At 41.3% G+C, this 144179-nt stretch overlaps 1 protein-coding gene across 1 annotated transcript; it reads left to right on the plus strand.

Moving 5' to 3' along the window:
* Positions 1 to 32065: 32065 nt before the first annotated feature.
* Positions 32066 to 102962, plus strand: LOC126337058 (protein takeout). Its single transcript, XM_050001386.1, has 6 exons — positions 32066 to 32274; positions 41618 to 41710; positions 45373 to 45520; positions 77773 to 77906; positions 95079 to 95228; positions 102165 to 102962. Exons 1-6 carry the CDS (start codon positions 32166 to 32168, stop codon positions 102314 to 102316), a joined length of 786 nt encoding a protein of 261 aa, XP_049857343.1. The 5' UTR covers positions 32066 to 32165; the 3' UTR covers positions 102317 to 102962.
* The last annotated feature ends 41217 nt before the right edge of the window (positions 102963 to 144179 follow it).

Here is a 144179-nt window from a genome sequence, read left to right on the forward strand (position 1 = left end):
GATCTCTGAGCAATGGATTACTGGCTAGGCAGCCATTGCTGAGCTAGGTAGCGCCTGTGGAGAGAGCTGTGGTTCAGATTGGGTGGCATAGTGCCAGATGAACCACACATGCAGCAGATGAAGATATCTCCCATTGGTGGTCATATGTTCCCAGCTGTCTCTATGAAAGGACAGTCCTCTTTTAATGCAGAGAGGTATGACCCAAAATCCCTTCCCTTGCTATGCTGTGGGAGGAATTTAGAGCTAAGAGGCCGGCAGAAAAATACTCCCCACTATACTTAGTTCGCACAGGAATAGACAGGGTTTCCTTCTTGGTCACAAGGCCCTCATTCTTTATAGATAACACAGAAGATAAGTTTGCAGAAGTTTCAACCATCCACAAAATGAAGATTGCCTCCATTTTTATCGAAACAGCATCTCCTGCGAATTCAAAGCCACTGCTCACTTATAATATACTGGTCATTGTGCCCCCCCCCCCCCCCCATAACAGCCTTAATATGGGTTAGGGCATAATTATCCACAGAGACCAGCCCTTACAATCTGATGATTGCTCAAACTTGTAGCGATGGAGTGTATACTTTGTTCGTCATGTACTTGGGGCCAAGGGACATTAGTGTTGTTACTGGTCTTTGAGGGAGGTTTTATGTCTGAAAAGACCAGGTGATGTGATGTGAAACCGTATGTTCCCTCACCCCATTTTTCAGTGCTTTAAGTGACTGAAATTTGGGCACATGTCTTTATATTTCCATACTACCCCATATGTAGAGATTGTGAATGAGCGCTCCATGCAGATCCTTCTTGTGTCCTTCCCCCATCTGTGTCACCTGTGGAAAACACCATTCTGCATACTGACGAAATTTCACTATTTTCCATAAGGAGAAGAAGATACAAGAATATAAGACTCTGGACAAATTTACTTACCAAGAGGCCTAATGATGGACAAGCGGTTGCACCCAGCATGTACAACAATGTCATATGATATGTCTACAACAATGTCGCTTCCTTTTGCGATGGTAATCCCGACAGTTGCACCTTCTAAGTGGACCCTACATGTTGCTCAACCTTGCCTGCCCCCTTGATCGTTGGGAGCTTCTCTCTTACTGCTTACAACACACCTACTTAGATCAATGGCTTCTCACCCACTAAGGATACTGGTCTCCACATCCCACCTGGAGACAAATGACCATCCTCTGGTTTCTCTTGCCTGGAAGGGATCTCTCAGAACACTTCATTCCAAGGTTTCCACTAGTCTAAATCTGGATACTAGCCAATGGCTCCTGAAGGAGCCACAGACTGCTGGTTGCATGGCTTCACTGTCATCATATTTAGCTGAAACTGCCTCATAGAAGCTCTTGCAGTCATCAAATTCCTCTAAGGAAAAACAAAGACAAGAAAAAGTCCTCCAAGAAGAAGAACCTTCTAGTGGCCCCAAAGCCACTGGATCCCACTTGGTGTATACTGTCTGGGATCAGCTGTCGAGCCATTCCCTCCAGTCACGTGATAGCCCACACAGACATTTCCAGTGTAATTATTTTAACTTTTCGGTGTTTGTATATTGCTGTGAATAAATGTGTTGTGCGTAACCACGTGTATTTAATTGGCGTCACATGTGCATACAGCTTGGACTTAGTGATGGGCGTGGTAGAACGCTGGCCCACAATACGACAGGTTTGAAAGCAGCAAAGATCCATTCGTTGTTTGCTTCACTCTACAAAGTGAACTTGTGCCCCTTAATACGACTTTGAAGGCTGTGGCTGTTTCGGTAACGGCATTTCAGGATATTACAAACTGAAATATTTTCCTTCCTCCCGATAAGGGTGAAGTGTCTCAGGATATATTGTTTGCATTGGTTTCTCAGCCCCCCCCCCCCAAACTTCCCTAATCGTGAGTTATTTCAAAGCCTATAAGCCTTTGTGAGATGAAACCACAATAGCTGGTCATACCTAATGAGAACTTAAAAAACTTACTGGCACAACTTGACCTTTGCCTCCTGAGTACTGGTAATCCCACACATTTTAGTATTGCACATGGCGTATCGGCCACTGGCATTTCCATTCGCAGCCCTTTTCTTCTCTCATCCACTGGAGAGTCCACGATCACCTGTGTGGCAATGACGACTTCCAAATCGTCCTGTCCCTCTCTCAGCGTCACGCCGCCCCCTCCCCCCCACCTCCACCTCTCCCCCTGTAAGATGCTTGCTAAGGTGAACTCTTCAACAGTTCTAACTGGAGTGCTTTTGAATCTGCTGTAGACATTGCCGCCCCCCTCCCACTATCTACACACAGAGATATCGAGGAGGCAGTCTACAATACAACAGCAGCTTTCTTTCAGCAGCTGATTCAGCAAGAAATCACAGAGCCCATCAGAGATCGTAGGATGACTCTCCAGCGCTAAAAGTAGTATGTGTCGATGGAGCATGTGATTGCCCTTAATTGGTTCCATATCTAGGTTCACCTAATAACATGATGGAAACAAGAATTCTGGGAACAGTACATTCCAGCCATCAGACAGCTTACCTCTCCTTCGCAGGTTTGGGCTAGGACAGACAACTCTATGGATACCAGGCCCCTGTAGGTGTACCTGGTATTTTCTTTAATGGCACTGTCTACACTCACCTATACGTCATTCCCAAACATTTTGCCCTGAACTATGTGCAATAGTCAGTTTCTGAGATTTATCAGCCTGCCTTTTCTGTTTTAAAACGGTAGATGGAGCGAAAGCAATTATCTTCCATTACACGCCACCTGGAGCCATATAATGCTCCATTCAGCGAGTGTGAATTCATTAGTGTTCTAACTCACTGCCCTGATACAGCAACAGGGCCGGACCACATCGACAACAAAATGATCAAGCACGTACTGATGGATTGTCAGCATCACATACATGCCAATTTTAAGCGCTTCTGGAGCGAGGGCAAGTCTCCATCGCAATGGTGAGAAAGCATCATTGTCCCAGTGCTGAAACCAGGTAAGCACTGAGATGGACTGTTATTACTCAATAAATCTCAACAACGTTTTTTGTAAGTTGCTTGAACGCATGGTGAACTAGTGGCTGTTTTGGCTCTGTGAGTCTTCTGGCTCCATCCCAGGGTGGTTTTCGCCAAGGCTGTTCCACTACCGATAATATGGTTTACCTGGAGTCTGTCATCTGGCAAGCTTTAGCTTAGTGTCAACACCTTATAGCCGTCTTCGTATACCCGCAAAAGGCTTATGACACCACATGGTGACACGACATCCTCACTACGTTATACAAGTGGGGTCTCTTGGATCCATTACCTATTTTTAACCAGAACTTCCTGTCCCACAGTACATTCTGTGTTCGATTTGGTGCTTCCGACAGAACCCCCCCCCCCCCCCCGCACACCCCATATCCAAGAGAATGTGTTCCTTCAGGGCTCTATACTGAGTGTCCCTCTCGATCTAGCAGCCATCAATAATCTAGTAGCAGCTGTAGGGTCGTCAGTATCACCCTCCTTGTGTGCCGATGAGTTCTGCCTCTGCTGCTAGTCCTCTAGTGTGGGTGTATTGAGCGTTGACTGCAAGGTTTTAGGAATCTATAATAAAGAATGGATGACTCTGACTTCACCAAACAGATTATGGGTGATAAAGGAGACTACGAATCTGTGGAGGTCCTCCATGCAGGCCTCATGCAGGGTTTCTCCCATCCTCTGCCGGCTGTGCAATGGCTGATGCATGGTCATCTCCTCCATCGCGAGGACCCCCCTCCCTTCGCAGGAATCCACATTGTGCTGCACTATTCCAAACTAGCCGCACTGTGGCAGACTCTTAATGACACAGATTCGCTACCCATGGTGTTAGAAAACGATGCCACAATGGCTAAGTTTTAATTTTATTCATGAAGGGGGCTTTTACTATTCTCTTTAAGGGAGGACCACTTTGTCTTACCGGCGCACTGAGGGGTTGGCAGAACACTCTGTTCCCTCCTCTGCCTAGACGGGGCTTCAGCTGTCTAGGGTTGGTGGTCCAACCCAATCCTCACCTTATATGCTCACGCTCTTTTATTCCTCTTCCTCCCTCTCACGTGGTCTGTTGTTTATCTTTTGTCTTTCCGTGCTTCTCTTGCCCTGCCCGTGCTGCTAGTTTTTCCTAGGCAGTTCCTTAGTGGAGTATCTCTCGTAAGCGGTGGGGGCTGGGGTGTGTATGGCCGTTAATTGCACTCTGCTTTTTGGGGATTCCGGCAGTTCCCTAGATGGGGCACCTTGTCTGCGTTCCTTCCTCTGTCTCCCTTTTTCCTTTTTGTCTTTTATCTCTTCTCCGTTGAGAATGGAGTTTTCTTCCTCTAGATTTTGTGTGTTAGGCGCTCTCTGATCTAAAGTCATGTAGACCTGCCTGTTCGAGGAAAAAGGGACTAATGACCTAGTAGTTTGGTCCCTTTAATCATCCAACCAAGCAATCTTCTATCAGAAGTTTGAACAACGAGGGCTGGAACTTAAATAGTGGCAACTATTTATTCACAATCGATTCAAAAGAGTTACATGTTTGCATCTGTTACTGTCCTTCAAAGTAGTCACCAGCATTGTGTAGAACTCGTTGCCAGCGATGTGAAGGGCGTAGTATACCGTTAGCAGAGCCTGTTCTGTTGACGGTGCGAATGGAGCGGTCTACAGTTATGGTGATTCTCGTATACGACTGTGATGGTGTTATCCTAACGCATTACTTTCCTCTACTTCATACCGTCAATGCACGGTATTACTGTTCCTTTTTGGAGTATCACCTGCGACCAGTTTTGCGAAAGAAGTGGTGACACTTTCTGCATAACCAACCAATCATTTTGCACGACAATTGCGCGGACGCATACAGTGCAAGCTGTGGTTGCTCTGTTCGGTCGATGGAAGTACTGTACCATCCACCATACTCCTAGGACTTAAGTCCTTGTGACTTTGATTTGATTACGAAGATGGAGGAAACACTTCGTGGCATTTGCTTCAGAACTGTTCCAGGGATTCGACAGGCAGTAGATCACTACATTCGCACCATAAACAGAACAGGCTCTGCTAACGGTATACTACGCCTTCCACATCGTCGGTAACGGGTTCTACACAACGCTGGTGACTACTTTGAAGGACAGTAACAGGTGCAAAGATCTAATTCTTTTGTATAGGTTGTGAATAAGTAGTAGCCACTATTTAAGGTCCAACCAATATAATTCCAAACAAACATTAGGATACTCTCCTCTAGGGGACTGAGTGTTCTGTTGTCCTTACGTTCGTATTGTCTTAATAAAGAAGACAACCGTCCTTTCGTCTTTCCATGACTGAGATGGCTAAATGGACACAAACAGAAAACAAATAAACTGAAGAAAAAAATAGCTTAGGATAGAAAGACATAAGGAGAATTATAGCAGAGATCAAATGCACTAGTGATGTAGCAAAACTTCCCAATCTTCAGCTGAAGGATCTAGCTGTCAGAGTCATCATCGGGATAAAATCACAGATTCAGTCAAAAGGTAGCCATAATAATTCAAGTAAGATCATAAATAATTTAAAGAAGCACTTAAAGAGACATAAATGGTTAATCACAAGGGCGTATAAAGGCAGCACTGCGGCCCTTACGGGGTCAGGGATTTTCTCTGCCTCGTGATGACTGGGTGTTGTGTGATGTCCTTAGGTTATTGATGTTTCAGTAGTTCTAATTTCTAGGGGACTGATGACCACAGATGTTAAGTCCCATAGTGCTCAGAGCCACGTGAACCATTAAAACCGACAAATTTTGCTCTGTAAATGGGATTAATGAAATGACTGGAGATCCTACGGGAAAGTTCCATCCACAACTACAAATAAAAATTCAAAACTCCGATTTTCTATATTCTGACAGGGAAAAAAGGCGATTTAAAGTAAAGAAACAGTAAACGCCAGGTTTGCACACTCAGGTAAAGCTTCATAAAAAGGATAAATCCATGAGGGTTATATCCAAGATAAACGCAACGCTCGCAACAAGACTGTGAACGCTACACATAGTTTACGAGCGATATAGTCTCAAAAATACGAATGATTTTGCGGGCAAAGTTAAAGATACAGTTAGTTATGCCAGATAATTCAATTTTTGCATCCCTAAATGTGTTGGATATGTATACTAACGTACCTGTACGCGAGACATCGGAGATATTAAGGAAAACTTTATAATACAATAAAATCGCCACAGGAAAAATGGTTGAATTAATGGAGCTTCTGTTACTTATGTTATCCTGTAATTATTATAAGTATTCCACGTTCAGTTGTAAGATATAGACTAAGGTGAAGGGCTAGACATGTAAAATTCCCTTGCCAGAATTGTGGCTGAGATTTTCCTTAATTATTTCGAAAACCAATTTTTCACTAACGAGCCTTCAGTAGTCAGCGAAGTTCTTTACTATTATCGCTATGTGCATGATGCTCTTTTGTTAGATTAATGACATAGCGGAAAGAATGAGAGCTATTCACCGAGGAACCATCAACTATCTCGGCATTACGATTACAAAACGGGCGGGAAACACTGTTTTAGCGTGTATGAAACACTAACTCGAGTAGACGTTATTGACCCTGGAAAAAAAAGATAGCATATTTTCGATCCATGATTAACGGGTTATTAAAACTGTCATTAAGGGAGCATGAGAGGAATAAAGAAGCCACTATTATAAAGCAAGTGGTTGTTAGCAACTGTTATCCAGTCCCAACAGTAACTAAATTACTACAGACAGCTATAAGACAACAACGACATAAAGTCAATGGCAGCAAGCCAACAGGTGGACAGGAAGACAAAAAAATCTTGTACATGCCCATAGTTATAAAGGACGGATTTCAGAAATTGTTACTAGACAATTTCGCAATACCAATTGGCGTATAGGGTGTAAGACTGACAATTTTCGCTTCAGACTGAGGCATAGAGTGAATAGAAAAGCGTCCAAAGTCACAGCAGAAATGTCTATAAACTAGAGTAGAAACTGTCCAAAAAATTGCGTAAGTAAAACAGGCAGGGAGTTTAAAATACATTTCAGAGAACACGCTTCAGTTCACTCTATAAAAACAGCGTCTGGTGAGCATCTTCTAATATCTAAGCATACTGTTGGAACTATGTATATGCATTTTAAAGTGCTGAAGAATACATCTAAAGGATACCTCCTGACAATGTTAGAAGAAATTTAAATTTTTACACACTGTCTGCGAGAACCTGGCAACACATTAAACCAGCAGAATGACTTTATGAACAATGCATTTCTAAGAAACTTTGAAAGTTTCTTCTCGTCTAAAATGCCGAACAAAAACATCTTCAGCCGTCTAAATTTCCAGCCGTCTACCTCACTGCAACGCCCACACACCGTCCTAACAGCAGGCCGGCTTGCATACTGTCTCCCGCACATAGGATACTGCAAAGCTGCGCGCCATATATCACCAAGCGATATAAAATGCAGTTAACCGTAACTATCACACTCTGTTCTCTGTACCTTTAGTTGCTGTCCACAGTGCCTCATTTATAATATATTGTTTTATACTTTTTACGTTTTTATCCTTTCAATATTTTTAAAATTTCGTAATATTTACTGACACTTCATGCAGTTCCAGGTCGCAAATATAACCCCACTTCTGTAATTTTACGATCTTCGTGTTTTTCCTATTTGTACATGTATTGTTCTAGGCCCAAACTTCAAATATTTTAAAGAATTTTTATACATTCTTTATTTTTATATTTTTAGATTAAAATCGTAGGGTTTTATACTTACAAAGAGTCGCACTTTGAATATCTTAAGATAGTAATTCAGTGTTCAGTATTTTATTTCCACTTTTATAGTCTACTAATTTTTTCTCCTTTTAAAATTTTTCGCATCCATTCCGATATATTAACAGGTTGCCTTCTTTTCCCGCTCTAATCCCCATCTCTCCATTCTTTTTCTTTTTGCAACATAATATTTTTCTGCACTATTACTTTTTAACGAGAATTTTTACATAATTTTGCGTTCTATAATTTCAGTACGGCCCCTCCTGTTAAACTCACTACCTCCTCCCATCTTCCTTTCCCTTTCCGCACTCTATTTTCCCTCCCCCTCCACCTCCACAATCTCCAAATCACACCTATTTAAAACATGGCCCGCATCTGCAAAACATAATACTCTGCTGTATGGTTACTAGCAGCTTTTCTACTTATTGTAAGTTATTACTATAGATCTGAAGATCATCATCAGTGATCGAAATACATAATCAACTTACAAATGTGCAACTCAGTGGAAACAATAAACAATGATTATCTAAAAGTTGGAGTAACTTTACACTTTTAGGCCACAGGTAGCTCATTAGAGTAAGTCAATATCGACAAGCATTTTTTAAATGTCCAAAAATACTTTCAATGATTGATTGTATAGCCATCGGTTCTTACTGTAAATTTAACTAATTCATGCCAGCATTTCTTTGTTCACTTTAAAAAGCTTTAATGTATAAATCACTTGAAGTTAGCATATGTCTACCAATTGGGAACAGCGCGAACAACAGAATGGCGAACTTTCAAACCGGTAACACGCTCCCTCACTAACTCAATATGTATTGTTAATACTGAGAACAATTTATTCTGCCTCAGTACTGATCAGCATTTCTAATACTGACAATACGGCAGCACACAGCCGCAGACGGTCATCGCATTGAAGTACTGGCAATAAAACTGAACGAGTGAAGGGCCGTCAACTCGCTATTTCTCTCTCCCACGAATTTCTTTCGTGGGCCGGCTTGAAACCAATCGCGGACCGAATCCTGCGAGCGGGCTGCCGGTTGCCCAATCTGGAAGATAGCAATTTTAAAACTACGCAGTTGGTAACACTTCAGTCATGAGGCCCGAAAGTAATGCCTCTGAAAGAGTTTGAAGTTTTTGCGTTTTTATTCTTTATTTGGCTTGCTGTGTGTACAACGTACAATTATTTGTGACACTTCATTTTTTCAATTGAGAAAGTAATGAAAATTAAATTGAAATATAAACAATGCACTTAAGTTTGCAGATGACGTGACGTAGAGAACAGATGTAGCAGTTATGTATAGCAAAACCATGACGCAGATATCAAAACGAATTATTAGTGTTATACAGCAGCGATTTCATTTACGCAGATCTTCCACTCTTATCCAATCTTTCGTAGCTGAAAACACTCAGTCAGTTACAAAACTAACTGCAATAATGTTCGAATTTAATTTCGAATTATGTGAGAATTTAAAGTGGAGTATTTTCTTAATCATTTCACTGAACGGGCTTTAGTCGAACAAGATAGCCTAAATTAATATTTTTACCAGTTGCAAATCATTTATAGACACTTACGTGACTTTTGAGCAAATCATGTCTTCCGAAAACGATTTAATTGTTTCATCGCTTTCTGGAAGCTCACTTTAGCATCAGAAGTTAATTTTCTGAGTAGGATGCTAAAAATAAGTCACTACACACTTGACTTGGTGCTTCCTTTCTGCAATGTTTTTCTAACACATTTTACTAAGGACAGTCTGCAGCATAATCGAGAGAGAGAGAGAGAGAGTGCGGAGACTCATAACGTCTTCGCTTTTTTACTTTCACAAGCAATAGTCTTAGTGCCGGATACCGGTACACAGTGGCGTCATGAGTGTCCTAGTATGGAGAAATTGGTTCAAATTACGATGGTGTACCATCACAATAATATTGCATCAAGGTGAGGTTAAGCGACAATGAATAGTGTCACTTCATCTATCCTTGCACCAATGTGACAAATTGAAATATAATCTTCCTTAGTCTTTTGCAAGACGATTGGTCCGTCGTACAAGAACACTATGCCAGCGTAAGATGCATACGATGTCATACAAGGTCCCACCCGCTTCATTTATCTCTGTTACAGATAATGAGATAAACAATGCACAAAACAGGAAATGAACTCGCTAAAATCATTCATTCGGTACACTAATAATGTAAACATGTTACCAGCTTTACCACATTATAAATAATGCCAAATGTTCGTGACTGAGGAAAACCTTCAGACTGATCGAATTTACAACTTTCTATAACTGTTTGTCGTCAAGCATTAGTTTTATTTTTAAGCAAATCATAAAAAACAAAGAAGCTCTTAACATATTACTAGAGACGTGCAGTTACTCTGCCGGCATGTATATGTACGTCTCGTATACGGAAGAAGTATGCAGATGCATTGTCTTCTTCCATAGCTTAACTGCGGCTTCGCATTCACAATGAGTCCGCACTAATCGCTTCCGCTACCATACACGCTGACGTAGCATGGCACCACAGCCGAAAACGTGGTGTGAGGGTCACAGCTCAGTAAGAGAGGGTGGTTCTCGTATTCTGACCTTGGAAACTGATTGCCAGCGTCATCAGCAGAGCTCATGAGGTCGAGACAACACGATCAGCACCTAAATCCTTCCATTTCAAGGGCGTCAACGAATAAGGAGTGTGCCGGATGTACTTCGTTCTTACTTTCCTAATCTTAGTGTTCCCTCTTGGTTCTTGTACATATTGCGTATCACTCGTCTTTCGCTATAGATTACTCCTGTTTTTCTCAGAATTCCGACAATCTTGCTCAATTTTGCATCTTTACAGGTCGAAATATCCTTCACTGTTGCTTCCACTATCAAGTGCAACGTCAGAACTGTATCTCTGGTGCTTTTACCTTTCCTAAGGCAAAACTTAACGTCATATAACATCTACTCAGTTTTCTTTTACATTCTCCTGTGTATCACTCTTGTCTGCAGCTTGGATGCATGAGCTGTTAAGCTGATATTGCGACAGTTCTCGCACTAATCTGCCCTTGCTACCTTCGAAATTGTGTGGACAATATTTTCCGAAAGTCTGGCGGTACATCACCAGTCTCATTGATCGTACACCTGAATAGAGATTTGGTTTCCACTTGCCCCAATGATCTTAGAAATCCGATTGAATGTTATCTATCTCTCCTGCCTTATTTGAATCTTCCAAAGCACTTTTAAATTCTAATAATGGATTTCGTATCTCTTCCATATTGACTCAAATTTCTTCATCTATCACGTTATCAGACAATTCCTGAACCTAATAGTTCTCTTTCCGCCTATCCGCTATCTCTAACAGTGGGTTTGCCATTGTAATCTTAACATTGCCGTCCTTGCCTCTAACCTGACCGAAGTTAGATTTCGTCTTTCTATATACTGAATCAGTCCTTCTATCATTTCTTTATAGATTTATTCACATTCTTCCTGGTGCCGTTTCGCCTTGGATTTACTGAACTTCCTATTTATTTCATTCCAGAATGATTTATACTGCTTTATTCCAGTTTTTTTCTGAACATTTTTGTAAAATGTTCAAATACGTGTGAATTCCTAAGGGACCAAACTGCAGATATCATCGGTACCTAGATTTTTTTTTTTTTTTTTTTTTTTTTTCATCAGTCTACTGACCGGTTTGATGCGGCTCACCACGAATTCCTTTCCTGTGCTAACCTCTTCATCTCAGAGTAGCACTTGCAACCTACGTCCTCAATTATTTGCTTGACGTATTGCTATCTCTGTCTTCCTCTACAGTTTTTGCCCTCTACAGCTCCCTCTAGTACCATGGAAGTCATTCCCTCATTTCTTAGCAGATGTCCTATCATCCTGTCCCTTCTCCTTATCAGTGTTTTCCGCATATTCCTTTCTTCTCCGATTCTGCGTAGAATCTCCTCATTCCTTATCTTATCAGTCCACCTAATTTTCAACATTCGTCTATAGCACCACATCTCAAATGCTTCGATTCTCTTCTGTTCCGGTTTTCCCACAGTCCATGTTGCACTACCATACAATGCTGTACTCCAGACGTACATCCTCAGAAATTTCTTCCTCAAATTAAGGCCGGTATTTGATATTAGTAGACTTCTCTTGGCCAGAAATACCTTTTTTGCCATAGCGAGTCTGCTTTTGATGTCCTCCTTGCTCCGTCCATCATTGATTATTTTACTGCCTAGGTAGCAGAATTCCTTAACTTCATTGACTTCGTGACCATCAATCCTGATGTTAAGTTTCTCACTGTTCTCATTTCTATTACTTCTCATTACCTTCGTCTTTCTGCGATATGCTCTCAAACCATACTGTGTACTCATTAGACTGTTCATTCCGTTCAGCAGATCATTTAATTCTTCTTCACTTTCACTCAGGATAGCAATGTCATCAGCGAATCGTATCATTGATATCATTTTACCTTGTATTTTAATTCCACTCCTGAACCTTTCTTTTATTTCCATCATTGCTTCCTCGATGTACAGATTGAAGAGTAGGGGCGAAAGGCTACAGTCTTGTCTTACACCCTTCTTAATACGAGCACTTCGTTCTTGATCGTCCACTCTTATTATTCCCTCTTGGTTGTTGTACATGTTGTATATGACCCGTCTCTCCCTATAGCTTACCCCTACTTTTTTCAGAATCTCGAACAGCTTGCACCATTTTATATTGTCGAACGCTTTTTCAAGGTCAACAAATTCTATGAACGTGTCTTGATTTTTGTTTAGCCTTGCTTCTATTATTAGCCGTAACGTCAGACTTGCCTCTCTCGTGCCTTTACTTTTCCTAAAGCCAAACTGATCGTCACCTAGCGCAATCTCAATTTTCTTTTCCATTCTTCTGTATATTATTCTTGTAAGCAGCTTCGATGTATGAGCTGTTAAGCTGATTGTGCGATAATTCTCGTACTTGTCAGCTCTTGCCGTCTTCAGAATTGTGTGGATGATGCTTTTCCGAAAGTCAGATGGTATGTCGCCAGACTCATATATTCTACACACCAACGTGAATAGTCGTTTTGTTGCCTCTTCCCCTAATGATTTTCCAAATTCTGATGGAATTTTATCTATCCCTTCGGCCTTATTTAACCGTAAGTCCTCCAAAGCTCTTTTAAATTCCGATTCTAACACTGGATCCCCCATCTCTTCTAAATCGACTCCTGTTTCTTCTTCTATCACATCAGACAAATCTTCACCCTCATAGAGGCTTTCAATGTATTCTTTCCACCTATCTGCTCTCTCCTCTGCATTTAACAGTGGAATTCCCGTTGCACTCTTAATGTTACCACTGTTGCTTTTAATGTCTCCAAAGGTTGTTTTGACTTTCCTGTACACTGAGTCTGTCCTTCCGACAACCATATCTTTTTCGATGTCTTCACATTTTTCCTACAGCCATTTCGTCTTAGCTTCCCTGCACTTCCTATTTATTTCATTCCTCACCGACTTGTATTTCTGTATTCCTGATTTTCCCGAAACATGTTTGTACTTCCTCCTTTCATCAATCAACTGAAGTATTTCTTCTGTTACCCATGATTTCTTCGCAGCTACCTTCTTTGTACCTATGTTTTCCTTCCCAACTTCTGTGATGGCCCTTTTTAGAGATGTCCATTCCTCTTCAACTGTGCTGCCTACTGCGCTTTTCCTTATTGCTGTATCTATAGCGTTAGAGAACTTCAAACGTATCTCGTCACTCCTTAAAATTTCCATATCCCACTTCTTAGCTTATTGATTCTTCCTGACTAATGTCTTGAACTTCAGCCTACTCTTCATCACTACTATATTGTGATCTGAGTCTATATCTGCTCCTGGGTACGCCTTACAATCCAGTATCTGATTTCGGAATCTCTGTGTGACCATGATGTAATCTAATTGAAATCTTCCCGTATCTCCCGGCCTTTTCCAAGTATACCTCCTCCTCTTGTGATTCTTGAATAGGGTATTGGCTATTACTAGCTGAAACTTGTTACAGAACTCAATTAGTCTTTCTCCTCTTTCATTCCTTGTCCCAAGCTCATATTCTCCTGTAACCTTTTCTTCTACTCCTTCCCTTACAACTGCATTCCAGTCGCCCATGACTATTAGATTTTCGTCCCCCTTTACATACTGCATTACCCTTTCAATATCCTCATACACTTTCTCTGTTCATCTTCAGCTTGCGACGTCGGCATGTATACCTGAACTATCGTTGTCGGTGTTGGTCTGCTGTCGATTCTGATTAGAATAACCCGGTCACTGAACTGTTCACAGTAACACACCCTCTGCCCTACCTTCCTATTCATAACGAATCCTACATCTGTAATACCATTTTCTGCTGCTGTTGATATTACCCGATACTCCTCTGACCAGAAATCCTTGTCTTCCTTCGACTTCACTTCACTGACCCCTACTATATCTACATTGAGCCTTTGCATTTCCCGCCGGCCGCGGTGGTCTCGCGGTTCTAGGCGCGCAGTCCGGAACCGTGCGACTGCTACGGTCGCAGGTTCGAATCCTGCCTCGGGCATGGATGTGTGTGATGTCCTTAGGTTAGTTAGGTTTAAGTAGTTCTAAGTTCTAGGGGACTAATGACCACAGCAGTTGAGTCCCATAGTGCTCAGAGCCATTTTTTTTTTTTGCATTTCCCTTTTCATATTTTCTAGTTTCCGTACCACGTTCAAGCTTCTGACATTCCACGCCCCGACTAGTAGAACATTATCCTTTCGTTGAGTATTCAATCTTTTTCTCATGGTAACCTCCCCCTTGGCAGTCCCATCCCAGAGATCCGAATGGGGGGCTATTCCGGAATCTTTTGCCAATGGAGAAATCATCATGACACTTCTTCAACTACAGGCCACATGTCCTGTGGATACACGTTACGTGCCTTTAATGCAGTGGTTTCCATTGCCTTCTGCATCCTCATGTCGTTGAACATTGCTGATTCTTCCGCCTTTAGGGGCAATTTCTCACCCCTAGGACAAGAGAGTGCCGGAACCTCTATCCGCTCCTCCGCCCTCTTTGACAAGGCCGTTGGCAGAATGAAGCTGACTTCTTATGCCGGAAGTCTTCGGCCGCCAATGCTGATTATTTATCAAAATTTAGGCAGTGGTGGGGATCAAACCCGGGACCGAAGACGTTTTGATTATGAATCAAAGACGCTAACCCTGGACCACGGCTCCTAACCCCTAGACTTACACACTACTTAAACTAAAGTAAGCTAACTTATGCTAAGAACAACACACACACACACACCCATGCCCGAGGGAGGACTCGAACCTCAGGCTAGAGAGGCCGCGCAATCCGTGACGTGACGCCTCAAAACGCACGGCCACTCCGCGCGGCCATTTTTGTACATCCTGCTTTCGCCAATCAGTTCAGGTATTACAATTACTTTGGTAGTGGTAACCTACCTGAGCAAGTAGCCCGCGTGCGCTTCTAGGCTCACCCCATTTTATGTTGGGAAGGTCTTCACCTTACTCTCGGAAACCCTAAAACAGTCACGAAGACACACATCAGGATGCGTATCGCTGTCCCAGCTTCTAATGAACACAATCCTAGTTCCCTGGTTTTAACCAAGGTCGTTGGGGACTAAAAGCCTGCCAAACAGATAGATTTTGGAACCTCACATTACCCCACGTCATCGAAATTCGATTGAGAAAAAGCGATAACACTAGGCAGTGTACTCAGCTGAACAAGGTTTTAAAAAAGACGCTTGATACTTTAGCAGTCCACTCTTCACTTACTCTCTGAAACTATTTTTTTAACTGTATCACACATTTCACAGTAAATATATTTATTTTTCTTAAAAGTAAATGCACTCATCATTTTGCGACACTGTATGAGGGAGAATAAAATGCATGCTGTAGGGGCGAATCGAGGAACTCGCTTCTTGGAAGACATTGTACGGGATGCACGTTTCGCTCGACAACTTCCCAGCTGTTAAGAGTACGTGGCGATGTTTATTAAGTAGGCTTCGAGATATACATTCCCCCTTCTTTCCAGGATCAAGTCTCTTTATTCATGAGAGTCATTTTCACATTGATGTGAATATGATAGCTATAGAGACGCAAATGGCATGCTTAGAATTTGTTTCATTTCAAGATTGAGTGCGTTCAGTCTTGTGTAATTATAAGAAACGTGAATATCGAACTGATAAAAACATATTGCAAATGTTTGTCGTTGCACACGCCGGGAATCACACTTGCAAACAGCTTAACAGCACCGAAATCACCGTGTAGCGATTTTACGACGAGCATAGAACTGGAATTGAGGAAAAAATAAAGCTATGATGTATGGACAACACATTGCGAAGACACAATTTTTAAGCACACAGGAATGAGTCTCGCTGGTGGTGGCGTTGCCTGTAACACTGCACTGTCAACCACACTGTACTGTCACGTGGCACGTAAGCCAACGGGTTAGGCAGTCTTTTAAAAGAGCACAGCACACTTGTTACATTAGGGTTCTGTGGGATGGTGTAGAGCACCAGGAGAAACAGATGTCGACAGGGGATCCAGTACTAGAATCAGAATTCAAAAGTACTTTGGACGACGTAAGGTCAAATAAGGTAGTAGGGATAAATAACAGCCGGCCGCGGTGGACGAGCGTTCCTAGGTGTTTCAGTTCGGAACCGCGCTACTGCTACGGTTGCAGGTTCAAATCCTGCCTCGAGCATGGATGTGTGTGATTTACTTAGGTTAGTTAGGTTTACGTAGTTCGAAGTTCTAGGGGACTGATGAGCACAGCTGTTAAGTCCCATAGCGCTCACAGCGCTTTGAACCATTTGATAAATAACACTAAACCGAAATTTCTAAAATTATTGCGCAAAGTAGCTACAAAACGACTATTCATATGTGTGTCGAATCAATGAGACTGGCGACGCACCATTAGACTTTCGGAACAACGTCATCCGCATAATTCCGAAGATTGCAAGACGCAACAAGTGAAGCAACTGTCGCACCATCAGCTTAAGAGCTCAAGCATACATGTTGCTGACTAGAACAATATACAGAATAATGCAAAAGAAAACTGAACATCCGTCAGATGACGATCAGGCTTTAGAAAAGGTAAAGGCACGAGAGAGACAGTACTGATGCTGCGTTGATAATGGAACCAAGACTGAAGAAGAATCATAGGATTTGTTGACCTGGAAGAAGCGTTCTACAATGTAGTCGTGCGGGCCGCCATTTTGCCCATTTAAAAAAAAGCAGAAAAAAAGCACTTCATCGAATGTACTTCATTGTGTGGAGGATGTAGTTTACTCTAGAGGTGATATGTTATGTTTTACGAGTGGTTTTTATACCATGACTTGGGCACACTTACTCAATTTGCATTATACACTTGTCAAAATGTTTATTATAAGATTCTCGGTAATACACACATTTTCATGATATGCTTTCTATGTAGGCTCATCTTCCATGACAACAATTATGTTGACAGGGGTGAACACATAAGTTCCTGGATTGATAAAGCGTCAAGTCAGTATTGCACGAGAAACCTGTGGATAAGAATCGGTACCTGAAATCATCATCCACCGAGACAACAGAACATCGTATTCGTAGGATACAAGGCCTTTCTGCATAGCAGCTATCCCCATCTTCTCCACTGGCGATCGTGGGAATCAATCGCGATCACAGAGTGACAAATAACATTGCACCCGCCTTCATTCACAAATTGTGAATTTCCATATCTATACATTTCGAGCGCAGAGCATTCATGTGCAGTTGCTTGATCAGTCGATACCGTTTTTCTAATTTAGGTTACCATTGGCCTTCTTAAAGGTACATTGGTATATTACAAGGTATCACGTTGTGACTATAATTTTTTTACAAATCTGAACCTAACCGAGAAATTACTTAGTATTTCCAGTATTGGTTACATAATTTTAAACACGGTATAAGTAAACAGGTATCAGATATGATCTTATTGAATTGTTGAAATTATTAAATATTTGATTCTTCATTAATTGCTTATAAGGCTGTGCCTTTTAAACTTTGTTCATTTAACATATTTTCAAAAAAATTTTCTCTGTTTAACACCATTTCTGTGCAGTGTTTTACAGTGAGTGTTCCGTGTTGTGTTTTTTGGGAAGTGTTGCGAACGGCCATCATACTGTCGCTGGGTGTGCTTTTTATCTCTTGCGAACAGAAATCAACTGTCGCCATGTTTTTTAATTGTGTGTGTACTATGTTACTTGTCTGATTCCTGTATCTTTTATTAACATTGCCAACCCCTTTTGCTTTCTGTTGTAACTTTCCGCATTTTTCCGCCATTTTCCACTTTCAGTCACCGTTTTATCGCCTGTTCTTTTTTCTTTTCTTCTTCCGTTTTTTTTTTTTTTTATATAACTGTAGCCTGTAGAGCAGCGTACTAAGCTACTGTCAGCCCGCCCCCTTCGGGGGGGGATTGAAAATCAATAAAGAGAAAAAAAGAGTTGGGGTTGCTTCAGTTTGTTCATTGAGTTCCAAGTGTTCAGTAAAGGCCTCCTCTCCGTGATGCTTTAGCCTGCAGCGGTCCTTTCTCGAATTAACCAACGTTCCGATATTTTGTATTTTCCTTGGTGTGTTTTTTTTTTTTTTTTTTTTTTTTTTTTTTTTTTTTTTTTTTTTTTTTTTTGTGGCTCGAGCCACGTGGCTCTGTTGTATTCAGTGTTAGATTCATCTTTGTCCCTGTAAGTAAGGGTATCTTTATTGTCGACACAACACCAATTGACTCTTAAAATCGTGAAGTTCTGTGAAGTTTAGTTTACTGTCATTAATCTGTATTTTTAAAAATGTTCTACTGAGCGTGGTGTTTATACAGTTGTTAATGTCGTTAAAATCTTAGGAGAGGAACTTACTTTTCTTGTGAACTTTCTTTTTACAGTTGTTCATCCCGTTAATCTTGTCTCTGTTTATTTGAGCTCATCTGAAAGGTGTTTTTTACGATGTTCTATCGAGCGATCTGAAGTGATCTGTTACGTATTTTTTTCTAAATTATGATTTAAGAGACGTTCAGAATTTGTTACTGGTAATTCAACTCACTCAACCGACCCTATCGTTTCATCCTACTGCCTAGTACCAGTTTCCGTGAGTTCCCTAAATCGCTCCAGGCAAATGCCGTGATGGTTTCCCCATCCTTCCCTAATCCGATGGGACCGATAACCACGCTGTTTGATTCCCTCTTAAAATCAATCAACCAGCCTTGTACCACCATAGCCTTGCCATCACTACACTGTAGCGTAGTGGCAGTAAGCTTGCAAACTGAAGCTACTGACGACGAGAATGCCGGTGCCGACAGTACGATTTAAGTGATTTAGGGAAGAAAAAAATGGTTCAAATGGTTCTGAGCACTATTGGACGTAACATCTGAGGTCATCAGTCCCTTGAACTCAGAACGGATTAAACCTAACTAACCTAAGGACATCACACACATCCATGCCCGAGGCAGGATTCGAACCTGCGACCGTAGTGGTCGCGCGGTTCCTGACTGCAGCGCCTAGAACCGCTCGGCCACAGCGACCGGCCTTTAGGGAAGAAACAGAAGTCCGTAATATAGATTGTCGGACAGGATTCGAATCTCTAACTCTCTGGAATAAAAGTTCACTGGCTTAAGCACTCCGCCAGCTCACTCGACCCAGCCGTCGAGCTTTTGAGGTGCCTTCCGCTGTTATCAACAGCATTGGAGCATTAATATAGCACCATCATCGAAAATTATTTTAAACATCGGATTTTTCCTAAGCTACAGTTATTTGGGAGTCGTTGCAAATGTCAACAGTAGAAATCACCACGAGTTTTTCATTTCAGTATTACATGATCAAAGCTTCGTGCCGATTTCTGCAACGCCTTACAAATCCCAGGGTGCTCAATGTGACGGACATAGTTTCTTCGCCCTCGGCTTTATTAGGTCATTTGTAGGCAGCATCTTTTCTGGGATTTACTAATATCTTACATAATTTTATACCTCACTTAGAACAAAAATACCGTGTTTATACGCACACGAGTAGCTTAAACATGCTATATAAACCTTCACACCATTTCCTTACTTACTGAAATCAAAAGATGCCTTTTCTCTGTTCTTAGGAAAAGAAATAGTGTTCTCTCTTCGAAACAATACACAAAAAGTAAATTAAAATTGAAAATGCTTTTTCAAGTCGAAATGATGTAAATGATATTTCAAAATAAGGTTTAAAGCTCAAATTATAGATTAGGATCGTCACTAAACATCGTGTCGTAATACCACCTGCAGTTTACGGATGGAGGGTCTCTGGTGACTTCTTAAGGGAAAAAAAGCTAATGTTTCATGGTATGAATCAACTGTATCAAGGAAAACACTAATCCGCCGAGTCGCTACCGGTTCGAATCTTGCTGAAAATTAATAATTTCTAATACTCAATAAGCGCAGCACGTTCATTAGATCAAGTTTCCTGTAGGAACGACAAGATCATACAGAACATTCGAAACGCCGAAGACGCCTTGAAACGTAAGTTTTCGTGACCAAATAGTAACCGGCATAGCTGAAAACTAGCGTCCGATATAAATGACTGCAGTAATCAAGGTTAAGAATTACGTATTTGAATGCTGCTTTCCTGAATTTCCGCGATTTTATGAGGAAAGCGACAACAGACATTTCAAGACCTTAATGTCACTAATAGCGTAGTCGATTAAACGGTTCGTTTTCTTTTTTGAAAACGCTAGTCTTTCTCGTCAAATGAAAGAAAAAGATACGAAACACCAGTTGCAGATACGGTGAAACAAGAGTAAACTCCCTATTCTGGAGGTTTATGTAATCCATAGCCTCCATTCACTACCCATTCCTTGTCAAGCTGAGTTAGCGTTCCATGTCTTACAATGCCTCTTACTGATTTAGTAAGGCATACAATACAAACTGCGGATCCGCTGCGCCGCCGCCTCGGCGCCTGCGACCTACTGCGCGAGTTACGCAGCAGCTGACAGCTGCCGCCGCTGGCCCTGTAACCCAGTTCTGCGAACCTCCGCACCAGCTTTCCCACTTGCCATTGTTGAAGCGTTTGAAACTACGTCGTCAGTTCTAGCAGAGCGTCGCACCCCGCCAAGGAAAGTGATACAAGCCGAAAAATACAGGTGAGGTGCCCCAACGTGCACCAAAAATGTAATGGAAAGTTACTTATTTATTTAACCTGCTGTGATTAGGGCCACCAGCACTCTTTTACGACTGATCATGGTTTCACACATACTCGTACAGTACCTTCTTTACAAGACAGATACCTAAGAAATAACAATTTTGATGTGACATATAGTATCAAAAGAGTGTCTACAATGACAATGTGAGTAAATAACACTGACGGTGAACTGATAGTTAATACTGGCAGTACTTCTGTTACTGCTGCTGCTGCTGCTGCTGCCACTAATGAAGATAATAACAAGGGTGATAGTAATGATAATAATAATGATAATGATAACAATAAATAATAATAATAGTGGCAGATATATAAAGAATTTATAGCTTAGGGGAGATAAACCGCTTATTATGGTTTCTCCGTCTTAACGCAATTAATGAAAGAGAATGTTACACCAGACGTACTTCACTTCGATTTACAAAGCATTTTCGTCATTCTGCAAGTATGGATACATAAAACTTCCTTGCAGATTAAAACTGTGTGCCCGACCGAGACTCGAACTCGGGACCTTTGCCTTTCTTTACAGTTCTGCAAGGTTCGCAGAAGAGCTTCTGTAAAGTTTGGAAGGTAGGAGACGGATACTGGCAGAAGGAAAGCTGTGAGTACCGGACGTGAGTCGTGCTTCGGTAGCTCAGTTGGTAGAGCACTTACCCGCGAAAGGCAGAGGTCCCGAGTTCAAGTCTCGGTCGGGCACACAGTTTTAATCTGCCAGGAAATTTCATATCAGCGCACACTCCGCTGCAGAGTGAAAATCTCATTATGGGTACATATGTTCGTATATTTTTGGTTGTTTGAGATTAAAAACAGTATTTTGTTTATAATGTTGATGCTCAGTTTACTTACTGTGTTTCTGCCTGTTGTTCACATATTCCATAAACCACTGATTCTTCCATCTTTGTTAGAGGAGGTGGACGTCGAAAGAAACGTCGTTACACGCATACGCTTGGCAGTTTTTGTCTATTTTCACCCTCTTTTAAGCTGCATTGGTGTTATTTACTATTCAAGTCACTTTTGGAATAGCACTGAAAGTTACAAGTTCTCAGTCAGCACAGTACTACAGTGTTGATCTTTGATCATTGTTTTGCGCCTCTCTCCCCACCTGCATCCTCATCCCCACCAACATACACAGGATGTTACAAAAAGCTACGGCCAACCTTTCAGGAAACATTTCTCACACAGAAAGAAAGAAAATATGTTATGTGGACATGTGTCCGGAAACGCTTACTTTCCATGTTAGAGCTCATTTTATTACTTCTCTTCAAATCACATTAATCATGGAACGGAAACACGCAGCAACAGAACGTACCAGCGTGACTTCAAACACTTTGTTACAGGAAATGTTCAAAATGTCCTCCGTTAGCGAAGATACATGCATCCACCCTCCGTCGCATGGAATCCCTGAAGCGCTGATGCAGCCCTGGAGAATGGCGTATTGTATCACAGCCGTCCACAATACGAGCACGAAGAGTCTCTACATTTGGTACCGGGGTAGCGAAGACAAGAGCTTTCATATGCCTCCATAAATGAAAGTCAAGAGGGTTGAGGTCAAGAGAGCATGGAGGCCATGGAATTGGTCCTCCTCTACCAATCCATCGGTCACCGAATCTGCTGTTGAGAAGCGTACGAACACTTCAACTGAAATGTGCAGGAGCTCCATCGTGCCTGAACCACATGTTGTGTCGTACTTGTAAAGGTACATGTTCTAGCAGCACAGGTAGAGTATCCCGTAAGAAATCATGATAACGTGCTCCATCGAGCGTAGGTGGAAGAACATGGAGCCCAATCAAGACATCACCAACAATGCCTGCCCAACGTTCACAGAAAATCTGTGTTGATGACGTGATTGCACAATTGCGTGCGGATTTTCGTCGGCCCACACATGTTGATTGTGAAAATTTACAATTTGATCACGTTGGAATGAAGCCTCATCCGTAAAGAGAACATTTGCACTGACATGAGGATTGACACATTGTTGGATGAACCATTCGCAGTAGTGTACCAGTGGAGGCCAATCAGCAGCTGATAGTGCCTGCACACGCTGTATATGGTACGGAAACAACTGGTTCGCCCGTAGCACTCTCCATACAGTCACGTGGTCAACGTTACCTTGTACAGCAGCAACTTCTCTGACGCTGACATTAGGGTTATCGTCAACTACACGAAGAATTGTCTCGTCCATTGCAGGTGTCCTGATCGTTCTAGGTCTTCCCCAGTCGCCAGTCATAGGCTGGAATATTCCGTGCTCCCTAAGACGCCGATCAATTGCTTCGAACGTCTTCCTGTCGGGACGCCTTCGTTCTGGAAATCTGTCTCGATACAAACGTACCGCGCCACGGCTATTGCCCCGTGCTAATCCATACGTCAAATCGGCATCTGCCAACTTCGCATTTGTAAATATTGCACTGGCTGCAAAACCACGTTCGTGATGAACACTAACCTGTTGATGCTACATACTGATGTGCTTGATGCTAGTACTGTAGAGCAATGAGTCGCATGTCAACACAAACACCGAAGCTAACATAACCTTCCTTCAATTGGGCCAACTGACGGTGAATCGAGAAAGTACAATACATACTGACGAAACTAAAATAAGCTCTAACATGGAAATTAAGCGTTTCCGGACACATGACCATATAATATCTTTTCTTTATTTGTGTGTGAGGAATGTTTCCTGAAAGTTTGGCCGTACCTTTTTGTAACACCCTGTATACACACACACACACACACACACACACACACACACAGTTTAAAACAACCAAAAATGTACATCCACATGTATCCAAACCTGAAGAATGCCCACAGAAACAGAGCGAAATGCGTGTGGTGTAAAATTCTCTTTAACTTGTTGCAGTTACATTAAACCGAGGAACCATAATAATTGATTTTAACACCTGCTGTGGAAGATGGTCATGAAAACAAAAACAATAATACAAAATAGGAGTTTTCAGATACAGTGAGTGCTGGGAAAGGACATTAAAAGAGACTGCGTCAGCAAAGAACAGTAATAATGAGGAAGATCTGGTTGCACCGAATGATGTACACGGGTAACGAGAGTGGGCACGGACAATGGTAATCATTATTTTTGCCTTTGTAGAGGTTAACTGTCCTCTGAAGCTGGATATGTTTTTCAGTTCTCTAATATAGTGCGGGTTCCTGCTACTGAGAAGGACTCGTAGAAAATGGCTGAACTATGGAGTTGGACAGATGCTCAGTGAAGAACATTAAGATGGAGGATAGACATGGGGGCCGGTGTACGTTGATAAGACAGTAGAGAAGACAAAGGATATGGAAATCTGTGTTGTTGTCTGCACACAGCCAGGGTAGCTGTGCATCTGATGTTCAGATATGATCTACGAATCGAACCCAGAGACAACGAAAAAGCGTTCATAACCAGTTCCAGGAGTCGTGACCTTTCCTGCGACAAACCTTGCAGGATAACGCCATTGTAGTTAATAATTGGAAGTATAAGTGTTTGTACAAGTCTGTACTGTCATCACAGGGTTGACGATAGACAAAGTACCATTTCTATCTGCTCCTACCTCTCTCTCTCTCTCTCTCTCTCTCTCTCTCTCTCTCTCTCTCTCTCTCTCTCTCTCTCTAATCGCTACTTTGTTTTTTAGGAAAATACTCTCGTATTTGCCGAGTTCGTTGGACGATAATCTGCAATAATTTTTGAGTGAAGTAGTGACTAGTGACAAACTGATTGATCGACATGCGACAGAAAACCGTCCTTGAGTACGAGCTTTCCTCATGGTATGTTCAGTAAGTAATACAACATATTTTTTTCTGATATCAGTTTGGTTTTATTCACTACCACTCTACTGATCGACGCTATAGCCAACGTCGTGCTGCATCCATAACCTCCCCATAATCCACGTACTGCTTCCATTGTACTAAAGAGATGGAAGTGGTAAAGTATGAGACCCGCGCTGTAGGGTGTATGAGAAAGAACAGTACATTGAAATTTACTGAGCTCTTCTCGTGTGTGAGGATTTGAGTTGATACGGAGAAGACGATTGTTGGCATTTTTGTGGCGACGAGTACGCTAAAGTCGTTTCTTCAATTTCCTTCAGTGACCCAGAACACCTTTGCCATGATTTTGCTAGCTGAGCGTGCGGCTTTGAACTTATTCTGCTGAGGACAGGTGGATTGTTGCTTTACTTCCGTTTCTGAGTGATGGACTCACGTTTCATCGCCTGTGACGATGTTCGACAACAAATTGTCACGATCAGTCTCGTATCGTGGAACAAATTTCTCTCAGAGGGTCCTTCGTTGCTCTCTATGCTAGTCTGTTCTGCGTCGAGGAATCCAGTGGGTACAAAATTTTGCGTGCCCCTGCTGGGGGGCGACTTTGTCAGCACTACCAACAGAGGCGCCCAGTTGAGTAGTGACGTGTTTAATTGTAATCCGTCAATCACCTCGAATGAGAGTGTCCACACCGGCCGGTGTGGCCAAGTAGTTCTAGGATCTTCAGTCCAGAACAGAACTGCTGTTACTGTCGCAGGTTCGAATCGTGCCTCGGGCATGGATGTGTGTGATATCCTTAGGTTAGTTAGGTTTAAGTAGTTCTACGTTCTAGGGGGCTGATGATCTCAGATGTTAAGTCCCATAGTGCTCCGAGCCGTTTGAACCCTTTGAGAGTGTCCGCACGTTCCAACATTACAGGAATCTCAACTGTGTGCGGCAGGCCGGCTCACGGAAGAGCGGACAGGTTTGGCCTGACCTTGTTGCGATGATGACAGAAGCCTCGCCCAACAACTCACCGTGCTTTTCTTCACTGCCAGGTCTTCGTAGGGGTTCCGCTCCGATTCCCCGCCGAAAGAAACTCAATGACAGCTGTCTGCTTGGAACAAATCTCCGCTACAGACGCCATTTTGAAGAGTGCGTACAGCGCCATCACGTATGGGAACTTCATGAAACAACAGGGGCTGAAGCGGGAATATTCCACGATTTCCTTTAACAAGTTCCACATTTTTCAACCGGAACTGACACAGAAAATATTTTATGTTGCATTACTGATTACATCTGATTCTGATCACGTCCTGAGTAAATCAAAAAAAGTCTAAGTGCGTTAATATAATGACACAACTGTCAAGCTGGTACGTTAAACTCTGTGGCTCCTATGGCGTTATTTGAGAGGAGTCAGGTATAAGCTGACATTGATTTTAAACTCCCTTCAGTTCATTGCTACTATCATCCGTAACACCACGTAACAAAGTGCAATCACCCAGTTACTGAACCCTCACAATATCTATAGATCGGAGGAAGACAGTAGAAAAAAACTTCCACTTACTACAATGTAATTCTTTTTATACTGCACCGTCACCAACCTAAGTACGGAGTACAAGGATATAGCCATTACAGTCTCTAAAGAAGACATTATCATCAACAGTACATTTCCGTCACCATGACACAAAATGATCAAATTAATTTATATTGACCCATGGTCTTATGACGCCAAAAAAAAAAGGGGATTAATAGTAACCTAACACCTGACTCGTAACTACTGTAATAATAAAGATGCCAAAAAATATCAACCTCATCAGCCATTCAATATCTATCGCTCGATACATGTCTCCTCTAAACTTTTCCACATATCATTAGTTACACATAATCATCTGGCTCCCATATGTTTTCAAATGTCATCCAACCAGCTTAGATGAGGTCGACGTCACACTTTTCTCTTACATCCTGATATTCAGCAAAGAGATTCTTTGGGCAATTTCTCGTTCATTTGCCAAGTTACATACCCCCTTCACCTGCACTTCATTTTCATTATGGTCACAATTACAACTTCCATCCCAGTCGCTCCCTCATTTATTTCTTTTCTTCCAAATCTCACCTAATAATTCCTAACTTACAACCTTCCTTTCTTTGCTAAGCAATTCTATTCTTTTTCTTACTTCCCATATTAAAAGTCTATGCCTCAATGTACAAGTCAAAACTAGTAGCACACTCTGATTTCCATATTACTTTTCAAAATCATAGGAAGCTTTTTCCTGAAAACGCAGTTTCTTCATCAATACCACTTCAAACCATTCTCTTTATCTCTTTCTCACATTCAGCTCCCTTGATACAAAAAACACATAAATTAGCTAGAAAACTGCATCCTTAATTAGTTCTATTTTTTTCAATTTGCTGCTAGTATTTTATTTTAGTTTGTAATGCTTGTTCTTCCCTATTTACTTTCAAATGTACTAGAAAAAAACTAGAGGAATTAAGTATAATTTTTTAGCGATATGCATGAGAATCACGTATATTACATTAACACGCATTTTAAGATGTGTATCATCTCCCAGTTCCTGAATTTCAAAGTTCGTACATCAAGCCCTTTTCAAATTTATTTCCCATCGAAGTTTACAATTGTTTTGCATCTCCTTCAGCATACCCATGAAGGGCATAATATTTCAGTTCCTCGTAGGGCAAACTAATTCGATTTTGAATGCTACTGCAGTACTTCTATTAAAATTTTTTCGTTAACAACATAATTTTTATCATATAATTATGATTCATGAAAGACAAGAATTCTTGTGGCTCCATGGACGAGCAACACGGCGAATTGGTACTCAGGGAAAACCTGTGTTGTGGCATACTTTCTTCTGGACATTAATTCTTGCAATTTTCATCTCTTAGAAATCGTGAAAGTGGAGGGTCATGCTACGAGAGGTCCTGTTGAACAGTTTTTTCACCGACGAATTGGCCAGAAAAATCTCTCACCTATACTGTAGGCCCTGGTAGGGTACTGAGAAAGTAACAGTACTTCCAACAAGTGTACAGTGCATCCTTTTAGCCTCGTTACGTTAGGCTGCATAGACTTTCACAAAGCTGTCTGCCAATCTTAGACCCTTTTTAATACGAGCACTTCGTTCTTCGTTTCCGCTCTTAATGTTCCCTCTTTGCTCTTGAACATATTGTGTATTACCCGTCTCTCCCTACAGCTTACTCTATTTTGCTCAGAATTTCGAGTATCTTGCACCATTTAATATTGTCAAACTCTTCTTCCATGTCAACAAATCCTACGAATATTATCAACCGTAATGCCAGAATTGCCTCGCCGATGCCTTTAGCTTTCCTAAAGCCAAGCTGATCGGCATCTGACACATCCTCAAATACCTTTTCCATTTTCTGTATGTTGTTCTTGCCAGCAACTTGGGTGTATGAGCCGTTAAGCTGATTGTACAATAATTCTCGCAATTGTCGGCTCTTACAATCTTCGGAATTATGAGGATGACGTTTTTCCGAAAGTCAGATGGTACATCGCCAGACTCATACATTCTAGACGCCAACGCGAATAGTCGTTTTGTTCCCACTTTCGCCAATGATTTTAGAAATTGTGGGGAAGCGTTTTCTATCCCATCTGCCTTATTTGACTTTAAGTCTTAGAGAGCTCTTTTAAATTCTGATTCCAACACTCCCGTTTCTTCTTCTGTCACTTCATCATGTATGTCCTCCCAATAAGGGTGTTTCTCCTTTTACTCTTTCCACCTATCCGCTCTCTGCATTTAACAGTGGAATTCCTATTGCACTTTCAATGATACCATCCCTGTTTCTAGTTTCAGCGAAGGTTGTTTTCACTTTCGTACATGCTGAGTCAGTCATTTCGACAATCATTTCGTTTCCCCTTTCTTCACATTTGTCATGGAGCCATTTCGCCTAAGCTTCCCTTCACTTTCTATTTAATTCATTCCTAGGTGACTTGTATTTCCGTATTCCTGAATTGCCTTGAACATTTTTGAACTTCCTTCCTTCATCGATCAACTGAAGTATTTCTTCTGTTACGCATGGTTTCTTCGCTACAACCTTTTTTGTATCGCTGGTTTTATTTCGAGCTTCTGTGACTGCCCCTTTTAGAGATGCCCATTGCTCTTCAACTGAACTACATACAGAGCCTCAGAGATCTGCAAGCGACCTCGTCATTCCTTATTACTTCCGTATCCCATCTTTTGGCATTGAGTCTTCTTTCGTGTCTCTTAAATTTCAGCCTGTTCTTCATCAATACTAAATAGTTATCTGCGTGTATATCCCGTATCTGATTTCGGAATCTCTGTTTGACCGTTATATAATCTAACTGAAATCTTCCCGAATCTACCGACCTTTTCCAGATAAACCTCCTCCTCTTGCGATTCTTGAACAGAGTATTCGCTGTTAATGGCTGAAATTTATTTCAGAATTCCATTAGTTTTTTCCTCTCTCATCCCTAGTACCAAACCAATATTCTCCGGTAAACGCTTCTTCTACTCCTTCCTGTACAACCACGTTCCAATCCCCCATGACTATTAGAGTTTCATCCCATTTACGTATTGAATTGCCCTTTCTGTATCCTCATATACTTTCTTTATCTCTTCATCTTCTGCTTACCACGTCGGCATGTATACCTGAAATATCATTATGACCGTTGATTTGCTGTTGGTTCTGATGAGAATAATCTTATCACTGAACTGCTCACAGTAACACACTCTCTGCCCTAGCTTCCTATTTATAACGAATTCTACTCCCATTACACCATTTTCTGCCGCTGTTGATATTATCCTGTACTCATCTGTCATCTTGTCGTCTTTCCATTTCTGACTCCCACAATATCTACATTGAGCCTTAGCATTTCCCGTCTCAGAATTTTTAGCTTCCTTACTCCGTTCAAATTTCCGATATCCCACACCCCAACTTGTAGAACGTTATCATTTCGTTGGTTATTCAATATCTCTCCCACGGTCACCTCCCTCTTGGAAGCCCCGTCCTGTAGACCCGGATGGGGGAGTTGTACGGAATCTTCTGCCAATGGAGACATCATCACGACACTTCTCAGTTACGGGCCCTATGTCCTGTGTAAACACATTGCGTGCCTTTAATGCAGCTGTTTCCACTGGCTTGAACATCGAAGATTATTGCTGATTCTTCTACGTTGGGAGCAGTTTCCCATCCCAACGGCAAGAGAGTACCCTGAAATTCCGTCCACTCCTCCGCCTCTTTGACAAGGCCATTGGCTGAATGAGGGGTGACCTCTTGTGCCAGAAGTCTTCGGCTACCACTGCTGCTGATTTTTATTCAAAATTTAAGCACTGGCGGGGTCAGAACAGGAGACCGAGGGCGTTTTGACTACTAATCAAAGACAGTGTCCTCCTTTTTTTATCTAATTTTGTTCGCTATTATTGTTAGTTGCATTTGTTCCGGGTGGACGACCCATGACACTCGTTGAAGTTTAGTGTTTATCCATTCACTCTTTTTTTTTTTTTTTTTTTTTTTTTTTTTCCTAACGGAGGGCAGCTAACCCTTTGACCGAACACTCTGAGCTACCGTGCCGGAATCCTCTAGACCACCGCTGTACCATCCTTGGTTCACGGTTTGTATAATACAGAGCCAACTGGTTGCAAGAACAATCAGATTGACCTGATTTCGACACCGACTACTGGTGCTTTATCAGAAATAACCGAAAACAAATACATGTTTTGACAATTGAAAACAGGTTTACTTGCAAAATGATCTCATTATGTAAGATAAACTAAAAAACTGAACTCCTCCCGAACATGCCATGAAGGCCCAACGGTACCGACGGGCCGCCGCGTCATCCTCAGCACACAGGCGTCACTGGATGCGGATGTGGAGGGACATGTGGCCAGCAAAAACATGGTTCCAATGACTCTGAGCACTGTGGGACTTAACATCTGTGGTCATCAGTCCCCTAGAACTTAGAACCACATAAACCTAACCTAACCTAAGGACATCACACACATCCATGCCCGAGGCAGGATTCGAACCTGCGACTGTAGCAGTCGCGCGGTTCCGGACTGAACGCCTGAACCGCTAGACCACCGCAGCCGGCTGTGGTCAGCACACCGCTCTGCCGCCCGTATGTCAGTTTCCGTAACCGCAGCCGCTACTTCTCAATCAAGTAGCTCCTCAGTTTGCCTTACAAGGCTGAGTGCACCCCGCTTAGCAACAGCGCTCGGCAGACGGGCTGGTCACCCATCCAAGTGCTAGCCCAACCCGACAGCGCTTAACTTCGGTGATCTGACGGGAACCGGTGTCACCACTTCAGCAAGGCCGTTGGCCATTATATAACTTCTCATAATCATATTAAAATCATATTTAAAACGATATAAAAACTACAGGTATCGGAACTGACGTAAGAACGATACCTATCAGTAAAAATTGTAGCAACTTGAAATAGCACACTGTATCCCGCTAAGGGCTGTACGAGGAAACAGGCAGCGGCGTACTGTATGCTACGTTTTTATTGACAAGTACCATTGTTACGTCAGCTCCAGTATCTATAATTTTATATGATTTCAAATATGATTTTATAAAGTTATTTTATATATCGAGAGCATTTTTCTCGTAAATCTGTTTTCATCTGTCACTGCACGTAATTGTTTTTGGTTTTTTTCTATGAAGACACCCGTAGTCGATGTCGAAACTACGCCAAGTTTAATCTCGTAGCAAGCTGTTGGCTGTATTATACAAATCATACTTTTGTACGGTTGCGGGCTCACAGTTACGTTTAAAATTGTGATATCCTCAGTTTTCTTTTTCGTCCTACGGGAATATTAAAGACTTAACATGTTTGCACAGGAAGAAGTGCAGGGTGCTTAAGATATCCCTTACAGCTTACTCAGGCCAAGCTCCGGCCAAATTTCAAAACAATACTGGTACTTTTTTAATTAGCCAAATGGCTTTCAGTTGTTGGCCACATGGCTACTGGAAGGGTCCCCGATACTTCGACAAAATATATGGCGTCGGATAAGAAATTAGCCACAATACACACTGTGATAGTCTGTATTAAATCCAGCGTATACCACAGACTTAATCGCATTGTCGCATTATGTAACACGGTCGCTACCGGCGTACAAACGTTACACGCCCTGGACGTCTTATGCTAAACAGAAGATCGCCCTGCCTGCGTGCAAAGAGAGTCACAGCCTGGACACGTGTTGTCTAGCTGTACTGCCAGCCAATGAAGCCATTCGCGGCCCAGAGCACATAGCGAGCATCCTGTAATGGTCCAGTGCGCGAGCACGTGGTCGCCGTGACAAAAATGCGTAACCGGCCTCCTCCGGACCAACCCTACGCCGCCGCCGCAGCGATGGGGGTAGCGCAGTGGCACCCTGCCCTTCCACAGAGGACCTGGGCCAATCAGCGGGCCGAGCGCTCCGGCTCATCCAATGGGAAGCGGCCCAGGGCGAGGTGCGTTAGTGTGGACGCGGCGGCGCCCCCGTTCGCCTTTTTAAGGCTGCGGCAGGAAGAGCGGTGACCGGTTCCGTGGCCGTGGCCGTCAGAGAGGCCAGCAGTCCGTCGCTGGAGGCAGAAGCAGAAGCAGGTCACTACGGAAACCGACATGGACGCCGCCAGCAACAGCCGCCGACAGCCGCGGGCCGCCGCCTTCCTGCTGCTCACCGCCTGCTTCTTCAGCTCCTCTTGGGCGGCGCAGCGACAATACAGAATTCGTGAGTACCGGCCAGGGCCTCGCCTAACAATCTACACTCTGGGACTTAGTACCTGTTCAGAAGAACCGTTCCTAACCTTGTACCCAAGTGTGTAACTCTTGTCTATACTGTTCCATATAAGCTAGCCCTGTGGTGAGCTGTAGAAGTTGATTGAACTGTTCTCGTGTTGACAAATCGAGCGATTTGTTTTACTCGGCATAAATATTTCTTCATTTATAACATCCGGTTTCGGGAGACTTTACTGTCATCTTCAGGTCTAAAATTTTGATTATAAAATGTGTTCATTTTGAGTTGGAACCTCACGCCACTAAAACGACAATTTGGCTTGAGTCGAACTCAAATCGAACACATTTTATAAGAAAAATTTTTGAAGACCTGAAGAGTACAGTAAATTCGTTCGAAACCGCTTGTAAATAAAGAAATATTTATTCGAGCCTTGTTGTGTCAAGCTTTTACCTGTAGGAGTTGGCTTATTACTGCCATTCTTTTAATGCTGTCTGCCGGAGGACATTAGTAAAATTATTACAAGAGTCGACCCTTCAATTGGCATGAAAACTGAGTAATCTACCATCACTCCCGTTTTTCTCCTTCACGTTGTTATCACGATGTGGTATGTAATAAGATACCTGGTGACGAATCATGTAGGAAGGGAAGGAATGTGTCGCTTACGGGACGTTGCTATCGTGTCGCGAGAGTAGTGTTGTTCAGCAAGCATGAAACGGAATCGACCTTCGTCTTCCGTTGAAGAAAGTGTCCGAGCTTTTGCCAAAAGTAGTAATGTGTGAAAATTAAGAAAATTAAATCAGTCTTCTAGATCGTGTGTTTGGGCGTTTCTATCTCTTATGTGCGTACAGCGTCTTCCCGAGTAAGACATGTGATCTTATATCTCATTAAACGTCGTCCTGTTCCAGGTAATGTCCAAAATTACTTGATGTGGGATAACAGGTAAACAGCCTTGCTGTTTAGCTCTCATTTCCTTTTACGTGTACTGGTGATCAGAAAGACATAGTATGTATTGTCTATTGAAGTAGAGCCCGATATTTAGTTGTAAATAGACGTATTGTGCGGAAGTGCTAGAAACTTTTAGGTACTTTCTTCATTTGGAACACAAGAAAGCGTTTGACTGAATGTATACAGTAGATGAGTTATTGGTGGATCTTTTCGGAAATCTTGTTCCTTGCTTTATATTCAGTCTGTTGTGATATCTGCAGTAAAGGCTAGTACATCATAACAGTTAATTTGGACTGCGCTTTTATCTCAGATTCATCTTCATTTCCTTCTCATGGGTAAAAGTTTATGGTATTTTAAAGACAATCACTATTGTAAGAAGTACAACAAATGTGTCAATGAAATAAAAATATCTGCTGTCCTTCTCCTCTCTCATCTGTTCTATTTCTGACACTAACGGTAAGAAAGTGTGGATAAATATTTGTTTGCATGAAGGTAAGACTATCATTGAAGGACTCACCATAACTAGTGGAGCAAAAAGTCACATCTTTGTAACATAACATAGGTAAAATTGCGAATACTTCGTTGTTGATGATGCTGAATGAACATCACGTGCCGTAAACTGAAAATGTGGTAAGTCTTTGCTGTGTTTGTTATGTGACACATCATATGTACAGACGGATAGAACAGCAATAAAAGCTGGAGAGTAATAGTCGCAACGTCTGTTTTTTCATCACAGTTTAAATATTATTATATATGGTTTCTGTGACATTTTCAGATTTTCTCTGGAGCAACTTACTGCGGTATCTCACAATACATACGATCGAGTCAACGTATTCTCCCCAGAATGAGACAGTGATCAATCGTCAACAAGTCTGTAAGGATCCGCTGACAGGTCTGGGATGTGCACCTGACGTGGGGTCACAGTTTCGCTTGCTACTCTCTAGTGTGCTTAGAAGGGTCAGAATTGGCTAACACGTCGTCGAAGAGTTAAAGCTTCAGCCGAGGAGTGTCCTTAAGAGCTGAGATTGCGGTGGCCTTTTGATGTTATGTCACTAGAGTGCAGTTTGGAGATTAGTGACGCTGAGCAACCTACTCCACTCTGTAGTTCTATACGATGGAGTAACGGTGCAGGCGGGGGCCACGGATGCACTGGCGTGCACCGGCCGTAGCGGACACGTCACCGTGAGCGTGCAAGAATCTGTCTGCCGGCCTTTTCTTGTGAGCTGAAGCAGTGTTTCTTCCTACTGTGTACTGCTTCAGTACGGTTATTCCGAAAATAGCACGAAAAAATACTACAAACAAATCGTATTCAGCATCTCATGAAGATTCAACTGATGAGGGCGTTAGCGGAGACCTAATAAACAAAACTGTTCCCTTTACCCCGAGGTCTAAGATGGAATTCTCGTCTCCAAGGAGTAAAACAGGTTGGAGGCCTTTTATAAAACCAATTACCAGGCCTGCAGACAGTGGGGAAGATAGGTTCCCAATCGGAAATAAGTGGTAGGGATTACTAATTCCAGCATATTCCTTACAACCAGTAGAAACGTTCCAAAAAAATTGGTCGCAACATGGGATTGCAATTACTTGTGTTATGTTTAGGAGAAAATGTTGTACATCGTTGAACACAAAAAGTTATTGTGTGTATGTGTGTGTTTCGCCGTGTAATCTCAATGAAGCCTTAATTCAGTACATACATTCAGTTTCTTTTACGGTGATAATATATCTTGCAGAAGTTGTAAACAAAGGGCAATTACAAACGTCGTATTGCAGTGCGTGGGATATTGAGTAGTTCTCTCTGCTCAAAGGTGTCGAATGAGGTACTATATGATGATCGGGCACAATTGTGCACTTTTGTACTCAGGTGAACTAAACTAATTATTCTTACACAGACTGAACTGCATAAATAGTTACCATCTTGCATAGACTAAGATGTGTTACATACCTTCATTCCTAGCATTTGTAAATGTGTCACCTCCAGTTGCCTGATATTTCTCATAGCTGTCATTTTTTTCTAAACGGGACATTTGAATTATCTTTTCAACATCTCTTGTCGAGGATACGGTAGGCATTTAAGCTTCTGGAGGTGCATGTCTGCATCTACATACATAATCAGAAAGCGACAGTACGATGCATGGTGGATTGTATTCTGCACCGCTGCTAGTTTACTGTTCCACTCGCATATACAAAGGGTAAAAAACGACTCTCTATATGCTTCCAAATGAACACTAATTTCTCTTATCTTAGTAGTTCTTAAGCGAAATATACTTTGGTGGCAGTAGAATCGTTCTACAGTCAGCTTCAAATGACGATACGCTAAGTTTTCTCAGTAGTGTCCTCACTTTCCCTCCAATGATTCACATTTGAGTTCCCGAAGACTTTCTATAATACTTTCGTGTTGTTGCAACCTACATGTAACAAATCAAGCAGCCCTCTTCTAAACTTCTTCAACGTCTTACTACAGTATGCTCCAGTGGGGATCCCGAACTCTGGAACAGCACTCAAGAATTTGTCGTACTGGTGTCCTACATGCAGTCTCCTTTACAGATGAGCCACACTTACCTAAAATTCTACGAATAAACTGAATTCAACCATTCGCTTTACCTTCCACATTTCTTACATACTCTTCCCATTTCATATTGTTTTGCAATGCTACGAGTAGATACATAATCGACGTGTGTAAGGCAGCACACTACTAATACTGTATTCGAACACTAAGGATCTGTTTTTTCCTACTCATCTGTTTTAACGTACATTTTTCTACAATTAGATCTAGTTGCCATTCATGACACCAACTAGAAATTTTGTCTGATTCGTCTTGTACTCTGCTACAGTCACTCAACTACGAGTCCCTTCCATACACTATAGCATCATCAGCAAACAGGAGCAGATTTCTGCTCGCCTTGTCCACCAGATCATTCATGTATACAGAAAGTAACAGCGGTCCTATAATAGTTCCCTGGAACACTGTTGTCTCCAGCGAACATTCGCCGTCTAGGAGAACGCACTAGGCTCTGTTACTTAAAAAGTCGTCGAACCTCTCACATGTGTGGGAACCTGTTGCGTGTGCTCGTACCTTCGTTAAACCTGCAGTGAGGCAGCGTATCAACTACTTTTCGGAAGTCTAGGATTCGTGAACACAAGCTTATCCGTCCCAGAGAAATTTGCATACGCCAGATCGCCAACGAATAGAGCCTTATAATTGTCTCTTTGCCCAAGAATACTATTGGTAAACTCATCATGCACAGCTCAGTATAGAAACCCGGGACACCCAGCGCCATTTAACAATTCTAAGAACGTAAGAAATCCTTGTGTAACAGAAGACATACTGAATTTAATTAATGAAAGGAGAAAATATAAAAATGCAGTAAATGAAGCAAGCGAAAATGAATAGAAACGTCTCAAAAATGTGATCGACTGGAAGTGCAAAATGGCTAAGCAGGGATGGCTAGAGGATAAATGTAAGGATATAGAGGCATGTATCATTTGGGGAAAGATAGATATCACCTAAAGTAAAATTAAAGAGACCTTTGGAGAAAAGGGAACCACCTGTAAGAAAATCAAGAGCGCAAGTGAAAAACCACTATAAGCAAAGAAGGGAAGGCTGAAAAGTGGAAAGAGTATATAGAGTATTTATGCAAGGGAGATGTGCTTGAGGGCAGTATTACAGAAATGGAAGAGGGGAAACAGATGAAGATGAACTGGGAGATACTATATTGCGTGAAGGATATGACAGAGTACTGAAAGACTTAAGTCGAGCCGGCCGAGTGGTTCTAGGGGCTACAGTCTGGAAGGGCGCGACCGCTACGGTCGCAGGTTTGAATCCTGCCTCGAGCATGGATATATGTGATGTTCTTAGGTTAGTTAGGTTTAAGTATCTCTAAGTTCTAAGGCACTGATGACCTCCGAAGTTAAATCCCATAGTGGTCAGAACCATTTTGAACCTAAGTCGAAAAAAAACCTCAGGAGTAGGCAACATTCCATTAGAACTGCTGAGAGACTTGAGCAAACCAGCTATCACAAAACTATACCATCTGGTGAGTACGATGTATGAGACAGGCGAAGTACTCTCAGACGTTAAGAAGAATATAATAATTCCAATCCCAAAGAAAGCAGGTGTTAACAGGTGTGAAAATTACCGAACTATCAGCTTTCTAAGTCACGAGTGCAAAATACTAATGCGAATTCTTTACAGATGAAATGAAAAAACTGGTAGAAGCCGACCTTGGGGAAGATCCAAACGTTGGAACACGCGAGTCAGACAGAAAAGGACCTGGAAGAGCAGTTGAACGGAATAGACAGTTTATTGAAAGTAGGATATAAAATGAAGATCAACAAAAGTAAAACGAGGATAATGGAATGTAGTCGAATTAAATCAGTTGATGCTAAGGGAATTAGACAGGAAATGAGACACTTAAGGTAGTAGATGAGTTTTGGTATTTGAGGAGCAAAATAACTGATGATGGTGGAAGTAGAGAGGATATAAATGTAGACTGGCTATGGCAAGGAAAGCGTTTTTGAAGAAGAGAAATTTATTAACATCGAGTACAGGCTTAAGTGTCAGGAAGTCTTTTCTGAAAGCATTTGTATGGTGTGTAGCCATGTATGGAAGTGAAACATGGACGATAACTGGTTCAGACAGGAAGAGAATAGAAGCTTTCGAAATATGTTGCTACTGAAGACTACTGAAGGTTATATGGGTAGATCACTTAACTAATGAGGAGGTACTGAACAGAATTGGGTAGAAGAGAAATTTGCGGCAGAACTTGACTATAAGAAGGGGTCGGTTGGGTCGGTTGGTAGGACATGTTCTGAGGCATCAAGGGATCACCAATTCAGTACTGGAAGGCAGCGTTGAGGGTAAAAATCGTAGAGGGAGATGAATAGATGAATACCCTAAGCAGATCCAGAAGGACGTAGGTTGCAGTAGTTGCTCGGAGATGAAGAGGTTTGCACTGAACAGAGTAGCGTGGAGAGCTGCATGAAACCAGTCTCTGGACTGAAGACCACAACAACAACAACAAGATTGTATCAAGGAAAAGTGAATGGATTATTTTCCTGGTGCCATGCCTAACAGAAGAATGTAATTACGGACCCCTTAACGCGAAGTCTGCTGCTCCTTATGCTCTTGTTGGGGGCCGTCCTGCTGAGTGGACGGAGTGCCGCAGCTGTCGTCGTGCTCGGCGGCAGCGCGTCGGCCTGTTCGTTGACCCGCGCGGCTGCGCGGCTCTGGAAGCGGGTCACGGCCAGTGACGGGCACCGCTAGCGCCCACGTGCGGCCAGCCGTTTCCGGTCCCAGCGCGCCTGCTGCTAATGTCTCACTTCCCAGCGACCGATGCGGCTCAGTGATTAACTGTACGGCCTGGTGGCCTTGCTGTAAGGCGCATGTCTGGGAGCCGAGACGTCGAGGGATCAAACCCCGGCTGAACAACAGCAATTTTCTCTCTACCTTCAATCGAGCCTTCACATCTCAACCATCTGAGAAGACGTCACAGACGAGATGCCTTTCGGATTCCACTGCAGGACCCCTTTCTCTGGTTGGAATAATGGGGCCGCCGAGGTGGGGCCCAGATGTAAAACTTGCAACCGGCTAATGAAAAATGGTTCAAATGGCTCTGAGCACTATGGGAACATCTGAGGTCATCAGTCCCCTAGAACCTAGAACCACTTATACCTAACTAAACTAAGGACATCACACATATCCATGCCCGAGGCAGGATTCGAACCTGCGACCGTAGCGGTCACGCGGTGCCAGACTTAAGCGTCTAGAACCGCTCGGCCACCTCGGCCGGCGCCGGCTAATGAACTATACACAGTTGCTACGGTGATTAACTCGTAAGGTAGTTTCTAATTTCCTACATCCGGACTGCATATTATCGTTATTCAATCGCTACGCTGATAAAGTTGAAGACCAGGTTCCAATTCCCGCTTCAAGCGAGGAAGTGGGTGGTTAGAGTCGTTACCATGTGTGTCAACATACATGAAAGAATGATTCAGCTGAGCACATATTTGATCAGTATGTATTAAAAAAGGTAGCAAGGAAGAAAAACTGTTTAACGTCCAGTCGATGACGAGGGAGCAAATTCGACTGCGTCCTTTACGAAGTAACCATGCAAGGATTTGGTGTAATACATTTACATACCTTTGTGTGATACACAAAAATCTGTCCAGAAATTGAAAAAGTTTTTAAATCTGTTTCGTCTTTCCCCAGCCTTTATTTAGACCACCAGCAAACCGTACTAGCTTACTGCATAACTAAACATAGATTTATGATACTTAATAAATTTTAAAAATTGTACTTGTCTCGCCTTACACAAACACCTTTGATTTTTTTAATACAATGTCGACAAATATTCTAGTTAACTGAAAAAACACGAAGTAATAGTTCGTTACAAATTACTGAACATGATAAAGAGTATGAGAATAAAAAAATCGACAAAATAACAAAAGGCACTAGTGTCGAAGGTTAATAAGTTCATTGGGTCTCTACTTCTGATGGACTGTATGTAACACCTTTAACAGATCAGTCATCGACCACCATCTTATGAGATTCGGTATATAGATCTGAGACATATTTCTTGACAAAATTCATGGCGGCTTCATATTCCTCACATTTAACTGACAGAGGAACTTTGTGCAGTTTTTTCTCACGAAAAGACAATATATTTGAACGGCGAAATACTGACAGACAAGAGAAGAAGAGTTAGAGGATCTTTTGAATGGCGTGAACAGTCTAATGAGTACATAATACGGACTGAGAGTAGATCGAAGGAAGACAAATGTAATGAGAAGTGGCAGAAATGAGAACAGAGAGAAACTTAACATCATAATAATGGACCACGAGGTAGATGAAGTTGGTTGGCAAGCTGCTTGATTTCGGGGGAAAACAGGAGGACCATTGGTCCCATCCTATTATAGATGAATGGGAAAGGAAGTCGGCTGTGCCCTTTCAAATGAACAAGCCCGGCATTTGCTTAAAGCGATGTAGGGAAGTCACGGAAATCCTAAATCAGGATGGCCGGGCGCGATTTTGAACAGTCTTCCTCCCGAATGAGAGGCAAGTGTGCAAACTACCGCCCCACTTCGCTCAGTAAATGAAATTAAAGAGTCGGCTACCTAGGAAGCTAAATGTCCATGATGGACCCAGCAAGTAGGATATAAAAAGCAGACTATCACTGGCAAAAGTGGGTATTCCCGGATAAGTGAATTTTACTAGTATCAAACACAGGACGTAATTTGAGAAAGAAATTTCAAGGAATGTTCGTTTGGATAACAGCACTGTACGCTAGTGAAACGTGGACTATGGAAAAAGTGGTTCAGAAGAGAATCGAAGCATTTGAGACGTGGTGCTACAGAAGAATGTTGAAATTTAGGTGGAATTATAAGGTAAGCAATGAGGAGTTTCTCGTCAGAATGTATCGAAAGTACTGACTGTAGAGGAAGACGTTTATGTGCGTTACTGATAACCGAGAAGTGTCGTTGCAGTATGACCGAGCGGAATGGGGCTTGGTTCAGGCTACAATTTCAAATCCCCTATGAATCGTCATATTTTGTAAATTCCTCGGTTTCCCCGTTTCACTGCATGTCACAACCGATATTCATCCTTTGAAATGGTCAAGGCCAGGTTTTTGATCCCCTCTCAGTTAATCAGAGCTTGTATTTAGTCTCTAATGACAAGGTCGGCGACGGAATGTTTAGCCCTATGCGCCTTCCACTGTATTTCGTTATTCCTTTTTGAGGCTACAGTGGGTACTGGAAAATAATCAATGGTGCATGAACAACAATAGGACCAAGTTGTGTAATATGATTGCAGATTCAATACCAGAGAATATTTCAGTTGTATTTTGTTGCATCCCAAGAAGAATCATTAATTCCAGTTATGGAAGTGATTGGTAGTTTAAACATGTCTGGAGCAACAGCCCAGCTGGTGTAGTTTAACGATAATCTGTGAGATTACTGATCTCAGTATTCTTGGGGTGTTTGGTATTTGGAAACCCATTCGATATTATTATTCCCATTTTCTTAGTCATGAAGATCTACCATTCGGAAGGGAAACGATCAATGTCATCTCTCTCCGGAACTATCCCATCCACTACTTACGTGAGGCATCAGCGCTGTCTTATAATAAGACTATACTAATTTTTTCCCTATTGTACTTTCTCACGTGCATGAATATTATAAGCAAATATCTTAGTAAGGATTTCCAATGATCTTTTGTCCTCAGTTCCTCATAGTGTCAATTTATAAAAATTAGCTTCTGATATGAATCCCTAATTTAAAAGAATGTTCTACGCGTTTCATTTGACATAGATGATTAATTTGAAAATATTTGTCCAATTAAAAAACACAAAAAAAATTACAACTAATCTATGTATTCTGCATCTTCTCTTTGCAGCTTACTTTCTCGAACAATGCAGCAAGAGCGACCCAGAGGTGAACAAGTGTCTCACAAGGTCTGCCAACTTCCTTGCTGCCAACTTTCGGAAAGGTGAGTAGTATGGCACTGAAATATAAGTGTGCAATTTCCATGATTCTGTCTAATGTTGAGCCTAGGGAAATGTCACAGCCTTAAGAGACGAAACGCTTTTGCCTTAATCAGACAGTCACAGAGGCTACAAAAAAATTAATTGCTACTCATTGTATTCAGTATCTGAAATGTCTCGTCTCTTTGAATGTCCACTTTGTCTCCAAATTACAGGAATGACATCGGTTACCGTCTTATAGCTACTGTGTTTTTTCGTGTTTAGAATAATCCCCCGGCAAGTACGTACATTATAAATCGTGTCTTACAAATATAAGTAGGGCCAACTTGTGAAAACCTTCACGAATCATCTTCTATTTTGCTGGAATGACAATAGAATGAGGTGACTTTATATGTACGTTAAGATCGTAAACTTGTCTATTAATTTTATGTAAAAGAAAATTCCCTATCCAGTAGCTTGAAGACTTTTTTGGAATTTAATGAAATAAAAATATCTTATGTCACTGTAGATCTACTAAGGCTATAGCCTATAAAACATAATTGACACACGTTTCCTTCTTCAAGACAATTCCCAGCCGATTTGTTCATGGACAATGAAGATGCTCCTGCAGCATTTTCGATGGGGAGTGTTTGCTCACCCACAACACAGCTCGTAATTGGCTTCCTCTGAGATTCATCTCTGCTCGCATGAACCGCAGATAATGATCTCTCTGTTTCATTTTGAGTACTTTGTATTACTGTAGAATTATTACAATAGTGGCTGTTCAAAATTTACACCTCCGCGTTTTTACAGGAAGTGCATGTATTCATAAAGGTCTCTCACATTCCTGAAATTTCACTGAAACTTTCGAAAGCCGATGAAATACAGCGCATGATCTATTCCACTGTGTCCAGTTGTTTGGATACCTAATTCTTCACACGACTTGAATGAAACTAGTCGACTAGCGAAGAATTTAGCGCTCTCAATAACGAGTCAACATGCTCTCCTTTCGTCGCATCCAGATGGTGTATACACCTTTAACCTATTCGGACATCCTCTAGCAACAGCGGTAACACACATCGTTGAAAAGGGAGCTACATTCCGTCATTCTGCTTGGAAAGGATACGTAAAAACCCATTAAACATACACTATATGATCAAAAGTATCCGAACACCCCCAAAAACATACGTTTTTAAAAATATTAGGTGCATTGTGCTCTCACACACTGCCAGGTAGTCCATATCAGTGACCTCAGTAGTCATTGAACATCGTGAGAGAGTAAAATGGGGTGCTCGTTGGAATTCACGAATTTCGAACGTGGTCAGGTGATTGGGTGTCATTTGTGTCATACGTTTGTATGCGAGACTTCCACACTCCTAAACGTCCCTAGGTCCCCTGTTTCCGATGTGCGATGTGATAGTGAAGTGGAAACGTGAAGGGGCACGTATAGCATAAAAGCGCACAGGCAGACCTCGTCTGTTGACCGACAGAGACCGCCGACAGTTGAAGAGGGTCGTAATGTGTAATACGCAGACATCTATCCAGACCATCACACAGAAATTACAAACTGCGTCAGTACCCACTGCAAGTACTATGACAATTATGCGGGGCGTGAGTAAACTTCGATTTCATGGTCGAGCTGCTGCTCATATGCCACACATCACGCCGATAAATGTCAAACGACGTCTCACTTGGTGTAAGGAGCGTAAACACGAACGATTGAACAGTGGAAAAACGTTGTGTGGAGTGACGAATCACGGTATACAATGTGGCGATCCGATGGCAGGATGTGGGTATGGCGAATGTTCGGTGAACATCTGTCAGCGTGTGGAGTGCCAACAGTAAAATACGGAGACGGTGGTGTTATGGTGTGGACGTGTTTTTCACGGATGGCGCTTGCACCCCTTGTGTTTTGCCTGGCACTATCACAGCACAGGCCCACATTGATGTTTTAAACATCTTCTTGTTTCCCACTGTAGAAGATCAATTCGGGGATGGCGATTGCGTCTTTCAACACGATCGAGCAACTGTTCATAATGCACGACCTGTGGCGGAGTAGTTACTTGGCAATAACATCCCTGTAATGGACTGGCCTGCACGGAGTCCTGACCTGAATCCTATAGTACATCTTTGCCAGACCTCACACACCGACATCGATACCTCTCGTCAGTGCAGCACTCCGTGAAGAATGGGCTGCCATTTCCCAAGAAACCTTCCAGCACCTGATTTAACGTATGCCTGCGAGAGTGGAATCTGTCGTCAAGGCTAAGGGCGGGATAACGCCATATTGAATTCCCGTATTACCGATGGAGGGTGCTACGAACTTTAAAGTCATTTTCAGGAGTGTGGATACTTTTGATCACAAAGTGTATGTCTATAGTTCTTGCCTAAACCGTGACACCAAACCGTGACTGCCAAAGGACTTGTTTGTTTTAGTGAGTGCCGAAATGTAGTAGTTATAACTGGTGTAATATCTTATTCTGATGAACTCTGATTCATTTGTTCCTTCATAGTGCTCTTAACGTAATCAGATATCAAGACTACCAGAATCCTATCAGGACTATTCGTACTTTCGCCAACGCTGCTAGAAACCTATGCGTGCGAATAATATCAGGACTATTCGTACTTCCGCCAACGCTGCTAGAAACTTATGCGTGCGAATAATAATGACATTGCTAATAGCCAAGGAAGTACAGCCTAATTCGCAGCACGACGAAGACTGAGGTGGACCCTGATCGAATCCGCCTGACAGATTGAAAACAGTTGCTCATCCCAGCGTAGGTTTCAGGTAGTTTTCCAAGATTGATTCGGAAAACATTTCGTTAATCCCCAATCTCCGTCTCATAACTACGAGCACCAATAACCAAAATGCGATGAAACACACAACAAATTTTATACGATTCACAGACAGGTGGTGCACAAGAGTTCATTCCCTGCGGTGAAAGGAAGGGCATCCGGCCACCAACTTAAAATGAAGTAAATTCACCAAACCATGAAAACAGTGCACTCTGTAAGGGCGGGATTAACTCTAGAAAAGGGGGAACCTGTCAGGTTTTCACATGTAAGTGTACCTGTCTTCCACGTGCTTCTAACATCAACTTCGTTGTATTAAGTTATTCACTTTGACTTCACTCCTAAAGTTTCAAAAATTAGTTTCTTTCGTAGACGGCGCAACTATTCTATTAGAAAATACACATGTATACAGGTTGTAACAGGCATAAGTTGAGATATTGCTATTGGTGCCAGTGGGCGGTGCGCTGAACAACATTACATCAGTATTTACGTCATTTGCAGACTAATAATTCTTAACATTACAAATGGTGTGTTTTAGATTGGTTAGTACCTCCAAGTACATGAGCAAGAGCAAGCCATTAATCCTTATTTTCCCCAGGGCAGTAGGTTGAAGTGCGGATACGTGGACGCAAAACGGCCAGTCTGTACTCACAGGCGTAGTCCACTAAGTGGTGCAGAAAACATCAGGGGGTAATGTTTGTGGGAAAACTGCTCCACGCAGAGAAAAAAAAGCTAAAACTCTTATATGTGTACGTATTGATGTATCACATGTAAAAATATCTGTATTTATACCTGTCACACCCTGTATGTATATTCAAATATCTGAAAGTATGCAGTTACAGTTTGTTACACGAATCTTGATGTCAGAGACGAAACATTCATGCTCACTGTGAAGGTATTCCTGAGCTGGGAATCACGGAGGTGGAACCGATCGAGATCGACGAGATATCGATAGCTCTGGGAAGCGGGCCCGACGGCTACCGTGCCAGCTTCCGGGACATCGAGGCCTACGGGGTCAGCAACCTCACCGTCATCGGCGTGAGGTGAGTCCGAGGCACGCTGTGCTGTTCTCATCGTCTGCAGCCGTGCTGTATGGAATACACTGTTGTACGCCTCAGATGAGAACAACACTAAAAATAAAATATAGTTTTAATTATTTTCTTATCAGGACTGTTGGATTTCACGAGATTCGTAGACTAGTTTCAAGATTTCGACTCTGTAAAGTGCTCACCATTTCCTGAGCTACTGCTGCTAATTTAATTAGATACATAAGCAAAATATAGAAGCTATAGTAGAACTATAGTGTACGGTGTTAGAAAAGATTTCAGAAAATAATGTACATTGCCTCAGTGCACGTAAGATGAGCTGTGTACGTAACACACATGCTAAAATGAAAAATACTTCTGTCAAAAACCAAGTTTCATTAGGGAAAAACACTACAAAGCAAATAACATTGAATGAATATGTCATGAGATAAGGTAGCAATAAAGTTCTGGAGATATTAAAAGCGTCTTGAAAATAAAGTCCTCACCAACGCATTATGCTATAAGGCACATCGTTCATCGTGTACCCTATGAATTACAAAGGATTCACGTTCCCGTCATCTGTTACTAACTTCAGGATAGTGCAGACGATAAAAAATGTTTCCTAAACGGGAAAATAATTTTGCGTTAATTCAACTGTAGATTGGAAATCACTGTGTTATTAGCAAAATAAACTTTCATTTTTGGTTAAAGATTAAAGAGAAGAAACTACAGGTAAGGCAGAAGACGTCTCCTGGTTGATATACCAGCGATGAGTGTCGGTTATTAAAGCGAAATATCACGCATGAATGTTTCGCAATTGAACTTCCCTGAGGTTTATGCTTAAAAACACACACACAAACACACACACACACACACACACACACTCACATACACACATACACATACATACACACTCGATACTTAGCGACTAGCACAGAGCAGAGATTCCATTTCCGAACATCGTTGTTAGGTCTGGTTTTTTGAGTCGTCAGTCTTCTGACTGGTTTGATGCAGTCCACAATGAATTTCTGTCCGGCGCTAACCTCTTCATCTCAGAGTAGCACTTGCACCTTGCATTCTCCTTTATTTGTTGGACGTATTCCAATCTCTGTCTCCCTCTACAGTTTTCACCCTCTACAGCTCCCTAAAGTGCCATAAAAGTTATTATCTGATGTCTTTTACTATCTGATGTGTTACACATGTCTTTCCATCCTGTCCCTTCTCCTTGTCAGTGTTTTCCACATACTCCTTTCTTCGCGGATCCTGTGGAGCACCTCCCCATTCCTTACTTCACCAGTTCATCTCATTTTTTGGCATTCTTCTGTAGCACCAGGTGTAAAAATTTTCGGTTCTCTTCTGCTCTGGTTTTCCCACAGCCCCGTGATTCACTACAATATAATGCTGAGTTTCAAACGTACATTGTGCACAACTTCTTCCTCAGATTAATGTGTATGTTTGATAATAGTAGAGGTTTTTGGACAGGAATGCCTTCTTTGCCAATGCTTTTTATGTCCTAGTTTCGACCGCAATGGGTTATTTTGCTTCCAAAATAGAAGAATTCCTTAATTTCGTCCATTTCGTAATCACCGATTATGATGTTAAGTTTGTCGGTATTCTCGTTTCTAGTACGTCTCGTTACCTTTGTCTTTTCCTGTTTACTCTCAATCCTTATTCTACACTCGTTAGACAATTTAGTTCATCCAACATGTCCTATAGTTCTTCTTCACGACCACAGAGGACAGCAATGTCATCAGCGAATCCGATCATTAACATATTTTCACTCTGGATCTTAATCCCACGCTTGAACTTAACTTTCATTCCCGTCATTGGTTCTTCGATATCGCAACGGCGATATCGAAGAACCAATGTGGCTACAACGGTTCCCGTGAGATCACCGAAGTTAAGCCCTGTCGGGTGTGGTCGGCACCTGGATGGGTGACTATCCAGGCCGGCATGCGCTGTTTCCATTTTTCGGGGTGCACTCAGCCTCGTGATGCCAATTGAGGAGCTACTCGACCGAATAGTAGCGGCTTCGGTCAAGAATACCGTCATAACGACCGGGAGAGCGGTGTGGTGAACCCACGCCTCTCCTATCTGCACCCTCCACTAAGGATGACACGGCGGTCGGATGGTCCCGATGGACCATTCGTGGCCTGTAGACGGAGTGGTGATGGTTCTTCGATGTACAGATTGAACATTAGAGGTGAAAAACTGCATCATTGCCTTATACCTCTCTCATTCTAAACATTTAATTCTTGATCTTGCAATCTTCCGTTTTGCTTCATGTGCATATTGTATATTACGCTTTTCCCTATAGCTTACTTCTATTTTTCTCGGAATTTCGAACATCTTGCACCATTTTACACTCTCGAACGCTTTCTCCGGTTCGACAAATCCTATGAGCGCGTGTTTTCTTCAACATTGCTTCCATTATCATGTGCAGTGTCAGAACTGCGTCACTGGTTCCTTCACCTTTCCTAAAGCATAGCTGATAGTCATCTAGCAGATCTTCTGTTTTATTTTCCACTCTTCTGTATGTTATTCTTGTCAGCAAGTTAGATGCATCAGCTGTTTCGCTGATTGTGCTATAGTTCTAGTAACTACCAGCTCATGATATCTTCGGAATTATGTAGATGATGTTTTCCTAAAGTCTGGGGTATGTAACCAGTTTCGTACATTCTACACGCCAGTTGTACACAGTAATTTGGAAAGTCGTTCGTTTGACAGCCGCTTCCCCCACTGATTTTAGAAATGTCGAAGGAATGTTAGCTATGCTTTCTGCTTTATTTAATCGTAAGTCTACCAAAGCTCTTCGACATTCTGATTATAATACTGGGACCCCTGCCTCTTCCATATCGGCTCCAGTTTGTTCTTTAACCACGTCATCAGACAATTTTCCCCCTGAGACATTCAGAGTGTTCTTTCCAGCTATCCACTCTCTCCTCTGTACAGTTCCCATTGCTCGTTTAGTGTGTCCACTCTCGGTTTCCATTTCCGAAGATTATTTTAGCTTTTATATATGCTGGCTCAGCGAACTTTTCTTTCGAATTTTCACATCTTTCTTCCAGCCATTTCGTGTTAGCTTCCCTATACTTCGTTCTTATTTCTTTCCTAAGTCATTTACACTCCTGGAAATTGAAATAAGAACACCGTGAATTCATTGTCCCAGGAAGGGAAAACTTTATTGACACATTCCTGGGGTCAGATACATCACATGATCACACTGACAGAACCACAGGCACATAGACACAGGCAACAGAGCATGCACAATGTACTAGTCGGCACTAGTACAGTGTATATCCACCTTTCGCAGCAATGCAGGCTGCTATTCTCACATGGAGACGATCGTAGAGATGCTGGATGTAGTCCTGTGGAACGGCTTCCCATGCCATTCCCACCTGGCGCCTCAGTTGGACCAGCGTTCGTGCTGGACGTGCAGACCGCGTGAGACGACGCTTCATCCAGTCCCAAACATGCTCAATGGGGGACTGATCCGGAGATCTTGCTGGCCAGGGTAGTTGACATACACCTTCTAGAGCATGTTGGGTGGCACGGGATACATGCGGATGTGCATTGTCCTGTTGGGACAGCAAGTTCCCTTGCCGGTCTAGGAATGGTAGAACGATGGGTTCGATGACGGTTTGGATGTACCGTGCACTATTCAGTGTCCCCTCGACGATCGCCAGAGGTGTACGGCCAGTGTAGGAGATCGCTCCCCACACCATGATGCCGGGTGTTGGCCCTGTGTGCCTCGGTCGTATGCTGCACGATGTTGGGGCGTGAGCGGAAGACGTCCTAACGGTGTGCGGGACCGTAGCCCAGCTTCATGGAGACGGTTGCGAATGGTCCTCGCCGATACCCCAGGAGCAACAGTGTCCCTAATTTGCTGGGAAGTGGCGGTGCGGTCCCCTACGGCACTGCGTAGGATCCTACGGTCTTGGCGTGCATCCGTGCGTCGCTGCGGTCCGGTCCCAGGTCGACGGGCACGTGCACCTTCCGCCGACCACTGGCGACAACATCGATGTACTGTGGAGACCTCACGCCCCACGTGTTGAGCAATTCGGCGGTACGTCCACCCGGCCTCCCGCATGCCCACTATACGCCCTCGCACAAAGTCCGTCAGCTGCACATAGGGTTCACATCCACACTGTCGCGGCATGCTACCGGTGTTAAGGACTGCGATGGAGCTCCGTATGCCACGGCAAACTGGCTGACACTGACGGCGGCGGTGCACAAATGCTGCGCAGCTAGCGCCATTCGACGGCCAACAGCGCGGTTCCTGGTGTGTCCGCTGTGCCGTGCGTGTGATCATTGCTTGTACAGCCCTCTCGCAGTGTCCGGAGCAAGTATGGTGGGTCTGACACACCGGTGTCAATGTGTTCTTTTTTCCATTTCCAGGAGTGTATATTGCTGTATTCCTGTCTGTCCCTGAATATCTTTCATCGATCAAGTGAAGTACTTTTTCTGTAACCCAAAGTTCCTTCGCGGTTAAAGTTCTAATGTCTATGTTTGCCTTTCCAACATCTGTTACTGCTCTTTTTAGGTATGTCTGCTTCTCTTTAACTGAATTTCCAACTGCAGTATACATTGCAGCATTAACATCTTTAACTAACTTCACACGAATCTATCCTCCGAAGTGCTTCAGTATCCCACTTGCTTCCACACTGATTCATCCGGATGATTTTCTTGAAATTCGCCCTACTCATCATCATTACTAAATTGTGACCTTAGTTACGCCTTACAAAGCAATATCTGATTTTAGAATCTCTGACAATGACGTAATCCAGCTGGAATTTTCCCGTGTTCCGAGCCTTTTCTACGTACTTCTTCTTGTGATTCTCGACTGCCATTGGAAATTTATTGCAGAACTCAATGTAGTAGAGCGGAGAGCACTCTGCCTCGTGAGGCGAACTGAGTAGCTACTCGATGAGCAGCAGCGGCTCCAAGGTCTCGAAATCTTACAACAGTAGGGGGAGCTGTGAGCTAACTCCATGCACGTCCATATAGTCTCCAAATGACATTATATCGGAGAATCACAAGACGGGCGGACGGTATAGGGTGATCCATTTGGCCTAATCGCGGGAGTACTTTTTTTCCTAATATATAGAATGGAACTCCTAAGATCATTGTTTAATATTCCGGAAGGTGATATAGTTACGTGAAGCAGAAAGCGTTGGAAGAGGCATATCTTTATAGCGAATAGTTCCTCAAATTAATGCTATTAAATGTTTATTGTCGTTAGGAAACGTTTTTGTGTTATTTACTTTACATAATACTTAATTATTCTCATTTGTCAGGTTAAAAATTAACAATTGTTCATAATAAATTTCAATAATTTCCAGTGAGTTTTCGAAAAATACATCATCTGTTTGAATGCACTTTTTGAGTGTAAGGAGAACATGTTGTTTGTATGTGTTCCTACGTGAAGACATTATTGTAACTGCGGAACCTAATAATTCATCTCGTACATCTATCTTTCGTCTGTACACAGTAACCCACCTCCTATTCTTCAAGGAATCGAGCTCCCGCGTCTAGAACAACTTCAAACATTTAATAACATCAAAACGAGTTATTGCGTTAAAAATTTTGGTGTTAAGCATGTAAGCGAGGAGAAAATATAGAAAAGGTTGTCAATTACGTTTAAAGTTAGTTGGAAGTCGCTATGTCCTAAAATCTTATCAACCGCTGGATGAGTATTTGCTCTCCATTTTAAGCAGTAGCTAGTACTGTATTTCACGTATCACAATGCTTATGACGTCATATCTCCTGAACTACATGTCTTCAAATTATATACTTCTCCACATACGTTCAGTTGTACATCTCGACAAAGGTATTTGTTACAAATAGAATTTGTAGTAAAGAAGTGAAAAATTAAAGCTTTGTGCCAGATGCTCAAGTTTCACTGTATGAAGAGCAAAAACATGAGAAGCGATAAACGTTATCCCTTTCATCATTTTGTGGCTGGTGGCAACGGGAAAAATTGTTTCTTTAAGGTTTGAAATTATTTAAAAGAACTGTTGGAAGTCGCTAGGTGCTCTCATTCCCAAATATTGTCCGGGTAATTTGTGCACAGCGAGTTAACTGTCTCAAGAGAAATACACAGCTTGTAACTGTAACAGTTTTCTTACTGTGTAAAACATTTCACATAAGATCATTCCCCTCCGTGAGAAGATGATGACAGCATATATAAGAATATACAGACTACAGTTGCAGGTTAATTTTATCGTTTACCTAGGTTTCAACGTTATTAAGGTCTAGTCACACGACGAGGCCCATACAACGGGCTTAAAGTGAATTTCTACAGTTGGTTTAATAGAAGTGACAAAACCTTATGGTTCTGCATCAAGTTTTATGAAGTTGACTTAGGACATGGCCTGTTTTAGGCAAACATTTAAATAATAATTTATACTCTGAATAAGACGTTATTAAAACGTTGAAACCTAGGTAATCGATATAGTTAGCCTGCAACTGTAGGCTGTATATTCTTACATAAACAATTTCAGTTGCTGTCGCTACAAAAAAATGTTAAAACTTATGATGACAGCACTTTAAAAACGGTCAGTAACTGTAGAATTACATAAAATATTGATGATCACATGTGTGTTCCCTGCAACTTGGATTGTTCATCGGATTAACCATTCAGTAAAATAAATCTGCCTTCACATATACGAAAAATGTTGGGATTGGGTTATCAACTTCAGTCCACTGAATAGGGAAAGCATAGTTGAGATGACGCCAAGCACACATCAGAAAACTTGCAATGTTTTTTGCCTCACTCTCCGTACGGAACAAAGTATATGTCTATATCAAATATTTATGTATCCTCTGGGATGTTCCGTTTAAGGGGCGCGCTTGCAATCGGCGAGACAGCGTCGTAAATGAGGCTTTAGGTGGAGCAGGTTAGCTTGACGGTTGAAGGCACATGATTTGATCAACGTCACATGGTCAACTGGCAAAAAAGTAAAATGTTGATGACTTAAACCTGGAAGCGCAAAAAAACTTTGTTGGATTGGGCACCCACGGCAGTGTGGAGTTTTGTTGCGTAACATTATGGATGGCCTTCTGTAATGATAGGACTGTCGAAGAAGTGATACACATTCGTAGAGCAACTTATGAAACACTCATTCATTTGAAGCACACAAATTAATAGTATTCCCTGAAGAGTTACAGAATATAGATCACATTTTATCAAAAATGATCCCAATATATAGAATCTTCTTCTCTACAGAACTTACCTGAATCATCATACAATAATGTAGCCATTAACGCAGTGAGTGTGCTCCCTGCCGCCGTTGGATAAGCAGCTGCCAGCAGCAAGTCGTATACTCCTAGCTCACTTATTTGTTACACAGTTTAATTCTTAATTTCTTTGCGTGTTTTTGGGTACTTGCATTTCTTGTTTAATTCATAAATTTTCGGGCGTATTATAGTATTTAAGAGTTTGAGGATCGCGCTTTGGTACCTGTATAGCGTAAATTCGCGTAGTCGTTTGTCTTCTGTTTTTGTTTTGAACGGCTAGTGTCGGTTGGTCACAGACAGTGTGCTCCCTACCGCCGTTGGATAAGCAGCTGCCAGCAGCACGTCGTATACTCCTAGCACACTTATTTGTTACGTAGTTTCGTATAGGAGGTGTAATTTCGATTTTAGTTACTGTAATCGTAAATTCAGGCAAACTGTAGCGCAGTCGTTAGGCATTTGTACAGGTTAGTTAATACATTCTTTGCGTGTTTCCCTTGCGTTATCTAGGCACAGACTCGTGTTTCAGTAACTGTTGTTCACCGTCGATTGCAATGGACAGGGACTCTGATTGCTGTGTTCGGATGAGGGCTGAGTTGGCATCCCTTCGCTCACAGCTGCAGGCGGTCCGGCAGCTTGAGGCTGTTGCCAATGGGTACCGCTGTGGGGAGCCGGACTTGGGTATGACGGGGATGTCAACCGAGTCCCGTCTGTTTCCAGATCGGTCTGCCGCTGTGGTTGCCCCGGTTGCTTCAAGCAGTGGGGCTGAGCCCTCGCCTATGGGTGATTGGGAGGTCGTTCCAAGGCGTGGCAGGCAGCAAACGACGTCACCGGAGGCTGATCAGAAAGCCTCCCGGATGCGTTTGACAAACAGGTTTCAGGTACTGTCTCTGGGTGAGCCAGATTCACCTGCCTGCCCTGTTTCAGAGGATGATTCTCAGCCTTCAAGGTCCGGGCAATCACAGAGGTTGGGCTTATTGGTAGTTGGGAGCTCCAATGTTAGGCACGTTATGGGGCCCCTTAGGGAAATGGCGGCTAAGGAGGGGACGAAATCCAGTGTGCACTCCGTGTGCATTCCGGGTGGAGTCAATCCTGATGTGGAAAGGGTCCTTCCGGATGCCATGAAGAGCACAGGGTGCAGCCAGCTGCAGGTGGTGGCACATGTCGGCACTAATGACGCGTGTCGCTTTGGATCTGAGGAAATTCTCTCTGGCTTCCAGCGGCTATCTGATTTGGTGAAGGCTGCCGGTCTTGCTTACGAGATGAAGGCAGAGCTCACCATGTGCTGCATCGTTCACAGAACCGACAGGGGACCTTTGATGCAGAGCCGGCTGGAGTGTCTGAATCAGAGGCTCAGACGGTTTGGCGACCGTGTTGGCTGCAGATTCCTTGACTTGCGCCATAGGGTGGTGGGATTTCGGGTTCCGCTGAATAGGTCAGGAGTTCACTACACTCAGCTGGCGGCTACACGGGTAGCGGAGGCTGTGTGCCGTGGACTAAGCTGTTTGTTTAGGTTAGAATGTCTCGGGAAAGTACTGGGTGGGCAGCAATCTCAAAGTACTGGGTGGGCTGCAATCTCAAAGGGTGCATGGCAAATACAGGACGTGCTTGGATCAAGGAACAGTCGGAATTGTAAATTGCTGGGAAAGTCCCTTAGCTTCAAGCGCTAATAGAAAGCACAGAAGTTGAAATCGTTATAGGTACAGAAAGCTGGCTAAAGCCTGAAATAAGATCTGCAGAAATTTTTACGAAGTCTCAGACGGTGTTCAGGAAAGATAGATTAGGCAGTAGTGGTTTATCTTGTAGTGAAGTCGAAGTAGATACCCCGTGCGCATTTGTATAGGTGGAGGTTATACTTAACAGCCGAACTAAGTTAATAATTGGCTCCTTCTACCGACCCCCAGACTCCGATGATATAGTTGATGAACAGTTCAGAGAAAATTTGAGTCTCGTAACAAATAAATACCCCACTCATATGGTTATAGTTGGTGGGGACTTCAACCTTCCCTCGATATGTTGCCAATAATACTTGTTCAATACCGATGGTAGGCAGAAAACATCTTCCGAGATTGTCCTAAATGCTTTCTCCGAAAATTATTTCGAGCACTTAGTCCACGAACCCACGCGAATTGTAAATGGTTGCGAAAACACACTTGACCTCTTAGCCACAAACAACCCAGAACTAATAGAGAGCATCATGACTAATACAGGGATTAGTGATCACAAGGTCGTTGTAGCTAGGCTCAATACCGTTTCTTCCAAATCCACCAGAAAGGAACGCAAAATAATTTTATTTTAAAAAGCGGATAACGTGCCGCTAGAAGCCTTCCTAAGAGACAATCTCCATTCCTTCCGAACTGACTATGCAAATGTAGACGAGATGTGGCTCAAATTCAAAATATAGTAGCAACAGCAATTGAGAGATTCATACCTCATAAATTAGTAAGAGATGGAGCTGATCCCCCATGGTATACAAAACAGGTCCGAACGCTGTTGCAGAGGCAACGGAAAAAGCATGCGAAGTTCAGTAGAACGCAAACTCCTGATAATTGGCTAAAATTGACAGACGCGCGAAATTTGGCACGGACTTCAATGCGAGATGCCTTTAATAGGTTTCACAACGAAACATTGTCTCGAAATTTGGTAGGAAATCCGAAGAAATCGTGGTCGTATGTAAAGTACACAAGCGGCAAGACGCAGTCAATACCTTCGCTGCGCAGTGCCGATGGTACTGTTATCGACGATTGTGCGGCTAAAGCGGAGTTATTGAACGCCGTTTTCCGAAATTCCTTCACCAGGGAAGAAACAAGACAGCTGCTAGCATGAGTTTCTTAGAAGTAAATACCTTAGGGGTTGCGAAGCAACACAAATCGCTGGATACGGGCAAGTCTTCAGGTCGAGATTGTATACTGATTACGTTCCTTTCAGATTACGCTGATAAAATAGCTCCCTCCTTAGCTATCATATACAACCACTCGCTCAGCTATAGATCTGCACCTGCAGATTGGAAAATTGCGCAGGTCGTACCAGTGTTTAAGAAGGGTAGTAGGAGTAATCCATCGAACTACAGATCTATATCATTGACGTTGGTTTGCAGTAGGGTTTTGGAGCATATACTGTATTCAAACATTATGAATCACCTCGAAGGAAATGATCTATTTATAAGTAATCAGCATGGTTTCAGAAAACATCGTTCTTGTGCATCGCAGCTAGCTCTTTATTCGCATGAAGTAATGGCCGCTATCGACAGGGGATCTCAAGCTGATTCCGTATTTCTAGATTTCTGGAAAGCTTTTAACACCGTTCCTCAGAAGCGACTTCTAATCAAGCTACGGGATTATGGGGTATCGTCTCAGTTGTGCGACTGGATTCGTGATTTCCTGTCAGGAAGGTCGCAGTTCGTAGTAATAGACGAAAGATCATCGAGTAAAACTGAAGTGATATCAGGTGTCCCCCAGGGAAGCATCCTGGGACCTCTGCTGTTCCTAATCTATATAAATGACCTGGGTAACAATCTGAGCAGTTCTCTTAGGTTATTCGCAGATGATGCTGTAATTTACTGTCTAGTAAGGTCATCCGAAGACCAGTATCAGTTGCAAAGCGATTTAGAAAAGATTGCTGTATCGTGTGGCAGGTGGCAGTTGACGCTAAATAACGAAAAGTGTGAGGTGATCCGCAAGAGTTCCAAAAGAAATCCGTTGGAATTCGATTACTCGATAAATAGTACAATTCTCAAGGCTGTCAATTCAATTAAGTACCTGGGTGTTAAAATTACGAACAACTTCAGTTGGAAAGACCAAATAGATAATACTGTGGGTAAGGCGAGCCAAAGGTTGCGTTTCATTGGCAGGACATTTAGAAGATGCAACAAGTCCACTAAAGAGACAGCTTACACTACACTCGTTCGTCCTCTGTTAGAATATTGCTGCGTGGTGTGGGATCCTTACCAGGTGGGATTGGCGGAGGACATCGAAAGGGTGCAAAAAAGGGCAGCTCGTTTTGTATTATCGCGTAATAAGAGAGAGAGTGTGGCAGATATGATACGCGAGTTGGGATGGAAGTCATTAAAGCAAAGACGTTTTTCGTCGCGGCGAGATCTATTTACGAAATTTCGATCACCAACTGTCTCTTCCGATTGCGAAAATATTTTGTTGATCCCAATCTACATAGGTAGGAATGATCATCAAAATAAAATAAGAGATGTCAGAGCTCGAACAGAAAATATTAAGGTGTCCGTTTTTCCCGCGCCCTGTTCGGGGGGTAGAATGGTAGGGGGATAGTATGATTGTGGTTCGATGAACCCTCTGCCAAGCACTCAAATGTGAATTGCAGAGTAATCATGTAGATGTAGATGTAGATTACCTTTATCGCGCAATCTTATGCAGTAGCCACATCACATATCGAATGAATCTTTGTAAGACATAGTTTTTAATGTGTACTGGTGTATTTTACTTATTAAAATACTGATCGGTGTAAGATATCCTGGATGTCTAAGAACGTTTTGCATGAAACTAATTCCGAAAACTGAAAAGATAAAAAGTAATTTTTTCACATATTCACACTAACATTCCCCACAAAGGTGAACACTATTCCACACACTGGACGAAGAACGACATGAGTGATGTAGCTTTCGTAAGGTGCGTCTACTCCGTCATCCACGTAATAGATGGTGGTCGGCCGTTAGCTGTCTCCTCCGGCTATTAGCACGAGAGTAAGTAGAGCTGTAACTTTCCGTATTTTGTTGCTCGGAAACTAAGAAATACATGGCAGTTTTTCCACTACGCCAAAGTTCCCCTGGTATTTGACGTAAGATATGGTACACTACTGATTCCTAAACGGCGAACATAGCGGATGTGTCATTGCGCAGAACTACTAACCATTTTCCTGCCTCTCTTGCCCATAAGGAAATGGGAATCGTGTCTGTATACATTTCGTATTACTATCAGCCAAACCACCTGAGAATATCAGAATCTTATAGAGGGTAATGCCTTCATTTTGTTGGTGACCGCGGTCCATTTTATACAACATGGTAACTGTAAAACTGTGTGTGCAGTAAATCAATATGCATCTGCTGTCTTCTTGTCTGACAACCAGTTCAACATTCAGACTCCTACCTTTGTTGCCTTCAAAAGACATGTAACTGATAGGATGAGTGGCTGAAAATTGAAGAGAAATGATGAAGTTTTGTTTCATACAATTTTCATTGTTTTTTTACCTATTTTTATAAGAGCCCTTTTCCTATTTGTTATCCTGTTCGATTAATGTATTTATTTACAGGAGACCCACTACACTTTACAGATAAATTCTACCACTCTGATGTTCTAAACTGTATACCAGCCACAGGAACTAACGTTCGATTTCCGGCAGTTGCATCATATTTCCTGCGGCTAGAAACATCTGGAACAGGACGGTCACATCCTAGAGAGGCCATCCAGTGAAAGGTTTTGACTAACTAAACAAACCGCACTGATCTTCACTAACTACTTCCCAATAGTTTTTTGTCGCTTCAGTAACTGAAAATAATTTTCCCATATCTCGGTCTATGTAAATGTTTTCTGTTATTCAAAGTTTTCAGCTTTTATTTGATATATCGTTTTATTCGGCTTCACTGGTCCTTTGGATATTTACGAAAAAAAGGATTCATTAGGGTTTGACTGTCTTATTCACTTCAACATCTACAACATAAAGCTGTCTCACATGTAAGTGCATCTTTCATTACCTAGTTCTTTCAAGTATCGAAAAACTCCGCTTCCTTGACGTTTGTGTAAATCTTGGAAAAGATTCTTTTTTAATTATTATTTTTGTTTTGAAAGTAAATTGAATACTATAGCAGATGGGATATTCTGAGTAGCAAAATTCTCACTGCCCACGCTTGTATTTTCCTCTGTTGTTATCAGAGTTATAAAACTTCCATACCACTGTCAGACATATTCCCGTATCCATGCAGGGCATACAGTCTTCACAGTTGCCTACAAAATTCCTTCTTCATATTTTCTGCACATGTAACTGAAGATCTTATCCATAATCGTATACAAACAAATGAGCATCATACTTCGTAATGTTCTAGAAAGAACTGAACCATTAATTGACACGAAAGAATTTTACGAAAGGAAGATGCTGTACGTTAACAGAGCACTTCTTAACCTTAAAACTTTTAGGATAATGGAAAATACTACGTCACATCATTTCATAACATGTTTGGCATCTGTCTGCGTATGTGTGACGTAGTCAAAATGTAAATAACGGTGGAAACAATGTCGACTTCGGTACATTTTAATGGGCGTTAATTTTTGTTAATATTATTACTTGAAGGTTTTCCATTTTTTTCTAATTTGTAACAGGCATTGATAATGCTTCCAGATGAGTGCCTTCGCGAGCTTACGCGCCAGGGAATGTATTCAGATCAGTTTTCAGCTTGCTGAAGAGTGATGAGATGATCCCTTAGGAAGTCACAGGAAGTCTCCTTTACGTTGAAACACTTCAGCTAACATCTTCAGCAGTAGCAGTGATGCAACACGTCTTGACGCAATCATTCTGTCACCGCTTATAATGGCTATTATACCTGCGATAAGGAAGTACTAACGCTGTCGCGTTGCCACTTTTTACGTTAAGAGATGGCAGGCGTTTTCAAAATCCGTCACCAGATACCTTGCTTCCATTACTGATTCTCGAAAACTAAGCAGATCATGAGAATACTCTCGTATAAAAACCAAAATAAAAAGAATTTCTCGTGCAAATGTTTTATATCTTCTGACGATTCACAATTAAGTTTGCCAACAGTCTAAATTTTATATGAAACATGTGGCAATATTTTCGCCTTAGTTAGTTCGAACTAATGAACTAGATGTCTCAGACAATGGTGGATTGACATTCCGTCACTGTAGAATTTCTTGTAAACTCCGAGTCGAGCCACTGGACGGGGAGGAAGAAATTTCATGACAACGAGACCGTAAATTATACTCAGTCGTCTCTTGGCTCACGAAAATTTTTCCGAGGACATTTATTGACACATTTGCAACGTAGTTTCTCACATGGCACAGCCACCCTTGTTGTAACAACCACTTTTACTTACGTCTAGGATTCACAAGTACTTTGTGAACCACATAGTAGAAATAGCGTTCAGATCTGATAAAAACTCTGAAGTTGAATTTAAGTTAAATTCGTGTACATTATTATAGCTTACAGAAGGTGACAGAAAAGCCTCCTCCTGCGACAGAGCGTTGTAAAATGGTTCAACTTCCATGTTATTGTAAAAATGAAGCAGACATAAAGGCAACTCACAACAATATCCAAGGATTGATAAACTGTTCGTTTTACCTCTTTTCGTTCTTTTCAATATTAATAGCTATTTTCCAAATATGCGTGTAATTTATTAAAAAATCTATTTCAGATTCAGGATAAACTACATCATTAATTGAAATTAGTATCCTACTTCATAGAAATCGTATTTTCAAACATTTTCCAAAGCAGCTGCCTTGGTTATCATTTACTGAAAGTAAATGTTTAATCAATCCGTAAAATATTAGGAGGACTACAACCCATTACTAAATTTCAACAAACACTAAATTTACTTAAAATCATAATCACAGATAATTCGTGTAAGTTTTAAGCAACCAATAGAGAAAAACTTTTTTCGAACTGAGGTGCTGAAATTTACAGCACAGGGGCAACACAAATAGCGATTTTTGTTCAACTAAGGCAATAAAATAAAGAAACATTAATATACTGTAGAAAGCAGAGAAACTCCTCAAACCGGGCAGCCTGACACACACACAAACACACACACACACACACACACACACACACACACACACACACACACACACAAACTTCTACTGCCTTAAAAAAGAGTTTCTAACGACGTCGCCACTAAATCTATTATTTATATTGCTTTCACAGTACAAGAATCATGTTTGTTATGACTCAAATGCAAATATCAACCGGGACTGTGACTAACAACTGGATGTTAAACGACACGGTTTCTATGTTGGTCACAAATTTATTGCAACACTGCGTGCTTGAATGGTCACATCATCATCATCATCTGATACAACATTACACAAATTACTATATTATTGTGATAAAGAATGAGGCAAACAGAAATGTTTTGCTGAGCCAAGCACAGGGACAAATGGATCGTGTGTCACCTTACGCTACGAAATTTTATGATGAAGAAGGTGGATACTGGTGTTGCTCCTCTCAGTGCAGGTTGTAACAAACCATGTGACACCATACACAGTCATAAGCAAGAGCTTCCATCAACATTACATTTGGACTTGCTCCTCACTTAGGTTGCACCCGTAGAACTTCGTTTTCACACTTCACTAATGGCAAAAAGATTACGATCTGCGTAATTTTCCACTGCTTGTTTGGTCGTGCTCGCTGATGTACTGGATGTAATAAACAGTGACTAAAGCAGAAAATTGTTTCAATGACTAATGGTAATGTGCTTTATAACTGCGTGTTTATGGATCTCATCTTGTAGCTTTCTTGTCGGACTGTGTGTTTTCACATCCGCTAACAGTCCACTCTGGTTACGAAAGAGATCTCCTTCAACATAACGATACTCGATGCATGGCATTCTCCAAGAACTCTTGAGTAACAGCCCTGTGACGTATTATATCAGTTGTAACACCGGAGGTCCCTTCTCCGGGCATTTTCCACAACAATCGTTCGTACGAAGGAAGTTTCTTTGAGAAATATTACCAACAAGGTTGATAATATTGTGAACTCGTTCTCTACAGAAGAGTTCGAAAAGCCTATCAAAGTATGAGGCTCACGTAACAAAGCTTTTCATTGAAGCGCTCCTTTAGTGACATCGCTCTTGTTGAAATCATCAAGCATGTGTCGCTAATTTTAAGCTCATTTGAAGATGGTCGGACATCTCAGGACTGAAATATCGTGGAAGAATGTCGACGGAATTCGGCTGTACACTCGAAGACTGTAGGAAGATTATTAAGTTTGCTATGCCACTTGGATGTGTATTCATTTTGATTTCGTTATATCTATGAATAAATCTATTCTCGATATTGACAAATTTCTCTTCTTGAGAAACGCTTTCGTCGCCATTGCCAGTCTACATTTCATATCCTCTCTACTTCGAACTTCAGTTATTTTGCTCCCCAAATAGGAAAACTCCTTCACTACTTTAAGTGTACCATTTCCTAATATAATTTCTCAGCATCATCCGACTTAATTCGACTACATTCCATTAACCTCGTTTTGCTTTTGTTGATGTTCATCTTATATCCTCCTTTCAAGACACTGTTCATTCCATTCAACTGCTCTTCCAAGTCCCTTGCTGTCTCTGACAGAATTACAATGTCATCGGCGAACCTCAAAGTTTTCATTTCTTCTCCATGGATTTTAATACCTACTCTGAACTTTTGTTTCCTTTACTGCTTGCTCAATATACAGATTGAATAACATCGTGGAGAGGCTACAACCATGTCTCACTCCCTTCCCAACCACTGCTTCTCTTTCATGTCCCTCGACAATTATAACTGCCATCTGGTTTCTGTACAAATTGTAAATAGCCTTTCGATCCCTGTATTTTACCCCTGCCACCTTCATAATTTGAAAGAGAGTATACCAGTAAACATTGTCAAAAGCTTTCTCTAAGTCTACAAATGCCAGAAAGATAGGTTTGCCATTCCTTAATATTTCTTCTAAGATAAGTCGTAAGGTCAGTATTGCCTCGCATATTCCAATATTTTTACGGAACCCAAACTGATCTTCCCCAAGGTTGGCTTCTACTAGTTTTTCCATTCGTCTGTAAAGAATTCGCGTTAGTATTTTGCAGCTGCGGCTTACTAAACTGATCGTTCGGTAATTTTCACATCTGTCGACACCTGCTTTCTTTGGGATTGGAATCACTATATTCTTCTTGAAGTATGAGGGTATTTCACCTGTCTCATACATCTTGCTCACCAGATGGTAGAGTTTCGTCAGGACTGGCTCTCCCAAGGCCGTCAGTAGTTATAATGGAATGTTGTCTACTCCAGAGGCCTTGTTTCGACTCAGGTCTTTCAGTGGTCTGTCAAACTCTTCACGCAGCATTGTATCTCCCATTTCGTCTTCATCTATATTCTCTTCCATTTCCAGAATATTGTCCTCTAGTACGTCGCCCTTGTATAGATTCTCTATATACTCCTTCCACCTTTCTGCTTTCCCTTCTTTGCTTAGAACTGGGTTTCCATCTGAGCTCTTGATATTCATACAAGTGGTACTCTTTTCTCCAAAGGTCTCTTTTATTTTCCTGTACGCAGTATCTATCTTACCCCTAGTGAGATAAGCCTCTACATCCTTACATTTGTCCTCTAGCCTTCCCTGCTTAGCCATTTTGCACTTCCTGTTGATCTCATTTTTGAGATGTTTGTATTCCTTTTTGCCTGCTTCATTTACTGCATTTTTGTATTTTCTCCTTTCATCAATTAAATTCAATATTTCTTCTGTTATTCAAGGATTTCTACTACCCCTCGTCTTTTTACCTACTTGATCCTCTGCTGCCTTCACTACTTCATCCCTCAGAGCTACCCATTCTTCTCTTACTGTATTTCTTTCCCCCATTTGTGACAATTGTTCCCTTATGCTCTCCCTGAAACTCTGTACAACCTCTGGTTTAATCAGTTTGTCCAGGTCCCATCTCCTTAAATTCCCACCTTTTTGCAGTTTCTTCAGTTTTAATCTACAGCTCATAACCAATAGATTGTGGTCAGAGTCCATATATGCCCCTGGAAACGTCTTACAATTTAAAATAAGGTACCTAAATCTCTGTCTTACCATTATATAATCTATCTGATACCATCTAGTATTTCCAGGATTCTTCAATTTGTGTACAACCTTCTTTTATGGTTCTTGAACCAAGTGTTAGCTATGATTAAGTTGTGCTCTGTGCAAAATTCTATCAGGCGGCTTGCTCTTTCATTTCTTTGTTCAGTCCATATTCACCTACTATGTTTCCTTCTCTCCCTTTTCCTACTCTCGAATTCCAGTCACCCATGACTACTAAATTTTCGTCTCCCTTCACTACCTGAATAATTTCTTTTATCTCACCATACATTTCATCAATTTCTTCATCATCTTCAGAGCTAGTTGGCATATGAACTTGTACTATTGCAGTAGGTGTGTGCTTCTTGTCTATCTTGGCCACAATATTGCGTTCACTATGCTGTTTGTAGTAGCTTACCCGCACTCCTATTTTTTTATTCATTATTAAACCTACTCTTGCATTACCCCTATTTGATTTTGTATTTATAACCCTGTATTCACCTGACCAGAAGTCTTGTTCCTCCTGCCACCGAACTTCACTAATTCCCACTATATCTAACTTTAACCTATCCATTTCCCTTTTTAAATTTTCTAACCTACCTGCCCGATTAAGCGATCTGACATTCCACGCTCCGATCCGCAGAACGCCAGTTTTCTTTCTCCTGATAATCACGTCCTCTTGAGTAGTCCCAGGCCAGAGATCCTCCGGAATATTTTACCCAGAACAGCAAGGCCGTTTCGGTTAGGGTTACAAGGCCAGGGGGTGGTGGGGGGGGGGGGGGGGGGGGGACCTTGTGGCACTTGTTACAAATCCGTTAAGATTAAAAATTATCACTTAATTTTTCATAATGTGCAATGTGCCCTGCACCAGACACATGAGAAATATCTGGACGAAAGTCAAACTCGTTCCACACTTTTGAGATCACATCTGCAATTGTTGATTCTGCTTCGTCGCAGTTAACGCAAACTTGCTGGACTTGCTGGAACGTAGAGGAAGTGTTCCCCAAAATCTACCCTCCCCCCCCCCCCCCACCCCATAAAAAGGAATCCGTGACGTTAGGCGTCCTCGGAGGACAAAGGTGCAGTGCAAGATGGGTACGACTCTTAACCGTGTATGTTCCCCCAGTAGTGGAAAAGCCAGAGCGTGCACGCATCCAGTTATGGGATTCCTGAAACCGAGCTAACGAATGAGCTAGCTGCAACATGGAGGGCCATTGTGGCAATTTCCATCTGGAGCCAAGGTCAAATGTTAGAGTCAAAGCGTAATTTAAAATTTGAACCATATTCTGTAATTATGTAGGAAATATAGTGTTGTATAATCAGCTGAATCCCTTCGAAGGACACGATATGTTTCCCATTATTAGAGTATTTTTTGTGGTTAGGTTACTATGCATACAAAAAGAGAAATATTTCCACTTCCACATGAGTTTAATTTTGTTCACGTAACGTACAACGATTTCTGTATAAGCAAGAAATTTACTTCATTTACCATTTTCTGTTAAAAATATACATAACATACATTTTATTTACTTGGAGCTATCTGGTGTTCCAAACGCTCGCTGGTTTTTTGATGACCTGCTATTAAGCCTTATTCGCTTGATGTTTATAAAGGACGCACACAGAGATTTTTGGGCACTTAATATTGCTCCTGATATGACCCTTTCGCTACACTGCAGTCGATTCTTACTCTATTTTCAGCACCTATACGAATTCAGCTACTTTCAGCACTGCAATATTTTTATCGTGACGTATTGTTTCCATGTGTGCGTAACTTTTAAACACCAATTCTAGGTTAGTTTAGGCCAATCAGCGTCTGCCTATATTACTTGATTAATATAAAGTGTCAGTTATTATTGCGTCATCTGTTGGATGTGAATGGGAACTCCAATTGCTTGAGTTGCTTTCGTTGATACACGTCCGGAAGATGATGGAATGCTCTATCCATCGGGGAAACCTCAAGAATCACTTTCGAATCGGTAATCAAAAGGTCCCTGAATTTTTCTATTGCAGTAGTGCGCCACAAAAATTTTTCAAAAAGATCTTCATCTGCTGTGTTAACTGGCGAACACTATTAAATTTTTCTTCATTAACTTTCAGAAGTAATAATGTGAACTGGAAAATAAAACAAAAAAAGAGCTGCTCAACGCACCTTGCAATCAAATTGGTTTCACCAGTGGGAAACTGAGGATTGTGAAATTGGAATTATTTAAATATCTACTGTCTTCACCAGTTTTGGCACCATATTCCGACGTTTAATGAAAATTATGCCAAGTTCATTTAAGAGACCTGGCACTCAAAGATGATTATTTTGAGGCCTACGAGAACGGTAATATAGGTATATAACCTCGTTGGAAAATATTGAACGAAGCGTAATAAACGAATAGAATCTCAGAATAGACGATTTTTTGCGCTAAAAATCGTTTCTCACCTACAGGAAGCGGACTTCACCGCCTACACTGATCTTCAGTTCTTAGTTCTTTTGTGATCTTTCTTTCATTGTTTCATTATGTTTCTTTTATCTCTCTTCAGACTACTTTGTCCCAGTTATCTTTATCGTCCTGTCATTGAATCTTTCTTCTTGTAAAATGTTTTTCGAATACTACTTCTTCTCTTGTTTTATTCCATTTCAAGTCTTTCCTAACTTTCCCAGTCCATGTATTTGTTAATTTATTTTTCCCTTAAATATTTGAAGATCTTTATGGTGAGTCTGTTGTCATGCTTTCTGTAAATTTGTCAAAAAAAGTAGTAATCTCCTCTTCCTTATTGTTTCTGATAAGATTTCTATGTTCTGGTGATGCTGATGTTGGACAAGCGCTTCAGGAGACCAAGCAGCTAAGACCACCAATTTCTTGTATAAGAACATAGGCTTCCGCGGCCGGTGTCATAGGGATTAAAATTCTTCTGCGTGTTATGCCGCGTCATTGCTAAAAACTAACAACAATAATGAACTAAAAACGACGTTTCGGCCAAATTGCAACGGCCTTCCTCAGGGCACGACTGGTTTTGCATGGGGACAGGTGCTTCTATGCGGGAAACCTCCTGAAAATCACATCCATGTTGGCCGGCGCGCCGACCTTTTGTCGTTAGGCCCGTTTCACACTGAGACACTGGTGACGGTGACCAGCGACGGTCATCGACAGAGATACATTCGTTTGAACTGGAGCTTTCACAGCGGGACACTACACTGCCTCACCGAGCCACTGTGACGCAGCAGTGACTCACCCTTGCCACATGTGACGGACAAGGTGACTATGTTTACAGCAGTCACCATGACACATGCATTAGTTTGAACTGGAGTGTTCACACTGGAACACTGATCACAGACACAGATTTGCCAACCGACAGACAGTGACGCGAAATATTCATTGTACATTATACTGTACACACTGTAGCCATGAGTTTAGATTTGACTAACACGGAAGATTTTGTAAGTGAAGTAGAAAGCCGTCTTGCTATTTGGGATGCGAAAAGCGATGACTATAGCAACAAAGTGATGAAAACAAGTGCGTGGCAAGAAATTATAACGATTTCCATAAGCACGGATAAGAAAAATTGTATGTTCTTTTTTCAAATTTAATACCTTATTTTTCGGACCATAAAAGGCTGGCGAAAGTTTTTTTTGTCTTTTTTTTTAATCTTATGGGACTTAATTGCTAAGGTCATCAGTCCCTAACATTACACACTACTTAACCTAAATTATCCTAAGGACAAACACACACACCCATGCCCGAGGGAGGACTCGAACCTCCGCCGGGACCAGACGCACAGTCCAGAACTGCAGCGCCCCTGACCGCTCGGCTAATCCCGCGCGGCTAGCGAAATTTAGTTGCTGCCCCTGTACGAGTCCATTTTACTAACTAATTTTTTGAGAATACCTGTAGTATCGGACCCCAGTGAACCGAGAGTGTTCACCACAGTCACCGGGACCGTCACTGGCGACCGTCACCTGTGACCCAGTGTGAAAAGGGCCTTAATCCGCCGCGCGGATCCATGCGATCCAGAGCCGGTATACTCCATGTCCCGGAAGCGCTCGCCTGAATACGTGTTTCTATGTTCTAATAAATTTCATAGTGACTTCTTAATTCCCAAAGAACTGCAATTTTCTGAGGACATAATGTTTCCCGTACATACCTTCTAATATCACATATCGAGTTTATAATGTCATACGAGACATAGTTGTCTTGTTATATTTATTTGTTCTGATATATTTGGTAGGTGTTTTCTACATTTCCGCCCCTCGTCTCGCTTCGCCGTGTCCGGCAGTGCTTCGGCAGTTCACGTGTGGCGCACGTGACGGCCACGAGGGCAATCAGCTGAGCGGACAAGTGTGCCGCGGCTGCAGGCGAGGCGAGGCGAGGTCATGGCAGGGCCTGCAGGCGGCCGCTACGTCACGCTTTCACAGCTCGCTCACCCACCCGCCCACCCACACGTCGGGCCGCGCCGCTCCGTTCCACCTGCTGAATTTCTCCTCGCGTTTGCCCCCTATAGCAGCCCAAGCTCTCCCAACACTTTTTCCCAGAAGGGCCCTCTTCGCCGGTTTACAGGCACTGCTGGAGCCGCACATTGCTCTGAGTTTTCCCTGCACAGAGTAGGTCACTGGTCAGAGAAATTTCTCTCACTGTAAACAACACGCGCTCTTCCATTGCGGCCGATAAAAACGTGTTCACATCACTAAGCGATTGCTAACGCCATTACACAGGGTGTGACACGTAAAACCAGCCGGTAAAGTCAACACGCGAACCTAAAATGAAATGTAATGTAATGTATTGAATGTGATTACTCACCACTGAGAGTGTCCTCCCTATTTTAGCATACATGTGAGCACGCTTGGGGAGATTCGTATATACCCGTGTCAAATCTTGTGTTGTGAACCTATTGATGACATCCTGAATCCTAGTATTGAGTTCTTGAATTGTGAGTGGTTTTTTTTGTGTACTCTCCGCTTTAATAGTCCCAAGTGGACAAGTCCGGTGACCGTGGAGGCCGTAAGTCTTTGCTGATTGTCCTCTCTGGCATAAACATCCCATGCACACGGGACAATGATGTAACTGGTGTATGGCATGTTGCACTGTCCTGCTGAAAGCAACAAACCTAACGTTTCTCTTCTGTCTAGTTTCAATAATTCACCAACAAGGTTCTCAGATACACGCCACTGTTCACTATCGTCTCAAAGATTATGGGCCCCACAGCGCGTGTGGCGGAAATGGCAGACCAAACACCAGCCTTCTCGTCATGCAAGGGTGCCTGGTGTATAGCGTTTCGATTTTCTGTCGGCCAGTACCGGTTGTTTTGGGAATTTATGTACCCAGACAAGTGGAACCACGCCTCTCCCCCATGATGAGGCTAAGTGGGTTCAAGACACCACTGGCAGCATTTCTCAACAACCATGAACAGAAATGCACATTCTTCTGCAGGTCAGGCTCTTTCAGTTCTTCTACAACACTTATCCGGTATGGTTTTACGTTCTGTCCGCTTGACAGACGCCTGCAACTTCTCTCATTCGCATGAACCTGTTGACTCAGTCTCCTGGATGACTTCCGAGGACTTCTTGTCACTATCTCCTGCACCTGCCTCTTTAATTCAGATGTGCAGACAGGGGGTAGACTGTTCCTGCGACTATTTTGAGACGATCCTGTACACCGCCGTTTTTATAACCAATTCCTGTATGGTCCATTTGCTGGCACAGAACGCCCTTGAAATTTCTCCTGAAACAAATTCTTTTTTTTCACAAAAGATCCAGTGCGAATGAACGCTTCATTGTTCTGGCGCGACTGTTCGGAAGACATTTCTCGTTTTCCATTATTATCGACGCGCACGCACTGGAACATTACCGCTGCGTGCGACGGTCCAGTTTTACATGCCACATCCTGTACCTCTTTACACTCCACACCCCAAAACTCAAAGTAGCCATAAACCATAGGATGGAACTCAGAATATGGTAAAATCGAATGATGAAGTTCAAAAATGGCTCTGAGCACTATGCGACTTAACTTCTGAGGTCATCAGTCGCCTAGAACTTAGAACTAATTAAACCTAACGAACCTAAGGACATCACACACATCCATGCCCGAGGCAGGATTCGAATCTGCGCCCGTAGCTGTCGCTCGGCTCCACACTGTAGCGCCTAGAACCGCACGGCCACTCCGGCCGGCTCGAATGATGAAGTGTATGGGTTTTTTATTTGGATACTTATGAGGCCTAGTCGAGCTCTCACACATGATATCAGCACTAATATATCTGAAATACAACGTCCACCCAAATTCGACTTTCATAGCTGGAATGTCCTCTGCGGGTGGCCCTGTCTAGTCTAAAACTTAGCTGGGAAATGTACTAATGTATATGATAAAAAACAAACCATTGCTAAAACGTTTTGTAACTTTAAGATGTGTGTGTGTATGTGTGAGCGTGTGTGAGCGTGTGTGTGTGTGTGTGTGTGTGTGTGTGTGTGTGTGTGTGAGGGATGGGGGAGGAGGATGATACCCAACTCACTTTCTCTAAATCTGTGTCTAACTTTGAACAAGGCGAGTTTTGCAAATAGATCAGAGTTGTTTGGCTACGATTATGCTAACACAGGAATATACTTTTCATACACATACTGTGTACTGAACTTGACATTATGTTTTTCCAAGTAGCCAAATAGTCTAACACCTACACACAGCGTAGTCGTGCACCGATCAAAACCATGCACTGGAGGTTAACAACTCAGCTCAACTTCCCATGAAGCTAGCTAGATCCAATGTAAAAAGAAAAAGAAAAACCTTCTCACGGGAGGGAATGCCGGAATGATATCTTGAAAAACGCCATGGCTGCTACTCCTCAATTCCACATCCCAACAGTCCCCTCCCCTGCCCCCACACACCAACCATCTTTTGATTAAGACAGACATGCTGTAATGATACCGACAAAGTACCACCGTCCTCCATTCCTTGCAGCATTTGGTCGTACAAGCTATAAGGCATGCTACAGAATCATAAAATAAAGAGGACTGGGAAGCTCCAAAAATCCTTTGTCACAGAAAGTGGCCTGTCCAATGACATGACGGGAAAAGAGACCGGAGTCAACGGGGAATAGATCGCGGGGGGGGGGGGGGGGGGGGGGGGCGTGTCCAGTATTAAAATCAGAATTTTAAAGAGCTTTGGCAGACTTAAGATCAAATAAGGCGGAAGGGATAGGTAACATTCCATCACAATTTCTACATTCATTGGGTAAAGTAGCCACAAAGCGACTATTCACGTTAGTGTGTAGAATATATGAGACTGGCGATATACCATCTGACTTTCGAAATACATCATTCACACAATCCTGAAAATAACAAGAGGCTACAAACATGAGAAATGTCGCATGTCAGTTTAACAGCACGTACATCCGAGTTGCTGACAACAATAACACATAGAGGAATAGGAAAGAAAATTTAAGATCTGTTAGATGACGATCAGTTTGGATTTACGGAAGATAATTATGACGTTGCGGTTGATACTGGAAGCAAGTCTGCAGAAAAATCAAGACACATTCATAGGATTTGTCGACGCGGAAAAAGCGTTCGACAGTGTCAAATGGTGCAAGATGTTCGGAATACTGAGGAAAATAGCGTTGTGATGCACCCACGTCTCATTCGCGGTAACATATCGGCGCAGAAGACCTGTTGGGTCGTTATCGAAAGGGTCCAGATACTTGCTGAAGAATCTGTTTTCGTATTTTATAGACATCAACGCCATCTCTGCTACAGGTGAGGCATTTTATCCTTGTCGTGATACGTAGTGTGCAGACAATGTGCTTCACCCCCAGATATCCCTTCGTTAGCATAATCTCTGGTATCAACATAAACACTACACTACTCTAAAGAAGTGGTCCCCAACAGGTGGTCGGCGGTCCACCAAGGGTCCGCCAGCTATGCCAGAGGGGTCTGAAACATGCTATTACGTTAAAAATATATATTAAATATATTTCGTATGATAACAGATTTTTTGTTTTGGCTGATTCCTGCATGAGCAGAGCATTAGCGAGCGCTAACTTCGGCGTCTAGCGTCTTCCTAGAGCCAACTGACACTAGCACACTCTAGCGCAAAACTATAATTAGATAGAGGCAAATAGTTAAAAACAATGATGGCTAAATTGAAGAACTTTTAAGCTCAATATGTTTTCAATAATGAATATGTCAATGTTTTTTCTAAGTACCAAAAATAGAAAACGTGTAAAAAGACTTTTAATTTGGCTCTTTTAAGTACTTGATACTGTGATATGACAAGGTACCAATCATGCCCGGTAAGGGGGTCCTCGAGAAAAATTTGTTGGGAACCCCTGCTCTAAAGAATTGCTTAGCACAGAGGCAGCTTTCACTCTTACCTTGTTCTAGGTTCCAAACGATACCTCTAAAAATGGAAATGCGTGTCTAGTCGTCCTTGAAGATCTCTCTGTCCTAAATCATAGACTTTTCAAATTTTAATCCTTTATATTTGATCTTCCTTTGATAATTGTTAATTATCTCACATTTTTAGCCTTCTGAAACTTGAGCATTCAGTCTGTATTCTAAATTAACAAGGAGACTGCCAGTCGAATGTGAAAGTATACCTCTAGGCACCAGACTAGCCGCGGGAGACATCCAGGTGCTTCTGGTCAGCACGTCGTCCCCATCTCAATGTATTTTACTACTTTTATGGTGATTTTTCCCGGTTTTACTTCGTTCTACTTCTTACCTTGCTCTTTGCGTCACATGATACCGCAAAATATCAAACTTGCTACTCCCGTTTTTCCTTCGCTCCACTTCTTATGGGTTTTTTTTCCATCAGATGAGACCGCAAAAGATCAAACTGGCTTTTTAACAGCTCTCCTTTTGGAACCTTTAGCCTTTGATTATTAAAGGAAGAACAGAGTGATTAAGCCGGCCGGGGTGGCCGAGAGGTTCTAGGCGCTACAGTCTTGAACCGCGCGATCGCTATGGTCGCAGTTTCGAATCCTGCCTCGGGCATGGATGTGTGTGATGTCCTTAGATTAGTTAGGTTTAAGTAATTCTAAGTTCTAGGGGACTGATGACCACAGATGTTAAGTCCGATAGTTCTCAGACCCATTTGAACCAACCAGAATGATGAACTCGCTGTTTAGTCTCTGTCAACCCACACTAACTGATCAATAATTCAGTCAACTACTATTAAACTGGTCAACAACGCTGTGATTCGAAGTAATGAGCAGACACTTGCGAGCTTATTGACATCCCATGCTGCCTATTATTTGAAAATTTGATGCAGCGGGTCTGTGTCAAGAATTTGCATTTGAGACATTGTTTACAGAGCTGTTTTGTTACCAGCATGAACGAGTGCCAGTCAACCAGTTAAACACTGGCTCTATAGTTAGAAATCGTTGCACTGAAACATAAAACGCGTGTAGCCGAATGTCACAACGATTGAGTTAATACTATGAATTTTACTACAGTACTCTCTTAGTTAAATACTATGTTGAATGGTGAGAAAGTAGTTTTTTTTAAGGGTACCAGTAATAACTAAAGTGCTGACGTCTGCAACTATAATTTTTCGCCACCATTATCATCTAACGAGTCATATGTAATGGTATCACTGAGAAACTCATTACGAGATTGAACTGTGTCTTTGGTGTAGCATCGCGATAATTGGCGGTGTGCCTCTAGTATTTATAAACTGTATTTCGGGAGCAGAGCGGAAACTATCGAGTCTTTACTTGTTTCATAATGAATGAACGATAATAAAGAGTGGGCCGAGGCCCCATGCGCAAGGAAAAATGAAATGAAATGATCGTGTGGTATTGATGGCCGGGAGGCCCCACCCGGGGAATTTCGGCAGCCGATTTGCAAGTTTTGTTCCACGTGACGCCACCTTTAGCGACTTGCATGTCGGTGATGTGGAATAATGATGAGGACAACACAACACCCATTCCACGAGGGGAGAAATACCTCCAATCCTGCCGGGAACCGAACCCGGACGCACTGCTTGGCTGGAAAATACGCTACCACTCAGCTAAGCAGGCGAACATACGCAAGGACTTAACGGGTGAGGGGCAGGTGACATACATAAAAATATCATTTGCAAATCGAACTCTTATCCCAACCCACCACACAGATATGTGTATATGTGCAACAACAGTTTGCTAAAGGCATATTTATTAGTAGTAGTGAAATTTCTGGTGAAATGACAAAACTGTTTCGCCATTCACCGTTGTTCTCCTTCAAACTGTGAGGTGTTCTGGAATCACCGAGGATGGTCTTTTGTTTTAGAGCCGGCCGCGGTGGTCTCGCGGTTCTAGGCGCGCAGTCCGGAACCGTGCGACTGCTAGGGTCGCAGGTTCGAATCCTGCCTCGGGCATGGATGTGTGTGATGTCCGTAGGTTAGCTAGGCTTAAGTAGTTCTAAGTTCTAGGCGACTGATGACCACAGCAGTTGAGTCCCATAGTGCTCAGAGCCATTTGAACCATTTTTGTTTTAGAGAAAGTGATCATTTTAATGTAACGTTGCTGATTTGAACCTTTTAAATATTTTTGAAAAAACACTTAAAACGATAGCTACTCTTGAAACCATGTTATTCATCACCTCCTAAAAGTAAAATTCTAATAGTTTTGACTTTTATTTTCTAAGATAATGTGCTTAGTGCCCTCCACCCTTCCGCCTTTCACTGAGCTAAACGATTTTCTCCCCTCCCCCCTTCCGTGGCGCCACATTTTCTACGAAACTAACGTGACTGTGCTCCCCCCCCACCCTCATCACCCCCTCCCCCCCCCTCCTGCTACCTACTATAGTTTAGATAGCTAGTACGCTGTTGTATACACGTGTGACTCATTTGACTAATGGAACCATAGTCCTTCTTACGTATACAGAGTCCTCAAAATAGCACTGACATGGAAAATATCTCATGTAGTTTATTATAGGCAACCGACATTACATCACCAGCTCTACTTGCACTGATGTAAGCTGCGTTACCTATCTTAAACTGCATGAAGTATTTGCTAGGTTAGCTATTTTCTAGCGACGCTGTAAAATGAATAGAATCTCTTCCAGCATTAAGCAGAAACGACACAGAAACAACCTTTTATCCCACTACAAAGGACTTGGGGATTTGGGGATCAATCTGGACCATCACTTAGCCGGAATGAGGATACAATTGCAGTCTGTGAGAAGATGTAACGTCACTTCAGTCATTGCTGAGATATAAATAAGTATTTCCTTACAACCCTACAAAAAAAAAAAAAACAAAAAAAAACTCTTGGGGCAGACTATGGTGATACCACGTTCCAAGGACTTTCGTACGAAAGCTCCCGCAGGGTGGAACTGGCGATGAATGCTTGTGTATGATACATTTGTGATGTACGCTTTTTCAACCATATCACACCAACAATTACCAACGCTACGAGGTGGTAAACTAGAGACTATCATACTCTGCTCTACCGTCTTTTCAATCACTGCACTCCCTCTTATTTGTATTCAACTCTTACTGGACAACCTGAACACCACAACAGGTGTAATCGTTCTCCATAAAGTAAAATTCTCTCTGTACCAACACACAGCACTGTCATGTTGTCTAAATCATTTTCTGTATCATGATCCCGACACTGGAAAAATATTTCTCAGAATATCAGGGGAAATACACTCCTTCCACACGCAAAAAGGCAGCTAATAGTTCACCTTCTATCACAATACCCATGTCTCCTGTACTCTCTGTAGCTAATTTTCGTCAGTCCTCCCCACAACTCTCCCCTACCTCTTGTCGGCAGAGTTCACCATTTGTATTCAGTTCCTTACATACAGGCACTTTCAATCTTCTCCTCTTCATTTATCCATCCATAATAGCAAACATTGTTTCAATGCACTAAGCTAATCTATATCATTCTAAATGCCCTTTACTACTACTATTATTATTATTATATTTTGAAATATCGTTGCCGTGTTGTTCCTGTTCAGTTATACGAAGGGGCGTTAAGACCCTAATCTGATCATGCTAAATAAACAATAATTAAATTATTCGGAAACTCGCTCTAGAATTTAGTTAACACCTTGAGTTATTAGCTGTTGCAGTCCGTGCACTGACTGCAGCCAATGTATCATTTAAAGGTGAGTGACTGATATGCACTATAGAGCCAAAGAAACTGCTACACCTGTCTAACATCGTGTACGGCCCCCGCGAGCACGCAGAAGTACCGCAACACAACGTGCCATGTACTCGACCAATGTCTGAAGTAGTGCTGAAGGGAATTGACACCATGAATCCTGCAGGGCAGTCCATAAATCCGCAAGAGTACGAGGGGGTGGGCTTGCTGCAAGGTATCCCATATATTCTCAATAATGTTCATGTCTGTGAACTCTGGTGGCCAGCGGAAGCGTTTAAACTCAGAAGAGTGTTCCTGGAGCCACTCTGGAGCAATTTTGGACCTGTGGTGTGTCGCGTTATCTGCTGGCATTGCCCATGGAAATGAAAATGAGCGTACAGCATTGTGGTCCGGGAGTCCCCCATTTGGGGAAGTTCGGCCGACGAGGGCAAGTACTTATTGCATTCGATGCCATATTGGGCAACTTGACCGTGGGAGATGGGGATGAAATGATGTCCCAACCGGTAATCGAACCCTGGCCCATTGGCGTGGCATTCCATCGTTCTGACCACTCAGCTAACGGAGGCGAACTGGCATTGCCGAAATCCGTCGGAACGCACAATGGACATGAATGGATGCAGGTGATCAGACAAGAAGCTTACGCACGTGTCACCTGTCACAGTCGTATCTAGACGTATCAGGGGTCTCATATCGCTCCAACTGCACGAGTCACACACCATTACAGAGCCTTCACCAGCTTCAACAGTCCCCTGCTGAGATGCAGGGTCCATGGATTCATGGGTTTGTCTCCATACCCGCTCACGTTCATTCGCTCGATACAATTTGAAACGAGACCCGTCCGACCAGGCAGTATGTTTCCAGTCATCAACAGCTCAATGTCGGTGTTCACGGGCCGAGACGAGGCGTAAAGCTTTGCGTCATGAAGTCATCAAGTGTACACGAGTGGGCCTTCGGCTGCGAAAGGCCATATCCCTTATGTTTCGTAGAATGGTTCACACGCTTACACTTGTTGATGGCGCAGCATTGAAATCTGCAGCAGTCTTCGGAAGGATTGCACTTCTGTCACGATGAGCGATTCCTTTCAGTCGTCATCGGTACCTTTCTTGCAGGTCGCAGCGATGTCAGAGATTTGATGTTTTATCGGATTCCTGATATTCACGGTACACTCTTTAAGTGTTTGTACGGGAATAACCCCACTTCATCGCTACCTCGGAGATTTTGTGTCCCATCGCTCGTGGGCCGAATATAACACCACGTTCAAACTAACTTAGATCTTGAAACTTCCTAGAAGATTAAAAGTGTGTGCTAGACCGAGACTCGAACTCGGGACCTTCGCCTTTCGCGGGGAAATGCTCTACCAACTGAGCTACCCAAGCACGGCTCACGTCCCGTCCTCACAGCATTACTTCTGCCAGTATTTCGTCTCCTACCTTCCAAACTTTACAGAAGCTCTCCTGCGAACATTGCAGAACTAGCACTCCTCAAAGAAAGGATACTGTGGAGACATGGCTTAGCCACAGACAGAGGGATGTTTCCAGAACGAGATTTTCACTCTGCAGCGGAGTGTGCGCTGATATGAAACTTACTGGCACATTAAAACTGTGTGCTGGACCGAGACTCCAACTCGGTTGGTAGAACACTTGCCCGCGAAAGGTAAAGCTCCTGAGTTCGAGTCTCGGTCCAGCACACAGTTTTAATGTGCCAGGAAGTTTCATATCAGCGCACACTCCACTGCAGAGTGAAAATGTCATTCAACTTAAATCTTGATAACCTGCCATTGTAGCAGCAGTAACCGATCCAACAACTGCGCCAGACACTTGTTGTCTTATATAGGCGTTGCCGGCCGCAGTTCCGAATTTTGCCTGTTTACATATCTCTGTATTTGAATAGGCATGTCTATAACAGTTTATTTGGCGCTTCGGTGTAGTTAGCACCTTCAGTTACCAGCTGTAGAAGTGCGCGCATTGATTGCAGCCTATGTATGTAGCACTTAAATGTGAGTGACTCATATATGAAATGTATCTTGTGTTGGGGTTATGCATCAAGGGAATTACAACCCTCCAGCACAAGTTTTAAACTGTAATGCAACGTTAGGGATGTAGGCAACACGGTTGAACTTAGGATAGCACCATCCCACGCAATAAGCGCGCTAAGATTGCGAGGTGAGGTAGTGAGTGGCTGAGTGTGCGGCGTGCCGGCAGGTCGGACGTGGACTCGCTGCAGTTCCAGCTGAGCTTCGTGGTGCCGCGCATCTCGGCGCGGGCGCGCTACCGCAGCTCCGGCGTGCTCATCATGGTGCAGGCCTCGGGAGGCGGCGACTACTGGGGAGAGTACGGTAAGGCTCAGCTCGCTCACCCGCCAACTGTGCGCCACGCCACACAAACAGTAGTCCCTGCGTGATGGAAAGAAGTCAAGCTTGTACATTCCATACAGGAGCAACACTCTGAAATGGCTTGACACTATGAAATACGACTGTATTGCGGTGTCAGTATTAATTATTATGTAACATTAATTATTAACCTTAAGTTTCTATCAAGATGGCTTCTTGTGTATACTACTAGAGATCGTTCAGCATATCTGTAATGCTTTTGCGCTTGTTAAATGAACCTCTAACGAAACATGCCACTTGTCGCTGGAGCTTCAGTTTACGTTCTATTGATCCTTCCTAATTAACACTCGAGACCGACGAGCAACAATCACTCTTAAGCTCCACCATATTAGTAATAAGATATTTAATACTGTCGCTTAGGCAGTTGAATACATGTGTACCTGTGCACTGGACTCTTTTCTATACTACCCTTAAGCTCTTGAAGCCTCTATCAAGACTGTTTTTTATTGTAAAGCTGTATTCAGGCTTAGCGCTATGTCATGTAAACAGACACATTCGTAACGACAAAGGGCATAAACGAATCAGATTTCAATATACAAAGTTTTTTTTTTTTTTTCAAAATATCTCTTCAAGATTTTCTAGAAATCGTGCGCGCGTGTGCGTGCGTGTGCGTGTGTGTGTGTGTGTGTGTGTGTGTGTGTGTGTGTGTGTGTGTGTGTGTGGTTCAGATGGTTCAAATGGCTCTAAGCACTATGGGACTTCACAGCTGATATCATCAGTCCCCTAGACTTAGAACTACTTAAACCTAACTAACTTAATGACATCACACACATCCATGCCAGAGGCAGGATGCGAACCTGCGACAGCGCCTAGAACCGCTCGGCCACATTGTGTGTGTGGATGGGTGGGAGGCTGGGTTGCTGTTTGGTGTGTGTGTCTGTGTAGATGTGTGTGTGTCTGTGTTCCACAGCTCCTCCTAGAATACTGGACTTCTTTCAACCAAACTTGGTACACATGCCCGTCACCGTGAGGCAACAATCGCTGTTGACGTAAGAACTACCTATCGCAGTTCAGGAGATATGGCGTCATAGACACTGGAATGCGTGGTAAACAGCCGCAATGCGCATGAAGTTTTAATACATTTATACATTTATTCTTTACTGGTAAGGCACTTCCTGGCAGTGCTTTCGACGGCTTTCAATTGTGAAGCGTAACCGGCTGTAGGCAAAAACGATAGCCATCTATAGAACTATGAAGAGGAGGTGCCTTACAGACGTTTACAAAACAGCGTTGCAGGTACGCGCAGCCTACTGAAACTGTCCGGGATCATGTTTCTTAATTTGGATATTACACATATTTCTCTGTTCGTCTCTTTCACAATTTCAAACTTGTTTGTGCGAATACATGAAAATGATTTTTTTTTTATACTTCACTACAAACACAGTTCGTTTCTTGTTTTCGCTTGTAATAGAAAACTGGCAAAATGAATACTTAGGCAACGTTGGGTTTGTTAGATAGTTACAAGACATAATTCTTAAAACACGCTTCAGTGTTCAGAAAATTCTATTCTTGCAACTTTAATTATCCCAAGAAACGTTCTGTAACTCGTTGTTGAGTTGTTCACTTCCGAGGAAGGAAGGAAGATTGGGGTTTAACGTCTCGCCGGTACCGATGTCATTAGGGACATAGCACAAGTTCAGATTATTTCATGGATGGGGAAGGAAAATCTGCCATGCCATTTGAAAGGAACCATCTTGGCATTATCTGGAGCAATTTAGGAAAATCACGGAAAATCTAAATGTGGAGGCTGGATGCAGATTTAAACTATTGTCCACCCGAATGCGAGTATAGTATTCTAACCACCGCGCCACCGCCCGCGGTTTCAGTTCGAAAACAGGAATTCTCGCTACAGTCTGTGCTGTGTAGATCTCTTCATTTCTGCATAATTACTGCACTCCACTGCAAACTACAGTGCGCAGCTCGATTAAAGGATCAGTTTTTAGAAACCCCTTAACTGTCTGCTATTGCGACACAAAAGTTTGAAATTTGCCTCAAAGGTGCCTACAAAGTTCTTCTGCAGCGATGCAGAGGCGTAGCCTCTTACCACGTCACCCTTTGACACGGCGACGCTTCAAACGGAAGGCCAGAGTTTAAAAGTTTATTTGAAATCTAATGTGGGTCAAGGATGTCACATTTGACCAAAGTACATCACAATTCTATCCATCACCATCGTGGGCGTGTCAAATGACGGTATTGTGATCATACCCCCTCTTTTCCACGCTGCAGCTCTCCCTTTGACGCTTCTTTGATGGAGGTCAGAATCTGCAATGCACAGGGTTGAAGTCACGTGGTTTTCTTATGAGTGGCCGAGGAAAACAATTCAGACACGCAGCCGTTCAGAATCGACGCGATAATTCCTTAGCCGGTAGCATAAACGGAGTTAATGAAACCAGCTTAATGGAACCACCCTCTTCATTGGGGCATTGATTCCCACATATTTCGTGGTCGAAATCGGAAAAGCAGTTTTGTGCATTGTGTTACTTGCCTCCTGTGCAGGATATTCTAAATGTGTTGTACCCAAGTTTCGCTATTCGTCTAGTTGGATGTTAAGCTATCGTGTACCTGTTGGTCTAATGATAAACACGTTTCCTAATTTAACTATTGGATTTATACGTAATGGAAGTTGACTTTTAGAAGTATGAGAGTACTTTTCTGTGGGCCCGTAGTTAATTTATTGTCTACGCGCCGTAACTGCATCCGGGAGAGGTCCGATTGGCCATTTCCTCGAGTTCAAAACGCCACAACCAAGACATCGTGACCTATGCCACCATCCCATATTTGCTCCAAATGTTACTTAAATTTTCCTATAGGCTTCATGTGACTTTCTCATAGCTGTGTATGTTTCTGTATCTTTGCATTGCACCTTTGGCCATTCATGTTTTGTCATTTTGCGCTTTCAATCTATCATATTTTTTAGACTGCTGTATTCCCTTTTGCCTACTTCATTTTCTGCATTTTGAACATTTTTTTTCTTCATTATTTTCGTTCATGCTAACCCCTAAGTCATTCTCGTATCGATTCTGAGTGGCAGTGTGCCTATATTGTTTTCTCGGCCACTCACAGGAAAACCGCGTGACTTCTGACCTCCTTATGCAAGAATTTATATTCAGCCTTTCTCTTTCACTTATTTGCTCATGTGAGGTATCCACTTTTTCATCTCTCAAAGCTACCCATTCGACTTCAGTTTTATTGCTTCCTTCTTTTACAGTCATTCATTGCCTGATGTTCGCTTTGAAGCTTTCCAACAAAATATATGTTCTTCAACTTCCCAAATCCAGTGTTCTAAATTTACTACCTTTCTACAATATTTCTAGTTCAATCTGCTTTTCACATCCAATAAATTATAGTCAGCATAAAACCCTACTCCTTGAAACTTTTTTAATTGCCATTTCTAAATCTCTATCTTACCATTACAGAATCCATCTGAAACCTTCCATTACCTTCGGGCTCTTCCACATACAGTTTCATTCATGGTTCTTCAACCAAGTGTTAGCCGTAATTAAACTGCGCTTTATGCACAATTCCACCAAGTTTATTCCTTTTCCTGAGCCCATGTTCTCGTACTATTTTTCCTTCTGTTCCCTTTCCTCATTATAGAATGTAAATACACAAAATAAGTATGTTTCTTCATTTTGTAATGCCAACTGCAGTAATCAAGTGTCCTGCAAATGAAACTGAGGTAAGGTGTTAAATTAAATTTAGACTTTAAGCTTCCCGTTTAAGGTTGTGAGCTGTAGTCTCAAAAACTAGCGTTATTTGATCTTCTTTTTTTGAGTAATTATTTTTAAAGTTTGTGGCAATCTAGTCGAAGTAATTAATTCTTTATGCTGTTTACCATCAGAATTTAGTAACAATCCATTCGCACTGATTATCTCAAAATTTTATAGCAGCCTTTCAAGGAAGAGAACTACTACACTACTTTATTCCTGCACTTTCTGAAAAAATGGTTGAAGAAATATTTCAAAAGATAAAAGGTCATTCATTTATGTTCACCCCTATGATCTATTTTTTATATCGTTGACGAGTTTCGAGTGCTTATGCATTTGTCACCTTGTCGCAACAGAATTGTACTTTTCGGTATTTTTACAGTGAGTTTTCAAAGAATTTTGTACTAGTGAATAGCCCTGTTTGGTGTGGTCAATAGAGCTAATCACCTCGTCAACCTGAAATCTACAGTTACCATAACAACCATATGTAGGATGGTCGTATCGTTAGTAAATCGTTTTGAAATGCATTACGACCAGCTGGTGGTTGAAATTTAGTTCAGATACTGCCAGCTGACCATCAAACAAAGATAAGGCAACGTACTGCATGTAAAATGTGGATTAGTTTAGTGTTGTCCATCATTCAGCAGAGTAGTAGATGCCAGACCAAGTATGGGCGTGCGAATATCGACAAAGTAGTTAACTTGCAAAACTCGCCCAACGAATTATACAATATTTTGTATTAAGAAATGTATCAGTTCCTCCCACATACTAATACCTTAATTAACAAGAGGTAAAACTAGAAATTCTCATACTCAATCTCGCTCAGAGTTAATCTAAACAAGCATTATCGACGTGGTGTGTGTGGGACTGGGGAAGCAGGCAGGGAGGGCATTCTTCTACTGATCCACAATGTACCTGCCACTACACACCATATGATAGTGCAGAACAGATTTGGATGTAGATTACTGCCTGAGCATTCACAATTAACTAGTTATTCTTTCTAATACAAAAGCAATAAAGCTAAACAGTGTCTGCTTGAAGTTTGTCAGAACCAAATCTGATAATGTGTTCGCTTTTTCTGAGTTCAAATAGGTTTGTGATTGTTAAACTCCATCTTCTTTGACACATTAAGTAACTATTGGTATGTTGCAACATTGGACTTAAATCCCGAATAATGTATCAAAATTTAATTCTCTCTGCGATAGATAAGTGTAGCGAGTATGTGGAAAAAAGTTATGTTCACAGTCTAGACCCCAAATTATGATAGTCACCTTCCCATTTATAGTTCTCAAATTGTAAACACTCAAGTCCAATTTAGCTGATGAAATGAGTCCATAGAGTCCAGATATGCCAAGAAACCTCAAACCGTAAAACATGGATTGAAATTAAAGTAAATGTTGCCAATTTTGCATATCGATGTTGAAATTCAGGTTTGTTATGTACATACGTTTTAAAATAGGAACTCCAAATTTTATTATGTACATGTCAACGAGCTGTGGCAGATGGAAGGACTGTTCAACACAAGTGAAAGTAGTGGAAAGAAGCAAATCACGCACGAAGTAGGATTTAATACATGTAGTCCATATTTGTTGAATCCATATTGTGCTGGCATAGTCATCTAAAAACTGGCGTTTCTTCCAAGTTTGTATCCTTCATAACTGTATCAGTCCAAGAAATCACCTAGTTTTGCCACGCCAATATCTTTTTACCTTGTGTCAATATTTTGGACAGTTTATTGTGTCCATTCAGACTTCTAGTATAATCTCTACTTTTCGATTCTCTGTAGCAAGTTGCAATTATTTTTCTGTCTTTCAGGGCAGATGGAAATAATATGTATGATTTTGAGGAATATAGCTAAGTGAGATATATTTCTCCTGGAAAAAATTAAACATTTGTTCAAAACACAGAAATATCAATAGAACATTGACGCTTATGGCATTTAATGGTCAGGGTGCCATGGTCGCCTCGCCAGCATTGTTGAATAGCTTGAGTATGTGATTTAGGTTTTGTATCAAAAGAAACAAAAAACTCTCATAACAAAGTATGAACTTATGAATCGAGAGGTGAAATTTCAGTACTGCTAATACACACATATAAAGATACCCACACTATATTAGCTTTCAGTACTGACAGATTGGTGATGGTTAAAAAGGAAGGACAAGTTACCCATATCCCAGGATGAGAGGGCCCATTAACTGTTCTTTCCTCAGCGAGGAGAAAATTCAGTTATTTATTTATCGCATTGTGGCCTGTAACACGTAATTTAAAAACAGGATATATTATGCAAATTATTATTATCAACAATATTTTTGTTTGTTCTACATTAGCAACTAACGACTTTGGCAATAATTGGCCTTGGAAATATTTGACCTTGGCAACTAATTATGCAAAATGCATTATTACATCCAACATGATATTATTTCCCATCACCATAATGATTTTCACTATTCCTCAGAGAGGAGAAAGAGCTAGATTGGCGAAGATTAAAAATGACTGGCACACTACCCAGACTCCAAGTGAGTCACTTGTATGGAGTCTGAGTGACCTGTCTTTTATTTTTAACCTTCCATATTCTATCCCTCTCTCATTCCTGAAGAAGCGGGTTTACTCCTGAAAGCAAGAGTACTTTGTGTATATATATGTCTATTGGCAGAGCTGTCAGTTTACCTCCTGAAGATAAGTACGAGCCAGTCATTCCATTGACATTTGACCCAGACATAGATTCAGATAATGTGTCTGTGCTAGGCAGGGGTCTAAAGGTTATTATAATTATAACTTTCATTTTTAATTTCAAAAAACCATGTTTAATTCCCTGTTGAGCTGCATAAATAGCACTAGCACACTTTCGTTTTCAGTAATTTCACATTTTGGCTGCTCTTTCACTTCTTTCCAATCCACAATGTCTTTTTTGCCTCAGTGGCCAGTACTGCTCGTTTCCCTTTTTTTACCATGTGTTATCATAACCTTGATGGGGGCTGAAGCTCATGAAACAGAAAACATCAAGAATTCAAAAGAATTCCTAGATGAGAATGATATCACTATAATAATCACTGATCCCATCAAGATGTACTAAACAAGCACATGGAAGATTATAAAACCCCTCAAAGTACCAGCACAAATTTTCAAGGAAAATATGTGGCACAAAATTCCAAAACACTCAGTTTAAATTGTCTTATAAAAATACACAAACCCAACATTGACTAAAGCTATAGTCTTCTTCAGAAATGCATCATATTACCACCTAGCTAGATATACTCTTACATATTAAACAAACAGTACACTTTCACAGAAGACAGAAACATACAATACTCCAACAAACTGACAGAAAAGATAAAAATATTTATGTATACCACCAACAACAAACCCGGTACCTTTGATATCACCTTATTGATCTGACTGGTTTTAGTACAAGTACTTACTTACCTATTAAGAGTGCAACATATCAGTATGTTTCTGATCATGCAGTAAAGACATTTCCACACACCTATATGTTATTCTTGACAAACTTTTCAGCATGTCTAATGTTATAGTGTGAGGTGCCTAGTCAACAACATTGCACAGTTCTTAGTTTGTGTAACAGTGTGCACATACATGTGCGTTAATGACTCCCCACAAAGAGATGTTAGGTATGGTGAAATCAGGACTGGTGGCCATTTCAAGGAAGCTGGTCTTCCTGGTTGACCAAGATTTATCCGCTATTCTGGAAAATTGTCATTTGGGAACTCACACACTTAAAAGAAGTACAGTCCAAGCAGATGTTGTGATGTCATTGCTGCCCTATTACTATGTGAGGCAGGTTCCTTTCTAGCTCAACGATGTAATGAGGACTATCTTGGGCCCAAATAACAATATTTCTAACACATGAGCTTGGGTAAATGGCACACTCATCTGGAGACATAACCTTTGGATGGTTCACTGCAAACTGAGTTAAAAAAGCATGGCATGATAAAATGCACACATTCTGGTACATATTCAGTAACTAGTTTATGAATATCAGTTGAAATTGTGTGACCTTAAAAACTTTTTTTAATGTGATTCTTCATTGTTGTCCTTGGTATATAGAGTTCTACAGCACATTTGCATGTTGACTTCATAGGAGATTTTTCAATCAAAGCAGAGACTTCATCACCATGTTTGTTCTTGTGTTTTCTTTATTCCACCTTGTGGCCTGTTTTTGACACTGTGAGAAGCAAATGTACATCTTTGTCAATCCAGAAGAGTTGGCCTTCTACAGTGAAGCCATATTATAACTTTCCTGGAATCCTCTCATAATCAGTCTCATTGTCCACCTTTTGTTGTATCATGCAACCACACAGTTGATACTAGGCAATCCTCAGTAGTGTAATTATGATGACAAATAAAAACTTGATCTCATTTGTGACTGACAAAACATGTAAACATGAATTCCGACAACTGATTCAATAACTGATAAGATATAACATAGCAACCAACCTGCATAATAATATTTGATACTAAACAGGAGTTGTAACAAATTTGCCAATAGGAGGAACAGTCAACATGGTCAAAGACCAACTGCAGTAATAAACACAACAAAAACACACATGGTAAAAAGTATCCATTCCAAAGCTTATAACACAATTAATTCATTTTCATTAGGAGCTCTTTTCATAAAAAATGCCTCTCCATGGGCTCACCTACTAGTCTCCCACTTGCCGACATGTTTCTGAACCACGTTGTTGTTGTTGTCTTCAGTCCTGAGACTGGTTTGATGCAGCTCTCCATGCTACTCTATCCTGTGCAAGCTGCTTCATCTCCCAGTACCTACTGCAACCTACATCCTTCTGAATCTGCTTAGTGTACTCATCTCTCGGTCTCCCTCTACGATTTTTACCCTCCACGCTGCCCTCCAATGCTAAATTTGTGATCCCCTGATGCCTCAAAACATGTCCTACCAACCGATCCCTTCTTCTAGTCAAGTTGTGCCACAAACTTCTCTTCTCCCCAATCCTATTCAATACCTCCTCATTAGTTACGTGATCTATCCACCTTATCTTCAGTATTCTTCTGTAGCACCACATTTCGAAAGCTTCTATTCTCTTCTTGTCCAAACTAGTTATCGTCCATGTTTCACTTCCATACATGGCTACACTCCAAACAAATACTTTCAGAAACGACTTCCTGATACATAAATCTATATTCGATGTTAACAAATTTCTCTTCTTCAGAAACGCTTTCCTTGCCATTGCCAGTCTACATTTTATATCCTCTCTACTTCGACCATCATCAGTTATTTTACTTCCTAAATAGCAAAACTCCTTTACTACTTTAAGTGTCTCATTTCCTAATCTAATTACCTCAGCATCACCCGATTTAATTTGACTAAATTCAATTATCCTCGTTTTGCTTTTGTTAATGTTCATCTTATATCCTCCTTTCAAGACACTGTCCATTCCGTTCAACTGCTCTTCCAAGTCCTTTGCTGTCTCTGACAGAATTACAATGTCATCGGCGAACCTCAAAGTTTTTACTTCGTCTCCATGAATTTTAATACCTACTCCAAATTTTTCTTTTGTTTCCTTTACTGCTTGCTCAATATACAGATTGAACAACATCGGGGAGAGGCTACAACCCTGTCTCACTCCTTTCCCAACCACTGCTTCCCTTTCATGCCCCTCGACTCTTATTACTGCCATCTGGTTTCTGTACAAATTATAAATAGCCTTTCGCTCCCTGTATTTTACCCCTGCCACCTTTAGAATTTGAAAAAGAGTATTCCAGTCAACATTGTCAAAAGCTTTCTCTAAGTCTACAAATGCTAGAAACGTAGGTTTGCCTTTTCTTAATCTTTCTTCTAAGATAAGTCGTAAGGTCAGTATTGCCTCACGTGTTCCAACATTTCGACGGAATCCCAACTGATCCTCCCCGAGGTCTGCATCTACCAGTTTTTCCATTCGTCTGTAAAGAATTCGCGTTAGTATTTTGCAGCCGTGGCTTATTAAACTGATAGTTCGGTAATTTTCACATCTGTCAGCACCTGCTTTCTTTGGGATTGGAATTATTATATTCTTCTTGAAGTCAGAGGGTATTTCGCCTGTCTCATACATCTTGCTCACCAGCTGGTAGAGTTTTGTCATGACTGGCTCTCCCAAGGCCATTAGTAGTTCTAATGGAATGTTGTCTACTCCGGGGGCCTTGTTTCGACTCAGGTCTTTCAGTGCTCTGTCAAACTCTTCACGCAGTATCGTATCTCCCATTTCGTCTTCATCTACATCCTCTTCTATTTCCATAATATTGTCCTCAAGTACATCGCCCTTGTATAAACCTTCTATATACTCCTTCCACCTTTCTGCCTTCCCTTCTTTGCTTAGAACTGGGCTGCCATCTGAGCTCTTGATATTCATACACGTCGTTCTCTTCTCTCCAAAGGTCTCTTTAATTTTCCTGTAGGCAGTATCTATCTTACCCCTAGTGAGATAAGCTTCTACATCCTTACATTTGTCCTCTAACCATCCCTGTTTAGCCATTTTGCACTTCCTGTCGATCTCATTTTTGAGACGTTTGTATTCCTTTTTGCCTGCTTCATTTACTGCATTTCTATATTTTCTCCTTTCATCAATTAAATTCAATATTTCTTCTGTTACCCAAGGATTTCTAGCAGCCCTCGTCTTTGTACCTACTTTATCCTCTGCTGCCTTCACTACTACATCCCTCAGAGCTACCCATTCTTCTTCTACTGTATTTCTTTCCCCTATTCCTGTCAATTGTTCCCTTATGCTCTCTCTGAAACTCTGTACAACCTCTGGTTCTTTCAGTTTATCCAGGTCCCATCTCCTTAATTTCCCACATTTTTGCAGTTTCTTCAGTTTTAATCTACAGGTCATAACCAATAGATTGTGGTCAGAGTCCACATCTGCCCCTGGAAATGTCTTACAACTTAAAACCTGGTTCCTAAATCTCTGTCTTACCATTATATAATCTATCTGATACCTTTTAGTATCTCCAGGGTTCTTCCACGTATACAACCTTCTTTCATGATTCTTAAACCAAGTGTTAGCTATGATTAAGTTATGCTCTGTGCAAAATTCTACTAGGCGGCTTCCTCTTTCATTTCTTAGCCCCAATCCATATTCACCTACTATGTTTCCTTCTCTCCCTTTTCCTACACTCGAATTCCAGTCACCCATTACTATTAAATTTTCGTCTCCCTTCACTATCTGAATAATTTCTTTTATTTCATCGTACATTTCTTCAATTTCTTCATCATCTGCAGAGCTAGTTGGCATATAAACTTGTACTACTGTAGTAGGCCTTGGCTTCGTATCTATCTTGGCCACAATAATGCGTTCACTATGCTGTTTGTAGTAGCTTACCCGCATTCCTATTTTCCTATTCATTATTAAACCTACTCCTGCATTACCCCTATTTGATTTTGTGTTTATAACCCTGTAGTCACCTGACCAGAAGTCTTGTTCCTCCTGCCACCGAACTTCACTAATTCCCACTATATCTAACTTTAACCTATCCATTTCCCTTTTTAAATTTTCTAACCTACCTGCCCGATTGAGGGATCTGACATTCCACGCTCCGATCCGTAGAACGCCAGTTATCTTTCTCCTGATAACGACATCCTCCTGAGTAGTCCCCGCCCGGAGATCCGAATGGGGGACTATTTTACCTCCGGAATATTTTACCCAAGAGGATGCCATCATCATTTAATCATACAGTAAAGCTGCATGTCCTCGGGAAAAATTACGGCTGTAGTTTCCCCTTGCTTTGAGCAATGAAAACAAAATATTCAGTGGAATTATACATGCAAAACAATACAAGGATACACACCAGCACTGCTACGTAAATGACATCGCTTGTTAGGTAGATGAAACCGGCTCCTGGATAAAACACCAACACAGTGAAATAAGCATAGTCCATCCTAAAATTAAATTCATAATTGAAACAGAAGCAGACATGATAAAATTCCTAGACATCACCATACACAGGATCAACAACAAACATAATTTTGTACTATACAGTAAATCTAACCCTTGAATATCTGGCGAAATAATGACAATAAAATGAACACAAACATCCTCGACCGCAAAAACATTTATTTTGTGGTTATCAGTTTCGGTCAGTTTTTGACCACTTTCAGACCTCATGCTATGATGATAGGCGGTGGCGGTGAAGGGCGCAGTAGGACTTTATCTTGTTCCCTTCTTGGATAGCAACCTCAACTACATGCTCTCCATTTTGGAGATGTGATGATGCCCTAATACCTACAGATTCAAGTTTCTTAAGCAAGATGTTCTTATTGATGGCATCGGATACTTAGAGAGGTCTAGAAATACGGTTAAGATATGCTCTACGCTGTCTGTTGCATTTAAGGCTTCATTTAGGAATGCAGCAATAGCAGTCTTGGTGGATTAAGATTTCTGGAATCCATGTTGGGTATTTGAAAAGCAATAATTTTTTCTATGAAACTGATTAGTCTTTTATAATAGATTTTTCAGTTATTTTGGAAAAACCAGATAGTAGTGAAACAGACATGTAGTTTGATCCTTCTAATTTTATATCTTTCTTGAACCGAGTTTTTACTTTTGCTGTCTTCAATTTTTTCTGGGAACGCCCCTTCAGATATAGAACAGTTACAAATGACGACAAGCGGCCTGGCTATGGGGGGAGCACATTTCTTCAAGATGTAGCATGTTGTCAGTATGAACAGGGAATTTGGGCTTCAGTTCTTTGATTATAACAAATATTGCCTTGTCATTGGTGGGGTACAGAAATATATATTTATTATTTATAGTACATCTGGTTTGATTTCTGGGAGTACTCTGTAAATTTTGACTTATATTTGTTCAGCTATCTGTGTAAAGTAGGAATTAAATTTCTTTTCGATTATTGTAGGTTCAGTTATCACAGCTGATTTCTCCACTAGGCAGTCAATATTATTGAAATGTGTCTGTCCTGCTGCAGTTTCCTTCCTTACAATATTACATATGACTTTCATCGTATTAGTGTGTAGTTTAACATTATTTTTGCTTGTTTGATAGCATATTTGAAGATCGTTTTTTATGTTTCGTAATAAGTATCATATTCCGGCGATGTGAGCTGTTTTGACAATCTGTATAGTAATCCTTCTTTGTTTGAGAATACCAAAATCACGGAACTGATCCCTTTATTTTTTGTTTTCCTTGTGCATATTTTCCTCCGTGTTCGAGAGAAGCACATTTCAAAACAGGTGGAAAAATTACTAATAAAGTTATTACATTCTGCATCTGTCGGTTTGCAAATATAAATCTCTTTCCAGTTTTCTGTGCTCAAGTAACAGAGAAACTGTTTTAGATTTTCATTACTTTAGTGTCTGCTGGTGATTATTAGGCAGTGTTTAAACTGCAGCTCAGTTTCTGTATTCAGCGATACAAGATAGTTCCGAATCAATACACAACACTATGCCAACAAAAATGCCTTAATGAATCGTACAAAGAAATTTCCTCAAAGAAAACATAGTATATCAAAATCTTTATACATATAAAAATGCCTTTTTCTCAACTTCACTCCCCTGGTCACCTTCTCTCTCTCTCTCTCTCTCTCTCTCTCTCTCTCTCTCTCTCTCTCTCTCTCTCTCTCTCTGCCCTCTCCTTTCCCTCCCTCCGTCCCTCTCTCTTTCTCTCTCTGTCTCTCTTACACGCGATCGCGTGCACACATCAAATAAGTTTCTACCTGGTAGGCGCACTACGAAATATGGCAAAAAAATGTTTCAAAATTAGCACCATGCTAGACAAAAAAAAAGATTAACAAGTGACCGGCAACAACGATATTGTGTGTCCGATTGAACATGGTGATGCAAGTTTCCTCCTAAATCTCATCCTGTGTGTCAAAATGTGCGGTAACACGCGAGAGCGAAGTATAAAAATTTGAAAAAAGTATATGTAATTACGAGGGATATCCAAAAAGTACGTTACGTTTGAAATTAAAAATAAATAAAGTATTGGAATTTTTTTGTTATATACAGATGAAAGCCACACTTAAATACTACTTTTCTACATAGTTGCCATTTAAATTAAGGCACTTATCGTACCGATGGACGAGCTTGGAAATTCCTTCGTCGTAAAATTCGGCCACCTGCGCCTTCAACCACGTGGCGACTGTCTTTTGGGACAGAAAAGGTGTGATTTTTGTGGATTTCCTCTAAAGAGGCACTACAATAAACTATCAAAGGTATTGCCAAACTCTGCACATCCTCAGAAGAGCAATACAAAACAAGCGCAGGGGAAAGTTGGGATCAAAGATCTTGCTGATTCACGACAACGTCCGGGCCCACACGGCAAATGCCACTCGTGAAGTTCTCGAATCTTTTAAGTGGGAGTTGTTTACTCATCCGCCGTACAGTCCCGACCTGGCACCGAGCGACTTCCACTTATTCCCAGCAATGAAGAAGTGGTTGGCTATGCAGCGTTTTGATGACGATGCACAGCTTCGAGAAGAGGTAACCACGTGGTTGAAGGCGCAAGCGGCCGAATTTTACGAGGAAGGAATTTCCAAGCTCGTCCATCGCTACGATAAGTGCCTTAATTTAAATAGCAACTATGTAGAAAAGTAGTATTTAAGTGTGGCTTTCATCTGTATACAATAAAAAATTTCCAATACTTTACTTATTTTTAATTCCAAAACGTAATGTACTTTGTGGATAGCCCTCGTACAATCAAATCAAGAAACACAAAAATGACTCACAAAAAACGGAAGACGTAAATACAGGACTTATACCACAGCTACTCTCAAAAAGGGTATCAGAGTTAACAACTCTCTAAGCAAACTCTTCCGAATACGTTGCAGGTGACGTGCTGTAAAATCATAAAACTGTACGAAACCACTTTCACAATGAATTTAATTTCAGGTAATTAATTAAAGATAACACTAAAAGTCACGTGTCATTGTTTGTAATCTTAAGACAGAAAAATAGCCATGAACTGTGTATAACTTTTTACAGAAATAAAGCAAATATAAAGACGACACGGAGCAAAACATCTCCGGGTAAATAGAAAAAAAGAAATATATTGTTTTAAGAACATTTGAAAACCTATATTTCCATTATTGCGTTTCCAATCGTCCATTAATTTCTGGTAATTTTTTAAGTCTATTCGCGGCTATTTAACGTTGTCTTTAGTAAACCTACAGCGTACCACAGTGCTTATTTGTCCTTATTTCTCTTAGTTCTTTGTACTTCTCTTCTGAACTGCTATCGCAACTATTACTTTTTATCATCGCTTTGCAATTTATACATGTAGTACCTCCTACAATTATGTTTACGTTTCCTACTAAATGTTAGCGCAGTCCTCTTCGCTAATAATGACCTGAAGTCTTGTATACTCTTGCTTCATGCTCGAATATCTACATCCTCAGGACCAGAAGCACTCTTCACCGCACATTCTGGTGTATAGATGCAGATGTGAATTCTTCATTTTTGCCTAACCAAATGTATTCCAGAAGTTGCATTGCTGTGTGTCTCGGGGAATTCCGCATTCTATTTTTTTTTAAAGCTATAACTATAACTGCCTTAGCGTGGCAGAAAACTGTCTTCTTCTTTCATTTACTGTTTCCTGTATTCTCCCACTACCCGCATATCCTACATTGCTCGTCTATGTATTTATTCCAGTCTTCTATTAGGCCTTCTACTCCTATCACTCTCTCTGTCCACCTTCACCCTCACTCTGTCCAAACGCTCCTTCCACCAGTGGCGGCTGCTCAGAGGAGGCAAGGGAGGCCCGGCCCCTCATTTTTCTGTGGTAGGACTGATAGTAGTAGTGGCAATAATTATTTTTACAACCAACCGATATGCGCTTTTGTCAGCGATTATAAAAGACATTAGCCTGTGTTATTTCTTCCACACCGCTGTACTAGCGTGCAACTGAAAGCGTGAAAGCTTAAACCTGACCGTGGCATGGAGGCCAGGCACATTTCAGTCCACCAGTTAAAACTCGGTTGCCATGGTAACCATGACGCCACTAGTGCACCGATGCTGCAGTTTCTCACGCATCTTAGTATTTGGCATCACGACTCCTGACCTACTGGTCTTACAATGATATAGTTTCGGAGGTATGTTCAGCGGCGTATGTGGTCCCTGTCTGCGAAATGTGTTGCGAGTACAACTAGTAGCAATGAATTAATAAATTAAATGCTCATCCCTGATGCGGCAGTATTTCATGCACCTCGCTTTTTGTGGTGTCCTATCTCCTGAGCTATGAGTAATAGAGTTATATGACTTTGGTGGTTCATTCGTGAATACTATTTGCAAAATGTTCCGTGAGTACAGTTAGTAGTAAAGAAGTAATTAAATAAAATGTCATACCTCCCACGGCGTTTTGCTCTACGAACAGCAAAAATGTAGTAAGCGGCTATTTCTCTTTCATTGTTTTGAGAGGGGTGTCAGCGACGAAAGTTTTCCTAAAGATTTTAAATTATGTGTAAGGTTTGTTGCGACTCGCGAAGTGCTCTCATTCTCAAATATTGAGTGAATAAAGTATGGGTATTTGCGCATCGTAGGCTGCACTGCTTTCTCATCCCCAACCCCATTCCTTTGATAAATAGATGGTTCTCAGCCCCGCAGCAATTCTTCCCAGACAGTAAGCGATATGTGCAATAAGTTTGATTCATATCGGTCAAGTGGTTTAGGAGGAGATGTGGAACATATACGCATAGATGTATTCATACGTACATCATTTTTATAACATATATGGATTATCTAACCTCACTTGCTCTTCCCTGCTGTTACCTTCCAGCCTCAATGATAAGCTGATTATTACTCTCTTTAAAGACGAATTAAAATTGAAAATCTTATACTTCTTCAATTTCTATAATTAATATTTTTGGAGTAATCCTCTTCCTGTATACTGATTGAAAACGAATCACTGAAATCTTGAAATGTTGAAGAGCACACTATTTTTCAGTACTTAGTAAGCTAAAAACCGAAAGTGTTTTCTGTATGCAAGACTCTCAATATTCGGAAACGATAAGTGATAATTACAACCAGTGGTTGTTATTTCAGCATATATATATATATATATATATATATATATATATATATATATGTGTGTGTGTGTGTGTGTGTGTGTGTGTGTGTGTGTGTGTGTTTATATGAAGCTGTGCGGCCACCTAGTCGTGCAACTTTTATGATCAATGAGTTTCGTTGGCACTGAGCGCAAAATCATAGTTTCTTGAACACAACCGATTTATTTGGCAGTGAATATCAACTTTTCATGTCTGTAATGATGTTTATAGAGTGAATTTTGTTTTTCGTGTATAACCGCTTCACAATGGATGTACTATCCCTGATAAAAGAAATCTGACATACTTTGCAGGAACCAGTGATCTTTACGAGCTGAAATCGCGAACTTTAAAAGTGTTTACGTTGTCAGTGTGATGATAATAATCACCAGTGTCGTTTTTGTTATTTCAGAGGGTGTGAAGGCTAAGGTGTACTTCCGCGCGCGGCCCCAGGAGGTGCAGGGACACGAGTACCTCACCGTGGAGGACCTCAAGATGGACTTCGCTGTACGCAGTATTTCCATGGGCGTTGAGAATCTGCACAACGGAAACACCGTGCTGCGTAAGTTCAATAGTTCGCAAAAACTTTGCGTTAATATATGAGCATTCAAGCGATCCTGTGTGTTCTCAGAAAAAGTGTGGCTCGAACATTGCAGAATCACTGCAAGGTGATTAACATTTACTGATATATCATTTCTGCATATGATAAATCGCAAGAGTGATGCTAATAATTTCGCCATGTAGCAGGATCAATCTCACTGTGGTAATACAGAATTCATAAAGTGGCAGACACACAGCATTGTTGCAAGCTATATCAGTCATGCAAGTGCCAACCTATGTGGAGCAAGAAAAGGCATGTTAGTATCTAACTTCTCCACAACGCTGAGGTTATTAAATGGCAATAAGGATATAGACTGAAATTGTACTGCACTAAATTCTTATGTGCTTTCTCGTACTTCTTCTAAGCCATATGTTCACACCAAAGCAGTCATTTCAACATTTTTGTATTTTATTTTTTAATATTGTTTGAAAGCTTAGTGTATAATTTGATATACCGATAAAGTCCGGAGAGTAGCCGCTAGCGTATCAGATTTTGAAATATGATAAACAATAAAGTATGTTCATCCTTCGTTAACTAAGAGAAATCATTGTTAACAGTGATTGTAAAAATGGATACGTACGGCACCGAAATACATGTCCCCGAAATTCGAAACGTAAGCTATGGTGTACCGTATACCGTTGATGTTTTTTCTAGAGCCGCAGTCTTCAGCAAATGCTAGCTACAAAGTTAATTTATGTATTCGTAACATACCGCTCAAGATACAGTACAGTAAAAGTTTACGGTTCTGGCCGTTTCATCTTCAATGCATACAAATAAAAGCCCTTCGCTGCCTTTTCCTATCTGTAAGTGAATGTTAACATCAAGAACTGCTGTAGGGTTATTGATAAGATATTCAATAATAGAATCAGTAAAGTGGAACGTTCGTGTATGTAATTTGTAAATATTTCGTGCAAATAGGCTGGACTATGTTGAACTCAGCACCGCTTTCACAAAACTCAAGAAACACTATTCACAGAATGTTACAGAACAGGTATTCTCTAGTTGCACTCATTATCATGGGTTCAAAATATTTAAAAAAATATAACACTTGTCATCCATGTAGATACGGATTGATTAAAGAATAAATGAAGTTCATCATAAATGTATTTTATTGATTAAAAAAGTTAGAAATCGCAAAGTTTCACAAAATTTCGCGTATCAACGTTTTCACGTGATTCACCTTTAGCTCCACGAATATTTTCATGTTTTTATTTTTTTCTTCGCAAAGGTTGAGTAAATTTTAAAACATAGGTGACATTTTCACAAAGAAATGGATTCTCTACAACATTCATGTATAACACTTTTCATTTGGGTAGCGGTTATTGAGTTACATCTTTGTGATCTTGATCTCCTGATACAATTTACGGCAATGATTAGCAAATGTTGTGTGAGACAAGACAGACTCACGTTAACACTGTTTAGCCAAAACATTGTGACCATTTACTTAATAGCTTGTCAGTCAGTCTTTGTAATGAAAAGCATCACCGATTCTACGTATCAAAGGTCCGACAGTTTGTTAATAGGTTTGAGGAGGTATGAGGCATTAGATGTCTACGCACAGATCATGTAGTTCACGTAAGTAACGGGCCGCTGATTTGCGTACGCGGTGATGGCGCCTGACAGCGATGCAGATGGGTCTACATAATTTGCATCAGGAGGATTTGGTCGCCGAAATATCAACCTCAGTTCACTATAAGGCTCATAAACCTCTGTAGAGACTGTAGACATGGACAATAATGCTGCTGAAAGATGACGTCGCCCTCGGGAAAGACATAGAACATGAAGGGATGCAGATACTCCGCAGCTGTCAGCGTGTCTTCGATTACTTCCACAAGTTCACAGCGAAGGAGAATGTCTCCCATAGCATAATACTGTGCCCACCAACCCGCGTTCGCGGTCCGCTGCACATTTCGATGGCGGCGTTTGTGGAGACGACCAGCGACATAGTGTAGCAATGTGATGCAACCGAAGAGCCGACAAGTTGCCATTGATCGACGGTCGAATCCCGATGGTCCCGTGCCCACAGCAATCGTAACTGACGATTTCCTGGGGTGAAGATGTGAACATGTAGGGTTGGTCTGCTGCAGAGCTCTGTTTCCAACAATTTACGATGAACGGTGTGCTCCGAAACACTTGCGGGTGCACGAGCATCTTGCGCCAGAGATACCACAGATCACCATCTATCGCATTTTACAGAGCTGGTAAGCCTGCGAACCCCATTTTCTATGAAGAGTCGTGGAGGTCCAACCCTTTAGTCCCTAATGGTTGTTTCATTGTCCTTCTACCTCTTTCCGTAGATGCTCACGACAGTAGCACGTGAACATTCGACCAGCTTCGCCGTTTTCGAAATACTCGTTCACAGGCTCCTCGTAAAAATAATCTGCCGTTTTGTCAAATTCGCTTATCTCAATGGGCTTCTCCATTTGCATCCCATACCTTCGAGAGGGTAATTTCCCGTCCGGGTCTGCTCCGCTCACACACTTTCGTTACTGCATCACGTACCAGCAACGCAGGCGATATTCACCCTCCAGGTGGGAGTGGTCATAATGTTTTGGCTTAACAGTGTATAGTGAAGTGCCATTGTTCCGATATGTATGTGTAAGTCGCCAATGTCCAGCTTTCCCTGGAGGTATGATAGTATTATGAACTGAAACAGATAAATTTGAGTAATGTTGTGTTGGTACAATTGGTGGTATGCAATGTATTTTTATAAACTGGAAAAACTGCGCAGCTTTGGGGATAGATTGTGGCTAAACGGCTGAACAGCTTTTAACTCTTAAGTAGGTCATTCTACACGAAATTTCATGCTGCTTCATTCTGGTACTTTAGAAATTTTTGTAGGATGTATCGTTTTCGAATAATAAGCTAAAAACTAAAAAAGAAGTCCAACAATTCCGTGAGACAGGAAACGCCGCAAACTCATTTAACCCGAATTTGGAATGCCTAACGTCGATTAAAATTATTTCCAGCCTGTGAACATTCATTGGCCAGCAAAAGTTTAACGTGCCCACATTAATCTTAATACCGGTAAGAAGTCATCCAGTCCAACTTTCTTTTTTGATTCATATACAAGCTATCTCTAAAACGAATATCACTGAAAAACAAACACCTTGCTTTGCATGTTGATTCCTTTGTTGTTTCAATACGGTTACAGTCTACTTTCAAGGCATCACTGAGGGTGCAATCGTTCACTTCTCACTCTTTTACAGTTTACGATTCCTGCTTTATCTCGCAATTTTTACCTCCTGTACTGTTCCAGAATATTCTTAATCTTCTAACATTTTAATGGTGTTTCAACAAGAGCGTACTACAACAGCTACTAAAATTGAGTGTTGTGGAATATAGAAAAATGGAGGTGTCAAGTTTTGTAAAAAATTGCTTTCTCCAGACACATTTTACAACGGCAAACATTCAGCTTTGTCGTATTTTAGCCATTTACGAGGCTCGTATTAAAGTACTAGAATCCTCTAAAAACACATTTTGAAAAATTTCAGTTTGTTGAAGCAGTCCTTGTTTAAAATCCTCCATCGCGTATTTCTGTCTGTATGTGAAGGCTAATCTCAGAAACTAATGTAGGAATTTTGATACGCTTTCCTCTAACAAAGAGACTGATCACCATTAAATAGAACCTGCATTCCTTTCATTTCTAACTGTATTCATGTTCTCGTCTGGGTACTACTTACGGGAATGTGTTCCGTGGTTTCCACACTATCTTGTCGAAACGTGAGTTACTGGAATCGTTGTTGTTGTACAATTATAATAATTGTAATTTAAAAAGCAATAAGCCACAAGCATGGTCTAAAAAAGTTTATGTAAATCAACCGTTACTGGGTTCTCTATGTACATTCTTCTGATTGGAGGTTTGAAGGACTTCGGCCGTTCACTTATATAATAAACTGGAATACGTACAGCTATCCTTAAGATGTTTTTTATTATATGGCTCCCAGTTTCAGTGCTTCAGTACACCATCTTCAGGCCTGACTGACTCTGAGGGGGTGTAGGCGATTTGTGTTAAACCCCTCAGCGTCAGTTAAGCATTGAAGATGATTACTGGATCATCGAAACTGGTGGCCATATAATTAATAACATCCATTTTATTACATTACGAGTTTCTTATTTATGAGTAAGACAAACACATCTTATTATTTTTTTTATTTTTTTTCTGCTGAGGCCTCGTTCTATAGTCTTTAACGGTTTGCTCCACTAAGACAAACAAAAATGTTTTTCAATCATGATCCGGCAACCTTTCGAGGCATCTTTTCTTTCATTTCGACCATCACAGAAACATTTACGAAATGGTTTTAAAGTTAACAATATGTGAAATTAGGCAAAAACTTACGTGGTGTATATTTCTGTTTGACGAATATGTACTGTATTTTTGTTAACGCATTTAAAATTAACAGATTTCCGCATGGTTCAAATGGCTATGAGCACTACGCGACTTAACATATTCGGTCATTAGTCGTTTATAACTTAGAACTACTTAAGCCTAACTAACCTGAGGACATCACACACAACCAGGTCCAAGGCAGAATTCGAACCTGCGTGTACTATGCGAGTGCTTTTTAATTCCCTGGCAACTCTTCAACAGACATCATTTGTGGCACCGCCGTTCGTGTGAGATTCGGCTTGCCCTTTCCCCACGCGATATGCTGCGGGCCAAGGATGAAGGGCAAAGGCAGATCCAGCACTGCTAGATTTCGTGAAAGCGTTTGACAGATTATAACGATGGTACGAGCATACGGAAAGGCTCCTAGATATGTGAGAAACTCTAAGATTTGTTAAGTAATAGAATCCAGCAGGTTGTCATAGGCGGGGAGTGTCCATCAGGGATAAGAATATCCTCAGGAGTGCCCCAGGGAAATGTGGTAGGACCACTCTTATTCTCTACGTACATAAACAGTCTAACAGAGAAGGTGAGCAGCAGTCTGCGGCTGTTTGCTGATGACGCTGTTGTGTGCGGGCAGGTGTCGTCGCCGAGTGACAGTAGAAGGATACAAAATGGCTTACACAAAACTTCTAGTTCGTCTGCTGAATCTCAGATTGCTTTAAATGAAGAAAAGTGTAAGTTAACGAAGATGTGCAGGGAAAAGAATCATATAATGTTCGAACATAGTAGTAGTGTACTTCTTGAAACAGTTTCGTTGGTTAAATATCCAGGCGTAGCGTTTCAAAGCGATATGGAATGGAACGAACACTTAAGGACGGTAGCAGGGAAGGCGATGGTGGACGTCGGTTTATTTGGAGAATTGTACGGAAACTTGGCTCATGTGTAAAGGAGACCGCGTATAGAACAATAGTGTAACCCATTCTTGAGTATGCACGAGTGTTTGGTATTCCCACCTCGTCGGTCAATGGGAAACGCAGAAGCAATACAGGAGCAGGCTGCTATACTTGTTACCAGTAAGTTCGATCGACACTCGAGTATTTACTCAGATGTTTCGTGCACTAAAATGTAAATCTCTGGTGGGCTGCCTGGGGCGTACCCAGACACCTCTTCGGCCTGTTATCTCGTCGACTGGACTGGAATGGAATGGAATTGTCTTCAGTGATGAATTCCGATTCGAAATGAGCCCCGATGACCGGTGAAGACATCTCTGGAAGCCCCGGACGGCAGTGGGATATCTGCCCTAATTGTTGCCCCCCATACGGCCCGACAACCAGGAGTGATGATATGTGGCGCCATTTATAATCATGACGGAACATCCTTCGGTTGTCATCTGCGGCAGCCTTACAGCAGTACGTTGACGATATTCTACAGCCCGTTTTCTTGCCTTCATAGCAAGCCATCCTGGCGTTACATTTCAGCAAGATAATGCCCCCCTCACATAGCCAGTCTCTCTACCGCATGTGTTCCTGCTTGCCAAACCCTACATTGGATAGCAAGATCGACGGATCTCTCCCCAGTTGAGGACGTTTGGAGCATTGTGGGCAGGGCTCTACACCAATTAAGTATTTCGACGATCCAACGCTCCAGTGGGACAGAATTTCCTCGATATCCCTCAGGAGGACATCCAACAGCTGTGCCTCTCAATGCAAAGCTGAATGACGGCTTTCATAAGAGCTATAGGTGGAATAATACGTCATTGACTTGCTCACTTTGTGAAGCTCTTTCATCCATTTTTAAAAATTTTAATCGTTTGTTTGCCTTCACATGTACATGTGAATAACATACGCCAATTTCCGTCTTGCGCTGATGCCTGGATATTCCTCGATAAACCATAGACCTGTACCATTCGCATAATTTCTTCGTAGTGCGCTTTTCTTTCGTTCTTTTTTTTTCTTAGAGTGTATATATACAGTGAAAGGTTTGGTCTATAGGTGTGCACTGTCTAATTAGGCCTAAATCGCGATATATATTGAGAAAATGTCGTCTAATGCACATGTCCAATGCTGAGTGTGAACTACGTATCATTTACAGTAAATTATTTTACGGGTTTTCTGGGATCTGTCGGTATTTAGAGTTTAAGGTAGAACATTACAGAAATCTGAGAAGGCAATAATAAGTCCTAAGCCAACTGTTTCAACAGATAGTTATTACATTTTGTGCGATTTAAGCAGTCTTCCAGAATTAAATCAGAGTGTCTAACTGAAGCACTAAAGTTATTTCCTAATTAGGAAAGATGTAGGTAGTATGATGAGCTATGATGATTCCTGGGTATTAACAAAAGTACGGTGTTAAGTCCTGTTCTGTTAGACCATTTGTAATTTGCCTCGTATTTTTCATTAATGGGAGCTATAACTGTAATATCAGATTTTCTGGTATGACGAGACGACTCAGCTGTACGTTACCTGCAAAAACCTGGTAGTTACGTTGAGAGAATACAAAATATATGCACAGACAGCAGGTATAAAATAACACACGTGACGCCAATGCTGCTGTCTCTACTGTTTCAGAGGCGGCACTGAACCTGTTCATCAACTCTAACGCTCAAGAGCTTCTGACGGAGATGAAGCCCGACCTGAAGCGCAAGCTGGTTCTCATCATGCGCGCCTTCCTGGAGAAGCTCTTCTCCAGGATCCCGTATGGAATGTGGCTCACCGACTAGCCGGCATAGACTGGACGCTGCGCCTCGTCTCTCATCACACCTCTTCACTTTCACCATCAACTTAATTTATTGCATTACACCGTTTTTCTTAGAGCTCTGCTCAGTTAGTAAAGTACGGAGAATTGTTACTGTATGTCAGGCATTCATTGTGGCATCAATAGCGAAACATTTTTAATCGAAATACATAACCAAAATTTGATAGACGTATGGTGTTATGTAGAAGTATCGTATTTAAATGTGACACCGACTGACACGCGTAACAGCCTATGCTTATACTGCGTTGCATTATGGGATAGCTTTAAGAGCTGTAAGCCTGCGGAACTTACTGCATTATGTGACGTTGACTGTGGGATAACCAGTTAAGAGATCTTGTTGCAATAACATCTTCTCTTGACATATTTGTCTCTCTTAGCCAACCTGTTGATGAGACCTTAACAATATTTAATTTTTGCAGAAGATACTGCCATGAGATGAGAAATCTAAAATTAAGAGGCATATGATATTTGTACCAACTGTTTTTGTATAAAGTTCCAAGTCTCCTAAAAACAAAGGAAAATACGTCGCTATAAATATTTTGCAGTTGTAATTAATAGTTATACATTCTGTATGATAATATTTAATAAAATAATATTACTGCCTTTTTGTATATCTTCTATTTTCTTTATCACTAACTGAGTATGATATTTTTCTTACTATCTAACCCTCAGTACGAGGTGGTAAGTTTAATCTCTAGTGTGGCTCATCTGAAAGTGTTGTGTTGACAATTACGACAGGAAAAATATTAGCTGCTAATTACTCACCATGTATATCAGGAGCGCGACAGAAGGTAAGTGTCCAGGACGTGCAGAGATCAGCCTTCTATGGGATGTATATTTTACACTTCACAAAATGGATGTCGTCGACATCAAAGAAGTGCTCAAAACAAACGATTAGCTTGCACCAATAACGCCGAATGAAAAATGGCACGCCATAGTGTTCACAAAGGTTCGCACCATCGAGATCGAAGGCGAAATCCTTCGGACCTATAAACCGCGCAAGGCGTTCAGATAGGTATTCACACTTAAAGAACATATACAGAATCATATTGGTGCAACTGTCTGATGTGAACTGATGGAATGTGATGGCATACAACCAAATGCGAAAGAGTGTGTGATGGAGCTTATCGTTAAACTGGCTATGCTTTAAGGAGTAGCTGCAGATATTGCGATAATACGTTTTATAAGCAGGAAAAAAAACGAACATCCAGAGGCTGAACTCGTTCAGCAGTTCCAGGTGGTATGAATTGCAGTGTCATACCTTTTCAGGAGGGAGAGTTTTCTCTAAAGGAGTATGAGTTTTATACATCAGGAATCATGAAAAAGCAAGTTATTTTGACTAGTTATTGACCAAAATTAGTGCTCATATGATAGTTGTTCCCTTACATCCATTTTTCCACTCTTGCTTGCTGTGACGTAAATATTCCCTACTACCCTTGCCAAGTCACGCACACAAGAAAGAATGGTAGGGGACACGGTACCCTCAAATTCTCACAGCACAACAAATAACTATCCAGTCAATTTATCATACAGATCAACAGCCGATGTAAGTTGATCTTGATATGACTCCCTTGGTACTTGTAACTTCCAGGATTCCTTTCATATGCATTTCCCCTTCAAATTCCGATCGCTCGGAGTTGAAAACAAATTTCCTACCGAATGATGTAATAAGTTTATCATGTTTACCAATATACGGGCCAATTCCGCAGTTTGCTGTGCATTGTCAGGTAGACGCTTTGTCTGAAATTTCGTTTATCTTACGTCTTCCGGTTCCGTAGCGCTGTTTGAAGTTATGCAACCATCCATTGCTTCCCCTGAAATCACTGTAATCTATGTCACCCGCGGTTTCGTGTGCATGACGCAGTAGGTCACTATCACGCACAATCTGTAAATTAGATCGAGCATCCTTGAAACGTGCAAACACCAGTTTTTGTGATAAAAGCACCCTGTCCTCCTTTGAATATCTCTAGTTTTCGTTATACGCTATGCAGTCGTATTGCTGCGGATGTTTTCTAAATCTGTTCATTATTGTTTCTTACTATGCTGCGAATGGTCTTCCACGTAGGTAATTATTTAGTATCCTCAATAGGAAAAGCTAATCAATGGAGTTACCCTTTCTACAGGATTTGACCGTGTATTGTGTATAATGAAGAAGTAAATCAGAGTATTCAGTCCCTCCCTGAGACCTTACCCAGCGTTTAGAAATAAAAGCAGTATGAATAGTGTTATATTGAAGCTCGGACAACTCAATTCCAACTTCATTTAGGGGGTTTAAAATATGTGCTAACGGTCTCCAGGCAATGAAACAGTGAAGTATTGGAAAAGGAGAAGTATGATTATTGCCTACTTTATTGCTACTGTTTCAGTTGTTTCTTCAACTATATTGTTGCAGGTACTGAAATTTCATTTTGACTACTCCACCCCCATACATTACATTTTTGAAAGAGAAAAAGACCAGTAGATAACTTCAAGGAAGATAGAAAACGTTTGGCCACAGGGACTTTTAGAAAAGCACTTTCCACAACCAATACACTTGAATACTAAAATACTTAGATACTAAAGCACACAATTTTTATATTGAACATTTCACTTCAAGAAAACCTCTTTCTTACTGGAATTTATTTTCAAAAGTTATTACTCTCATTATTTACACAAAAACAATTTAAATGGTGCGTCCTTGTATTAAGTTGGCACTTCATAAGTCCATAAAACAGGATACTCAGATTAATTAAACACCAGGAAGGAACCATGTATGGGTGAATGATTAGGATGAAATAACAGAGTGAATCAGTTTACTTAATGTTCAAGAATGATTATTTATTACTCAAACACAGTTTAAATTAATGGTTCAGGCTGTACAAAAGTAGAAAACAAAAAATCCTATGTGGTGCCTGTAGGCCTGGGTGTGGCGAACAATTATGGCAGCGACACTACCCACAGCACGGCCTGCAAGTATCTTCCTGTAAGGGCTTAGTTTCTCTTCTTGGCGTCGTTCAGTTCTACATAGAGTAGCCCAAAGATTCGCTGATTTGCCGCAAGTCGTTTCCAGTCTTCACCCGAGGCATTTTTGTGCAAATTTGCAGGCAAAGCTTCTCCTGCTCCACAAGGGTGCCGGCTGCCTACGGCGCTTACTGTAGGTTGCTCGCCAGTTCGCCCTTGCCACCTTTTCCACTTTGCAGAGCCACTTTCGTTTCAAACAAGAGCACACTGGCTTTTACATAACACCTATCTGTTGCATTGTTCCTAAGGGTGACTATTTCTTACAATTGTCAAATTTACATCAACAGTTTACACTTACAAATTGTTTTAAAATGTCATCAGGAAATTATTTAACGTAATAAACAATTTAGATACATTACTTACACAATGCAAGGAGCTTCAAACTCCAGTATCGCACACTTTACTTGATATATACAGAAAACATAGAAAATTTTAAAGCAAAAAACTATTAAAAAAAACAATATAACTGGAGACGGCCTTTCTGGCTCTCTGTTCGACAAGTATGATGAAATATATAGCTTGACACCTGATTCAATATCTTTCTTCTGTTAAGTACGAGGGTTGTTTTTCAAGTAAGGGCCGTTTTCATTTTAAAAAAAAAGATGCAAATACTTTTGTCAAAAACTTTTATTTTCTGATTCTACACACTTTTACCTATTTTTCTACATAGTTGCCTTGTTTATTTAAGCACTTGTCATATCGTACAACTAAGTTTTTAATTCCCTCTTCGAACAATTCGGCCGCCTGCTCCGACAGCCAAGAGTTCACGGCCGCTTGCATTTCATCGTCGTCATCGAAGCGCTGTATGGTGCATGGTCCAAAACTTCAATCAGATCCCGAGTCTTTTGAAAGGTGTGAGGCCTAGCGTTATCGTGCAGGAACAAAACTCCTTTTGTCAGCATGCCGCGCCTTTTGTTTTGAATTGCTCTGCGGAGATTCTTTAGAGTTGCACAGTAGGCTTCTGAGTTGATTGTTGTTCCTCGTGGCATAACGTCCACCAGAAAAACACCGCGCCGGTCCCAGAACACAGTTGCCATAATCTTGCGCTTTGACAGCGTCTGTTTGGCTTTGACCTTGAGGGGTGAGGTTGTGTGTCGCCATTCCATCGATTGTCACTTGCTTTTGGGAGTGATATGGGATACCCATGTTTCATCTCCAGTGACAATTTGACTCAACATGTGATCCCCTTCTTCCTCGTAACGAATCAAAAAGTCCAATGAAGTGGCAAATCTCTTCCCTTTGTGGTCCTCTGTGAGGAGTCTGGGTACCCACCGAGAACACAGTTTCTTAAAGTTTAGGTTTTCAGACACAATTTTGTACAAAACCGATCTTGAAACTTGTGGAAATTCCAAAGAAAGAGTGGAAATTGTGAATCTTCTGTCCTCACGAATCTTTGTTTCGACTGCAGCCACCAAATCATCAGTGATCACAGAGGGCCGGCCTGAGCGTTCTTCGTCATGGACGTTTTGACGGCCATTTTTAAACTCTCTAACCCATCGACGCACTTTACCTTCACTCATTGCATTCAAGCCATAAACTTCTGTTAACTGACGATGAATTTCTGCAGCTGATAGGCTTCTCGAGGCCAAAAAACGTATCACTGACCGTATCTCACACGCGGCGGGCGATTCAATAATCGTAAACATTATAAAGTAGCACAGCGATGCGTACACGTCAGCTACAGAGCTGCAACTTGCATCAGTGTGAACGGGAAGGATGCCGGCAAGTGGCGCGCTGGTTTGTGGCGGCGTCCGCGCGAACTACGGGACTACACGCGCGAACGTCCCTTACTTAAAAAACAACCCTCGTTCATATCATCATTGTACTCCCCCTCTACCTTGTCTGCATAGCCGAGCGTATACGACACCACACAGTCCTCCGGTCATCTTACAGAAACACTAATATTTTAGCTACCGCTTCTTTCTCACTCTGTAAAATTCCTTGGTTTCCTTTTCGAAGGAACGGTATGTTTGGCAACTGTTGTTGTATACATAATGCTGTGCTTGCTTTGTCTATCGTTGCCATTGCTCTTCTTTGTATCAACAACACTAGCACTGTAGCACTCTTCTGAGCTACTCCTCAACCAAGTCGTTCAACTGTATTCCATAGCCTCCCGCTGTACACATCTTAGGATCCTTCAGTCCTGTCCCTGATGCCATTACCAACCCCCAAGTGGCAGCATGGTAGACAATATGCGGGACGTCCAATGCAGTCAACATTATTGGCGTTTTGCGACCTTGCACTGAAGGGGATCCTCGTAAGGTTCATCACTGTGACACTAGTAACATACACATACAAATCAACTCACAGAAACGAAATATGCTGAAGAGACAATGTTTACACGAAGTATAAAGAAGTAGTAGTTTACACCAATCACACTTACACAAATCGCCAGAACAACCAGACAATAACCACGGATCAGGGAAATACCATTTAGAATGTTAAGACTATGCATAATTTCATTCATCTATGAGCGAAGAGTATAATGGTGGTTTGTTCGTCAAGTCAAAGATGGCATTAACAGGTTTTCTTATACTAAATCAGATATGCTGCATCCCCAGGTTGCCGACTATGACACAGCCACCATCCACACAGTCGAGTACCACAGGCTGCCACAGGTCTAGATCATTAACGAAGCTTTCCACGGAGATAAAATGAGAATAATTCGGGTCAATGGACACAAGCTGGTTTGTTTTCAACCGAACCTCCAGCGGCTGCCACGGCACCAGATGGCGCCAGCCTTATCACAAGAGGTGTTAGCAATGCCGCAAATAATTGTGCCATCATAGCATCGCTTCATGTGCCGCCTCCGGTATATTTTTTCCCGGCCGAATATTTAAGTCGGCACTCTTCCTTCACTCAGCAGGCAGTTCACTCTCCGAGCTTATGCCAGCCACATTTAGCAACCCATCAATCGGTGCTCATACAATCCCGTATCTACGTCACACACTGGGCCCATGCTGGCTACGCCTAGCAGACCGTCAGTCATAGTACAGCCAGCTGAGCCAAACGAGGGGCTCATCCGAGAAACATCGAGTAGAATATAGCTCACTGCTGCCAAGGCCTCATGGACTTCGGATTACAGCATAGCGTGAGTACATTACGGTCACCATCGCTAATAGCGTCAGGGACTTCAGCCATCGTCCATCCTCAAGAAGATCGAAACAAATTGCAAAACCAGATGGCAGTCATAAGAGCCGAGGGACATGAAATGGGGGCAGTGGTTGGGAAGGGAGTGAGACAGGGTTGTAGCCTCTCCTCGATGTTATTAAATCTGTATATTAAGCAAGCAGTAAAGGAAACAAAAGAAAAATTTAGGTATTAAAATCCGTGGAGAAGAAATAAAAACTTTGAGGTTCGCCGATGACATTTTAATTCGGTCAGAGACAGCAAAGTACTTGGATGAGCAGTTGAACGGAATGGACATTGTCTTGAAAGCAGGATATAAGATGAACATCAACAAAAGCAAAACGAGGATAATAGAATGTAGTCGAATTAAGTCGGGTGATGCTGAGGGAATTAAATTAGGAAATGAGACACTTACAGTGAGTTTTGCTATTTGGGGAGCAAAATAACTGATGATGGTCGAAGTAGAGAGGATATAAAATGTAGACTGGCAACGGCAAGGAAAGCGTTTCTGAAGAAGAGAAATTTGTTAGCATCGAATATAGATTTAAGTGTTAGAAAGTCGTTTCTGAAAGTATTTGTATAGAGTGTAGCCATGTATGGTTGTGAAACATGGACGATAAATAGTTTGGACAAGAAGAGAATAGAAGCTTTCGAAATGTGGTGCTACAGAAGAATGCTGAAGATTAGATCACGTAACTAATGAGGAGGTATTGAATGGAATTGGGAAAAAGACGAATTTGTGGCACAACTTGACAAGAAGAAAGGACTGATTGGTAGGACATGTTCTGAGGCATCAAGGGATCTCAAATTAATCACTGGAGCGCAGCGTGGAGGGTTCAAATCATAGAGGGAGACCAAGAGATGAATACACTAAGGAAATTCAGAAGGATGTAGGTTGCAGTAAGTACTGGGATATGAAGAAGCTTGCACAGGATAGAGTAGCATGGAGAGCTGCATCAAACCAATCTCAGGACTGAAGACAACAACAACAACAACAAGAACAACAACAACAACAGTGATAATTTTACATTTGTGTTTCAGTAAGGCGTCGCCCTAGAACTGGTAGAAAGTTGTCTAGAAATTTCCCATTTCGCAGGTCTTTTTGCTCATTTAAAACTTTGTCTGACTGATCTTTTAGATTTGTGTAGATTTCTATTCCTTCCTTTACATCCATGACTTTTCCTTTCTGTGGCTTATGTAATATTTGAAGTGCTCCATCTATATTAGGTATTTTGTGGTTGGTATCTTTTAAGTGTGCAGCAAATGTGGATGGGCTATTGTCGCTTATTTTCGTGTGTTCTTTAAATCGTGTACTAAATTTTCTTACTGCTTTTCCAACATAAAATTTGGGGCATTCTTCACAGTTAATATTGTAGATCGCTGAGTGGGGAAACGGCTCGGATTTACGTGTTATGTGTCTCAACAATCGGTTTAGATTGTAACTGGTTCTATAACTCGTGTATAGTTTCATATCTTTGAAACATAGCGATATAGAGTAATTTTGTCGGAAATAATACCTAGATATGGCCTTACAAGAATTTTTTTTTCATGTGGTTGGTTTTTGTCTCTAGTTAAGGTTATTTCGTCTATCGGACTGCCATGTGATTGGTTGGTTTTCTGTTTGAATAACGTGTCTACTATCTCTTTAGGATAACCATTGCTTATAGCTACATTCCGGAGAAGGTCTAGTTCTTTCTCAATTTTTCTGTTTCCAGTGGTAAATTGCTTAGTCTATGTAACATTGAATGAAAATATGCGAGTTTGTGTGATCTCGGGTGTTATCACTGGCTGTGGATAATTATGTCTGTTGTCGTTGGTTTAGGAAAAATATCAAATACATGTTCAGCTTTTTCGTTTGAAATTTTTAAATCCAGAACGTTTATGCTCTTATTTTTTTCTCTTTCCATAGTGAAATTAAGGTTTGGATGAAAATTGATGAATTGTGAATGCATGACATTGCACTCATCTGTTGTACCATCGAATAGGATTAAGATGTCATCGGCGTATCTATAGTAATAAACGATTTTTTTGGCTGTTTGAGTGAATCTGTTGAAAACTTTTCCTTATAAGATGTTAACGAAAATATCAGCTAATATACCTGCTAGACACGAGCCCATTGCTACAGCATCTTTTTGGAGACAAATTTTGAAAGACCTGCGAAATGGGAAATTCGTAGACAGCTTTCTACCATTTCTATGAAGCATAAATGCAAAATTATCGCCACACTCATTAATAAATACGACTGTAATGCGAAACATCAAGCAACCATAAAGCAGTTTTTACTAGACTCTCATGGTTCTCTATACTATTTCATTAGAATACTATGATAAATGTGATATATATAAGATCTTTGGACCAACTATTCAAAAATGACGTGCTCCTACAACAACAGAATAAATATTTACAAGTTAATTAAGGAAATTATATACAGTCATATTTACACCATTGATGAACGATAATTAAATATGACTGAGAACAAAACATATGCAGGTTAAGTAGCAAAATTATGTAAAATAATTATAATCTTCATAGTGTTAAGCACATTATGTATAAGAGCTTTGCAACAACTGCTAGTAAGTAACGTGCTACCAAAATACCGAGAACACCTCGAACTAATTTATGAGCATGATATGATGTCTTAGGACGTATATGACAGAATCTGTTACAGAAAAATCATCCGTAAAGAAAGTTATAATGCGCCTAGTATATCTACAGATATGACTTATTCCTACATCAAAATCACAAGTGTCCCTAATGTATCCAATGTATGAAACATCCGTTTTAGATAATTGAAAATAGTCTAAGGCCGAAATTGTACAATCGCACAGGAAATAAAGAAAATGTCAGGTGAAGGGTTCAAAAAATCATTCCAAAAATACGGTAATACTGATCAATAATTACACTGTTATCAAATACTACCATTGACACATATCACGATGAGATGTATGTTACAGCTTAATAAACGAATATATGAACATCATCTTCCTCACATAGTCCACCCACTATCCATACATTGAACTTTGTACGATGCATCTATGGGAGAGAAATTGAGACGCACGTGTCTCTTGTACTTAAATATCTTATAAATTGCCTTGTCTGAGTTGTAGGCACTTCCCGCTCCTGTGCAGAAATTACTTCGTCATTCACATCGCAACAGATAAACGAACTAATTGACAGCAAAACACAACAGTAATTAAAACTTTGAACATAGCTGCTAAGGTTCAGTGACCGTGTCCCAATTATATTAGAACAAATAAGCCGTCGGTCACAAATATTAAGTCAAAATTGACCAGGTTTTGACGCTACTATGAGCGTCGTCTTCAGAATTAGACTAACTGTTCTAAAACATATTAAGTATATAAAACATTTATAAAATTAAAATTTGTACTGACTGGAAAAGATGCAGTACTTACAAGTCACATATTAAAAATATCTAAGCCGGAAAGGTGACGTCATGAATAACTATGAGATGGCAAGCCGCTAAGGGCTGCTCGTACTGTGAACAAGGGTTGCAACTAGACTGAGGTGCCCACTTTAGAAAGTGTGGGCAAGTAAACATGGTTTTTACTACGAGCGCCATCTAGTAGCAGCAGAAACAAATAGGCTACTGTACATTCAAAATTATACACATGAAATTGTGATGCAGCTGATTAAGGCATAACGTAAGCGCTAATAATAACAGGATGCAGTTACATATTTATATGCTTTAAATAGAGGTACATTTTTTTAACGTAAGGAACGATAGTTATGACATACAAGAAAACAGAAAAGATGTGACAGGAAAACAACATTTCGGTAAACTGCATGAGGAAATCTGAAACAAAGATCTAGTAATGGCTTTATACAGTCGAAAAAGTTTTTATTTCGCAGCTGCAGCTGTTCCTTGAGAATGAGACCGTCATGACGAGAGAGTTGTTTGAAAATCTCCAATTCCTCTAAGACAATTAACCTACGCCCCTTCGTTTCGGTATGCAGAATATTGTTATCGCCTATGGCTTTAGGCACGTGTCCAGTAATTAAGAGATGATCGGCAAAGGATGAATTTAGGGAATTGGTGCCGTTCTTTCTCAAAAGATGTTCTTTATATCTGATGGTGAAAGCACGTCCAGTTTGCCCTATATAATAGGAGGAGCAGGTATCGCAGATGATCTTATAAACGCCAGAACTTTCTGTAGGGGAGCGAATGGGTTTCAAATTATGAATCTAGAAGATTAGCCGACTCATCAATTCGCTTCATGTCAAAAGAAGCTGCAGAGAGAGAACCAAAATTTCTGTAGAGTAGAGTCGTCCTTCTTGGCCTGCATATGACGCCCCTGCAATTCGTTCCGCAATACCAGGATGCTGTTTGGGCTGCCTACACACAGGCGCTCATAGCGTCGCTAGCCTTCTGTAAATCAAACACGTTTCACAATTTCCAGCCTCAAGATGGGTCTAATTGGAACAAAAGACTTTTAAAAATTTCTTCAGTTCGCTGTCTTATTGCCTAGTGTACTCCCTTCAGTCACTTGTTCTATGTTCCGGCTCTCGCGTTATAATCTCCACCTTTCAGCTCATGCAAAACCTTTAATATCTTTTGTGCATCTATTGCCTTCTATTGACTGTACTGTTTCAGTCTTCTTCCTGACTCTCATGTTTCTTTTTCTTGTGACTCCATTAATGCTTGCCAGGAATTTATTTTCAATAGTATTTTTCGCCGGTGTCTTCCAAGAATTATCGACTAGTACGTGACGGGCCCCATCAATGCAGTTAGAAAACTGACTTCCTCCCCATCGTTCCCCCCTGCCCCGGGAATAGTCTGCGTCTATTTGGAACAGCGTGTACAAGGTAGAAATCAATATCCCAGAAATTTGGTAGCTCTATGGAGCCTAATAATAATCAGTCAATTGCAATGTTATAACTGGAGAAACGTGTGTACTATTTTCCTCGCTGAATTTAGGCCACTAGCAAGACTATGTGGTATTACACGGTAATTATTTTTAATGATTCCTGGAGTTGAATAATTTTGCATCCACTGTTATTATATAAAACTTAACACAGTCTTCGATGATTCTCACCTTGGCACTATTCCATTTGACCTCATTTCTGGTCTTCCAGTAAATACTAAGATTTCACTAATTTTTCCACTGAACTCTGTTCCATAGTCTCAGACAAGTATTGATCATTCCTTTCCTCCACGTCCTTCCCCCTCCCCCCACACACACTATAAAGTCAGTTACAAACAGCGCTTTCATCATATTTCCTTCTACCACTCCTTTCATAAAGCGATACATCACACCATTGATTAAATGCAGTGGTAAACTAATATCTCCTTTAGTTCAGTTTTTTGTACCGCCTAACATGCTCTCTCCTCTCTAACATGTAATTAGCTTTGGCGTCCCTGGTGCATTTCTCTTAGCCTCCATATGTTATGATTACTTCAATTTTCTGTATAGAGGAAAGCTATAATCGCAGCTTTCTGTGCCTTAATATAATACTTGGATATGCCATAAGGCAAAAATTAGGAATATTGGGCATCTTTCTCTTCTGAAGGCATATTGCTTTTCTTGCAGCACCCTTTCTATGCTATCTCCACTTTTTTTTAAGATCTCCTCGAATATCTCTGGACAACAGCACTGTGATTTCCCTATAATTTTTACGATCTAGACCTATTTTCCTCCTTGAAAATAGGTATGATAGCACCTCTCTTAAGAACATTTAGTGTGTTTCTATTCCTCCATACATTCCTCATCACTCGGTACAGCTATGGATTTCCTATCTCTTCTAATCTCTTCTCTGTCCAAATATTCATTTTATCCTAGCCAGTCGCCATCCCGCCTTTCATTTTTTCAACTTCCGTTCCATATATGCTCACTTCAGGCCTACATATCTGCTTCTTTCAGTTCCATATAGATTTCGCCCCACCAATTCCCTTGAAATACTTGCATCATAGTTATTTTATTTCTCCCAGTTTCTCCATTCCATGCTTGCTTCGTTTATCATACTTAGAATCTCTCTTAGATTTAGCCTCTTTCTTTTTATTGTCCCATACACCTCTACCTTTTATCAGTCACAACATTTTTCATCATGCTCGTCCTTTCCTCCATTGTTTTGCTCTTTTCTGCATCCTATTTCAGGATCATGTATTGTTCGCTTGTTTATGGTATCTTTCAATACCATTCTTTGAAAGCCTTGTTTTCCTTCACCATTGCTTCCCCCATATCAGTATTCCACCAAGGTGTTCCTTGTCATATCTCTCTTATTTCTTGTTTTTCTACTCACTCATTTCTCTTAATCTTCCACTTCCCTTTTCAACAGTTACCACTAATCCTTCACTCATTTCGTCTCAGCCTTTGGCATCTTGGTTACCACTGTTTTCCAGTACCTGTATTTAACTTTGCCTAATATTTCTTTAATTCTTATACCTTTAAGTTCTACTCCTGTGTTTCCAAATAATTCCTCTCCTTTGTTCATCCTAGGTCCATTGTTCCATTACCAGAAATGTATCACATTTCTCACTGTCTCTGATGACATTGTCTTGTATCTTAACCGTCCTCTTTATTATGCTGTGAAGGTAACATACATAAAACCATGAACTTTGTTACTTAGCATTGTTCCTTGTGATTTTAAGGACCTATCTCGTCTTAAGCCAAAAGTAGGCGAAGTAGTAGAGGTCGAGACAGCGCTTTGGACAACCGAAACAGCAGAGTATTGTCAAACGTATGAACAACTTGAGGGTACTGTTTTGACTAAGTATTGCTCCAAATGCGTACCAGAGAGACTGTGTACGGACCCATATTATATGAAACACGGGAGACTAAGAGAATACTTTGAGAGATCTTTAAGTTAAACTCGTTTCCTAGGCGATTCCTCTCCCGACAGGGATGTGTTACACGTGCTTAAAGTAAACTACCGACTGATTTCAGAGAAAAACTGGTACAAGTCCCTGAACAGAATCTGTAATATTTTCTATCCGTTCTAAATTCGATTGATTGGATATATGAGCACATCAGAAGCAATGAAAATAATAAGCACAGTTATAGAAATGGCATGACACGAGCCAGGCAATGCCACCATGCCAGAAATACAATAACAATCATGAGCAATGAGCTGATAATCATTCTAGTTTTGCATCTGTAATGAGAGATTTGATCTTGGCTGTTAAAATGACAGAAAACATCAATGGAATAATCGTAACAGTGTTAACTAGTAGTATTCCGATCAGTGGAATCAGCCAGAGTCTAATGTAAATCATGATCATGGGATCACAGAGGAGGCACAACCTTTGACTATCAGTCTATCAAATTAGATGTCTCATTAAGCTCCCTGGTGAAGGTCATGAAATATGGTAGGACAGTTTGAATCCATCAAGTAACCTGTTGAGATGTAATGATGACACTGACATGTGCGATCAATTAACAAATCATAGACGTTTGGAGAGATTAGAAGATACCTTTTCGAATAACTGACAAGCAAAATCATCAAAAGTCTGCCTTCTCACAGGGATATAAGAAAATAGCATATACAAATAATTAATGGAGGTGGTATAAATCGACCACAATTCCTTGCAGGGTATACTGAAGTTAATCAGGATTTACTGAAGTAAACCAAAACAAAAGCAAAAAGCTAGTGCTCAACTTTCATGGAATAAGTGAAATCGTATCTTATATCTGAGGATATGTTAGTGACTAGCTGCCCTACATAATTAAAAATACATTAACGTTTTAACCTGGGATACACAGTCATGTAGATCTTTATAAAAGACATCATATTTACACCAGTGAGTGTAACACTTTCTTTATTTCACTATTGCAATTTCGGCCTTACGCCATAATCAAGTGCAGATTTTTGTGGCATTAAGCCATTTCAGCTTAAAATGAGCTGACGCATAGAAATGTGTCAGCTCATTTTAAGTCTACACGGCTTAAGGCCACAAAAATATGCACGTTATAATATCCTAAGGCCGAAATTGCAATAGTGGAACAAAGAAAGTGTTACAGTCACTGGCGTAAATACACTCCTGGAAATTGAAATAAGAACACCGTGAATTCATTGTCCCAGGAAGGGGAAACTTTATTGACACATTCCTGTGGTCAGATACATCACATGATCTCACTGACAGAACCACAGGCACATAGACACAGGCAACAGAGCAGGCACAATGTCGGCACTAGTACAGTGTATATCCACCTTTCGCAGCAATGCAGGCTGCTATTCTCCCATGGAGACGATCGTAGAGATGCTGGATGTAGTCCTGTGGAACGGCTTGCCATGCCATTTCCACCTGGCGCCTCAGTTGGACCAGCGTTCGTGCTGGACGTGCAGACCGCGTGAGACGACGCTTCATCCAGTCCCAAACATGCTCAATGGGGGACAGATCCGGAGATCTTGCTGGCCAGGGTAGTTGACTTACACCTTCTAGAGCACGTTGGGTGGCACGGGATACATGCGGACGTGCATTGTCCTGTTGGAACAGCAAGTTCCCTTGCCGGTCTAGGAATGGTAGAACGATGGGTTCGATGACGGTTTGGATGTACCGTCTACTATTCAGTGTCCCCTCGACGATCACCAGAGGTGTACGGCCAGTGTAGGAGATCGCTCCCCACACCATGATGCCGGGTGTTGGCCCTGTGTGCCTCGGTCGTATGCAGTCCTGATTGTGGCGCTCACCTGCACGGCGCCAAACACGCATACGACCATCATTGGCACCAAGGCAGAAGCGACTCTCATCGCTGAAGACGACACGTCTCCATTCGTCCCTCCATTCACGCCTGTCGCGACACCACTGGAGGCGGACTGCACGATGTTGGGGCGTGAGCGCAAGACGGCCTAACGGTGTGCGGGACCGTAGCCCAGCTTCATGGAGACGGTTGCGAATGGTCCTCGCCGATACCCCAGGACCAACAGTGTCCCTACTTTGCTGGGAAGTGGCGGTGCGGTCCCGTACGGCACTGCGTACGATCCTTCGGTCTTGGCGTGCATCCGTGGGTCGCTGCGGTCCGGTCCCAGGTCGACGGGCACGTGCACCTTCCGCCGACCACTGGTGACAACATCGATGTACTGTGGAGACCTCACGCCCCACGTGTTGAGCAATTCGGCGGTACGTCCACCCGGCCTCCCGCATGCCCACTATACGTCCTCGCTCAAAGTCCGTCAACTGCACATACGGTTCACGTCCACGCTGTCGCTGTCGCGGCATGCTACCAGTGTTAAAGACTGCGATGGAGCTCCGTATGCCACGGCAAACTGGCTGACACTGACGGCGGCAGTGCACAAATGCTGCGCAGCTAGCGCCATTCGACGGCCAACACCACGGTTCCTGGTGTGTCCGCTGTGCCGTGCGTGTGATCATTGCTTGTACAGCCCTCTCGCAGTGTCCGGAGCAAGTATGGTGGGTCTGACACACCGGTGTCAATGTGTTCTTTTTTCCATTTCCAGGAGTGTATGATGTCCTTCATAATAAAAACGCACCTTTTATGTCGAGTAAAGAAATGTAATACGATATCTGTAGTGTTACGTTAAGTTTATTTAAAGGGATCAGAATCATTTGACATGGTCTTAATAAGTAATTAAGTACAGTCCTATGGGAACTTGAAGAAACGTATAAAGCGACCTTCTATAAGACATGGTAGCTTAGTGATGGATAAGTAAACGAGTTTACAAGTTTTTGTGGGGTATGTAACTAATAAGGCAGACACTGACTCATATGAAAATAAATATTTATCTGCCTTAACTCAGAACCAGGTAATAGCATCCACAGAAATATAGTTAGGTAAATAGAATTATTATGTTCTTCTAATAATTTCCGGGTATGCAGCCGGATCCCGTCGACATTCTGCCACGATATTTCGGCCCAGAGACGTCCGGCTGCATAAATCGTGACAACGGCTTTCAACTGGATAAAAATTGGAATCCTGTTATTAAAATTATACATTCACAGCTTAATAGACAGCGTCATTCGATACTCAATGACTAGATGATCTTTTACTTTCACCACCGAGGGCAGCACGTACAACTCGGCTATGCCGCGCATGTCAACACGTGCGCGAGAATCGGTATAAATACCGCGACTGCACCTGGGTTCTTCAGTAGTTGTGTACTCACCTGATGATGGCCGGACGTCTCTGGGCCGAAATATCGTGGCAGTATGTCGACGGGATCCGGCTGCATACCCGGAAATTATTAGAAGAACAAATACGCCGGGAAAATTTTAGAAGTCACTGAATTATAATGATTACTCAGATAAGTGGAAGCATAACTACTACCTACTGAAACAAGTAGTTACCACAGCTAGTAGCTGAGGATGTATAATCATAAAGTGTGGACTATTTATAGCTGTGACGTAATAACTGTTCCTTTAGTACGATGTGAAGCAAAGTAATCTTCCCATCTCTTGATCCAGACTTCGTAAACTGCACATGGTGGAAGTAATCTGACTCCTGAGCTACAGCGTCATGAATCATATGATATTTCCTTTTAATACAGGGGTGATCTCCTCATACAAGAATGTATAAAATATGACGGTACTTATGATGACTATTACCTAATATTTTCATTTTTAACTTAAACTGGTAAGACCATAACTAACTGTGATGGCACTATAAGAGTGCTAGTAAAAGAAGTAATATACTAAAAACATGGCAACGAATTATATTTGTAGTCAATGAGAATAAATTATATTCTATTCTATATAGTGGAACGATCAAGTAGAAACAAAAACCAGAAAAGGAAATATATTAATGAAAATGCGAAAAACTTTATAAAGATTTGGAAAAATAGGAGTATTAACTTCACTAAATGATTTACTTTACGTATAAGGTTGTAAATAGCAGGCAGAAGGGATTTTTAATTCATTAGTGTTAGCATAATTCAGCATTATGTTTAATGTACAGAGAGCATTCGTATTTTTAATGTACAGAGAGCATTCCAGTAGCTGGTATTACTTGCAAATACACGATAAGTGACATCTTGATGTAAATGATACAAAAGGCTGAGAAAGCGTACAGAAGACGGTAAAGTGGATGACATTTTATTTTCTCTTATCATTCGTTATCATATGAAATAAGAGAGAAAGGAAAAGAGAGAAGATTATGAGTTCTGAATATGTGCTGGTTGTAGCCAGCTAAAATGACGTCAATTAATATTTTCTAGTTATGTTCAATAGATGAATACTCAAACTAGGTATACTGCTGATTTACAAGCGCGGGTCTCAAATAAATAGATTGTCCGCGGTAATTTCGCGATAAAATCTTCCATGTGTCTCCTTTGGTTGAGACCAGCGTAACTAAAAGCTGTTGAATTAAACGTCAAGGAATGAATACGCGGCACTGTCTGGCAATATATCACTAACATGGATAGCAAATATGTTGCCATGTGTTCCCATCTTCGTATCACTGAACACGAAATATTACCTCCCAAACAATCATACATTCTCACCGCACAAGGAAAAGAAAATCTAAATAGATAAATAACTGTAAGGTGATGCAAAAATACTACGTAAATTTTTGATTAGCTCGTAATTAAAACACCCTGTCAATGAGACCATACTCTATATAAAATACTCTACTAATAAGGCAAGGAAAAAAATAAACTTGATACTATTCAACTAACTAGTTCTGTATTACGCATTCAAAACTGTTAGCGAAAGTGAATAAATGTGAAACAGTGACAGAAAGTGATACGACCTAACCGTGTAACCTTCTGAAAAAGCTATTTCACAATGAAAATCTCTTTTACTTACCAGTGCTGGAATGTTGATTACTACAGTTTCCCGATATCAGGGATATGTTCCACGACTTTCATACACTCCGATTTTTTTAATATATATAACAAATGCTAGTATCTCAAGATTACCTTGTACCCTCTCTATTCTGTCGTAGCCCTACTACTGAACAGATGTAATCTATTTTTGTAATTTTTCTTTCTCAGTTGACATTTCTGCCAGACCTCACATCCGTCGTTGCGCTATAAAATAGAAAGCCAAGACATCCTGCACGTATATATTCCCAAGACGCGTATCCACCGCCGGTAGCTTCCGCCGGTCATGAAGTTCGCTCGCGGCAGACCTCTGTGTGTTGCGCGTACAGCGTTCACATATGATCGCCTAATGATACGTCATTTCATCACTCCTGAACAGAACGGACAGTACTGTGGGTCCTAGGCGCTACAGTCAGGAACCGCGAGACCGCTGCGGTCGCAGGTTCGAATCCTGCCTCGGGCATGGATGTGTGTAATGTCCTTCGGTAAGTTAGGTTTAAGAAGTTCTAAGTTCTAGGGGACTGATGACCCCTTAGGCTAGTTAGGTTTAAGTAGTTCTAAGTTCTAGGGGACTGATGACCTCAGAAGTTAAGTCCCTTAGTGCTCAGAGCCATTTGAACCATTTTTGACAGTACTGCTGCAACGGCTGTCTTTATTCTGATGGGTAATGTAATTCAAAATGGTAATAAGCCAAAACGAAAACTACGTTACTAGGTGAAAGAATTGTTTTCGCTAATGCAAAGGGAAAATAGACTAATGCGTGATATGGTATTTAAGATACTGGGAGATACTATCAGATATATAACTCGGATATCATTACCTTATTTCGAACTCTTTCACTTCAGCGATCGAACATATCGTGAAGGACATAACTCGTGTCGATTTTAAAGATGAACTTATATTTGTTCCAACGTTCATAAATCCCGGTGGTACAATAAGTAAAACTTTGAAACTCATGCAAAAGCGTCGCTGTGAACCCAACGGAAGTGTAACCTTAAGAATTTTAATAAAATAGGCAATGATTGTTCAAATGGCTTTGAGCACTATGGGACTTAACATTTGGGTTCATCAGTCTCCTAGAACTTAGAACTACTTAAACCTAACTAACCTAAGGACATCACACACATCCATGCCCGAGGCAGGATTAGAACCTGAAAACGTAGCGGTCTCTCGTTTCCAGACTGCAAATAGAGGTACATAAAAAACGAAGTTTTTCTAAGCATAAACTGATTCGCCTGTACCTGAGGTCAACAACGGGCCAGACACGACCGTGTGGCATGGCAACGGTGGTCGACTGAACATGAGCTAGCTGGATTTCAACCAAGTCATACGGTAATTTGCAAGAAACTATCTGTAATGAAAATTAACAGTATAAACGTTTGTTTGTCATTAAAATCCGTTTCTATTTTTTTATGTATGTCGTACTTTTTCATTCCTTTATTTGATAAAGATTTGCATTAGGGTAGACCTAAACTTGTTTTACCTAACGACGAGGTAGATTGACAAATATCACTCGCCTATACAAACTCATTGTTGGAGGTGCTATTTCACGCATTATAGTTTATTTACTTTATCTTGTTGCTGAGAATCATAGTTCTTGTCGGAACTCGTTGACTTAATTTGGAACGCTTTGTACTCTTCGCAACTTATACCGATTATGTGAACAACTATTCAGCGCTGTAGAAACAGTCGCTCAATGCCGCAGTCAACAGTCCTTATTTGCGCAGTGGGTTCCTTTGTCTTGGTAAAGTGCTACAAATATGTACCTCGCAGGAAAATGAACGTCTATGTAAATACGGGCTTTCAAGAAACCTGTGTCTCCCGCTCGTCATGTACACCAGAACAAACAATTGGTATGAAGCGTGAACTGTGAGCGTTGGAAGTACTGCAGGAACTAGGCTCGCCTCTACTACCGGCATTGTTACTCCCTCCGCGGCGAACATGGCGGCCTCACCGCACGCTCCTCTCTGTTCAGTAAACGAGAAAGAGTGAACTGCAAGTGACAAACAATTCAGGTTGCCACAATTAATATTCGAGCCGTAACTTAAAACCTGCTACACTGTAAAGGTTCCACTTGCGTTTCACTGACTGTTCCCCATGTCTTGCTCTCGTCTTAAAGATGTATTCATGTCAAAAAGACACATGAATAAATGTGATTCGTGAAAGTAAGAGTTCGTGGATGAATATCATCGTGACAGAGAAACTGAAAAATTAGCAAAACTTGTACTCACAATGATGATATAAATAACGTAACTCCTGCAAAAATAAGAACTTGTAGTGTAAGCTGAAAAATTCGTTTGACGAAAAACTCGCTTCTGTTTATATACATAAGAACAACATATATGATTAAAAAGTAATATGATCAATGACATGTTCTCTAATAAAAACATATCCTGTCAAAATAACTTAAGACCCTCTATGTAATATGTTGATCCAAACATTTAGTTGGGAAAGCATGACATTTGTAATAACCATCCCACTTAATTGTATGAATATTTTAATTTATTGAAATGCGTTTTCGAAGTGAAACGTAACCTACCCACTCCTCAACCAAGGAGACAGAGAAAGAACTCAATGATATTTTCCTTTTCTTTCTTAGCTTCCATTCCTTAATCTAAAAAGACGGTGATGTTCTATTCAATATTTCTGTTATCATGAAAAATTTTAACTTGAATCGCAATAACCTTTGTCATTTCTTGTCATTTGTTTTTATTCTTCTTTTGTTATCTGTTCTTATACTTTTCTTCTTAGTTGTATCTGTATGGATTCATGATCCATGTATGTGCACTTACTGAATAATAAATTATTCTGAAAAGGAATCTACTGTGTCGTGCTCTTTCATTTTAATCACAATATTAAATTTTCATACCTCATCTCTTGGTAGATATCTGTTTAGCTGCCATCCATATATACATACGTACATACATGCATACATACATTACACAGAGAGTGCCTGTCTTTACACTGAAGATGTCTAGTTTGGGAGGGTGAACAGAAACATGTGTATATATTATTTTAAATTTCATGGTCATTAAATTTTGTCTAACCAAACCTGTTGATTCAAAAGGTAGTACTTTTGTTCAATTTATTAATTTACGATGTGAGAAAAAGGTTTTTTGTCAGAATAAATCTGAAATGAACAATTTCAATGTTGTCTTCTCTCTCACCGATGTAACGTGTATTTTACGTGACCTGGAACAACGATTCATTAATGAACTTTGGACATTACTTAAGCAGGAAGATTCTTTCTAATTTTTTCTCTGCTCAGATCACATGTAATGGGCGCTGCAAAGTCTGTTTTACAAGTAACGCCTATATCCAGCTCAACCAAATGTTTCAGTGACTCCCCTGTTAGGATTCTACATTCCAGAACAAAATCTTTGCAATTTCCTATTGTTAATACTTACTTATGACGTTACATGGTTACACTTGACTCTTTGATGAACAGTAGTAATACTCATTAGCGTACGTAAGAAATAATGGTTGCAACATTTTCCAACTACTTTTCGAAACCACCCAAACATTATAGTGACCTCATGCTTGACCATGTGACCTTCTGACATTGCAAAACAGAGGCTACACGGCACTTTGTTCCATACTCTGTATTATATAGAAAAATTGTAACAAACTGCCACATATGTCGTCATGTTGTAACATGTTGGATGCAAACTAGTAGCTGAGAGTGTATATGTGCAGCAGGTGTCTGCTACTGGATCTTAACCCATTAATCTAGCACTAGTAACTTACAGTTTGTATGTGCAGTGGGTGTCAGCGACTTGGGTCTTCAGCTAGTGGATCTTAAATCTCTACTATACCATCAGAAGCTGACATGGTATATGTGAAGTAGCTATTATTTTAGGGCAATGATGGTCAGTTGATATTTGGTGATGTCATTGTCCCAGGCACTATTGTCTGTTGATATTGTGGCTGTGTTACCCCACATACTGTTGGGTGGTAGTATGGTTACAGTATATGTTCCATAACCTGCCAGTGAGTCTCAGCTTCTTGATCACAAGCATCCTTGTTATGGCAGCAGCGTGACAGTGTTTATTTCCAGTATATGTCACCTCCTGGTACAGTATTATAACACTAGTAACTGGAGGTGTGTGTGTGTGTGTGTGTGTGTGTGTGTGTGTGTGTGTGCAGAAGGTGTCACCTGTCGGATCTTAAATCTCGGAATGGAATGGATTGGATTGTCAGCAAGTTTGACAATGCATTTCATTCACACAGATCATTAAAACGGAATGGAATGGTATGAATCCAAGTGTCAATAAACGTTTCACAAAGTATTTCATCCATAAAAAGTCTTAAAATGATACTGATCAGATCTGTATGTCAAAAATATTGGACAGTTCATTGCATTCACCCACATTGTTGAAATAGAATGGAACAGAAGAAAACCAGGACGTCAAAAGAAAGTTTCACAATGCATTTCATTCTTCCAGATCATGAGAACAGGATGGAATGGAATGGGATGTCAAAAAGGTCCACAATACATTTCATTCACACAGAATATTAAAAATGAATTGGAATATAAAAATGATTCACAATACATTTTATTCACACTGACCATCAAATTGGAAAGGAATGGAAACATTCAGAATGTCAACTAGAAAAGTCCTGCAATGAATTTTACTCGTACAGACCATTAACTTGTTCAGCAAGTTTCAACTTGTTCCAACAAGCAAAAACAATTAGTCACAAGTTGGGACTTACTGAAGTCAGCAACTGAAGACTTGATCCAACAAGCAATGTTCTACATAAGCATTTGTCTGGACTGTGACAAAGTGATGCAGGGTACAATTTGTTACAATTTTACTATAAAATTATGATGTGAGGGGCAATTTGTTACAAGTTTATTTGTTGCTTTTTTGCAAGTTTCTATGAAATTAATGAGAGAGATCAAGTAGCTGGCACAAACTGAGAAATAACAGGAAATACATTGTCAGTTTCTGGCGTTACAATAGAGACCCAGAATCCGACACCCACTGTCAGTTAATGGTATACATACTGTCAGCTTCTGATTTGGCAATAGTTTTAGATCCAGCAGCTGACACCCAGTATACATACCCACTGTCAGTTTCTACTGTTACAGTACAGTTTTAAGATCACATAACTCCCATTCATTGCACATTAACATTGTCAGCTACTGGTGTTACAATGCTGTTTTAAGATATGACAGCTGATTCTCCAGCAACTTACAACTGTTCCTGGTGCCACAGTACGGTTTTAAGTTCCAGTAGCTGACAACCACTATACATGCACACTGTGAGCTGTTGGTGTTCGTTTTATGACCCAGTAGCTGACATGCACTGCATATACACATTATCAGCTACTGTTTCAAGGTAATAGTATGGGTAATTGTAGTCACCATATTAGTAATTCATCATTCTCCAGATTATAGTACCCTGGTACCTTGTTCATTTTGAGGTTCAAACTTTTTTTAATCTGACAAAAACTTATTTTATTCAGTGATTATTCCAATTTCAAATTAAGATTGATAACACAGAAATCATCTTAAAACTCTTACGAAGAAGTTAATATCTTCAAAATGTTGGAGAAAACATCGTGTTATTAATAGTTCTTTGTGGAGCACTTACTCACTTCTAAAGAACACAGTTTGGTGAAGTCCGCTGTACACTAAGTGTAAAGTTGTGTATCTTGATTTTCTGTATTTAGTGGAAATACAATTTATGAAATGGTTTTTCTGACTGTACAATTTAGTATATGAATAGATATAAGATTAAATTTGTTTGCTTTCCTTGTGTCTACAAGACTGTTGTATTAATTATTGTAGTTTGTTAGTATTGTTATTACATACTATGAAAAATTTTGTTATCCCTGTGTTTGGGCAGTATCTACAATCCTTGTTGCCATTATTTATCTGTGATCATTAACATTAATTAAAAATTATTTTTCCTGTAGAAATGATACATTTTTATGAAATTATGTTCATTCTGTATAAAACTTCCAACTTGACCCATTTAACATCATTTTAAAATAACATCTATTGACAAAATAAACTAAACTAAAGTGAACTAAAATAGCACCTATTACATCTATGTTAGAGGTAGACACCATGTCAACTAATCTGACCTTCCAGCTAGTTATGAATAATTGTGAATAGTTCCAACAAACACCATTACTGGGGTAGCACCAGTCACTATATCAACTGAGCATCATTATTACAGATTAGTATGGGGGGTAATGGTAGCCACCCTGGCAAATGAGTATCATTGCTCCAATTATGTCTCAGATTAAGAGACTTAGCATGTAAAGTGACCATCATTGCCGCAATTGTGTCTACATTAATGATTGTCATTATATGTGGACTAATATGACCATCATTGCCGCACTTTATTACAATTTAGTGAAACAATAATGTCATGTAGGCGTAATTTATTACAATTTTGTTGTAACCGGTTTTAGTCAGCTTCTTATAAATAATATGACCATAACTGCCAAATTTCTGACAACGTAATGATGCATGGGGCAATCTCTTACAATTTTTCTGTAAAATGACACTGTCTTGGGCAAAGTATCATGTAGTCTCCACTGTGTGAAAGCATAACTCTTATGATCCAGTAGCTGACATGCACTGCACTCACACATTACCAGCTACAGTTTCAAGGTAATAGTATGGGATAATTTAGTCACCATACTAATTATTCATCATTCTCCAACGTATTTGCCATCACATAATGACAAATATTTTCCAGCACAAGCTCAAGCTAAGACAGTAGTATGTGTGACACTCCTATGTGCAGCTGACTTGGATATCAGTTTTATCCAAAATAATAATATATTCTGACAAATTTAAATAATTCAATAACATTGTTTATTTTGGTACAATGATCGAAATGTTCTCATGGATAATTGGAGTATAGGCTGGAAGTTACATTAGCAGTAGTGCCAATGTGTGTTGTGTAATGTTTCAAAAGAATTTTTTATATATTTTAATTTCTTAATTGCGTTGTACAAAGATCGAATTGAGCTTACTGTCTAACCTGTAACTTATATCAGTAGTGCAAATAAAGTGATCTGTGCGTATTTTAATAAGTAACAGACTATTTAGATGCAGAAATATTTAATTGAGGGTCCATTGTGCTTGTACACTGTGGTGGAGATATCGAATTTAGCTGTTGACAAGTGCTGCTTCCTGTAACTTTTACTGGTAGTGCCATTAGGTGAATAATGTATATTTTTTATTGTTGCAGAACAACTGAGTTATAACAGTAGACCTACATATTCTGAGAAATAATACGCCATCGTGTGTGTGTGTGTGTGTGTGAAGTTCACATCTATGTTCGTGGTCAGAATCTGAGACTGTACTTGCGTACTGTTATAAGTAACCTGCACGGCTTTTGTACCCTGAATTTAACGTAATTTCATAAATAATTTAATGTCGATTCAAGGACTCGTTCTTCGATATACATCCAACTTCTCTCCCTGTGTGTGAAACCTTGTCCGCCATTGTATTTGGTTATGTTCACATCTCATAATCAGAACATTACCAACTTATATTTGCATATTCTGAAAATATGTAGAGTGATGAAGACAATGAAGATCTCGTCAAAATACTTTCCCTTCAATGATGCTTGGTCACAGTTTGTCTCTGGCGATGTTGTTTGTTAACATATTTTGGAACATTTTGATTACATTTTCGTATTTTGGAACAGTTGATCAGATTTTCGTATTATTTATTAGTTTATTATGGAAACAGAGTCTGTACACATAGAGTATTTTGGCACCATAGTTCCGATTGATAAATGTTGCAGCCTTCCTCGAAAGTTAGTTTTTGAAGACGGCCTCTTTTAAGTCTAAAACACAGTGTCAACTGCCTGCTCAGCACGTTATTTTTAGACGTTGAATTATCGTTATGACACTAAGTTTGAAAGTTTACAGTCTTGGTTTAGGTGTCATGTTTACGTTACACACTAACTGCATCCTTCCAGTAGGTGACAGGAATTCAGACTGCCTATTTTTTCACGTCGCTGTTTGCCTGCTTGTCACTGTATTTTAGTCGCCATGTGTTCTGTGGTTATATGTTTGGCCAGGTGTGTTTTGTACAAAGCCACATTTAAACCTAAAAATGATACGTTACTGGCTTGCCTAGAATGTAATTTTCCCAGCCACGTGTGTTTTGTAACAATTCAGACATTAAAAATAAAACTGGGGCACTTAATTAGAGTTGAGTGCACATTCTTGTTTTAGACTTCAGATTTGACATGTATTTAAGATGTGGACCTAACACTGGCATAAACAGAGTGTTTCTTATGAAGTTTACATATTTTTGCAGACATTTTAGATGTTTAATTAACTTCATGGCAACTGTCAAGCAACATGTGTTTTGTAGATCAATTCAGATTCGCAAACAGTTAATCTGAGGTCTCATCAGCTGTGGTACAGAGATAGAATTACGGATATTCACAAGTGGTGCCTAACCTGTAAGTTCATGGTATAAACTTGATAGGTGTGTGTGTGTGTGTGTGTGTGTGTGTGTGTGTGTGTGTGTGTGTGTGTGTGTGTGTGTGTGTGTGCGTAGGTGTGTGTGTGAGAGAGAGAGCGCTCTCTCGTGTGTGTCTGTGTCTGAGAAATGGAGAGAGAGAGGGAGAGACACAAAGAGAATAATAACGCCAGTTTACGCAATTCCCGAAAATTACTGGTGGCAGTATCTTTATTTTAACATGGTAGAGAGGAGGCTGAATTTACTGAAGGAATACCCATGTATATATGTATATAACGCACCTATAGGCTTGAATACGATTCAGGCTGTATTCAAAGCGTTTTAAAACAATAATTTGGCTGTTTCTGTAAAACAGAATGATTTCATGCAAAATAAAAAAGTTCCATTAAGTTGTTCTTATTTGCTTTCATCTTAATCGTGAAAGGCTCAAATAATAACAACATAGATATGGCCAGTTAGCTCATCGTTTAATGATTTTATTTGCATAATAGCAATAGATTAGCTAGCAGATATACATATACAGGATGAGTCACCTAACGTTGCCGATGGATATATTTCGTAAACCACATCAAATACTGACGAACCGATTCCACAGACCGAACGTGAGGAGAGGGGCTAGTGTAATTGTTTAATACAAACCATACAAAAATGCACGAAAGTATGATTTTTAACACAAAACTTGTTTTTTTTTTAATGGAATCACGTTAGTTTTGTTAGCACATCTGAACATATAAACAAATACGTAATCAGTGCCGTTTGTTGCATTGTAAAATGTTAATTACATCCGGAGATATTGTGACCTAAAGTTGACGCTTGAAACCTCCGACGTTCAGTTGCGTGTTGTAACAAACACGGGCCACGGTCGGCGAGCATCATCTGCAGGGACATGTTTACGATGACGACCGTGTTTACGAGTGTGGCTGTAGTGCACTGTTCTGGTTTGGTCTAGCTGTCGCAGTGTCCGCATGTAGCGCTTGCTGCTATCGTTATTCTGCATTCGTCTCCGCACGCAGACCAACTGTATTACACCGTGTTACCAGACGTCTGTGATAGTGTAGTGTTGTAGGAACTGTGACCATGGTATATTCGAACTCTGAAAAGGTGGAGATGATACTCATCTATGGCGAGTGTCGACGAAATGCAGCTGAAGCCTGCAGGGTGTATGCAGAACGGTACCCAGACAGAGAGCATCCAAAGTGCCGCACATTGCAAAACATCTACCGCCAACTGTATGCAACAGGTATGGTCGTAGCACGCAAACGGGTCCGTAACAGGCCCGTCACAGGAGAAGCGGGTGCAGTTGGTGTGTTAGCGGCTGTTGCCATGAACCCACACATGAGTACACGGGTGGACTGTGTCAAAGTAGTGTCATGCGCATACTGCATCGTCACCGCTTTCACCCGTTTCATGTGTCGCTACATCAGCAATTACATGGTGATGACTTTAATCATCGAGTGCAATTCTGTCAATGGTCATTAACAGAGAAATGCGTTGCAGTTCTACCTGTTCACCATTGAAGCGAGTTTCACAAACCACGGGGCAGTGAATCTACAGAACATGCATTACTGGTCCGTGGACAATCCTCGCTGGCTCAGACAGGTAGAGCGACAGCGACCTTGAACTGTAAATGTATGGCGCGGAATCATTGGCGACCACTTCATTGGTCCTCATTTCATTGCAGGGGCCCAAACAGCTGCAACATACATGGCGTTTCTACAGAATGATCTACCAACGTTGCTTGAAAATGTCCCACTGGAAACGCTTCGACGTATGTGGTATCAGCATGATGGTGCACCTGCACATTCCGCAATTAACACTAGGCTGACCCTTGACAGGATGTTCGACCGGCGTTTCATAGGACGTGGAGGACGCATAAATTGGCCAGCCCGTTCTCCTAATCTTACATCTCTGGACTTCTTTCTGTGGGGTACGTTAAAGGAGAATGTGTAACGTGATGTGCCTACAACCCCAGAGGATATGAAACAAAGTATTGAGGCAGCCTGCGGCGACAGTACACCATATCTACTACGGCGTGTACGACATTCATTACGCCAGAGATTGCAGTTGTGGACAGCAAATGCTGGCCACCACATTGAACATCTATTGGCCTGACATGTCGGGACACACTCAATTTCACTCCGTAATTGAAAACGGAAACCATGTGTGTACGTGTACCTCACCCCTCATGGTAATGCACATGTGCGTCAGTGAGAAAGACCAGTAAAAATGTGTTAGCATGTGGAGGTAATGTGCTGTTCCAGTCTCTTCTGTACCTAAGGTCCATCACCGTTCCCTTTGGATCCCTACGCGATTCGGTGCTCTCCGATACACACGATCGAACAGCGGAGGAGTGGTACTCAAGCGTCAACTTTAGGTTACAATATCTCCGGATGTAATTAACATTTTACAATGCAACAAACGGCACTGATTACGTATTTGTTTATATGTTCAGATGTGCTAACAAAACTAACGGGGTTCCATTAAAAAAACGTAGGTTTCTGTTAAAAAACATACTTCCGTGCATTTTTTTATGGTTTGTATTAACCAATTACACTAGCTCCTCTACTCACGTACGGTCTGTGGAATCGGTTCGTCAGTATTTGATGTGGTTTACGAAATATATCCAGCGGTAATGTTAGGTGACTCACCCTGTATATACATTATACTAAGATGATTTCTTAATTATTCCGCACATATGAAGCATTTGTCTCATGACGCAACAGACCAACTTCAGTTGCAGCGCAATATGCACCTCATGGGCCTACGACAGGACTACTTGTTTCACTATATGAGAAGATTCATCATCAGGAAAAAGACCCTCCTTTCAGTCTTCGATCGAGAGTGCCTCTTAGGCTGAATGGTGCACACCATTAGCCTGTCTCGGTTGAACATGCGTCTACATGGCGATATGAGTCCTACAAACTTCACAGTCAGTGAGCCATTCGCGTGGCCCGTCATCAGGCTGATAATCTTCTTGTTCTGAGGTGTTATGAAGTAAGGATTATAGGCCGTAAATTGAAACGAGTCAAATTACTCGGGATTGCACTTAATTACTTTATACGGATCGCAACTTTTCAAACGGTAGATGAAACTGCCTCTGTCCATATAAAGTAACTTGACATATGCGAAGTTTCGTTTCGTAAAGTTCTAATGGAATCGGCACTTGGGAAACTTAGAGTGGTCAAGAACTCAACCGATGTTGACAGGCATCGCAAACTCCACTAAAACTTTAGTCGTCTTCACGGTGACTTGTCCTTCATTGAATATTGTCGCCCACTTAAAATTTGGCCTGGTGACGTAATCTCTTGCGACGTAATCTCTTGCAGCATAACGCCCATGCCAGCTGTAAACTTAATTAACATCGCGGCGGTTTTTAACATTCTTCATGAGTCTGCCGAAAACTGAACTATTCATTAATTTACAAAAATCTTCTTCAAAATCACACATCACAAGAGCGCTATGTTTGTTGTTTAAATCAATATGCTCCTTTAACCACGGATGCTTTCTGAAGGAGGTAACGCAGGTGATTCTAAGTAGTCGCAGTCCCAACCTGAGACGTTGCTGAAGATTTCTGTAGTGTAAAGTGCGTCTCTGTTTATCCCCCAGCGTTGTCATTAGGTTGGGTATAAAATCATTTCACGGGACTGGGCATTCTGGACACAGTGGTAGGTCACTGTGTGCACCATGCAGATTAGTGGAATATTCCTGGACTGCCTCCAGGACCAGCATCAGCAGCCACATTGAGAATCTTATCCTGCAATCTGACGATTTCATCTTTGGACAGCCATCGAAACTTTCCAAACGGCGAAGGCTGTTATATGGCCTGTCTTTGGACATTGTTTACATCCAAGTAAAGTACGTAGCTCAAATCGTCAGGTGGCCTGTTGTAGTGCAACGGCGCAAGTTTTGTATAAATGATTTTCTTTTGACATATGACCATGTGCAGACTTCGTCACCAACGTCAGTTACAAAACACTTTAGAATTATTTAAACTCTTTTTATAAGTTGTCGCTGAATGGTTCTTGAACGAAACTGTAATTAAAACATCACCATTTGAGTCATATGCGCAGAATTACGTCACTCTCTCCAATTGGTTTGCGCAAAATTCTTTTCAATTTAGATGTCATTTGTTTTTTCCCAGACATTATATTAACTCAAGAATCTGCTTTAATAAATATTAAAACCACATTGAATAAACTTTTAAGACTCAACCTTGCGATGAACGTTGCCAAAATTAATAATCTTGTCAAATAAATCAATAATTCTTCATAAATAAATTCTCGGAACACGTATTTAAACTTTTGTAGTATACAATAGTTTATTATCTTCCTGTATACTACGTGTAGACGTGAACCTGAGCCTTGACAAGATAGGACTGAACATTTACAACATGATTAAACTTTCTATGACGTCATTGTTGTAGAAACATTATAAATTCTTATTTTTTCAGTTTTTGGAAGCACGACGCAACAACTAGGTTTCAGGATCTTCTGCTGCTCTTTGGCAGTCAACCCGCGACGTATGGTGGCCAGCAATTTTCTCTCTGGTCCCGGCAGCGAAGATGCTTTCCCCGTTCGTTGCGCCGCCCTCTCCGTACATAAAACATAAAAATAAATACAAAACTTTAGATAATTCACAGCAATTATAAATATTACAAAATACGTAAACAAAACACTAAATTAAACTTACATTCACCTGCAAACTGGGCTGACACTGGTGGATGGGTGACGCTTCAATTTCACGTCCCACTACACTGTACCTCCATCGTTCAATCTTGGGTTATTCGCTTTGGCGTATCCGTGGACGTACTTGAACGTAATGAAAAAGTGATCCCACATTCGAAAAAAAGCAGATATCAACATCAGTCAACAGTCACAGGCCACACGAATGCCGTGAAAATCTCCTGAAATAGCTGATATTTCGTCTGAAATAGAGTTTTTGAAAAATATATACATGCTCGAAACGGACTCGCTCAGGATGCATTAACAGTGTCAGAACTAGATTAGTTTTCCACAGCCCGAAGGCCCAATAAGCAAAGCACATGTGATATTGGGAATTAATGATCCATTCGTCTTGTTCTGGTTTCCAGCTTCGTCACTGCAGGACCAGTGGCTTACAACAAGACCATTGCGGTAAGGTTATTTCGTCCACTCGGTCACGCTGGTAACTGTTCGTTTACAATGGAATGCAGGGGGTCTCATAAACTATTACGTATAGCTAGGTACATAACCATACTTCAATAAGATCGTAGTTCAGCGTCCATATCTATTAATGTTGCATAAAACGCTTCCGCCCCCATCGATGCTCAGCATGTATCATAGAGTTGAGCTATGGTTTCTTCTGATGGGTGGAGAGTATGGCGAGCTAACTGCAGTATATGAATTCACAGTGTCTCGTAGAACTGGTAGACATTTATCTGCCATCGCTGTCGACACTCTATCCCATGCTGTATTGCGTAGCTGACGTTCATTAAACTCTTAAAAATCTACTCCTGTAGATGTTTACACTCCATGTTGTTAAATATGTTAGTTGTGCCAGTAAATCCCCACCAGATATTGTATGTTCACCCAGTATAATCGAGGGAGAGTAGTTTCCGTGGAAAAAGTTCGAAATCTGCTTTAACACCTCTCATAGTTTACGCCTTTCGTCCATGCATAATATTACTCTGACGTCATTAAATCGAGAGTTTTCAAATACTATCACCGGGTAGGACTACCTGTTTGATATCATACCGACAGTGACACACTTACACCCTTTGATATTTAAACAGAAATCCTGGTTGAACAGCATTAGTCCACTTCGCCTGCAAGAAAAACGCACGTTTTTCGTTAAGCTTACTTCCTTTCTTTTCCTATGTTCATCACCATCGACATTAATGTATAAACTGCCTTGTAGGAGGTAGTGTTGATATACGTCTTTGACATTTCTCTCGTAAGTTGGTGAACTATTTATCGATCGCTGTTCGCACAGCACCCTACCGTTCCCTCCTTGACCGTGGCATGTGTATGGATATTGTGTTTCCTGGAAAGACCTTAGAAATAAGGAAGTGCTGATGCAGCTGCAGCAAACTATGACATACGCAGTTGCCTCAGCTGTAGTATGACACTATGGATAAGAAAGTGCTGATGATAATGTCAGGTAATTCCTGGCTAGAACATACCCTGCCACTCTAGTACTGGTTATCGGTTTCAGTACGTAGTAATAACGTCAGGGCCACCATGCCAAATGAGTTTTACACATGTAATTGGGTAGCGAGTGTGATGACTGCATGCCAGGGGATGACCTGATGATGATACTGTGTACCAGTAGGGGGAAAAAGCCAGTTGCTACTACAGATCAATACAAATCTCATTTCTGAATAATATTGGTCGTTGCGCCAACCGACAGTACGCTGAGAACATGTAGCAGTCTAATATGATTAACGTTTAGTTTCTTAGAGGTCTCCTTCTCATACCAGCGATAATTCACATGACCTAGCATGAAATACAACAGTCCAGTTTTTATCATGACAGAGATTTGGTCTTCATGTTGTCAATTGTACTCCGCCGATAATAATACATTTTTATGAAGAAATTTCGTTCTCTCTTTAGGTTCACAACTACTTGACGGTAAAAAAGATGTTTCAGATATGCAGCGGGTATCTGTTACGCATAATTTTGCGCGTTATATTGACGCAAACTGCTTCGGTATCTCCTGTCCAGGAAAGATCTCTCTTTAGTATCTTCGACCGTAAACTGTGTATTCACTGGGACTATTACGATTGTACCTCATACTCTACCGCTCCCCAGATAATGGCTATCGCATAAAGCAAAGAATGAAGAAAACGAGCTGTAGACGAACAGCTGTTAGAGACGGAACATCAACTTCAGATAAGACAAAAGTGGAAACCGTTGTTTGCTTAAACCATTTAAATATGAGTGGCGACACAAAAACTAGATTCCTCCCAATGCCACCAAGACAGACCACATTCTATGACCTTCGTAATATTTCTAGCGCCAATTTGATTAATATCAAGAACCTTATTCATCCGTTGTTAATATGATTAAAAATGACAGCCTAATTCTGCCGTAAGTGACTTGTTTAAAAACAATGTGCAGTTATACAGTGTATTATTCCACTATCAGCTGCCGAGACGACTGCAAGGTAAAGTGAGAGTGAGAACTTCATCTTTACGGGAAGACAGTATTTGAGTCAGTAAAAGTCAATTGTCTTGTTTCATGATTCACTGAACATTCTAGAATACAGAACAACTAGCTGTTCTGTACAGTAGTGTTAATTTCAAATATTTAATAATTCATCCGAAAACGGAGATAACAGTTACTAAAACAAGGTCTAGAATGTTTTATTTAATTATTTCCACTTATTTCTGTCTGTAAAGTAACGATACAGTGCTATTAAACAAGAAACACTTCCTAATGTTCTGTAAAAATATATTTATTTGATGACGAATGAACTTTAGGCTTCCCAGGCCATCGGGCCATCTTCAGGTGAGAACTGAATTTTGCAAACACAGACAAAATGACGTGCGTCTGCGTAAGTACTATTGACACAAAAGGTAAAAGAGAAACAAAGATGACGACATGAAGAGACTGTGTTTACATGGTACATTGTCATGCTAGAATTCTTTTTCCGTGTTTTAATTTTAAATTCAGTTCATAAGTTCTGTGTTTCCTTGAATCGGCTAGCTAAACTAGACCTCGTGGCTATGCCACATGGAGAACCTTCCTATTTATTCAAGCGTGCTGTTTAAATTGAATCTCGAATCGAATGAGGATTTGCTTTCATCCAATATGAGTTTTGGGGGTGATGAATAAAGCTAACGTTTCTCTGACCTTTCTATTTGTTGTTCCGATTTATCTTCATGCTCTTTTCCTTCTCTGTGTGTATTATGGGATTAGTATGTCTGTGTATGTGGATGAAACGAATCCACCCTTCTATCAAACCGAGGCTTTCCTCACGTGTTACGAACTAGTTGTTGAAATAGTTACTGTTTCGTACATATAATATAAAGCGTTGTGTTCTCACATGAAATGACTCTTGAAATAACTGTTAACTGGCTGTTAAATTGTGTTCGCAACATTACTTGTGCAGCCCTCCTACTTTCGTCTGGCTCGACAGAGTCATCTGCTTAATTAGCTGCTTCATTTGATATTCATACGAAAGTTTTACTTCGAATCTAATCGAATACTTGTTAGGCATGAATAATCCCAGTGATTCAGTGCAAACATAGTTCACTTAACTATTAATCGGTACATAAATAAATTAACTGAGACTTACTCCAGGCTAACGAGCACTAGACTCGCTTCCAATCTCACTATTGGGAAAGAAAGTGTAGGTAAATTGCGAATATGTATCATTCAAAGGTAAATTTCGCAGCTGGTGATAAAACAGCATAATTATATATTTTCATTCGAACACCTGTGCGAGGGGTGTACAATGAGTATCGTAACACATTTTTTCCCTCGGCCAATTTCTGTTGAAAAAATGCAGACATTTATGTGGGCCATAGTGGAATATTCAGGCTTCAGCCCCTATAGTTTCATGAATGGCGTCTTTAACTGAAGTGCGTTCCCAATGTAGAGCTGTCATTGAGTTTCCTTTGGCGCAAAAACACAGCATCCCAGATATTCATAGGTTCTTGCAAAATTTCTATGGAGATCTGGCAGTGAACAGAAGCACGATGAATCTTTGGGCAAGGTGTCTGTCATCATCGCAAAAAGGTAGCGCAAACCTGTCCGACTCCCTGCGTGTCGGCCGGCCGCATACAGTTGTGACTCTTCCATTGTTGGACTGTCATTAGAGCTGATCGACGGATCACAATCAAACACCTCGCTGCACAATCGGACGTCTCTGTTGGTGTTGCTGACACACTCGTCCAGCAGTTGGGGTGCTCAGGGATGTGAGCCCGATGGGATCCTCGCCGCCTAACAGAAGACGATAAAGAGCAACGAAGGACCCGCTGAGCGATATTGTTTGCACTTTACGAGGCTGACCGTGTCAATTTTTTGTTAATCATCGTCACAGACAGTTGAATATGGGTTCATCAGTTTGAGCCGAAAAGAAAACGGCAATCCGTGGAGTGGCTTCACACTGTCTCTGAAGAAAAAAATTCAAAGGCGTGTTCGTTACCACAAAAATTAAAACGGACTTCTTCTGCAAGAGAACTCAAGGCCTCACACAAGTCTGCGCACCCAAAGGGAGATCACAAAACTTCGTTGAGCCTTCTTCCTCATCCGCCTTACAGCCCGGACATCGCAGCTTCCCACCTCCATCTGTTTGGCCCAATGAAAGATGCTCTTCATGGGAAGCATTACCACTCAAGATGTTAGCTCCGACGTCGACCATACGAGCATACAGGCCCTGCCACTAAGGTGGCGTAATGGTGTCACACTGAACGGAGATCATGTTGAAAAATAGGGTTGTGTAACCAAAAGTGCGAGGAATAATATGGTGTATTAGAATACCGAATAAAACCAACCTGCTTTCAGAAAATAATGTGTTCCATTACTTATTGAATGCCCTCGTATCTAAAACTTAATTTAACACAGGGTAGAAAGGAAACAGCGTTTGGTCACTTAATACTAAGCTGGCATATACAGTGTAACTATTTCCGAGTGACAATAATGCGATACTGTGACTACATCTCAACTATTTTGCATCTCTATATAAATAGTACGTGATTTTATATTAGTTTGCGAAATTCATTTGTCTCCTGAAGATGTCGTAAGAAGCAGAAAGCAGGTTCGTGAAAATAAAATATAATTTTGCAGAACGTTAGAAGTGTTTCCTGTTTGATATTGTTTTCACGTTCTACCGAGTGCCAGGGGAAAATTCAATTAATTTTAATGAGAGTTTGAGTCATTCGATATTCTCGTGTTATGAGATGATCATTAAAATTTCAGTACCATTAAGATGACATGCAACTTACGTACAGTTGGCATGAAGTGTCCTACATGGTTGCTCCTTCAAATGATTAGCATTTAAATGCAGCTACACAAAGCACGTCGGAATAACGTCACATTTACATTCTGTGTGTAAGGAAAGATTACGCAGCGGGTTTCTCATTATGAAACCACATTTGAATGTTGGCTGTTTCTGAAAAGATCGTGTTATGCATCGCTTAAGCAGGTGAAACATCTACCAGCACGTGTCGGTTTTCAACGGCAAAATCATGGCGTATTGAGACTACAGTTCGTCGTTTCGCGAAATCGCTTCTCCAGTTGGTCGGGAAATATGAAATCGATGGATGGATTCAGTAGGGCCATACCACGCGAAATCTCAGCTCACCGCGAGACTGCCAGCCGATCTGATAGACTTACCATTCTCTCGGCCGTGGTGGATCTCACAGCCACCTCACATATGGAATGGTCTTGTCTGCAGCAAGGCAAGTACTCACACGGACCGTGCGACGACGCCTGAAAGCACCGCGGACTGTTAGAGAGTGGCGGCCATTGTGCAGGTGCAACACAGAGAGGCGGACCAGTAGTGGAACACGCGAAGACAATAATAGACATAAGAATGGCAACACGTCGACTGTTCACACGTATTCCGGTTCTGCGGTCTGCATCATGAACTATGCATCCGCGAGTGGAGTCTTCAAGGAGAACGCACGGCCTGGTGTGATGAAATGGGATACCATGGGTACACCAAACGATCACCTCCGGTTTGTGAAATCGGTAATTTGGACAGCAGACGTAACACTTCTGACTTGTTAAGGCGAGTGGTTGTGCTCTGTCATCAAGGTCCCCGCGACGTTATCTTTCAAAAAGATGAAGTAAGCCCGCTTGTTCCCAGTGCTGTTCTGAAAGGGCTCAGTGCAGATGGTCTTTGATTGCTGTCCTGGCCAGCATGTCGTGTACCTTAGGTATCACAGGGCGACATCGAACCAACCAGTTACATACATCCTCCCGGAATAGCACACGACTTTTGTAGATTCGATCTGATTGCTGATTTCTTCTCTGGATCCTCTACCCCGAAGATTTCGTGTTTTAGATGGAAGAAGAACTCATTTCTCTCTTCAAACAACGTAAAGCATTCATAACATTAGTTCCATCATTTCATCCATATATTGTCAAATTACTCATAAATAGAATTTACTTCTTGAAACGCACCAAGCTCCTCCTGCCCTTTGGTCCGTACACGATAGTGTAAGACAAATACATTACACTTAACATTTATTGCTAATACCGGCTCTTCGGTTATTCCTTGGCCGGCAACCGTAACACCTCCCATCAGCTGCTGCATGGAACAATACTTCACCACAGCAAGTGACAACTTCTGTTCACCACTCATGCCCTCGAGAGGTGCAGCTCCTGCTTATATTCTTGACTCTGCTTGAATAGAAGCCTACGACAGTGTTTTCCTCCTCTCCAACTCAATTAACTTAAAATAATTGAGCCGGTCGCGGTGGCCGTGCGGTTCTAGGCGCTTAAGTCCGGTACCGCGAGACTGCTACGGTCGCAGGTTCGAATCCTTCCTCGGGCATGGATGTGTGAGATGTCCTTAGGTTAGTTAGGTTTAAGTAGTTCTAAGTTCTAGGGGACTGATGACCTCAGATGTTAAGTCCCATAGTGCTCAGAGTTATTTGAACCATTTTTTTGGAAATATTAGATTTTCTTTCTATATTCACCTAAATATCTTTCATTTTTCGAAGAGCTTAAGTGTGTGCCAGGTCTTTCCTAACTAAATGTCATGTTGCACTACAAGCACGTTCTCCAGATTTCACTCCTAACTGGAAATACCTGGTTAGGGACGGCCGTGAGACTGGCACGCTACCAGACACCAGGACAGAAGATATGCTTGGCGCCGTGGAATGACGTACCTGTACCTGTCATCCAGGCTCAGTTCGATTCGACTGCCAGCTGGGTGAGGGCTATTCTTACCCCCAGAGGTAGTGGCTATGTGAACTACATTTCTCATCCTTTACACCCCAAAATACACACAAGTTTGTTCATGAAATATTCTTACTATACTGTATGAATGGAAGGTATCACGGCGATATGAATTAATAAATTCTTCTCTGGCTTTCATCCGCGACAGGTGGCTAAACTCTCACCAACTGGGTAGCGTGACTATGGGAAGCCAGTTATCTCTAGCTATAACCGACTCTTTTGCGGAGAAACCTGAAGAAATCTCATTGATCTCGGTTACAGCAAAGCCATTTGATTTTATCGTTACGTCGACAACAAATTAATAATTCACTTGAAACAATGGGAATATTCTTAGAACATCTGAACGGCTTTCACGACCACATGAAGTTTACGACTGAAACAGAGACAAATGGTGCGTTGTCTTTCCTTGACTTTCTCCTTCCCCAAAAAGCCAGTGGCACCTTCAGTAACAGTGTCTACATTGAACCCCCCCCCCCCCCCCCACACACGGATTGGCATCTGCACCCTATCAGCCATAACCATCCCACATGAAGTTCTAAAAACACTCAACGCTTAAGTCGACTCAGACGACAAAATCCGCCACTACTACTAATCAGCTTCCGAAAAGTCTTCCAGAAAAACGACTACAATCACCGCCAGGTATCACAGGCCATTTCTGTTGAGACGCGCAGGAGAAACACCACCAACGAAGAGAGCAAGAAACTTGCGTTTTGGCTTTTCTGTGGCACAGAAGCTCCTGAAGAGACACAACATTTTATTCACAAATTTTCGATGCGGTTCATGTAGGAAAATCTGGGTGGCCAGGTCATTCGCTCCAAATGTCCAGACTGTTCTTCAAACCAATCATCAGCAATTGTGGCCTAGTGACATGGCACGACGTCATCCATAAAAATTCAATCGTTGTTTGGGAATATCAAGTCCATGAATGGCTGCAGATGGTCTCCAAGAAGCCGAACATAACCATTTCCAATCAATTATCTGTTTGGTTGGACAAGAGGAGCCAGTCTATTCCATGTAGGTACAGCCGACATCATTACTGAACCACCACTGGCTTGCACATTGCCTTGTTCACAACTTGGGCCTATGGCTTATTCGCGTCTCCTCCACACTTGATAGTTCTTGCCAACTGGAAGCGGGCCTCATCTGACCAGGCTACGGTTTTCCAGTCTAGATTCCAATCGAAATGTTCAGGAGCCCAGGCGAGGCGCTGCCGGCGATTTCGTGCAGTTAGCAGTGACAGCTCTACGCAAACGCCACTGCTCTCGGCCGTTAAGTGGAGGCTGTCAGCCACTGCGTTGTCCGTGGTGAGAGGTAATGCCTGATATTTGGTATTCTCGCGGATCGCGGAGTATTGAACCTACCGTTTTCCGAAATGGAATGTCCCATGCTTCTAGCTCCAATTGCCATCCCGCGTCCAAAGTCTGTTGATTCCCATGGTGCGACCATACGTCGGAAACCTTTTCACATGAATCACCTGAGTACAGACGACAGCTCCGCTAATGTACTGCCCTTATATACCTAGTGTACACTATAGTACCGCCACCTGTATATGTGCATACCACTATCCCATAACTCTTGTCATCTCAGCATACGCTAAGTTCAAGCGATTTAGACGTTAAACGTTTTGAAATGAACAGAGAAATGATAGCTCAATTTATTTTTAGAAAAGCAATCCACTCTTATGAGATCAGTCATCAGAGTACTTTTAAAAATATTCTTCAAAATGCTTGCTAATAGTGTTTGCGGATATTAACACACTAAATTTCTAACACTTGAGTCACCTGTGTGTGGTCAAAAATCGGGAAGTTACTCCTAATTGTTTGTCAGCTGGGATTACCTTTCTCTTACCCATATTTTGTTTTTCTATTCTTTGTCGTATTGTATTAACATTAGTAATTCTTGTCCATGTTAGACAACGGTAGAAACTGAAGATAATTTAAAAAGAATTAGCTACAGTCTTTTCAACATTCCTAGCATTCCAGATGTTTACATTTATTTATGTGTAATTGACGTTATTTTTTACTATCTGCGTTGTACAATTTTGCAACGGAAATTTATGAGACAGTCACTGGAAAAATGAATAAACAATGGTCACGACTCCTAAATAAAAGTAAACATCTGAATATGGGGAGAATATACGCTGATAAGCCAAAACATTTTTCGGGCACTGAACGCAGTAACGAAAGTGTGTAGGTGGAGCAGACACGAAGATAAGGCTGCAGATGGGGAAATACATAGAGATAAGCGTATTTGGCAAAGGACTTATTATTATTGCGCAGAGCCTGTGAAAACGGTGAAGTTTGTCGAATGTTCACGTGTTACTGTCGTGAGCACCTATTGAAAGAGGTAGGTGGACAGTGAAACTATCACTAGGTGCTAAGTGGTGGTGGTGGTGGGGGGGTCCACGACTCTTCAAATAACATGGGTTTAGGAGGCTTGTTTACTGGGTAACGTAAGATAGAAGGCGATCTGTGACATCTCTGCCGAAAGAGCACAATATTGGTACACGCAAAAGTGTTTCGGAGCACACCAGTCATCGTACGTTGCTGAACATGGAGCCCCTTACCAGACCACCCCTAAGTGCTCACACTTTGGCGCAACGATATCTTCAATTACTATTGCAGTGGGCACGGGACCATTGGGATCCGACCGTCGGATCAGTGGAAACGTGTCGGCTCTTCTGTCCAATAACATTTTTGGTACACTATTCTCAATGGTCGTCTTCACAAACGCCGTAATTGAGGTAAACGGCGGCTCGAAACGTGCAGCGCGCCACGGACACAGGCTTGTGGGAGCACTATTATGCTATGAGAGACATTTTCCTGCGCTTTCTTGGGACCTGTGGTAATAGTCTAAGACATGCAGACAGCTGGAAGCCAGCTGCGTCCCTTCAAGCTTGGTGTCTTCCCCGACGACGACGTAATTTTTCAGTAGTACAATTGTCCTTATCTCGGAACCAAAAGAGTGTTACAATGGTTTAAGGAGTATTGTGGTGAACTGACGTTGATGTCTCGGCGACCAAATTCGCCTGATGCAAATCCAGTGCAACCCATTTGGTTGGCTATCGGGCGCCATAACCGTGTACGCGAATTAGCGGCCCGTTATTTACGCGAATTACATGATCTGTGCGTAGACATCTAATGCTACTTACCTCCACAAACCTACCAACCAACTATCGGATCCCAGATACGCAGAATCGGTGATGTACTTCGTTCCGAAGCCGAACAAACAAGCTATTAAGCAAGTGGTCATAATCAGTCTAAAATGAATGTATTCTCGGCCACACATGTTTTGCGCCATAATTTGATGGGACGTGACGTGTCGGGTAGGGAAGCCACTCAAATAATTGCGATACGCCATGAACATTAACATGACGGTGGCTTTAGTTTTGACTTCGTGCGCTCAGAGGGCTGGTGCGTCACGTACAGAAGCGTCCCGCGAGTTGAAGTAAGCAGTAAGCATGTGAATCAGGAGCGCGGGTCATCGAAGGTTGTCCGTGCTTGGTCTACATGTTGAGAATAGTGTAATTGAAGACATTATTTGTATTATTGTGTCACGTTAGACTGCTATTACTATGCGTGTGACCCGAAGCGAGCGCTGGCATTCTT

Source organism: Schistocerca gregaria, chromosome 2 (genome assembly GCF_023897955.1).
Source record: "Schistocerca gregaria isolate iqSchGreg1 chromosome 2, iqSchGreg1.2, whole genome shotgun sequence".
Taxonomy (NCBI): Eukaryota; Metazoa; Arthropoda; class Insecta; order Orthoptera; family Acrididae; genus Schistocerca; species Schistocerca gregaria.

Bases quoted from the DNA above. Each gene is read 5' to 3' on its own strand.
- LOC126337058 (XM_050001386.1), top strand. From the start codon at position 32,166: ATGGACGCCGCCAGCAACAGCCGCCGACAGCCGCGGGCCGCCGCCTTC. The intron at 41,711-45,372 runs GTGAGTAGTATG...CTCACTGTGAAG, and splicing joins TGCTGCCAACTTTCGGAAAG to GTATTCCTGAGCTGGGAATC. The intron at 95,229-102,164 runs GTAAGTTCAATA...CTACTGTTTCAG, and splicing joins CAACGGAAACACCGTGCTGC to AGGCGGCACTGAACCTGTTC.